Source organism: Schistocerca cancellata, chromosome 1 (assembly GCF_023864275.1).
Source record: "Schistocerca cancellata isolate TAMUIC-IGC-003103 chromosome 1, iqSchCanc2.1, whole genome shotgun sequence".
Lineage (NCBI taxonomy): Eukaryota > Metazoa > Arthropoda > Insecta > Orthoptera > Acrididae > Schistocerca > Schistocerca cancellata.
Window position 1 is genome coordinate 266,931,137 of NC_064626.1, and position 144,179 is coordinate 267,075,315.

The 144,179-nt window shown below is 39.9% G+C and overlaps 2 protein-coding genes across 3 annotated transcripts; one reads left to right on the forward strand and one right to left on the reverse strand.

Annotated features, from left to right (window-relative positions):
- The first annotated feature begins 4,339 nt into the window (after nt 1-4,339).
- On the forward strand, nt 4,340-67,561 carry LOC126170959 (guanine nucleotide-binding protein-like 1). Of its 2 annotated transcripts, none has more exons than XM_049920762.1 (12): nt 4,340-4,638; nt 11,097-11,205; nt 14,553-14,763; nt 19,069-19,209; nt 19,314-19,521; nt 19,623-19,718; nt 42,112-42,200; nt 42,310-42,435; nt 42,542-42,667; nt 56,029-56,176; nt 56,610-56,750; nt 67,179-67,561. In XM_049920762.1, exons 1-12 carry the CDS (start codon nt 4,560-4,562, stop codon nt 67,436-67,438), a joined length of 1,734 nt encoding a protein of 577 aa, XP_049776719.1. In that variant the 5' UTR covers nt 4,340-4,559; the 3' UTR covers nt 67,439-67,561. The 2 variants fall into 2 exon arrangements, with proteins under 2 accessions (XP_049776719.1, XP_049776720.1); XM_049920763.1 differs by lacking the exon at nt 4,340-4,638 and adding an exon at nt 8,372-8,509.
- A 28,285-nt stretch (nt 67,562-95,846) lies between these two features.
- On the reverse strand, nt 95,847-96,705 carry LOC126159883 (protein SREK1IP1-like). The gene has a single exon (XM_049916726.1). It carries the CDS (start codon nt 96,606-96,608, stop codon nt 96,150-96,152), a length of 459 nt encoding a protein of 152 aa, XP_049772683.1. The 5' UTR covers nt 96,609-96,705; the 3' UTR covers nt 95,847-96,149.
- Between the last annotated feature and the right edge of the window lie 47,474 nt (nt 96,706-144,179).

A 144,179-nucleotide genomic window follows, 5' to 3' on the forward strand; every position in this document is an offset into this window, starting at 1 on the left:
AATTATTTTGGTAAATTAGGAGTTGTTTGTGTGTCTGGAGAGCATTATTTAGAAGTAGTTTACAGGTCTGCAGACTGTGTATTGTGACCCCAAGCACATCAGGGCGAGTGTTTTGTGTCATTGTGATAAATATACTCCATCCCTATATAAAATGTTCTAAAATAAATAGAGTACACTGCTTCCTTACTCTCCCCAGCAGCCCTGCGCAGGCTGAGTGATTTTTCACGCCATTTTCACCCTCCAGACCAGCATCTTGGATTTCGTCACAGAAGGGATGACAGTACCCTCTGGTGTGTACTAGGTCAGTTGGAGTGCGGATCTCCTGGCCAGCACACTGGATGGTGGTGCTGTCTCTAATTGTTTAAATAGAGACTGGTGTTGATTTTGACAGTTGATGATTAGCAAGCATATTTGGTGAGTCCTTTAGATGGATTATTATTTTGACAATTTACGAGTTGTTTGGCTCTCTGGGTGTAGATGTAGAGCATTGTTTACGAGTGGTTTGCAGGTCTCTAGGCTGTGCATCGCGTTATTTTGACAGTTTACAATTAGCAAACATGTGTGTAGAGCATTATACATGAGTTATTTAGGAGTAGTTTGCAGGTCAGTATGCTGTGTGGTATGTCAGAGCGTGTGTTCTGTATCTCTGTGATAAATGTACCCCATCCCTAAATACATTGTTCCAAAATAAATAGAGTACATTCCTTCCTCTCTCCAGCAACCCAGTGCAGGCTGAGTCCTTTCGCCACGAATCCCTAGGAGGAGGTGGCGGACAGGTGACTGAGGTTAGTCCAAGTGTCCTTTCTTTCGCGGCATTTTCTTAGCTTAGTAGAGATATGCAAATTGTCCTTTCTTTACCACCAAAATTCAAACTTGGCCCCAGTTCCTAGGAGGAGGTGGCGGTCAGGTGACTTAGGTTAGTGGGGGTAGTCCAAGTGACCTATCTTTTCGCGATTTTCTTAGGTTAGTAGAGATAACTGTGGTGTGATGCCCTATCCTATTGGAGTTTGAACTTCCCGCCATTTTTCTGGAGGAAGGGAGGGGGGTATGGCACTTTCCCACCAAAAGCCGTCATCTTGGATGTGGTTCCAAATCAGTGAGTTGCTTATTAATCATGAAAAAATCGTAAATACGGTCTTTGGTTTTTGTACTGAAGCTGATAGCAACGACTGTGCTTCGGCTAAACTACTTGGGACCCATTTTGACTCAGAATTAAGAAAGAAAAATCATACTAATTATATCTGTACTAGGATTGCACATGTGACATATTTGTTAGGTAAAGTAAGGTCTTGTACTAGTGGTAAGTTATTGCTCAGAGCATACTAAGCAATTTTCCACATCTAATTGACATATGCCATTTTGTTGTGAGCAATTCCCCTGGAGCAAAAAAGCCCTGATTTGGTAAAAGAAGGCAATCAGATAAATGTGTGGAGTCAGAAATAGTGTTTTGTAGACCATGTTCCAGAAACTACAAATATCAACAGTTGCATCCGTCTTTATACAGAGTTGTCATTAGATATACAAAAGAAAACCAACAGAGGCACAAGCTATGACAATCCGAAAGCCCAAAACAGCAGATTGACATCACAGTTACTAGACTTAAGAAAACTCAAAATAGTTACAGGCACATGGTGGTAAAAGCATTTAATGTATTGCCACTATAGACAAACAATGTGTCACTGAGCATGTTTAAAAACACCACACAGAGATGGCTTGGAGAAAAAGCATTTTATACAATAGGATTCAAAAGTTGCCCTGAAGATAGTCCTAAGTGCTAATATAGTTTCATTTAAATTAAACTTATGTATGTGAATATACTGAATAAACATTCATGCTTATAAATTAAGGATAATTGCAGAATGTGGTGCCACACAACGTGGCACTGCACAAAACTGTCGCTGACAGCATAGACACATAGGGAACACACACAATACAGACCTGTAAGTCCACAGTATTGTTGATGAGTTGAGAAAACCATCCCAAAACACATATGTTACAAAACGCCACTGTTTCCAGTGCACGTATCCCAACATCAATACGGGATATGAACACCATGCACACGTACACAGGCTACACAACGTGTTGGCATACTCTGGATCAGGTGGTCGAGCAGTTGCTAGTGCCTGTCGGAGCTTCTGAAGTGTCCTAGGGGTTTGAAGATGTGCAGCAATACATTAACTGAGAGCATCCCAGACGTGCTCGACGGGGTTCAGGCCTGGAGAACAGGCAGGTCACTCCATTCGCCTAATATCTTCTGTTTCAAGGTACTCCTCCACGATGGCAGCTCAGTGGGGCTGTGCGCTATCATCCATCAGGAGGAAGGTGGGATGCACTGCACCCCTGAAAAGGCAGACATACTGGTGCAAAATGACGTCCCAGTACACCTGACCTCTTACATTTCCTCTGTCAAAGACATGCAGGACTGTATGTGCACCAATCATAATCCCACCTCACATCATTAAACCATGACCTCCATACAAGTCCCTTTCAAGGGCATTAAGGGGTTATTATCTTGTTCCTGGTTCACGCCAGATGAAAACCCGGCAAGAATCACTGTTCAGACTATACCTGGACTCGTCTGTGAACATAACCTAGGACCACTGTTCCAATGACCATGTACTGTGTTCTTGACACCAGGCTTTACGGGCTCACCTGTGACCAGGGGTCAGTGGAATGCACCTTGCAGGTCTCCAGGTGACTAAACCATGTCTGTTCAGTCGTCTGTAGACTGTGTGTCTGGAGACAACTGTTCCAGTGACTGCGGTAAGGTCCCCAGTACTCCGTGGCCATCTGTGGGCACTGATGGTGAGATATCGGTCTTCTTGTGGTGTTGTACACAGTGGACGTCCCGTACTGTAGCACGTCGACACGTTTCCTGTCTGCTGGAATCGTTGCCATAATCTTGAGATCTTTGTGACACACAGAGGGCCTGTGCTACGACCTGCTGTGTTTGAGCAGTCTCCAATCGCCTTCGTATTCTACCTCTCATAACGTCATCAATATGTGTTCTTTGAGCCATTTTCAACACACAGTCAACATTAGCACGTCTGAAAACGTCTGCACACTTACTCGCTGCACTGTATTTTGACATGGACCAACACACCTCTGTGTATGTGGACTGCTACCAGCGCTATCGTGCGACGACCGCAGATCAAATGCACCGCATGGTCATACCCCGAGGTGATTTGAACCCGCAAACCGCCCACTAGAGCGTTGTTTCACCATATATCAGCATTATCCATAATTTATGAGCGTTAGTGTATCATGTTCAGTATGATGGACAGTTTTGTGCTGTTGTAAACAACAATTATCTGAAATATAAGTTTCATGGTGTTTGTTATTTATGAAATCATATTTGTAAGTGTGTATGTAGGTGCACAAAACACGACATCGATTACATTTTTTAATGTTTAAAGTCAGATAATACATAAATCTAAATATAAAAAATCAATATGTTACTAAGATGTCCTATTCTGTTATACTGTTACAGCAACAATTCGTTTGAACTAGTCACCTGGCAACTATTAAGTGTTTGATTTTATTCCATTGGGATTGCTTCTGGAAACGGAAAAACATGTAATTATTTTTAAGAGTAAGTCATCCTGTAATCAGTACAAACAAGCACATACAGGTTTGTTCGATGAGGTTTCGGGATTGCAGCTGGATCATGTTGACTTCTTGCCACGATATTTGGCTGGAAATCGTCCATTCTGGTGAGTGTCCATCACTGGAGACAGAAAGTTTTTTTTTTTTTAAAAAAAAAGCAAACTTGCAGTCTCCAATGACGGAACTCACCTGAAGATGGCTGGACGATTTCCAGCCGAAATATCGTGGCAAGAACTCAACATGATCCGGTTGCAATTCCGAAACCTCGTCGAACATTCAGTACCCCGTGAAAGCTTCAGGAATCACACGTATGGGTTTTTTTGTTACACTGGGAAGTGAACAAGAGGAAATTAAGTTCTAACTGCCAGTTGCAATAACGCTGACGTAAAATAAAAATGAACTGAAAAAAAAATCAATCACTTGCTGTAGCTGATACTCAAAACAATATTTCGAGCAAAAAGATAAAGGCGAGACGTACATAGGTTTTGTATAAGGATGATGATGACTACTGGGTCTGCGCATGAACATATTTTATATTTTATTTTGTATAACTCATTTCTATGGAAGACTGAGAAACAGTCTCCAACAGCCGTTCTTAGAAGAACGCGACGCAATATCTACAAACTGTAGTTAATTAAATTCATACGGCACTATTCAGCGTAATTGTTTTTGTTCAACTTTGCCGCAGAGGCCGCAAGGGTTATTGCAAGCTAAGCTGGAGAACGAAAGTACTGCATCCCCCTTGAATGTGTGTGAAACTGTAATTTAAGCAAACCAAAGTCTACTTTTAAGACTGTCAACAGAGAAACATTGATATTATTTCAAGTCACGAGGTGCCTCTGTTGTATGATAGAGTATTGACGTGTGTGTTATCTGTGGTGTATTGTGAGTCGCGCGTGGTGGTGTTGATTGTTTACACTTTGCGTTTGCAAAAATAATTTAAAAAAAATAACATGCCGCAAGGAAGGAGGAAGGTTCCTTTTAGCGCGAAAGCCAAGAAAATGCAGCTGCAGAACAAGAGGAAGATGAAAGGTGTGTTGCCATATTCATAAAGTCAGTATTTTGTAGTCATCTAATGTCATAATGACATTATATGTGTTTGAAAACAATGCTATTTATTATTATAAGAAAAAATGGATAACTTATTTAATTCACTAAAGAAAAGACTCAATGAGAATACATATAACTGTCACAGTTTTGTACGCTGGCTGTCCTAATGACTTTTTAATCTACTTTAATTCTGATTGCAAGCCTGGTGATACAGTTTTTATGCTCTCAGACCGTGTGTTTGCTCTTTCCTCGTGTTGTGTTCGCAGTCATTTAACAACGTATGAAATGTTGATAGTTTACTTCGGGCCACCAATAATTAGGGACAATCTTGTCTCACACAAGCATGCGTGCGCTTGTAGAGAGTTTTGTTGCCAAAGTTTCGGGTAAATACTTTGAGCAATGTAGTTTGCCGACTGTAAAAAACGAGAAACAAGACTGCTGAAGTTTTTTTTCTAGAGGGAGGGAGAAAAGGTGTACATGTTTGTCTAAAAGGAGTTGCAGGAGCTGTTAGTTTCATGTTTGTTTTTCACTTGTATGTATGTTGCGCCTTTTATGTAATAGTCGAAAATGGTGTGTCGCTTGTAAGTGTCTGCTGCTACACCTCGTATGCTGAAAACACGACGTTACTGACTGCAGTAGATTCTGTGGAAATAAGCGCATTTATGTGAACAAACAAAACATTACAGTTGCTCATACCGACTGACGTAATTATAAGCAAATAAACAGTGTGCATGGTGTTCACAAATAGAGAAAAGGAAGACCACATAGATATAGTCATAGATGGAACAAAACTGGACGAAGTTATTTCTATAAACTTTTTGGAAATTATTGTTGACAATAAGTTCCAGTGGACACAACATGTAAACAGTGTCTGTTGTAAATTAATCACAGTAATGTTTATTATGTCACATCTAGCACATTATACTGACAAAGAACTTCTATGTACAGCAGTGTACCATGCTCTATTTGATCTATACTTCCAGTATGGAATTATTGCTTGGGAAACATGAGCAGCAGCAGCAGTAGTACAAAAATAATTTTTGTATTACAAAAAGAGGCCATTAGAACCATTTTGAATCAAAAAATATACTCGTGTAGAACTGCCTCCCACAATTTAAAAATATATTGACTTTTCCATAGATGTACATATACAGAACAATGATTTCAGTAATCAAACACAATACATTGCTGGAAAAAGATGGCATTCTTATGACGCAAGAAATAAAGGTCAGCTGAGAAGCATACCACACAAAACTTAGAGCTGCAGGAAAAGGTCCTTGATACCATCCAATCAGTAATGCATCTTCTGAAGAGTCTACAGGACAGTACGAGTGAAAAGACATTTCAGAAACTTGTAGGCCTAAGGAATTATGGGGTCAACAGAAGCGTCCGATCCCACGCGTCGGCTTTGACCCGTGACGTAAGGGTGTTGTCGTGTGTGACGTCATGACGGCGCGGAGTTTGGTTTGAGTGTAGCTGTCTCCAGTTCAGTTTTATCTTATTTTATTTACTTTTCTGATCTGTTCGTTCTATCTCGTGAGACTTTTTTTTTTTATTTAAAAACGCTTATTACTTATTTTAATTATCTATTTCCTCCAATTTCTGTATTAGTTTATTATATTTATCTTTCTGATCTGTTCGTTCTATCCTGTGAGATTTTTTTTTTTTAAAAAAAAGACAAAACACACTAATCAGCTACTGAAGCATCTTTATCTTCTATGGGTTGCTGGGGTTACGACCCCTGGGGATGTGGGTGGGTATTCATGCATGGCTGTCTTCACTTACACGTTGTAGCTACGCAAGGCGTCTAAATTTGTTTATACTTAGTTTGCCCCCCCACCCAAAACACCCCATTTCCCGCGCTTGTCCCGTTAGTGTCATTAGGCTTTTTGTGGAAAGTGTGTGTGTTTGTTTTTGTTTCCGCCATATTTGTGACGTCATGGGTCAAAGCAGACAGGCGGGATCGGACGCTTCCGTATTTCCGAATTATGTAATGGAAAAAAGAATCATATAGTGTAGAGGAGTATAAGTGTAAAGAATGGGAACTGCTTTTATTACTTGCATATGTATACTGTAATCAGATGAAAATGTTGTAGTAGGTTCTATGCAAATAACTTTTAGTACATCATTTTATATTGTAATAAGTCAGGTAAATATTTTAAGATATTAGATTACATTGCCCTCTCCTATATTAAAAGTGCACGCTCTTTACATAATGTAATCAAATGGGACAAAATAAAAATTAACCAATCAACAAATAGACTAAAATTCTTTGAAGTTGAACTTGGCTTCGGTGATCGTGCTGCAGTTGTAGCAACAATGATCACCAAATTACAAAGGTCGAAAAAAGCAAATATAAAAATATACATGTTCAATAAATTTTATAAAGAAGGAATAGAGTCTTATCTCAATGAGGAATTTGGGAAATACGGAAGCGTCTGATCCCGCCCGTCTGCTTTGACCCATGACGTCACAAATATGGCGGAAACAAAAACAAACACACACACTTTCCACAAGAAGCCTAATGACACTAACAGGACAAGCGCGGGAAATGGGGTGTTTTGGGTGGGGGGCAAACTAAATATAAATAAATTTAGATGCCTTGCGTAGCTACAACGTGTAAGTGGAGACAGCCATGCGTGAATACCCACCCACCTCTCCAGGGGTCGTAACCCCTGCAACCCATAGAAGATAAAGATGCTTCAGTAGCCGATTAGTGTTTTTTGTCTTTTAAAAAAAAAAAAATCTTACAGGATAGAACGAACAGATCAGAAAGATAAATATAATAAACTAAAACAGAAATTGGAGGAAACAGACAATTAAAATAAGTAATAAGTGTTTTTAAATTTAAAAAAAAAAAAAAAAAATCTCACGAGATAGAACGAACAGATCAGAAAAGTAAATAAAATAAGATAAAACAGAACTGGAGACAGCCACACTCAAACCAAACTCCGCGCCGTCATGACGTCACACACAACACCCTTACGTCACGGGTCAAAGCCGACACGTGGGATCGGACGCTTCTGTCGACCCAGAATTTGGAACGTTTAGCTTGTTACAGGAGTATGTGCAGGAATTGTGGCTCAAGGAAGAAGAACAGTTGACTAAGTGCTGGATGGTTATGTAGCCAAACAGATCAGTACATGATAATGGTACAGACCCTCCATGGTACTCAGTCTCTATAAAGAAACATTGACAAGGTGAAACAGCACATGGCTATACCTAGAGAGATGCTGAATTAAATGCATTTCACTGTCAAAAGAACTTGAGGTCACATGTTAAGGTTATCAGTGGCACATAAATTAATATCTAGGTACTCATGGATAAACAGAAATTGAAATGGGAACTAGTAAAGCAAATGCAGAAATGCTAAACTCCATTTTTAAAATTTTCATTCCAAAGGAAGATCCAAGAGTAATGTCCTCTTTTAATTCTTGTACCAGCACAGAGAGAAATTACATAGATGTTAGTTGCATTGAGAAACAGCTGAAATTTACAAAGACTCTAGGGCCTGTTACAATAATTGTCAGATTCTGTACAGAATTTGCAGCTGATACCCTCACTCTTGCCCATTATGTACCATAGGTTCCTTGAAAAGAAATATGTCTCTGGGGGTTGAAGGAGAGTGGTGGTTACACATGCCTACAAGAAGAGCAGCAAAAGTGATCCAAAATAATACCATCCAGTCTCATTGGTGTCCATCTGCTTCAGATTTCAGATGTAATTGGAGCTAAAGGATAAAGCAATAACTCACAGTGACCTGCTCTCTGCCAAGCAGAGTGGATTCTGAAAACATAAGGCATACAAAAGAGAACTTATTCACTTCTCATGTGGAACCCTGAAAGGCAAACAGGTAGATACAATAAGTTATTTCTTGTCTCCCAAAAAACTTTTGTCTCAATACCATATCGACATTTATTAATGAAGTAGGACCATATGGAAGAACAAATATCATTTCTTGGTACAAAAGTTGCAATATGTTATCTTGTAGGGAGAATCATCAACAGACATTGACGTGAATTCATGTGTGTGTTATGACCCTTACTGTTCATTTTGCTCATTAATGATCTGGCAGGCAATGTTAATTGTAATCTCAGACATTTTACAGATAGTGCTTTGTTCATAATGAAGTACCTTCTGGGGAAAAGATCTGCACAAATATCCAATCAAATCTCGATAAGGGTTTAAAGTGGTGCCAAGATTGGCAACTCACTTTAAATGTACAGAAATATGAAATTGTGCGCTTGGGAGTCTGTGTGGTTGTGTGAGTGAACAAGTGAACTTTGGCTGGAGGAAGAGCAAGAACTCAGAAGCTAGTGTGAATATTATTTTCTGTTGCGCGTCTGTATGTGCCACACACCAGTCAAGTTCGATGAGTGGTTACTTTTCCTTAATGTATAGTTCCCCATTTCTAGTCTTCTTGAGTTGTTAATTAATAACATGAAGAAAGTCTTGTGGAGGTCCATTGCAGTGCTAGTACCAGCTGGTTATAACTAAAGGGCAGCTACTCAGAGATGTCCAGTGTGGGCTGTAATTTTCATATGGCTGTGAAACTTAGTAGATTTTCTAGTGTGTTAATGTAAAACTAATGTACGCTGGAAAAAAAATAGTTCCAGTTTTGGCCCCCAGGTGCAAATGTGGGACTGTGAATGAAAGAAAGACGTATGGAAATATTTCTATACGTAATTAATTAGGAATGGGATGTGGGCAGATAGGTCAAACAATTGAGGAAGGCGCAATGTTGATCTTATTATTAACCACTGTTTGCTCAGTTTGTTCGAAATGAGCACCAGAGACGTAAAAAAGATGCTGCATCCATAAAATGACATGATCAACAGTTACTCGTAGCAGTTCCAGTGGAATCTGAGCAATGTGTTGCTGTATACTGGGCCTTCGTATCAGGTAGACACAAAATGTGCCCATGGTAAACATTCTTTGAGAACCACCAGAGCCAAAAGTCACATGGATTCAGATCAGGTGATCTTGCAAGCTATACATCTGAAAACTTCTGGAGATAACACATTCGTGGACTATTGCGTTAATCAGATCTTTCACTGAATGAGTGACATGAGCTGTTGCCCATGTTGCATGAAAACAGGGGTTTCCATCAACCGTGCTCTTCCAGGTCAGGTATCACATGCTGTACAAGGTGATCTCGATAACATGCAGACATTACGATACACATCAGTGCCCCTCTGTGTGTATTCTCTTCAAAGAAGAATTGACCCAGAATAAAGGTGCTTGTGAATCCATACACCACATTCTCATACAGTGAGTGCAATGGTAATTTGTGCATAACACTTGGTTTAACAGTACACCAAATTCAGCAGTTCTGTGTGCTCACTCCACACTGTAGTGTAAAATGTACCTCGTCACTACATAGAATATTGCCCGGCAGTTTCCATCCATGCCAGAAATTTAAGAGCAACTTTAGAAAGTTGTTGCAGATCATCAGGTTCAGTTGCCTCACTGTCTGGATTTTGTATGGGAACCACTGTAAAATAGACCACAAAAATTTCCACACTGTTGACCATGAGATGGACAGTTCTTGGACACTGCATGAGCACTAGCAGTAACTGGGGCACATGCTGTATGGTCACTTTCAGCAGTAGCAACCTCATTAACTTCCGCCAGGATAGGACACGTTCCTCTTCCAGGCACCACACAAAGCTCACCCATATTTTTTAATTTCATTATTATCTTCTTTACAGCATTTAATGATGTCAGGCCTCTCCTTAGACATTTCAGTTGGTGATAATCTGTCAGTACAGCACTGTAATTGCTGGTGTTCACATAAAACAGTTTTACTAACAGCGCACGGTCTCTCTTCTCAATATCCATGGTATTCACTCACATTATGGCATGTCAGATGACTTTATGGCTGTCATACCATCATAGAAACAGTGTACATCTTCACATTTGCACCTGGTGACCAAAATTTGAACTAGTTTTTTTCCAGTGTAACCACATTAACACATTAGGATATCTACTAAATTTTGCTGCAATACAATAATTAAAGTCCACACTGGACCTCCATGAATAGCTACGTTTTGTTTATAACCACCTGGTCAAAAGACTTTTCAATTACGTTGCAAGTACTATAAAATACAAGAATCTGAAGAAATAGACTGTGAAAATAATTGAAAGCTTCTGTTGCATTTAGTAATAAGACTGGGTCCACTGTGACGTAGAAATGTTTGTTGTTCAAGTCAATTTTCACAACAGCTGGTATTTAACTTGGACATTGCCAGTGTACTGCACTTGGAGTCTGACATCAGAAATATTTTCTGTAATTGTATAAGAGAATTTACCCTGTAGATTTACTGTGTTGTTGAAAACTGAAATTTTACTTTTTATGGATGCCATTGTACAAATAAAAGTGCTGTACAGTAGTTGATTTTAACCAAATGCTATGCCAAATTTTTCTTTCTTTAATCTAGGAGGTGTTACAAATTTTGTTGTCAGAGGTGACTCTGAGGGTGAAACATCTGGTATAAACACAATAAACAAGCAGCCATCAAGCCAGAAAGGCCGAGGAAATGCAAATAGGTAATTTATTGCAGTGTTCATTTGGTTATCGATCATATGATATTATTTATGTTAACAGTGTGGGTGTAACAATGTACACTGTGGCTGCATCAGCTGTCTCTGCCCTGAATAAATTTCTACCCATCTAGCTTATCTCATATTGATTGTGTAAAGCTTCATGACTTGGCCATAATGAAAACTGGGAACTATTTAATTAACTTTTTCAAAATGTTGATGCCTTAGTCATATGCTGAGTGTGTGTGGTATGACTTAAATGCCAAGCAGCAAAAGTATTCTCCACACTAAGTTTTTGATTGTTACTGTCAGTGTTGTAGTTTGGTGAATTAGTTTCATTACTGCATTAATCTGGAAATGTGGTAACAACCTTGAGAGGCATATATTTCACATTTCTAAAAGACTGCATCAGTGTGAATTTTATCCTCAGATAATTCATCCTTTCTTTTCCATGTATTGTTGGATGTTGTCATTTTTATTATATATTACAACTAATTTGGTTTGATGCTCACTGCTGGGTCACATCTTGTAGCAGATCTTAGAACAAGATTACATTGTGAAATATTAGATAAATAAAATTGAAGAGGGATATAGAAATAAAACTAAAAGTATGGAGGAATGTGACAAGAATGTGAGATGTGGAGGAATACAGAATAACAAAGTGAAGAGAAGGAATAAAATTGTACAATGAAATAAAGTTATATATGATCACTGGCAGATATAGGACTCACTACAAAAATAAGAATTTGTGCAGACAAACAAAAGGTATTTGATAATTTTGTATGACATATGGAGCTGTATTTGTAATTATCTACTGCTTTTAAAATGTAATAAGTAGTGGGCTATGACACCCATGCCTTTGTATTGTAGCCAGAATTGTTACTACAGTTTTGGAGGCGACTGCTCCAAGTTATAGTTGAAAGATAAAGCCATAATTCAACAGCTGGTTTTTAAGTAGCAGATGATATGTAACTAAAATAGTAACCACCTCATTAAAATAAATTCAGATTAGTGATGTAAACACACTGCAACATACAGTGAGCACAAAGCTGTTGTGCAGTGATTGTTGGTTATCTGTCTCTCATTACCTAAGACTCTCTCAGTTAGCTACAGCATTAACATGCTTTTCCACACATCACTACTGTAGAATTATCATCTTTTGTCCCAATGGTAAGCCGTTTCTGGTGGAACAATCTGTGTTTTGTAAAGTCCCTGACATTCAGCTTTAACAAAAGCACTACTTACAAATATGAAAGTTCAATTTAATGTGAAATTTGAACCTTAAGGACCAATTTAACATTGAGAGTGTTGCTGCATAGTGGTGCAGAGAATATTGTGGACTTGCCCCTACACTGCCTCCATTTTTCTGTGCATCTGTATGTTTTAAGGTAGCTGTGTGATTTCACTTTAATAATGTTTGCTGTCATTGGGAACATGTCATTCAATCCTAGTTGAGTGTTGTGATTGAATACTGCTCATTGTTGTACATTGAATACTGCTGAGTGTTGTACAAGAACAAAAGTTGTCTGAAGCGATGTTCGATACTCACTGTGGATTCTTCATCATTAAAGAAATATCTGACTGCAAACACAGGGGTCTCTGAATCCATGGCACCATGAACACTTAAACATGTTTCTTCATTCCTCCATGTACTTAATGTTATGCATGTACGACATGGCTGTTACGTGCCCAAATCAACACATGATCATCTTATTGCACATGTGTTTTCTTATACATTTATTTACTTATTCGGTAAAGATGAGAAATGAAATTGGCTATGTCTTACTTAAATGAACCACACCTGTATTCACTGGAAGGAATTAAAAATGTTACAGAAAAATTAAATCTGGATGGGTTTTTACCATGGTTTTTCCAAACTATATGACCAGTAATATAACCCCAGTGCCATCATTTTTGGTCAGTACAAAGCTTTTTTCATGTGGGCATAACTCAGGTGGCTGTTCTCATATCAGCTGTAAGCTAGGTGCAGAACTCTAGCTATTGAAACATTTAGAGTATGTGAGTGTGAATGATTTTGCGAATATGTCATCTGCTCATACTCATCAATTGCATGTAAAGTGTGATGTAAGAAAAGACATTTTGCTGGCATTGTAGAGTGTAGGTATTTATGTAATTTTGAAATATCTGATAGAAAGTGTCCTGTCCGAAATGTTTTTGGTCATCATATACAGTATCTGTTGATCTGGCCCCATCTGGAAAAATACCATAGATTTAACTGAATTACATTAATTTAACATTATGAGGGAAAAGCATGGTTGCAGGATGTCGGGTTTCAAGAACAATGCTGCTCTGATAACTTGATGCTAGATTTGCCAAGGCTTGGTTCGCTGTGAATGGCCAAAAGTCTGCTGTTAAAGTTGCAGAGTTCGGTTGTGCTGCTGAGACTCAGTGTCAGAACAGAAATATGTTATACTGATTGGGAAGGAATGTTCTACATGGAAAAAAGGATCTTGTAAGCCAAGTTAGAGTGTAGTGTGAGGAAAAGAGGGAGCAAGCTGCGTCTCACACCTAGACTACCATTGAGAGAGGAACAATGTGAAAGGAGCATGTACTGCCTTTGCAGTGCATTTACTTTATGTATGCTTAATATTCAAGCCAGGTATCCATGAAAGCATAAGACGTAACAAAAGCTGAAACTGAAATTTGAAATCGACAAATAGGGGGCTGATCACTCAACAGAAAATGCATGCATTGTTGTAAGTTGTCTTCTTATTGTAGGTGTCAAATTTGCAGACTCTAGGTAGTAGCAGGCCATTGTAAGTATAAATTTGGTTATGCAAAATAAAAATAATCATAAAGTTCGTGTAAAGTAGCTACATTGCTGCACCTATAAGTTAATGTGAAATGTTTATTGTTCCCTCCACCTAAACAGCTTCAAACTTCAAACCAGTTAAGTGGTAAGATACTTGAGAAGTAAGTACAGTTCAAATCCTAGGGAAATATTTCTCTCATTGGTTCCTTATGGTTTCTTTAATCTGTCCAGTAAAGCTGAGGTATCTCTTTAACAGTCTGTCCTACTTTGATATGCTATCTGAAGTGCCCTTATTATTAGTTCTGTGTAGAAATGTCACCAAAAAGTGTAAAAGAGTGTCACTTGTCTCTCTATTTTTAAATGTCTGTTTAAACTCCCCTAAGCAAAAAAGTTGAGGTTCAGTATAAGTGTGTTGATGTCACAGCATGTCTCTCAGCAATGATGGTTATATGTAAATAATCTTCTTTTATAGCCTTAAATATTTACATTCATAGTTTATGCCACATATATATATATATATATATATATATATATATATATATATATATATATATATATATATTTTTTTTTTCTGTCCTAGGTATGCACTGCAATTCCATCGTGAAACTGAAGCTGAAATTCGTGAGAGGAAGGAAGCTGCACGTCATGCTCTATTATCTCTTCCTGAAACTTCATTGGAAATAGATGGTAACACTTACTTTCCACCAGATTTAGATTTTCCTAAGAGACCACCATGGAACTTTGATATGTCCCGTGAAGAACTGGAAGCACGAGAACACAGATATTTCAATGTAATAACCTACATAAAGTATTTTACGAGATAGTAATATCTGTGTAAATATATACTGATTCAGATTTTGATTATGTATGGTTTTGATTATGAGCACTCGTAGTGTAACCCCTTTTCATGTGGCCTGTAAATGCCAGAATGGAAAAATTTCTCCATTTTAGTCACACTGAACTGAGTACATTAGCATTTACTGTGATCCATAACTTTTAAACTTTCATGTGCTTTTCCACAGACAAATGAGGCTTCGCTTGTGTAGCTGTAAGTGATGTCAAGCAGACATTCTTACGTTGTCAGTGACTTTTGGACAACAGGACAAGCATGAACCCCAGGGCTTTATAACTTCATGGTTAATAAATCTGTCATTGACATTTGTACCTGCCCTACAAGCTGAAAAGATAATTTTCTGATGAAACGTCTGAATTTGTGAAAGCTTTCAGTCAGACCCCATTTTTTTCATTCACATCTCCTCATTGACGTATTCTGAGAGGAAACGTGCCTGTTGTGTCTATTCAGTAGTTAAGTACAGCTGCTTTTGGTCTTTGTATTATTGCTAGTCTCGGAAACAGATGAATCGAGCTCCTGACTTTTTTTTCACATTTCCACTTAATAATATCTTATGGAATAGCTCACTGATTAGAAAGTGATCATCATCATCATCATTTTCATCATTGGCACAATAGCCATCTGTGAGCCTTGACCTTCTGTAGAAGATTATTCCATTCTTCCCTGTTTAGTGCCTAACTCCTCCAATTTTCCTTATGACCTCTTTCATATCTTCCTCCTATCTTAGCTTTGACCTTCCTTCAGGAACTGCACTGAATATTTTCATGTAATCATTCTGTGGTTTGCTGTCAGTACATGTCTTGCCCATTCCAGCCTTTTAATCTTAATGTGGCGGACAAAGTCTGGTTCAGTACACAGATTATATAATGTATAGTTGAGTCTCCTCCTCCAGACACCATTTTCTTCCACTGGCCCAAGAATTTGTCTCAAGATCTTTCTTTCAAATACACCCAGTTGCCTTTCATCAAATTTTGCTAATGTCCATGTTCTGCACCCTGCACTGCATGTTAAACACTGGCCTTACTAAAACTTTATATATTATAACATTAGTTTTCACAAAGAACAACTTGGATTTCAGATGTTTTCTGAGGCCATGGTAGCACTTCAGAGCTGACATTGTTCTTGCCGTTTACTTCTGATCCAGTGTAAATGAAACTATACACATCAAAAACATGAACAAATTTCTATGGGTAAGGACTCATTTGGATAATTTTTTCTTAGTTACAGGCATACACTTAGTTTTTCCTTCATTTATCTGTTGGTTATCTTTCTAGCAGCCCATTCAAGACTTGTAAAGGCTTCTTTCATTGCTCTTGGCATTCTTGCAATTATATCAATATCATCCGTACATGCCAGGACCTGAACTGATTATACAGGATTGATGCCCACTGTAGTGTCCTGCAGTTGGCAGGAAAGAACTAACAGTCAATTTGAACACACTTTATTATAATCAAAGAAAAATGCTGTCTTGGCAGATACTAAGTCTAAACACAAGAATGAACAGAAAAACCCACCACTCTTGTGTTGGCAAACCAGATAAGGAAACAAGACAATGGAAGAAAATACTGACCAAAATGTACTGTGCAAAATACAATGTGCTACTACAGTGCTACAGCGAATGAATACAAAGTCTGGGCTGGTGTAAGTACTGGCCAGAACTGTTCCTAGTGGTTGGTAAACACTGCCAGTCTGACGGTCTTGGCATGCTTATAAAGCCAGGTCGGCAGAGTGCTACAAGAGTTATATGAGTTCCGATTGGTGGAACACTGTCACATGTTGTCTGGCGAAGTAGTTCCATGTGTATTTTGAAAGTATGTTATTGTTTCTGTCCACTGGCGATGTTTCTCTGTGCACTCCTGTAAGGGGGTCGGCAACCCATCTTGTGTGTCGGTTGTGTGGGCCCTCCTCTAACAGTAAGGGGCCAATACGACACCCACGTCTCTTATAACCTTTTCTAAGGCATCACTAAACAGAATGCAGGAAGATGTCATCAACAGTAGATATTCCCAAATTAAAACCACACTGATAGTCACCAACAGCATGTTCCACGTAGTGTGTAAGTGTGTTAAAAAGAACATTGGAAAATATTTTATATGCTGTAGGTAACAGGCAAATTCTGCTGTAGTTACAGCACACCATTTTATCACCTTTCTTGTGTATTGGGTATATGATATCTATGCTCCAATCATCAGGTATACTTTCATCACCCAGATCTTCACAACAAGCCTGTGGAAATGTTTAACAAACTCCTACCTTGCATTTTTAATGAGTTTTCATTGTATTAGATGCATTCCTTGTGCCTTATTGTTCTTCAGATTCTTGATGGCTGCATCCACTTCCCCAGCAGTTGGTACTGGTGCCTTTGTTTCTGAGTTATTTGTGTTTATAGAGTGTAAGATTAATTGGTCTCACTGTACCATCATTCATCAGTTCATCAAAGGGTGGAGGCTATAGTCTACATATTGCTTCATCACTACTCAAAACTGAACCACCTGTGTTTCTACATAAATTCACCCTTGGTTCAAAATCCTTCAAGCTCTAATTTAACATCCAGTAAAAAGCTATTCTTTCATGCTCTCTCTTTTTATTAGGGTATGGTTTACTTCATGCATTCTCCTGTAGGCTTCATTTTTAATTCTTGTTACTTGTGTTCACTCTTCATCAAACCAGCCATTGTAATCTACTGTTCCTAGACCTTAACCACCAGTTTTTGTAAGGGTGTCTTTTACCTTTTTCCGTATTTCCTCAATACTCTCACTGTCAGGAAAGTGTGACGGGTCTTCCTTGAGTGAGTCAGAGAATCTTTGAGCAAACCTGGGCTTCTTGAGCTTATCAATATGAAAGTTTCTTGGACAAGATCGATGTACGTGCCTTGCATTAGATATTTGACTTCTGATTCTTGCTATTGCAAAGTACGAGGTGCATTCAAGTTCTAAGGCCTCCAATTTTTTTTCTAATTAACTACTCACCCGAAATCGATGAAACTGACGTTACTTCTTGACGTAACCGCCCTGCAGACGTACACATTTTTCACAACGCTGACGCCATGATTCCATGGCAGCGGCGAAGGCTTCTTTAGGAGTCTGTTTTGACCACTGGAAAATCGCTGAGGCAATGCAGATGCAGATGCTACATCACATAGCTGTCAGTGCTGAATAGTCAACTTCCTCTAAGTATAAAAATAACTAAATAAATTCTACAAAGTTTATTTATTGAAGTATCAACCGAATTTCAGTCACATAATAAGGATAAGACATAGAAAGTCGTGTAGATGATCAAAACTTACTGCGTAGACCAGCAGTTGACAATTATCACAATCTAAAGCAGAGCAAACACGATAAAATAATTGGGAAAAACATAATATTATTTTATGTATGATGTGATGAATGGGAGCTATCTCTAAATGCAGAAAAATGTAAGTTGATGTGGATGAGTAGGAAGAATAAACCTGTAATGTATGGATACAGTATTAGTAGTGTCCTGCTTGACACAGTGAAGTTGTTTAAATATTGGGCGTAACATTGCAAAAGAGTATGAAATGGAACGAGCATGTGAGAATTGTGGTATAGAAGGAAAATGTTGACTTCGGTTCATTGAGATCATTTTAGGAAAGAGTGGTTCACCTGTAAAGGAGACCGCATGTAGGATGCTGGTGCAACCTGTTCTTGAGTACTGCTCGAGTGTTTGGTATCCATGCCTGCTCAGATTGAAGGAAGACATTGAAGCAATTCAGAGGCAGGCTGCTATATTTGTTTCCAGTAGGTCCGAACAACGAAGTGGGAATCCCTGGAGGAAAGATGAAGTTCTTTTGGAGAAACATTATTGAGAAAATTTAGAGAACCTCCTTTAAAGCTGACTCAAATGATTCTGCTACCACCCACCCAACATACATTGCACTTAAGGACCGTGACAATAAGATACAAGAAATTAGGGCCCATACAGAGGCATAGAGACAGTCATTTTTCCCTCACTCTGTCTGCAAATGGAACAGGAAAGGAAATGACTGGTAGTAATATGGTGCTTGTGGAGTATCTCTGTAGGTGTAGAGGTAGATGTCTGCATACACGTAACACTCCCCTACAGGCTGTTGAGTACTGGTGTGAATTGTTCTAATTTACAAATTGCTTGTTATTTTTCAATGAAAACTGGTGTAAATTTCATGTCCTAATTTTTAAAAATAGAGAAGTTCTATTGTACTTAATCTTGTAACAGTACTAACAGTAACAAGGACTCATGATTTCAGGAATATCTCTCAGATCTTGAGAAGAAATATGACAGGAAGGAGCTGAGCTATTTTGAACTGAATTTGGAAACCTGGAGACAGCTATGGAGGGTTCTTGAAATGTCTGATATTATCCTGATAATTGTGGATATCCGATATGCTGTGAGTTTTGCTTTACTTTTGATAATGATTTGTTACCTTATGGTTTATCACATTCCTGTAATTGACTATACAGATTTGTGCTACTATATTTCTTCTTATTACAGGCATTAATGTTCCCACCATCACTGTACCATCATGTTCAGAAACTTGACAAAAGTATGATACTAGTACTGAACAAAATTGATCTGTGTCCTGCTCCTGTTGTAGCAGCATGGATGCATTATTTCAAAGAAAGGTATCCTTCTTTGCACATTTTGATATTTACATCTTTTCCAAGTTACAATATTCGTGGAAATCAAGAAAATAGAACAGGTAAGTAACATTTATTTGTAATATGTTAAATGAATTTCATTGACCACTTAGAGTGTTTTAGCTGTTTGTCTTTAACATAAATTGCACAACAAACTTTACAGGATTACAGACACGCCGTAGACGTGGCAAACTACGTATGGCAGCAGAAGGTGCACAGAAACTCCTTGAGGCATGCAAAGACATTGTTAAAGATGAAGGTATTATTTTCACTCAGCATGTCTAAAATGGTTTAAGATTTAAATATTTACAGAGCCAATGAATTAATATTTAATTAGTGTTCACATTTTATATTAAACATATGGAAATGTTTTCCAGTGTATAAAGGAAAGATCCTGTAAAATGTACATCCGAACTTCAAAGACAGATAAAAATTGTTGCTGCTGGACAGAGTCAGGTGTGGATATCAAAAGTAGGTAATACAAATGTTATCTTTTATAATCAGAGGCTCTTCCATCTGCCAAAAGAGAAAGAATTGTTGGAGAAATAAAGTAGGAAAAGATCACCCTATGCTGTTGCTCAAGGGTTGGGGGGGGGGGGGGGGGGGAGCATACAAAGACAAAATGGAAGGGACATTGATAAAGGAAAACAAATTACATTTCCTGTAAACCTTCTCTTTGTTTTGGCAGATGAACCATCTTCTTGAATGACAGCTTTGATCACAGTGTCATTTTACAAGTGTATAATTTATTCAATGATTAAATGAATTTTAATTAGGAGAGGCAACCACACAATTACTGACAATTGATATGTGGCACATAGACACATTTAACAGCCAGAGACTTTTGAATTATCAAATCACCGTCTCCCAGACTGAAAATAAAACAAATATGTAACCACTGCGAACTAGTAAGTGAAGAGTACTCCACTCTTAACTTAGTATCACCCAGGTCTGTCGGGAAATATATTGAGTACAAATGAAGGTTAAGAATAATCACACCAAATCAGCCTAAGATTTCAATATTCTGCTGGAAACACCATCTTAGCCAGTGGAATTAATACTTTTTAATGACGTGATGAATTCCGCCATCTCCTTAGAGGTTGTTCGCTGGTTGACAAAAAAATGGAAGCCCCCAGAAAATATTGTTGAATGTCAATCTAACTTTGGAAAGTTGTACACCATTGGTGGATATGTAAATAATTTGAGTTGAAATTGAAGTAAACAGCCATCACAGTGCATTAATGTTGTTTATGTTTAATGCTACCAGTAGCCCTATTCTGTATCGTTCGCTCGCTCTTCCAGTCGGTTCAGTTAGTGAGCGCACTGAACAGTAAGGTTACCACAATCGAGCCTCCATGCAATTCCATAAGTGAGTCATTTTGGCTCATGAGGTACCCGGGCCATGTTGCCTTCTTTCCTCACACTAGCCAATCGAAGACAAGTGACCACAGCTGCAGACACATAATGACTGCGCACCTGGCACGGTGCACCACAGTGTGCACAGTGCCCCATATGCAAAGCGGCCAGCTGATACAACTACCAGACACACTATTTCCATTATTGATTTCAAAAAGAGAATATATAAGATATGAGTGGAAATGATGGAATAAAATGAGAAGGTTAGTACTTTCATATCCAAATGACAGTGAAATGGCTTCGCATATTGTCATTGTCCATCTTTATGCTATGTTTGAAACAAGGCCAGCAACCAGGATGCAGTAAGCACTTTATTATTGACTGGTTTTGGCCAGTGTGTCTGGCCTTTCTCAGAATAGAAAACTCTGTTAAAATGTAGCCATTAGGCCACAGCTGAGAGCCCTCACAACTTCATCAATGTACCTTGAGACACTTGGCTGACTCATGAACGCTGGAAGGACATAGAGATGCTGTGCACTAGTATGTGACAGCATCATCAGCATCTGACCGTTTGAAGGAAGCCTCATTGTGGTCCCCATTTAGGTGGCTGGTTGAATTGCGCAATATCCAAATTTGTGGGATCTTTGGATGTGACAGTGGCCCCATGTTGGACTCTGTGAGAACATGAGAGCAGGCATATTCATCATCAAGGTTCTGGTCAACCATGTCTGACCACCACAATAGAGGATCACTTTATTTTGTACTCCCTTCATATCAGCTTTTCCCATCTTGTGTCACCCTACACCATTAATCGGAAACTAGCAGCAGCTGGATTAGGGAATTGCCATCCCACATGTGGGCTGCCATTAACACCACAGCACTAACAGCTGCACCTGCAGTGCTGCCATGACCAAGAAGCACGAACTGCTGATGAATGACGTTTCATTCTGTTCAGTGATGAATTGCAGTCCTGCAATACAGTGGATGACCATCGTTGACGAGTGTGGTGGTGATCTGAGAAAGGTCCCTTTCTTCCGGTGTTTTGGAGAACTGGAGGCATGTTACTCCTGGCATTATGGCGTGGGGAGCCATTGGTGTGATTTCAGGTCACAGCTGGTAGTGGTGGAGGGAACTCTGATAGCTCATTGGTATGAAACAAACATCGAGTGTCCTGATATATTACCTCTCATCTTCTAGTATAATTGTGCCATTTTTCAACAGGACAACAGTTGTCCACTCACGGTACATGACTATCAACTGTATACTTGATGTTGAGATGCTCTCTTGTTCACCAAGATTGCCAGATCTGTTATAAATAGAATATGTATAGCACCAGCTTGGACGTTAACTCCATGTTAGTGCCAGTATCAGGGATATCAAGGACCAGTTACAATAGTTGTGCACCAGTTTGCCTCAGGACAAGATCCAAAGGCTTTTTGACATCTTTCATAATGGAATCAGTGTAGTCACCCTGGCCACAGAAGATGCAACACTTGACTGATAAATGGGCTCATACTGCGAAGTTCTTTGTAATTTTAACTTGGTTTTGTCATCACTGAAATAATGGCACGTAGCCTCTCAACGCATAAAATTTCATTTCATTTTCTCATCCCCTTAAGGGTACTTCATTTTTTACTCAGGCAGTGTATTTTTGAAACAAATGTCTGCTGGTGGTGCATACAGTTTCTGCACAAGTAAGTATAATGCAGTTTTATTTGCTTGTTCATTATTAGGTGCAGTGTTTGTTGCCACTGCTAGAAAGTAATCATTGAATTTGGTGGCCAGTGACTTGAAAGTGCACCATTTCTGCCAGAGCTATTTTCTGGGAGTTCAGTTTCATTTGCATCTCTGTTTTACTTTGTTTCTGGTATAATAAATTTCCAAAAAGGTTTTGCCTTGTTCTTGAATGTTTTATTTTTGAGTATAGTACATAGTTTTGCTGGAGGATTTTGCAGTACTGGTTGTAATGGAGTTTCAAGCCTTGACTACTGTTTGTTCTCTGAATTATGTAGAACTGTCTCTCCCGAGCACATGGCACTTTTACACCAGGAGTTATCCATCCCTTATACATGTCTCTGTTCAATTTTGTCCTTATTTGCTTTAGGGGGAAACAAGATTCCAAAGTGCTGTAGAAATTAGTTTTAAGAGAGAATTAAATTTTCCATTAATGGCATCTGCTTTATAAATTTCTCCTATGTGTTCTTCCCATAATTTCTCTCTAAATACTGTCACCAAGTCATTGCTTATGATTCTGAGATATACTTCACTGATTTGGACCTAAATGGTCAGTAATTTTTATTGTTAACATTTGACCATTCTGGTAAGATAAACCATTGACTATTGGTTTTACAGTTAAATTAGTATAGGTTATTGGGGGCTAAAACAAATTGTCAGCAGCTGTTGCCCTATATCCACCGAGTATCATATGGAATTTTGCTGTGGACAAATCCAGAGCTGGAAGTCCAACTACTGTAGGTGCCCTCATTCAGTACCAACTGGTAGAAAATCAACATTATATATGCCACAAACAGTGACTCTCAGGTTAAGTTTACATAAACTTATTAAAATTGTTTCTAGCTTCTTTATGAAGCATATGGTACTTCCTGCTCGTAAACTCCCAATATTACAAGCTTGCTTATTTTCCTATCCACAGTTGTAGCATGTGTATGAGAAAGCTGTTCAACACATTTGTTAAAGTGAAGGGTCTGGGATGTAACTCAATTTTTGGTATATTTAGTCACTCCCCCTTTTTTCTTATTGATTCTGTAGTAATATGATATTAGCTTGTAGCCATCCAGATGAGTGTATGTACTTAATACTAAAAAAATGGGTGGTAAATCAAAAATTAGTTAAATTAGTTAGTCTTAATGCTGTTACATGTGTCTATGTGACACATGTCAGTAAGTTATAGATGAATGGTTGCATTTCCCATAGATGGCATGTTGACTAAGTCGGTATGTATCGGACCCCCAAATCCAATGATTTGGTACATTGATTCCAAGAAGTCTTGAGAAATTTTCTGATGCTTAATATGTCATTGGTCTCTGACTGTGGCTTATGTGTATGAAAAACTCAAGCAGCACTATGACTATAGACAGTTTTAATTGTATATCCTTTTGTACCTGGCTACATAAAATAATCCTTTGATTGGAATAACTTCAGGACATACAAGAAGCTAAAGAACCACACCTAATGAAGCATATTGTGTTAAGACCAATCTTGGGCTTGTGACCGTATTATTTTCACAGCTAAATATTAAAATTTTAGAAGTAACAGACGAACAATGTAGGAAAAGACAGATTGCTACTTACCGTAAAGAGGACACGTTAAGTTGCAGACAAGCTCAATTAATTGTGCCTTTCTGCAACATAACATTTCTTCTTTACAGTAAGTAGCAATCTGTCTTTCCCTACATTGTTGATATTCCTACCTGGTGCTTCCATTGCTGAAGTAACAGATGAATAATTTACAAGTAAAGATAACAACTCATCAAATAGAAGAATCATTCAGCCACAGATAGATACATATAAAACAATTAGCTTTTGTGTGTTTCCTGTTTTTGAGCAAGAGTGTGCACACACACACACACACACACACACACGTGCCTGATAGTTTGGGGCATAAGTTCATAGTGTTTTTGTTTTGCATATTCGTATTCTGGGTGCAGTGGCTTTATTTATCGATTGCCATTTCTTATTTGTAGTCCACTGTTGCTGTTTGAGTTACATATTGTCATTTGGAGATAGTGAGTGGAGCTGTGGACACTAGACAGTGGAGTGCCGCCAAGTGAAGAAATTGGAACATTTTCAACATATTCTTTTGTCTGAGTTCAATAGAGGGAGACAGCCAGAAACATTTGTGCCATGTATGGAGATAATGGCATTGGATAGAGCACAGAAAAAAATGTTTTTCTTGTTTTAAGGAGGATTGTTTTGACATTAGTGACTCCACATTTAGAAGGATCTTCAGGATTTGTCACACCATTGTGTGACATTTGCATGCACAGGGGAAGATTCAAGTATTGTATTATAGGTGCCACATCAGCAAGTAGCCATATGTGCATCTCTGCTTGATTGTCATCAATTGGCTTATGAACAACACTGACCATTCATGTCCTGTATCATTACTGGTGATCAGAAATGGTGTCTTTATGCTAACACGAGGAAAAGAAAGGAATGGTTGAGCCCAAACAAAGCAGCAACTTCCCGTACAATGATGTGTGCATATTCACAAAAAATAAAGTTACGCATCTGGTGAAACGGTGACAATGTGGTGTACTATGAATTGCTTCCCTGAGGCGTAACCATGATGTTGATATTTGTTCTCAACAATCGAGATGTCTTGCAGACACAGTCCAAGAATATTGACAAGGAAGACCATGTGAAGTGATGCTGCTCCATTATACATGATAATGCCCGTCCGCATTCTGCTAGACTGAGAAAGAACGCTATACAGAAGTTGGGTTAGGAAGTCATTCTGCACCCACCTTATCACCTTCAGATTTTCACCTCTTTCACACTCTATCAAAGAGCCTTCAGGGGCTTCCTTTCCTGATGAAAATGCGCTCCAAACATGGCTCGACAGGTTCTTCACCTCAGCAGTCCACAGATTTCTACAGTTGCGGAATTGAAAAGTTACCCCAGCATTGGCAGACTGTTGCAAATAGTGAAGAAGAATAAATCACTGATCACTGAAGTTATGTGTTATGTGTGTTGGTTGTGTTTATGAAACTTATGGAAAACGCTATGAACTTGTCAGTGCTGCTGGCTGACACACACACACACACACACACACACACACACACACACACACACACACACCATTGTGCTGGCCAAACACACAATACTGGGACTGAAGGTGGACTGTGGTGAAGGATTGAATTTGGTGTAGTGGGAGAGGGAGGAGCGACTGGGAAGGTGTGGGTGACAGCTTGGAAAGAGGCAACAGGTATGCAAGATACAAATGTGGGAGGGAGAGGTAGCTGGTGCACATGACAGAGAAATGGGCACCAGGGCCTCTGTGGTGGTACACACACATCGATGATGCTGTGAGTGAGTGGACTGGGAGCGGGGTGATAGAAGAGAGGAAGAACTATAGGGAGAGGGTATGGGACAGGAGATTAGCAGATATTGATGCCAGAAGGATTATAATAATGAAGGATGAGTTGCAAGGATGACTTGCATCTACATAGTTAGAAAAGTTGGTGCGGGGGGGAAGGATCCAAATGCCACAGGCTGTGAAGCAGCCATTGTAACCCAGCATGCTGCACTCAGCAGTGTGTTTTACTATTAGGTGGCCAACTCTGCTCATTGCTACAGTTTGGCAGTGGCCATTCATTCAAGTGGTCTTGCCCACATAAAAAGCTGTACAGAAATTGCAGGAGAGCTAGTGCATGACATGACTACTTTCACAGGTTCTTGTGCCGAGATGGGATAGGATAATCCTGTGATGGGACCGGAATAGAATGTGCTGGTAGGTCTTGCAGTTTGGTCTCCCAAAGGGGTCTGATTCATGACATGTGATTGAGAGTGTGAGTGGCATTGGGATGGACCAGTACATTGGGTTAGTTGAGTGGACAGGAGAATAACACTTTAAAATGGGTGGGAAGGATTATGGGCTCGCTGATAGATACTCAAAGACATGGTTCAATTGCTCCACTGCGTGTTGATATTGGAGGGGGGCAGCAGGGTGCTCATTTGCAGCTTGTTCTTAGGGTGTGACGGGAGGATTAGGGCTGTTTGAAGATATGGCGTGGGAAATCTGTTTGCGGAATAAGTTTGGGGGATAGTGCCTGCCTGTAAAGGCTTTTGTGAGACCTTCAGCCTACTGGGAAAGGGAATTATTTTTTTGTCACTCCAAATAAACCATCCACAGTTGGCCAGACTATATGGGAGTGAATTTTTGGTGTAGGAGGGATGATGGCTGTCAGAATGTAGGCATTGTTGATGACTAGTGTGGATAGAAATATGGATGGAGCCATGAGAGAGGTGGAGGTCAATGTCCAGGAAGGTTTCTAATTTAGCTGAGAAGGTCCAGTTGAAGTGAATGGGAGAAGTGTTGAGGCTACAGAGAAAGAGAGGGTGCCATGCTGTTGCCCATGGGAGTGTGGCAGATTTGTTTGGGTATCTGCCCCTCAAAGGAAATGTAGTTAGGTGTGAGAATAATCAGTAAGTTGTATAAGGAATGAAAGGTCATGTCAAAACACCTTCAGTCATCTAAATTTCCATTTTTATTTTATTTGTGCAACCAGTTTTGTATTATATTATGCCATCTTCAGGCCCCATGATCGATATGTGGGAAGAATTCCACCTTTTGTACAGAGGTGGGATTCTTCCTGCACTTTGGTCAGGGGACCTGAAGATGGCATAAGGTAATACTGAAACTGGTTGCACAAATAAAATAAAACTGGAAATTTAGGAAGTAGCTCATATCACTAAGAATGCAGTGAATTAAATAAGCACATCCACCAGTAAGTATGTTCTGATTAATAAAAATACACATGAATTAAATTAAAATCATGAATTATGAGGCCATAATGTTGCAGAGTTGAAGAGCAAATGAAGAGACATGAATATGAAGTAATGGGAAAACACTAAATCTCTCAGTAGGTGGGTGGTGGTGAAAAAGGGAGGGGGGGGGGGCATAGAACAAAGAACATACTCAAGACCAAGATAGTGGGGCTTATTGTCTGGTGACAGAATACAAACTTGACAAAAATCCCAAATAAAACAGGATGTGAGATTTTGGGGGAAAGAATTCGAACAGGAGTTTAAAATACACCAGCAACCAGAGCAGGTTAAAAATAATTGTAATAGCAATCATAATTAGTTTTACTTGGTGTTTGTAAGTAACTTGCTATCTGAACTGTGAATAGTTTTGTCCCCTCCAGCCACCTGATGGAATATTTTCTACCGAAAGATTGTGTAATCTGTTTTTTTAGAGGTGTACAGAAAAGGGCAGTGAATGCATATAAGATACTTGTACAACTTGTTCCACAGTGCTGCTCGACTATTTGATATCCTTATGTAGAGAGGAAGATAGAAGCTGTCAAAGAAGATCCACAGCTAAGACTAAAAAGTTTTTGTATGTCATATGGATGATTAACAACAATTTGAAAAAGATAAATGATGATACTTGCTACACAGAGGAGATGTTTACTGACAGAAATTCACGTTGAAAATTCCACTGTTAAATGCAGAGGAGAGAGTGAATAGGTGGAAAGAATTCAATGAGGGCCTCTTTGAGGGGGAGGACTTATCTGATGACATGATAGAATAATAAACCAGAGTCAGTAGGGAAGAGATGATGTTGTTGTTGTTGTTTGTTGTTGTTGTTGCTGCTGTTGCTGTAGTCTTCAGTCCAGAGACTGATTTGATGCAGCTCTCCATGCTACTCTACCCTGTGTAAGCTTCTTCATCTCCCAATACCTACTGCAACCTACATCCTTCTGAATCTGCTTAGTGTATTCATCTCTTGGTCTCCCTCTACAATTTTTACCATCTGCGGTGCCCTCCAATACTAAATTGGCGATCCCTTGATGCCTCAGAACATGTCCTACCAACCGGATCCTTCTTCTAGTCAAGTTGTGCTACAAATTTCTCTTCTCCCCAATTCTATTCAATACCTCCTCATTAGTTATGTGATCTACCGATCTAATCTTCAGCATTCGTCTGTAGCACCACATTTCGAAAGCTTCTATTCTCTTCTTGTCCAATCTATTTATCGTTCATGTTTCACTACCATTGTTGTTGTTGTGGTCTTCAGTCCTGAGACTGGTTTGATGCAGCTCTCCATGCTACTCTATCCTGTGCAAGCTTCTTCATCTCCCAGTACCTACTGCAACCTACATCCTTCTGAATCTGCTTAGTGTATTCATCTCTTGGTCTCCCCCTACGATTTTTACCCTCCACGCTGCCCTCCAATACTAAATTGGTGATCCCTTGATGCCTCAGAACATGTCCTACCAACCGATCCCTACTTCTGGTCAAGTTGTGCCACAAACTCCTCTTCTCCCCAATCTTATTCAGTACCTCCTCATTAGTTATGTGATGTACCCATCTAATCTTCAGCATTCTTCTGTAGCACCACATTTCGAAAGCTTCTATTCTCTTCTTGTCCAAACTATTTACCGTCCATGTTTCACTTCCATACATGGCTACGCACCATACAAATACTTTCAGAAATGACTTCCTGACACTTAAATCTATACTCAATGTTAACAAATTTCTCTTCTCCCGAAACGCTTTCCTTGCCATTGCCAGTCTACATTTTATATCCTCTCTACTTCGACCATCATCAGTTATTTTCCTCCCCAAAATAGCAAACTCCTTTACTACTTTAAGTGTCTCATTTCCTAATCTAATACCCTCAACATCACCCGACTTAATTCGACTACATTCCATTATCCTCGTTTTGCTTTTGTTGATGTTCATCCTATATCCTCCCTTCAGGACACCATCCATTCCGTTCAACTGCTCTTCCAAGTCCTTTGCTGTCTCTGACAGAATTACAATGTCATCGGCGAACCTCAAAGTTTTTATTTCTTCTCCATGGATTTTAATACCTACTCCGAATTTTTCTTTTGTTTCCTTTACTGCTTGCTCAATATACAGATTGAATTACATTGGGGAGAGGCTACAACCCTGTCTTACTCCCTTCCCAACCACTGCTTCCCTTTCATGTCCCTCGACTCTTATAACTGCCATCTGGTTTCTGTACAAATTGTAAATAGCCTGTCACTCCCTGTATTTTACCCCTGCTACCTTTAGAATTTGAAAGAGAGTATTTCAGTCAACATTGTCAAAAGCTTTCTCTAAGTCTACAAAGGCTAGAAACGTAGGTTTGCCTTTCCTTAATCTTTCTTCTAAGATAAGTCGTAAGGTCAGCATTGCCTCACGTGTTCCAGTATTTCTACAGAATCCAAACTGATCTTCCACGGAGTTGGCTTCTACTAGTTTTTCCATTCGTCTGTAAAGAATTCGTGTTAGTATTTTGCAGCTATGGCTTATTAAACTGATTGTTCGGTAATTTTCACATCTGTCAACACCTGCTTTCTGTGGGATTGGAATTATTATATTCTTCTTGAAGTCTGAGGGTATTTCGCCTGTTTCATACATCTTGCTCACCAGATGGTAGAGTTTTGTGAGGACTGGCTCTCCCAAGGCCGCCAGTAGTTCCAATGGAATGTTGTCTACTCCGGGGGCCTTGTTTCGACTCAGGTCTTTCAGTGCTCTGTCAAACTCTTCACGCAGTATCGTATCTCCCATTTCATCTTCATCTACCTCCTCTTCCATTTCCATAATATTGTCCTCAAGTACATCGCCCTTGTATAGACCCTCTATATACTCCTTCCACCTTTCTGCTTTCCCTTCTTTGCTTAGAACTGGGTTTCCATCTGAGCTCTTGATGTTCATACAAGTGGTTCTCTTATCTCCAAAGGTCTCTTTAATTTTCCTGTAGGCAGTATCTATCTTACCCCTAGTGAGATAAGCCTCTACATCCTTACATTTGTCCTCTAGCCATCCCTGCTTAGCCATTTGGCACTTCCTGTCAATCTCATTTTTGAGACTTTTGTATTCCTTTTTGCCTGCTTCATTTACTGCATTTTTATATTTCCCCCTTTCATCAATTAAATTCAATATTTCTTCTGTTACCCAAGGATTTCTACTAGCCCTCGTCTTTTTACCTACTTGATCCTCTGCTACCTTCACTACTTCATCCCTCAAAGCTACCCATTCTTCTTATACTGTATTTCTTTTCCCCATTCCTGTCAATTGTTCCCTTATGCTCTCCCTGAAACTCTGTATAACCTCTGGTTCTTTCAGTTTATCCTGGTCCCATCTCCTTAAATTCCCACCTTTTTGCAGTTTCTTCAGTTTTAATCTACAGGTCATAACCAATAGATTGTGGTCAGAGTCCACATCTGCCCCTGGAAATGTCTTACAATTTAAAACCTGGTTCCTAAATCTCTGTCTTACCATTATATAATCTATCTGATACCTTTTAGTATCTCCAGGGTTCTTCCATGTATACAACCTTCTATCATGATTCTTAAACCAAGTGTTAGCTATGATTAAGTTGTGCTCTGTGCAAAATTCTACCAGGCGGCTTCCTCTTTCATTTCTTAGCCCCAATCCATATTCACCTACTACATTTCCTTCTCTCCCTTTTCCTACACACGAATTCCAGTCACCCATGACTATTAAATTTTCGTCTCCCTTCACTATCTGAATAATTTCTTTTATTTCATCATACATTTCTTCAATTTCTTCGTCATCTGCAGAGCTAGTTGGCATATAAACTTGTACTACTGTAGTAGGTGTGGGCTTCGTATCTATACTCCATACAAATACTTTCAGAAATGACTTCCTGACACTTAAATCTATACTCAATGTTAACAAATTTCTCTTCTTCAGAAACGCTTTCCTTGCTATTGTCAGTCTACATTTTATATCCTCTCTACTTCGACCATCATCAGTTATTTTTTTCCCCAAGTAGCAAAACTCCTTTACTACTTTAAATGTCTCATTTCCTCATCTAATTCCCTCATTATCACCCGACTTTATTCGACTACATTCCATTATCCTCGTTTTACTTTTGTTGATGTTCATCTTATACCCTCCTTTCAAGACACTGTCCACTCCGTTCAACTGCTTTTCCAAGCCCTTTGCTGTCTCTGACAGAATTACAATGTCATCGGCGAACCCCAAAGTTTTTATTTCTTCCCCATGGATTTTAATACCTACTCTGATTTTTTCTTTTGTTTCCTTTAATGCTTGCTCAATATACAGATTGAATAACATTGGGAATAGGCTACAACCCTGTCTCACTCCAACCACTGCTTCCCTTTCATGCCATCCGCTTTTTGTACAAATTGTAAATAGCCTTTCTCTCCCTGTATTTTACTCCTGCCACCTTCAGAATTTGAAAGAGAGTATTCCAGTCAACATTATCAATAGCTTCTCTAAGTCTACAAATGTTGGAAATGTAGGTTTGCCTTATCTTAATCTATCTTCTTAGATAAGTCGTAGGGTCAGTATTGCCTCACATGTTCCAATATTTCTATGGAATCCAAACTGATTTTCCCCAAAGTCAGCGCAGTGGTTAGACACTGGACTCGCATTCGGGAGGACGACGGTTCAATCCCGCGTCCGGCCATCCTGATTTAGGTTTTCCGTGATTTCGCTAAATCACTCCAGGCAAATGCCGGGATGGTTCCTCTGAAAGGGCGCGGCCGACTTCCTTCCCCATCCTTCCCTAATCCGATAAGACCGATGACCACGCTGTCTGGTCTCCTTCCCCGCAACAACCAACCCAAAGTCAGCTTCTACCAGTTTTTCCATTCGTCTGTAAAGAATTCGTGTTAGTATTTTGGAGCCATGACTTATTAAACTGGTAGTTCGGTAATTTTCACATCTGTCAACACCTGCTTTCTTTGGGATTGGAATTATATTCTTCTTGAAGTCTGAGGGTATTTCACCTGTCTCGTACATCTTGCTCACCAGATGGTAGAGTTTGGTCAGGGCTGGCTCTCCCAAGGCTGTCAGTAGTTCTAATGGAATGTTGTCTACTCCCGGGGCCTTGTTTCGACTTAGGTCTTTCAGTGCTCTGCCAAATTCTTCACGCAGTATCATATCTCCCATTTCATCTCATCTACATCCTCTTCCATTTCCATAATATTGTCCTCAAGTACATTGTCCTCATATAGACCCTCTATATAGTCCTTTCACCTTTCTGCTTTCCCTTCTTTGCTCATAACTGGGTTTCCACCTGGATCCTCTGCTGCCTTCACTATTTCATCCCTCAAAGCTACCCATTCTTCTTCTACTGTATTTCTTTCTCCCATTCCTGTCAATTGTTCCCTAATGCTCTCCCTGAAACTCTCTACAGCCTCTGGTTCTGTCAGTTTATCCAGATCCCATCTCCTTAAATTCTCACCTTTTTGCAGTTTCTTCAGTTTTACTCTACAGTTCATAACCAGTAGATTGTGGTCAGAGTCCACATCTGCCCCTGGAAATGTCTTACAATTTAAAACCTGGTTCCTAAATCTCTTTCTTACCATTATATAAGCCATCTGAAACCTTCCAGTATCTCCAGGCCTCTTCGATGTGTACAACCTCTTTTCATGATTCTTGAACCAAGTGTTAGCTATGATTAAGTTATGCTCTGTGCAAAATTCTACCATGCAGCTGCCTCTTTCATTTCTTACCCCCGTTCCATATTCCCCTACTATGTTTCCTTCTCTTCCTTTTCCTACTATCAAATTCCAGTCACCCATGACTATTAAATTTTCGTCTCCCTTCACTATCTGAATAGTTTCTTTTGTCTCATCATACATTTCATCAATCTCTTCATGATCTGCAGAGCTAGTTGGCATATAAACTTGTACTACTGTGGTAGGCGTGGGCTTCGTGTCTATCGTGGCCACAATAATGCGTTCACTAGGGACGTGATAGCGGATCTAGTATTAGAATCAGAATTTAGAAGAGCTTTGGAAAACTTAAAATCAAATAAGGCAGAAGAGATTGATAACATACCATCGGAATTTCGAAGACCATTGTGGGAAGTGCCATAGAAGGATTATTCACATTGTTATGTAAAATGTATGAGACTGACGACATACCATCAGACTTTCAGAGAAACATCATCCTCACAGTTCCGAAGATTGCATGAGCTGACAAGTGCGAGAATTGTCGCAAAATCAGCTTAATAGCTCATACATCCAAGTTGCTGACAAGAATAACACACAGAAGAATGGAAGAGAAAATTGAGGAACTGTTACATGGTGATGAGTTTGACTTTAGAAAAGGTAAAGGTACCAGAGAGGCTGTTCTGACATTGCGATTGGTAATGGAAGCAAGGCTGAAGAAAAATCAAGACATGTTCATAGGATTTGTTGACCTGGAAAAAGTGTTCAACAGTGTAAAATGGTCCAAGATATTTGAAATCCTGCGAAAAATATGTTTAGCTATAGGGAATGATGGATGATATACAATAAGTACAAGAACCAAGAGGGAACGGTAGGAGTGGAAGACAAAGAATGAAGCACATGGATTAAAAGGGATGTAAGTTTGGAGTGTAGTCTTTTGACCCTGCTGTTCAATCTATATGTCGAAGAAGCAGTGATGAAAATAAGAGAAATTCAAAAGTGGGATTAAAATTCAAGGTGAAAGGATTTTAATGTTAAGATCTGCTTATGGAAAAGGATTACTGTGTCTGTTAAATGGAATGAACAGTCTGATGAGTGATGAGTACAAAGTAAATTGAAGAAAGGCAAAAGTAAAGAGAAGTAACAGAAATGAGAAAGTGAGAAACTTAACATCATAATTCATGATCACAAGGTAGATGAAGTTAAGGAATTCTGCAACCTAGGTAGCAAAATAGGCCATTATGGATGTACCGGGAGGGACATAAAAAATGGACTAGTAATGACAAAAAGGGCATTCCTAGCCAGGAGAAGTCTACTAGTGTCAAGCAAAGGTTATGAGGAAGAAATTTCTGAAAAAGTACGTTTGGAGCACAGCATTTTATGGCACTGAGACATGGACCGCAGGAAAATTGGAATAGAGGAGAATCAAAGCATTTGAAATGTGGTGAATCAAAGCATTTGAGGTGTTGTGCTATAGAAGAATGTTGAAAATTAGGTGGACTCATAAACTAACGAATAAGGAGGTCCTCCGCAGAATCACCGAGGAAAGGAATACACCGAAAACACTGACAGGAGGAAAAGACAGAATAATACAATATCTGTTAAGACATCGGGGAATAACAGGCATGGTACTAGAGGGAGCTGTAAAAACTATGTAGTTGTACAAAGTGTGGGATAGATCCAGCAAATAACTGAGGATGTAGTTTGCAAGTGCTACTCTGAGATGAAAAGGTTGGCACAGGAGAGGAGTTTGTGGTGGGACGCATCAGACAAGTCTGATGACTAATGATTCAGAAAAAAATCATATTATTAGCTATCAGACAAATATTTCATCACACATGGTGAAAAGAAAAGGAAAGAGAACCACCCAGACATGTGCATAATTCCGTAACTCGCACACGCATGGCCATTGTCGTCTCTGGGTACTAAGGCCCAACTGTGAATGCACCTGAGCTGTGCAGCAGTCTTTGCTGGGATGAGTAGTGAATGTACAGAAGAGATGTGTGATGAGGAAGGCAAGTGAAAGCAGTATGGGAGTGGTGGAATATGCGAGTGCTGGTTGTGGAAGTGTACAGGGATGCAGTGGGGAGAGGAAAGTGGGCTGGTGCATGCAGCATTGGAAGGCAGTGCATGGGGAGGGGGCAGGGGGGAGGGAGAGACAAGGGTAGAGTAGAGTAGAGTAGAGTAGAGAAAGGTAAAAGATTATGCAGGTGTGCTGATGGGATAGAAGGTGTATGTAGGGCTTTTTTGGGAGGGGGAAGAGGACATGCAGGATCAGGACAGAGACTAGTGAAAGTTGATGCCAGTGGGTTATGGGAATGAAGAATATGTTGCAGGGAGATTTCTCACCTGCACTGTTCAGAAAAGCTGGTGTTGGTGGGAAGAATTCAGATGTCACAGACTGTGAAGCAGTCATTAGCAAGTGCACTGTTGTGGGCAGCATGCTCAGCAGTCGGGTGTTCCATCTGTCTCTTGGCCCCAGTTTAGCAGTGCCTGTTCATGTGGGCAGAAAGCTTGTTAGTGGTCATGCTCACTTTGGATGTGGCACATTGGTTGCAGCTTTCACAGGTGGGCCTGCCTTTGATGATGGAGGAGATGCCTGTGACAGGAATGATGGAGGTGGTTGTGAAGGAATGTATGGGACAGATTTTGAATCTAGGTCTATCGCAGGTGTACCATGGGGTAAGGTGTTGAGAGCAGGGTTTGAATAGGGACAGAAAGGCTGTTGTGTAGTTTGGGTAGCAGATGGAGTAGCACTGTGGGAGTGATGAGGAGGATAGTAGGGACGATATTTCTTATTTCAGGGCCAGACGAGAGAGAATAAAAACTCGGGCAGAGAATTTGACTCAGTTGCTTCAGTCTTGGGTGGTACCAAGTCACAAGGGGAGTGTTCCTTTGGAGCTCTATAGTGGGTAGTTGGACAAGATGTGGGAGATCTGTTTCTGGGCAGGTTGGGGAGAGTAATTTCACTCTGTAAAGGTCTCAGTGAGACTCTTTGCACATTTCGAGAAGGACAGCTTGTCACTATAGATGCAGTCAGCATGGGTTGCTAGGCTGTATGGAAGGGACTGCTAGGTGTCGTACAGGTGAAAGCTGTCGAAGTGGAGATATTGTTGGTGGTTAGTAGATTTTATATGGACGTAGGTACAGATGTAGCCATCCTCGAGGTGGAGGTTGACATCAAGGAAGTGGATCATTGAGCTGAGGAGGAAAAGGTGAAGCAGATGGGGGAGATGATGTTGAGGTTCTCGAGAAATGGGATAGGGTGGCCTGACCCTCAGTCCATATCGTGAAGGTGTTGTCAATGTATCCAAACCAAGTGAGTGGTTAGGGAGTCTGGGTGGTTAGGAGGGATTCCTCTAGTTGACACATGAATAGGTTGGCATAGGATCACATCAAGTTGGTGCCCATTGCTGTGCCAGTAATTTGTTTGTAGATGGTGCCTTCAAAGGAGAAGTAATTGTGATGAGGAAGTGGTTGGTTGTGGTGACCAGGAAGAGGGTTGTAGGTTTGGAATCAGGCAATGGGAAGGTAATGTCAATAGTGGCAAGCTTTAGGCATTCGGGATATAGTGTAGAGGTAAGTGGAATTGATAGTGATGGGCTGGGTGCTGGATGATAGAAGAATAGGACATGTGAAGAATCAGTTGAGGAAATTCTTAGTGTCTTTTGTGTAGGAGGATAGGTTATGGTTAATATGCTGAAGGTGTTGCTCCACAGGGCACAGACTCCCCCTGTGGGCATACAGTAACCAACCACAATGCGACATCCTGTGTGGTTGGGTTTATGTACTTCAGGAAGCGTGTAGAATGTCAGAATATGGGGGTGAGGAGGGAGAGGTTCTGGGATGGACTTTGGGATCTGTAGAGGGACTGGAGCTCCTGCTGGATTTCTGAAAAGGGGTCTCTGTGGCAGTACTTGTAAATGGACGTATTCCGATAGTTCATAACCACAGCAGTGGAGCCTTTGCCAGGATCGTAAGTTAGTACTTGTAGTCCAGGGAATAGCATCTTTGACTAGTAATCAAATGTCCTGGGTCCCAGGTTGACCCTCACCACAGCTGAAACTTTGAGAAAAATCATCAGCGATGAGAGGAGCTGATAGAGGTTCAGGACACCCTCTTGCCCTTCAGGTGGGAAACTGCCCCTATAAGGTGGAAGAATCTGCGATGATTAACAGCATAAGGATGAATAAGGCAACGGAAACCGCTGTATTAAAGACAAATCTGGTGTACCCACAGAACTTCTGCACTGTAATTAAGAAAAGTGTCCTCTCCATTGTGTAATGAAGCAGGGTTGCCCACTGCTATCCTGTTTTGGTTTCACACTTCTTCAGTAACTTAGTTAAGCAATGAACTTTTATTTTATTTTTTATTTTTTTTATTTTTTTTTTTTTTCATTTTCATTTCTCATATTCCGACTACAGATTCTGTGGCCTTCAGCCTCATAGTGCGTCAAGTTGGTGCCAGAATGTGATGTGACAATACTTGAAACAGAAGCTTAACTTTTCCGGTCTGTACCAAAAAAGTGTAATTGTATTTGGCTTTGAACATTTAACGCGTATTGTGAACATTGTTAAAGACTGGAAGTTTTTGACCTTCCTAATGTGACGATTACTAAGTGTCAGAGGTCTGGTCACATGAATATTGTGTGTGTGAGTGATAACAAATAAATCGCACTGTGGTTGTCGTAAGTGTTCAACAATGAATACGGTCTTGACTTTTGATTTTGGAAAACATAATCTAGGATCCTGGCTTCTTAATTGCAGTGTGATTTAGGTGAGACTGACGCGGCTACCGAGAAGACAATATTGAATAAGCAAAGCAAGGTAGATCAGGAACACTGCGCACTATCTACTGGGTGAGGAAATGTTTCACTACATCTGGTTGTGACGTGAACTTTAAGTGGCGCTAATACAAGGATTCAGCCCGGCATGTTACATTTGGCAAAAGATTCCAGATTAGTCTGCCAATTGGGTCTCTGGTAGGGGACTGCCAAGGAGGAAGTGACCATGAGAAAAATGTCAGAAGTTTGAATATGGTAGGGAAGCTACAAAATATGAAAAGAGAAATGCAAAGGCTCAATCTATATATAGAGGGGATCAGTGAATTTAAATGGAAAGAAGGTAAGGATTGCTGGTCGGATGAATATAGTATATCATCAGCAGCAGCAGCAGAAAATGGCATAACGCGAGTAGCATTCATTATGAATAGGAAGGTAGAGCAGAGACTGTGTTACTGTGAACAGGTAAGTGACAGGGTTGTTCTCGTCAGATTCAACAGGATCCAGTGCTGACAATAGTAGCTCAGGTAAATATGCCAACATCACAAGTAGAAGAGGAAGAGGCGGAGGATATTGAACAGATGATTCAGTATGTAAAGGAAGATCAAAATCTACTAGTAATAGGGGCTTGGAATGTGGTTTTAGGGGAAGGAGTAGAAGAATTGATCACAGGAGAATATGGGCTTGATAGTAGGAATGAGTCTGCAGTAAATTCCAGTGAATACTCTCAAATCACAAGAGGAGTAGTTACACATGAAAAAGTCACAGAGACATGGGAAAATTCCAGGCGGATTACATCATGGCCAGACAGAAATTTCAAAATCATATATTGGATTGTAAGGTATATGCAGGAGTAGATATAAACTCAGCTCACAATTTAGGTATGGTGAAAAGTATACTGAATTTCAAGAGAATCGTCCTGAAGCATAACTGTGGAATGAAGTGGGACGTGGAAGTATTGAGGAATGATGAGATACATTTGAAGTTTGCCCAAGATATGGATACTGCAATAAGGGGTACCAACTAGGCAGTGCATTGGAGGAGGAATAGGTATCTCCAAAAAGACCAATCACAGATGCCATACAGACAAACATTGATACAAGAAAGGTAATTTGTGAAGAAACTTTGGGTAATAGAAGAGATACTGTAGTTGATTGACAAAAGAAGATAGTATAAAAATGTTCATGGAGATTCAGGAATACTCTAATATAAGACACTGAGGAACGTAGTAATAGGAAGTACAGAGAACCCAAGATGAAATGGCTGAAGGAAAAATGTGAAGAAATTGAGAAAGAAATGGTTTTTGGAAGAACTGACTCAGCTTACTGAAAAGTTAAAACAACCTTTGGTAAAATTAAAAGCAAAGGCAGCAACATTTAGAATTCAATGGCGATTTCACTGTTAAGTGCAGAGAGAGCTAGTGGAAAGGTAAAGAGAGTACATTGAAGGCGTGTGTGAGGTGGAGGAATTGTCTGATGACATGATAGTACTAGAGTCAGAATTTAAAAGAGCTTTGGAAGATTTGAGATCACATAAGGCAGAAGGGATGGATAACTTTCCATCAGAATTCCTAAAATCATTGGCGGAAATGGTAATCAAAAAACTTTTTGAGTTAGTGTGTAGAATCTATGACACTCAGGATGCACCATTAGATTATCAGAATCTGCACAATTCCGAAGATAGCAAGAGCAGATAAGCATTAGAAGTATCACATAATTAGCTTAACAGCTCATGTTTCCAAGTTGCTGATAAGAATAATATGCAGAAGAATGGGAAAGAAAATTGAGGATCTGTTAGATGACAATCGTCTTGGCTTCAGGAAAGATAAAGGCACCAGAGAGACATTCATGATGATGCACTTGATAATGGAAGCAAGACTCAACAAAAATCAAGACATATTTATAGGATTTGTTGACCCAGGAAAAGCATTTGACAGTGTAAAGTGGTGCAAGATGTCTGAAATTCTGAGAAAAATAGTAGTGAGTTATAGGGAAAGACAGGTAATATGCGATATGTGCAAGAAGAAAGAGTAAGACTGGAAGACCAAGAACAAAGTGCCTGGATTAAAAAGGGCATAAAACAGGGCAGGGATGCAATCTACCTCCCCCTCCACACACACACACACACACACACACACACAATGCCATCTTTACAGCAAAGAAGCAATGATTGAAAGTTTCAACAGGGGGAAAAATTTTGGGGTGTTTCAGTTCGAAAAAAAACCAAGCTTGTTTTCCATATCTCATTACCTTGTTATTGACAGAATGTTAAACCTTAATCTTCCATTTTTACTTCCCAATACGTAAAATTCACTTGGGTGCCCCCTCATTTTATTAAGTGTGATGCGGCTCTGCAGTGTAAAACAAACTTACTTACAAAGAAAAAGGAATCAGTGGACATGGAAGAAGTGCTCAGTTCTGGAAACAGTTAAATTCAGGTTGAATGCTTCTCCTTTTTTCCTCCTCCTTTCCTTTCCATTCTCTTGCTATGGCGCTGTTATTGTGTACTGGACACTGAAATGTATAGTAACAAAAGATGTAGTTGATAATAAGGGTGCCTGGACTAAAAAGATAGTATCTAGATTTATAAGTAGGAGGAAACTCATACTAGAGGAGAAAGATGCATTAGGTAATACAGCTCAGTAAGAGGTTCAGTATGTGATTGGTCTCTGAGTTAAATAACCGAACTCGCGATGAGCAACTGACTCGCGGCCGGCCAAAGCGAAATCGATGGCAAAAATACACTACAAGAAAGGGATAGTAGCGCCAGCAGCGCGAAATATCAATTTCTATAAAAATCAAACAGTTTAATCAGTTGATATGCCAATGCATGAATCAGGGAAGCCGGGTGGTATTTCTCTCAGCTCTGAGGAAGTTAACTAGCTGACAGTAATCAATCAGACAAACAAGATGTGCAATGCTTCAGTCTTACCTGAGACCTGTTCTTTTCAAAAATAACATACCAGAATGAGATTTTCACTCTGCAGCGGAGTGTAGGCTGATATGAAACTTCATGGTAGATTAAAACTGTGTGCCAGGAAGTTTCAAAAATAATATTATTTATAACTGATATTCATTACGACTTCCAATATATACATCACATTCATCCTTTAACTCTGGTACTCATCCTACTTTTGAGGCCCAAAACTATTCAACAGCTGATATCTGGTGGAGCTGCTCTTGGTGAAAAGTTTGCACTCAACACAGATCTGTTGACTGAGATCTTATTACAATCAGAGTCTGCTTTCCTGAGTATCTTATTCAAAGCTGTAAAATATGAGACAAGTTCAGTTATCCTTTTGGCTTGAAATATACCTTGTACTGTCAGGTAATAAAATTAATTATGAAATATAAGTGTTATAGCACCACTGAAACACAGCAGTTATCAATACACTGAATTAATAACTGTTGTGTTTCAGTGGTGCTATAAAATAAAATTAATTTTATTAACAAATTTGAGGTAGTGTGTTTGGTTTGAAACATCTTTTGTTTGACTTATGTTGAAACTCAAAATTGTGGCAGGAAACTGGTGGAACAGTTTTGAAGGATTAACGCAATTATGTAGATAGGTGGTTCATTGTGAAGTCAGACATTAAACTCCTAATCACACTGGTCACAATATGAATCTTAATTTAACCATTACTGTTCCAGTTCGCAAGAATCCAGTAATGCTGGTAAGCATCCTCAGTAAGAAAAACTGCTCAGTGGCAGAATAAAATGTACTTGTTGGCTAAATAGTCTATTGTTCATTTCATCATTTGGAGATGCCAAGACAATAATTACGTCTGTGTTGTCTCATTATACCTCACTTATTTTTCCTTTCATAGTGACTGCTCACAAAATATGAATATAATTAATAATTTAATAATGAAGCTAATTAGTATGTTAAAAATGCATGGTGATATGCGTATTGCTTTGTAAGATAATTAAGTATGTGAATTTCTGATACTTTTTTCAGTTGTAAGCATTATTTGACACCATTAAGACTTTCAGAGATATTGTAAAAAGTCAATAAATTGTATATCTGAACATTGCAATTTACTATGAATTTGAAATCTTGCATCTTCAGCAAGCTCTCAGGAGCTCAGAATGCTTATTGCTGCCTGTATAAGAGGAATTGTTGTCTTTCTTAAAATCATTTGTTATTAAATATTGCATCCACAGTGTTCCACTTAGATTGGAATCTAGGCTCCTCATGTTATTTCAGCAACACTTGGGGATGATACAATATTACTCACATAACAGAATGAGGTGGTAGTTTCTGGTATGCAGAGCTTGGAGGGAAATGGAAATGAATCATATTAATGTACAATGACAATTTTTGTCAAAGTTCTGGATCAGTATCAGATTCTGTTGTATTTCTTTGTAGTTGACCTTAGTTCCTGGCAAAGTAAAATCGCCGAGGAGATGGAAACAGAGTACGAATGTGATGATTTAGAAATAGAAGAAACTGTGGAAGTAAGTTGATGAAAATATTGTTTTTCACATGAAATCCTGTTGCAATCCATTTCATACAACTGAAATAAATAAATCCAATAAATGATATTTTTCCTTTTTTCTCCCCCAGATGAAAAAGGTAGACACGAGCTATATTGAACATGTAAGGTATCGAGAGGGAGCTCTTACTATTGGCTGTATAGGGCAACCAAATGTGGGGAAATCATCATTAATGAATGCCATAATGGGAAAAAAGGTAAAGTAATAATTATCTTACTGTATTTTCTATATTGATAATGATCTCATGTAATGCAAGTAACAGTGCAGATTGTATAAAATAAAGGACTTGTATAATATTTCAGGTGGTGAGTGTTTCTAGGACCCCAGGTCACACGAAACACTTCCAAACTATTTACCTCACATCAAATGTCAGACTTTGTGATTGTCCAGGTCTGGTTTTTCCATCAAAAGTCCCAAAGACATTGCAAGTAAGTCATTGTAATTTCATTCTTTTCAGGATTATACTACTACTGGTTCTGTAACACCTGAGAACAACACTCATTCACCTAAGAGTAATTGTTGTGTTCATTTTAGAGGACACATGGGCTTGAATTGTGAAACATTTACATCAGTTCATTGGCACAGTTACAAATGCAGTTTATTGTATTTATCGTGCGAACTGTGTATCTGTGCACTAATGTTCACACAACACACTGTTGTGTTAACACAGCTGACTGAATCTCAGGACAGTTAAAGAATTCCTTAGAAAACAAATGTCTAAGTCTCAGATGGTTGTGTCAGATCCCCAGAGGATTTAATTAACAAAATGACATAGCTATTCTTAGCAATGCATAATGTAAAGTTTCAGCCAGTATTTCTTACGCGGACGCCGCGCACTAAAACCCGGAGTTCCGCAGATACGGAAGGGAAAGTGTTGCACAGTACAAATAGCCTGAGCTAGTAAACACGTCGAGGATACGGACAGCGTGTCTCCCGGACCTTGGAGGGCAAGAAGGAACTTTCCGCCCCGGGACTCTGCCGGACATATCGAAACCAATATAGGTCCACAGCGACGAAATGTCCGGGAAGACCGAAAAATAAGTTAGAGAAAGCGGATGTGAGGGCTGCATCCGAGCAGGGCAGACCTTCAAAATGTGTATTTAATGGCGTCCACGAGCAACAAGAAGCAGAGTCATCGCAGAAGTTGAAGAGGGCACAAGCAGACGAGGCCCGGCAGCATCGAGAAGGTAGCAGCCGCTACTGATGAGTCTATAGGAACTGCAACTACGAGAAGACGGTGATGCTCTGGTGGAAGCAACTACAACTGTCAGTTAAGTAGAAGTTTTGCATTGGAATAGTTTTGAACAGGGACAGTTTGTCTCTGCCTCAAGTAGCCTCTACAGTTAGTTTCAGCAATAGAAGGAACAAGCCACTGGCTGGTGCTTGTCTCCTGTGAGATACGACAAGGGTCCATTATTTATATGAAGAGTGAATTCAAAGGTGGTAGTTATCGTGAATAGTCGTTTCCGACATAGAGTGAGAAGTGGAGATTCTGGCTGAATCTATAGAAGTGCACAGAGTAAGGGGAAGGGTCTGACACCTCACATGTCCTTTGTGATATTAGTTCAATAAATTGTGTTAAAGGAGAAATCTCACTTTACTGTTTTGACAGTTCAGTGCTGCCAATTCCCCCCTCATACCCGCTACCTATTGAAAGTATTGTCTAATGTATCTACACCTCCTACACGCGCTTAGACAGTCCAGGAGATTCTACTCCCTCTCACCTCCGTAATAAAGGCTAGTTAAAGGGAATCACAAACCCATAATTGTCGTCAACGTCCCGATTGCGCCACGCAGGCTCGCCCAACTCTGTGTTGGTATCCGGGACCCGTGCCAGGATGCAAAAAAATAAAAAAAATTTGGTATCAGATGTGGAGTGGTGCCGTATATGTGTAGATCCATAATACCAGAGTGGGGGAAAGATAAGGAGCAGCAGACAGTTGTACCATCGAGTATCACCGCAAGAAGAAGAGGCCCGTACGAGTAGCAGCGGCCAAGACCCGGCAGACCAGAGGAGCCCAGCTGCCCAGCGAGAGATCGAGCAGCAGAGCCAGCAATAGGGAGGCCTAGCAGAGCCCAGTGGACGTGACGAGCGGCCCAGCAGCAAGCAGCAGACACAGGCAAGACAGCGTGTCGAAGTAGTAATAAGGTCCTTTGTAATTATAAACAATGATGTCCTCCAGTAGTGATAAGAGTGGCATAAGTGCGAAAGATGTGTTAGTTTTAGTTCCTAAGGTTTTTGAGGATAACCAAAGGGAATTGCATGAGTTCATTGAGAATTTGAATGCTTCATTCGATGTTGTTTAAAGTGAGGATGAGAAGTTATTGTTCCAATATGTAAAGTCCAAAATAACAGGGGAGGCCAGGTCGAAACTATTAGTGAGGGATCAAACAAATAATTGGACGGAGGTTCGAAGCATATTGGAAGAGAATTATTCGGATAAGAGAACCATAGATTTCTACGCATGTTCCAAGCAAGGCAATATTCGGGAGAATCTGTAGCATCTTGGGGTAATAGAATAGACGAGCTATCCAAATCATTCAGAGTTGCCGTAACACGAGTAACAGAGAAGGCACAGCTGAAAGGTGCATTAGAATTGGTTTACGCACTAGGTTGTGCATGCTTTATTCAGGGACTAGTAAATGATAGAATACAGACAATTGTTCGCAGTAGAGGGGAAGAAATAAGTCTTGGGGATGCAGTAGAAATAGCACAGCTGGAGGAAAGTGCACTGCTATTGATGAAAGAAAAGGGACGATTTCATAAAGGGGCTCGTAGATAGATAGAAATTAGAAATAACTAGGGAGAAAAATGCTATAATTGTGGGGAAAAGGGTCACATTGCTAGAGAAATTAGGAAACCAAAGATGATTAGTAAAGTATGATGAGTAAAGACACCCATTTGGGCAGAGGAAGCTAGGAGGTTCCAGAATTTTTGTTATAATTGTGATGAGTCAGGGCATACAGATACTAAGTGTAGTACAATTATAACTTGTGAGAAATGTCAGAGACGTGGGCATAAGGCGATGGACTGCTGAACCCCCAAGTGTTTTATATGTAATAAATACAGACATACCGCATACCAATGTATGGAAAAAGTAGGAGTAGCCTCGGGAAAAAAGAAAGTGGTTTCGGGAAACTAAGGAGGTGGGATACTGAGCAGTCACATGTTACCACCATCAAATGGCCCAAGGTTAGGGTGATAGACTGCGAGGCAGAAAACAATGTTATGACGACTCATTACAAAGAAATTGGTAGAGGATTGAAGTTTTTAATAGATACAGGAGCACATATTAGTCTAATTAAGGAAGAAGCTATGATCCCAGGGTTACCAGTTAACAGAGCACAAGTGCGGAGGTTAAAAGGGGTAACAAATGGTACAGTAAGTTCACTTGGTACTGTGATATTAACTTTGAGAATAGTCGAAACTGTGTTGGGGAAACACACATTTCACGTGTTAAGCAAGGGAACAGATATGTCATTGATTACAGAAACAGAAAGTTAGAAATAAATGGATGGACAACACCATTATTAGCAGTGCCCGAAGAGGAAGCAACAAAGGAACCAAGAGAAGTACAAAGCATGAGAGAGGTAAATGCGCATCAGAAGGGTAAGGACCCGACAAATGGAAAGTGTGGGAAGAAACGATGTTATAGGCCGCACCACAAAAATTTAAAGGACCAGAGTGTCGTCGGTGAGAGTAACGGGCCGAGACAGCCATCAGGCGGGATGGCGCAAAGCCAGGAGCGCGAAAGTCGTGACAGAAGTGGAACAATCAGACCAAGGGAGGAGAAAGTTATGAGAATTTGCGTCAAGGGACACGAAGCTATTTCAGAAGGCGAAGAGATTATTGTACGGAAACAAGAGATAACACAGAGTATTTATGTTCCAGAAGCGATAGTATGAAGCGTATAAGGGAAGTGTATCATTAGTGTACTCTATACAAGAGAGAAATAATGTGATTTAAGTTCCATACAATTAGTGGCAGAAAAGATATGCAATGAAGCCGCAGTACGAAGAGTGCAAGACGCGCCGAACAGGCAAAAAGTTATAGGACCCGCAGCTTACAGGTCCGAGAAGCTTTACGGATGGAGCATTTAAACGAAGAAGAAAAGCATGAGTTGCAGAAATTGTGTGTGATGTGTTTCATTTAAAGGGGGACAGGTTATCCTTTACAGAAACAGTAAAGCATACCCTTCCGATACTGCCTGAGCATAAAGGCGAAGCTATCAGTGTTCGACCATATCAGATTCCAGAAGCACAGAAACTGATATTGAGGGAACATATAGAGAAAATGTTGGCTGATGATATTATTATGGAAAGTCAGAGTCCCTGAAACACACCAGTATTGTTAGTTCCAAAGAAGATTGATGCTAGTGGGCAAATGAAGTACAGGTTGGTGACGGATTACAGAAAGTTAAATGAGATTTCAGTAGGGGATGCGTTCCCAATACTGAATATATCGGAAATACTGGACCAGTTAGGAAAGGCCAAGTATTTTTCCATGTTAGACTTAGCAAGTGGCTACCATCAGATATTAATGGACCCTCAGGACAGAGAGAAAACAACTTTCAGTGCCAATTATCAGCACTATTAGTACAAGAGACTTCCATTGGGATTAAAAGGGCACCCAGTACGTTTCAGAGATTAATGAATGTTGCACTAACGGGGTTACAAGGAACCAAGTGCTTGGTGTATTTAGACGATATAATTTGTTATGGAAGCTCATTGGTGGAACACAATGAAAAATTGAGGGAAATTTTCGATTGACTAAGGGAACACAGGCTAGAGTTGCAGCCAGCTAAGTGTGAATTTTTGCGTAAAGAAGTAGTATTTCTTGGTCATAAAATCACAGACAGAGGGGTACAGCCGGATGAAAGGAACGTAGAAAAAGTGAAGAAGTTCCCAGTACCGAAAACCAAAAAAGAGTTAAAAGGATTCCTAGGATTAATAGGCTGCTATAGGAAATTTCTGAAGGACTTCAGTAAGATTGCAGCACCCTTGCACAAATTGCTGAAGGGAAATGAAAGTTATGAATGGGGAGGACAGCTGCAAGATGCGTTTGAACAGTTAAAAGAGAAGTTAATCAATCCCCCCATATTACAATATCCCGATTTTGAGAAACCGTCCGTTATTACCACAGATGTTAGTGGTGACACGATTGGAGCAGTTTTATCTCAGGGGAAGATTGGAAGCGATTTGCCAATAGCATATGCTTCAAGGTCATTAAATAAAGCAGAGAGGAATTACTCAGCAACTGAGCTAGAGTGTTTAGCATTAGTATGGGCAACAAAACAATTCAGACCATATGTATATGGGAGAAAATTTGCAATTGTCACAGACCATAAGCCACTAACTTGGATTTTCAGTGTGAAAGACCCATCATCGCTTTTATTAAAATGGAGGCTAAAACTAGAAGAGTATTCATATGAAGTTATATATAAACCAGGGTGACTGACCGCCAATGCAGATGCATTAAGCAGACTGAGACAAAGTGACGAAGAGGCACAGGCGAAGGAAAGCCAAGAGCTAATAAGAATGATAACCGAGATTAATGAGTTAGAGGAAGAGGAGGCAGAGCTAAGTGAGGAATAGAAAGCCGAAATTTTGAAGGAGGTACATGATAATCCACTAGGCGGAGACCAAGGTATTCACCGAACTCTAGAACATTTAAAGAAATACGGTTCATGGAAAGGAATGAAAGGTGATGTCGAGCAATACATTAGAACACGTGATAAATGTCAGCGAAATAAGTTCACGCAGAGTAAGATAAAGATGCCATTAGTTGTTACAGACATGGGAGAAATTGTGTTTGGGAAGTGTTATATGGACGTAGTTGGTCCTCTAGATGTAACAACAGGAGGTAAAAGATATATTTTAACATTTCAGGATGATTCAAGTAAGTTCACAGTAGCTATTCCAGTGGAGAGGCAAGACACAGATACAATAGCTGAGAAATTCGTTGAAGAAATTATATTACGATATGGAATTCCATCACTATTGTTAACAGATCAAGGATCAAACTTTCTGAGTCAAGTGTTTAAGATATTATGTAAAATATTGAGAATCAAAAAGATCCAGACCACTGCTTTTCGTCCCCAGACTAACGGAGCGTTAAAAAGGATGCATCGAACACTAGTGGAATACTTAAGGCACTTTATAAACGAGGACCACAGCAATTGGGATAAGTGGGTTCCTTACAGTACATTTGTTTTTAATACTATCCATTTGAGTTACTGTTTGGGAGAATTGTGAATGTACCAGGAATCTTACAGAAAGAGACAGCCACAATAGGGTACAATTATGACAATTATGTAGACCAGTTCAAAACAAGAATGCAGGAAGCACATAGGATAGCACAAGAGAAAGTAAAAGAGGCAAAATTAACCAACAAGGCTTACTATGACAAGACAGAGAATTCCCGAATCTTTAAAAGGTAGGTGACAGAGTGCTGGTACATGACGAGACCGTAAGACACGGAAAATCGAAGAAACTAGATTCCCAATTTAGAGGTCCCTACGAAGTAGTGGAAGTAGATTTGCCTAATGTAGTATTGAAAACGCATAGAAAGCAATAATTAAAAGTACATGCTAACAGGCTGAAGCCATATTATTAGGCTATAAAATTTCGCTCACAGACCCAGCATGGTGCCCAGACCAGTGAAATTTGGATTGTCATCTGCGTGGGGTGGTCATACTGTTTTCAAGCGCTTGGAGAAGCGGACAATGTCATAGAAATTCACCTGATAAAGGCTGGCTGTAGTCAGAGCCACGCTGACTGGTCTAAATAGAACGGTAGAATCAATCAGTTCGAATGAGCAATTGCTCAAGAACGGAATGGCCAAGCTGGAACAATTTATCACCTATTCATTGAAAACAACTGATCATGGTTTGAGACGGATGGCAGCATTCATGACAATCAATGAGCAGCTCCTACAGTTGCAAGGCTTGTTTAATGAGATAGGTGTGCAATATGAACAATTAGTAAGTGTCATAGTTCATGCACAGAAGGGTATCCTTGCACCTCTTATCGTGAATCCAGTGTAAATTGTTCAGAATTTAAGATTAATTCAAGACAACTTAAGAGACGTAAGATTTCCCATCCCTCTAGTAGAAGAATATGGGTATATACTTTTAAAAGTTATGGATTTGGATGTATTTGTAACCAAAGAAGTATTAGGTTATGTGATTAATATACCCCTAATTGAAAATAAGGAATTTAATCTATATAAGATGTTATCACTACACGTGGAAGTAACGGCTGGCACAGGACAGTTTACTTACATACAGCTGGAAAAAGAATATTTACTGTTAGATAGCTCTAAAAAGTTATATGCTAAGATATCCTATTAGCATTTAGAATGTAAGGAAATACATAAGAATAGGAAAATACGTAAACAGACATTTGGCCTAATATCAATGTATGACCAAGAGGACTGTGAAGTTACTACAAGATACACAGATCCCAACTAATTGTGTTAAGAAAATGATTTCCTTTGAACGAAGTTTATGGACTCGGTTAAGTACCAATGAATGGTTGTATATAGTACCTAAGGAGGAAGACATGATGATTTTATGCAGTTCACATCCGTCACAGGATGGGGAGAGGAATAATAAAATTATACTAGGAAAGATATTATACCTAATGTAGATATTAATTTAGATTGTTGTGAGGAAGTGAAAACGAAAATTAATGAGTCAGAAATAAGATTTGATTTACCTTTGAAGCATGTCACTTCCAATCTAGATGATTTAAGAGTAGCAGGTAAAAGACTGGACGAAATTAGTAAATTCATAGACAAGGAACAAATTGAATTAGAGTGAGAGAAAAGAATCCAAACATATTCAATTACTACGTATATCAGATTAAGTTTAATTATCATAGTCATTGTATTTCTGTGTTGTGTGAAGTGTAATTGTTGTAAATATTTATACAAGAAGTTGTTTGATGATGAGAAGGGAGGAGGGAGCTGTTGTCGCTCGATTTGTGTAAGAACAACTGTAGTTAATGCAACTGAAACATCTAGACTACCTGTAAGATCAAGAGACAGAGACGAAGAAATAGTAATCTATGAAAGGCATCCACGAGATGCGGATGACAGAGTATTTATAAAGAATATACAATAGAACGTAGCAAGTAGTCATTTTGTTTCAGGGTAATATAAGGACTATTTTTTGTAATACTGTGATGTAAAGTTGTTTCTCTTCCAGATTAAAAAAAAAGTAATTGTAACAATTTGATGTCTTAACAGCACTTTGATAGTGCGCATTAATGTACTTTTGGGGGGGAGGTGTCAGGTCCCCATAGGATTTAATTAACAAAATGACATAGCTATTCTTAGCAACGCATAATGTAAAGGTTCAGCCAGTATATCTTACGTGGACGCCGCGCAGCGAAACCCGGAGTTCCGCAGACACGGAAGGGAAAGTGTCACACAGTACAAATAGCCTGAGCTAGTAAACACGTCGAGGATACGGACAACGCGTCTCCCGGACCTTGGAGGGCGAGAAGGAACTTTCCGCCCCGGGACTCTGCCGGACATATCGAAACCAATATAGATCCACAGCAATGAAATGTCCGGGAAGACCGAAAAATAAGTTAGAGAAAGTGGATGCGAGGGCTGTGTCCGAGCAGGACAGACCTTCAAAATGGGTATTTAAGGGCATCCACGAGCAGCAAGAAGCAGAGTCGTCGCAGAAGTTGAAGAGGGCACAAGCAGACGAGGCCTGGCAGCATCGAGAAGGTAGCAGCCGCTACTGATGAGTCTACAGGAACTGCAACTACGAGAAGACGGTGATGCTCTGGTGGAAGCAACTACAACTGTCAGTTAAGTAGAAGTTTTGCATTGGAATAGTTTTGAACAGGGACAGTTTGTCTCTGCCTCAAGTAGCCTCTACAGTTAGTTTCAGCAATAGAAGGAACAAGCCACTGGCTGGTGCTTGTCTCCTGTGAGATACGACAAGGGTCCATTATTTATATGAAGAGTGAATTCAAAGGTGGTAGTTCTCGTGAGTACTCGTTTCCGACATAGAGTGAGAAGTGGAGATTCTGGCTGAATCTATAGAAGTGTACAGAGTAAGAGGAAGGGTCTGACACCTCACGTGTCCTTTGTGATATTAGTTCAATAAATTGTGTTAAAAGAGAAATCTCACCTTACTGTTTTGACAGTTCAATGCTGCCAATTCCCCCCTCATACCCGCTACCTATTGAAAGTAATGTCTAATGTATGTACACCTCCTACATGCCCTTAGACAGTCCAGGAGATTCTACTCCCTCTCATCTCCGTAATAAAGGCTAGTTAAAGGGAACCACAAACCCATAATTGTCATCAAGATATTGATTGCGCTACGCAGGCTCGCCCGACTCCGTGTTGGTATCCGGGACCTGTGCCGGGACGTGACAGTTGTATGTGGCAGTGAAGTTCTGTGTACCAGTCTGAGACTTGAACTTGGATTTCTTTCTCTCAATTACAATGCAGTGCTAATTATGCCTTGTGAGCATGCATGACAGTCAGACTCAAAGCATCAATTTGTCATGCCTCAACTCTTTTCTCTGGGTAGTGTAAAATAATCCATTCTTATTGAATGAAACAACAAGTTTACTGTTGTCTGTCTCTGTTTATTTATTACAACATGTGTGAAGGTTTAAACTTCCATCATCAGATCAATTTATGTGTCTTAATACGGCAGGTATGTGTTGTGTTATTCCACACTGAAATACCCCCCCCCCCCCCCCCTCCACTCTCTCTCTCTCTCTCTCTCTCTCTCTCTCTCTCTCTACGCTAGACAGTATCACTGGTTAGTCCAAAGTCGTAACAGAACACATACATTTCATATATTTAAACCGTCAAAACACATTGTGGTAATAAATAAACAGTGACCGGCAACAGTAAACTTTTTGTTTCATTTGATATCAATAAGTTGTAGTAAAGCACAACCAAAAATGTTCGCATTTACATTTAAACCATTCTTATGATACTAAACTTATTTTCACAGTTCAACTAAGTATAATTTCCTATGAATGTGGTTGATGGGGAGGGAAATGTTTGCAGGAAGTGGAAAGAATAACCTCTTAAGAAGATAATGAAGAAAAGAGAATGTTAAGAAACAGGAATTTATGAAACCATATCAGGTGCAGGCAAATGGAGAAATTGAGAGGAAGACAATATGACTTGGGAGAGAGAATTGTAATGTGTGCCAGTCGAGTAATAAATTATAATGAAGTAACAACTTGGCAGTGTATGTACATGTGTGTTAGTTGAAGTGAGATGAATAACAGACTATCATATAATTGGATGGATAAAAAATCTACTAACGAAGCTGCGGCGGGAGGAAACACAAACAAACGTTACAAAAATGTGCAAGCTTTCGGAGCCAGTGGTTTCTTCTTCTGGCAGAAGGGTTGAAACAGAAAAGAAAGAGGACTGATGGGGTTTAGGAAATCAGGAGAGTTATGAAAAAGTCACATCTGACAAGTCTCCCCTAACCCAGGGTTCTCGTGACTTTTCTGTAGCTCTCCCCATTTCCTAAATCTGACCAGTCCTTTCCTTTCACCCCTCTTCTTTCCCCTCCAGCCCTTCTGCCAGAACAAAGAGCCATTGGCTCCAAAAGCTTGAACATTTCTATAACTTTTACCTGTGTTTTCTGCTGCCACTGCTTGGTGAATAGATTTTTTAACCATCCAATCATATTACATTTTCAGAAATTGGTTATTTTTAATTGATGGATTATAACATGAGCTGAAGAAGACAAAGGTGTATAATGGCCCAAAGCAAAAGTTAATCTCTCATATACAGTACATTGTGTAACAAATGCTTTTGTTGGGGTTTCTCCTCACTCATTCTGATAAAGCAAAACTGTTTGAATTTTTAATTGCTGATAGTGTCTTTCACATAATAGAAAATTACTTTTGTGCATATTTGTGTACTCTCTTCCTCCTCTTAGTGCCATGTCAAATAGAAAGGCTGCAGCATACTTGCAGTCAGGCCAAAGTCCAGTCATGGGCTTGCACCAGACAGACAGACTTGTGCACAGTAATGAAAATCTTAGGTAGAATACAGACATTGGCCTCATAAGAGTTTGCTATAGGAGGTTGCCTTAAGTGTTTAAGTTATACCTTTCCTAAATGAATTCATGGGCACAATGATTTTCTTCATTCAAGTTAAGGTTTGTACGAACTGTACATATTTTCAGACCTGACAAAAAAGTCTGTCAACAGATTCATTAATTTTGTCACAATGTAGATCAAATAATTTCCATCTTTGAGTTTCAGTGGTTTAAAGGTAACACCAGTAAGATAAGCTCTTAAACAGTATGAGCCATAAGCACTGCCTCTGTTAAAATTTGGAGGTTATGTTTTGTACAAGGAAATCTCTTGTTACTTTAAGTGACCGGTACACTCCTGCAAGGTGTACTGCAATACATTCTCTATAAAAAAAAAATGAGTACTGAATCAGACTGACCTGCACTGTAAGTATGAACAATGATCTCCTTCGACTAGGAAAAAAAAACAATAAACAGTTTTGCAATAATTAACATCTTTTTGGTGTTTGATACAACATTGCACTAAATATACCTTATTTCACTCCTGATACCTTCACTTTCCCACCAGCCAAGGCCAATTTGCAATCATTGATGTTGAGGACATACAGGTTTAGCAACTTGCACCAGAGTAAAAATGTTTACTTAAAATATACAGACCAAATCAGAGACATGTTTCACTAAAACTTAACTTCCAGAGTGCTGAGCTTCACTAATTGACTCTGAATTGAATAAATTGTTAGAAGTTGATAGTGGACTCATACTTTATTAAAATTTTATGAAGTTGTTGATTTAATTCCTTAGTTGTATGTCAAGATTCTCTCTGTTAGCTAGTACTTACAGTCTTGGAATGGACCATCATCAGATTCGAGAGTTTGCCGTAATTAGCTGGGCTGCACAATTTCAGATACTGTACATTCATAACCATTATATATGTGCCAGAATAATTATTGGTAGTTACATCACTTCTCTTGTATATTTATGTTGAATTTATGTAAAGCATGAAGACTAATGCTAGCCTATATAAAAATATACCACAGCAACCTTCAGTGCTTGGAGGAGGAGGCTGTTCACATGTCCATGCTATGTAGACAATTTACAGAGTGCTCATGAGTAGTAACTTCATTCCGAGTGTTGCTCTTTAGTAGGCTAACTTCCTTCATATATTACAGAGGAAAATGTTACTGTTTATGGAATCAGGAAATGAGGGTCAGGGTACTTCATACCACCATAAAGAGAAGTTCTTAACACTTTCTGTACCAGCAGTCCACACAAGTGAGCAAGAACACTTTAAAATGGCAAGTCTTTGTCTTTTATTGGTACCAAACTCATTACTATTGGATTAAATGGCACATTGTATCATGTGGTGCAAAGAAATCCTCAAACAGTGTGGAAGTGATACATCTCAGTATGTGAATACTGTTGTTACGAGCAACAAAACAGCTTTATTTTCAAAATGAGTCAAGCAGTCATCAACCTGAAGATTTTTTTGAACACTGCAGCGCTTTAGTCCTGTTGGCTGCTGTCTTCCTCTGGCCTTTGAACCAACTTAGCCAGTTACAGGGACACTTACAATTTAACATGGATTCCAAACTACTGTGCAACTCAAAATTTTACACATCAGCAAACACTGCAAGAGGTGTAAAAAGTGACAAGTGACAGATAAAAATCCTAGGATTGACCAGGTACCGAACCTGAGATCTTTGATATGTACTCTGCCACTTCACCACTATATCACCAAACAAGCAACAGAACTTGGCTTTATTTTTGTAATTTTTAAGCAAGTCAAAAAACTAATCTGTTTTGAGGCTGCACCAGTCGCAGCCTGAAAGCCCACATTGTGCTAGAGTGACAAAAAACACTATACAGGAGTTGGGTTGGGAAATCTTCCTCCATTCACCTTATTCACCTGATCTTTCACCCTCAGATTTTCACCTATTAAACAACCTTCTGGGGTTTCCTTTCTTGATGAAATTGCACTCCGAACATGATTCGATGAGTTCTTCACCTCAAAACCATGTGATTTCTACTGTCGCTGAATTGAAAAGTTATCCTATGTCAGCAGACTGTTATAAATAGGCAAGGAAAATTGATGACTTAAAAGTCTCTGTGATGTATATCTGTTGTGTTCATTAAACTTACAGAAAAATGCTACAAACTTATGCACCAACCCAATAGTTTTTCTTACAATTTTGGGCTAGAGATCGTGAACAATTCTCATGCTTTACCTTGCATTTGTAAACAGTATTAAGTATTATCATTACTCACAGTTTTTGTTTGCTGCACCATTCTTTACATTCTTCTACACTTATATGGTAGATTCAAGTACAAAGCACACTCGCTAATACTAAATATATTCTTGCAATTCGTCTTCATGTGCGGAATGAATTTCTTTTGTTTCGTTTTGCTGTAGCAAGAGTGTCTGCTGTTTTGTGTGTGTGTGGTGTGTGTGTGTGTGTGTGTGTGTGTGTGTTTTAATTACTGAACTTTTTTCTGAACTTAGGATGTATAACACAGGATAGCTTGTTTTCAGTAAATTGTAAAGACTGGCTCTATTCAGTAATTCGATATCCAGAATTCTGCCTGATTTCTCCATTTTGCCATGATAATCAATTGCTTGAACTGTGTGTACCTTAATTACTTGTTGTCAAATTTGTCAAGAGTTAACTGCATTTGAAGATGCTTCACTTAGTAATGAGCTTGATGAAGTTCAATTTCTTTAATAACTTCTTTATGTCTGTTCTTTTAAGGTGCTAATGGGGAGTTACCCAATTGCTCAGCTCCGAGAACCATATTCAGCAATTCAGTTTCTTGGGGAGAGAATGGATTTACCACATTTACTACAAATTAAGCATCCTGAGGGAGATGAGGAGTGGTCTGCAATGGACATCTGTGATGGTAAGAATCTACTATGATATACCAGTGCTCCTGAAAACTATCCCTGGCACTACTACTATAAAAAAGAAAGTATTGAATGGCTGATAGATGAGATGGATCTATACAGCTTTTTAACAGCCGTGAATTCCATTTTACATTCATAGTCCAAGCTCTGTATTAATCTTTAACAGCTACATTATTATTTATTTAATGTCATATCTTTTGGCAATTCACTGTGTTATTACAGAATAAAATGACAAGACCCAAACATGAAACAGTGCTGTGTTTGCATAATTTTTCTGTTTTTGTTATGTGAATGGCTGTAGTTAATTCATTCTACCAATGTAATTTGATGCAGATGAAAATTGTTTTCAGTTGTGTATTATTAAAGGTTTTAACAGATGTGACTGAATTACTTGTTGCTTACATTATGGTCTTATTTTTCATGTTTCAGGGTGGGCTCAGAAACGTGGTTTTTTCACAGCAAGGACATCACGCCTCGATTCATATCGAGCAGCAAATCATCTGTTACGTATGGCACTTGATGGAAAAATATGTCTTTGCATGCGGCCAGCAGGCTACAGCAACAATAAAGGTAAGGATTCTATAAATATTCGTAACAGTTGCATGATTTAGAGACATGTATTTCTAAATCAGTAGGTGTTGGGGAGAAAAAAGGATCAGTTATAAGCGAAATGGGCATATCATATCCTATACATTATAAAGGTAATTTCCCATTTGTCTGAATCCCACTGACACCTACAGTTAGTTCAGTATAACAAGAAAAAGAACTGGTTTGCTACTTCAGACAGTTCTTTGGAATATTCATTTGTAATCAGCAAAAATAATGATTCTGAACAATTTCACCTTTTATGAGTAAGGCACATAGTATTTTCCATATACAGTGGAACTTCAATTTCACATTCTCTGATTTTATGTTTTTCGCAATTCTACACCATAAATTCATGGCTCAAAAGACAGATGGTTTGCACCACAGTTGGTGGTTGAATTCAGGAAATCTTTTAGGCAATTGTGGAGAGAGGAGATGTGAGAGAGGGAATGCTGATGTAATCCTCGATCGGTATTGCCAACACAAGTTGCAACATTTAACTTCACTGCGGAACTATGATACAATTACTGCTAGGTTGCGGTGATAATGGTAAAACAAGACAGTTGATGCATAGTGTTCGGACTGAACCAATACATGAGGAAGGGGTCCAACCACCACCTTTTTTTGTGCCTCTTATTACTAAGTCTCATCTTTTTACATGTATATCCGATGTACTATATTCAGCAACAATGCAATTGTCAACATTTTAAATTCAAACGCTGAGTCTCAAAGAATGTGCTTAATCATGATTGAGGAAACATCACCCATTTCTGATTAGTGAAGTGTTGTTGGCTGGCAACTTGTTAAGTCACCCAATAGCCAGCGCAGTCACTACACCACACTAACACAAGTAAAATGAGCTACTGAATAAGTGTAGAGTGGGAGTTACCTGTTGTTGATGTGATTGCAGGTGGGTGTGAAAGCATTTTGTAAAGTGCTGAAAATGTACTTTCATGCAGATGATGTGCTATGACAGAGATGTGACATGGAAACAGAATGAGGGTTTTGCAATAGCTCATTTTAAAGACTTTCATGTTCAAATCTGACATGATACAGTCACAGCAACTATGTACACCACTCATGTATGTACTTTGCACCACACACTGTAGATCACAAAGATTGGCAGCAGTGATGGATAGCATGAAGCGAAACTGTAGCACATGAGCATTCTTTAAAATTTACATTTCACACAGTGTAGAGATTTCACTGAGCCCACTTCTAATAAGCTTGTGACATGAATTGGGGAAGTAAACTCATTTTTGCATGTGTCTGTTTCTCTCAAAAAGCCTAAAATAACATTTTAACGGTGGTGAGCATATGAAGTGCAGCTCATATTAAACAATAATAGCAATGGTGACAAAGAGTGTCATTAAACTGATGTCCGCATTTATGCTTATGGTTTAACACCACTTGGCTGTTGTAATGTTTTTGGTTTAATTCACCATCCGGTGATGCTCATACATTTCATCCACTGTTACAAATGGTACAAGACATTTTCTATTGGATTAAGATTGGGTGATTTAATGGGCTAGTCAAGATGAGATATGCTGGCTAAGTGTTTGTCAAATCAGGATTGTATGTGTGCAGCCCTTTGAACATGGCTGTTGACTTACTGGAAGACAGTAGGGTACACAGCATACTCATCATGAAGATACAGAAGAAAGGGCTACACTTGGGCACCTCAATGAGTGGGCCTATACCTGGGTCAGAATAACAAAGTAATCTACAGCATGAAAGGAGCGGATGTTATCATTTTGCCATTACACCCAAGTGCCATATGGCTCCAGTACAGCAGCAGCTGTGCAGTTCTATTTAAAGTATTTATGCTTCCCCCTTTATTGTGTAGTACTGAGTTCACTTTGTAGCTTCTTAATAGACTTAGCACTTTTCGAAGAAATTTCACATGATGTCGCATATCACAAGTGTTATATGCAGTTGTGACTGCAGATCAATATGACAGCTGTGCACAGAACAGAAGTTGTGACCAAACTTGTACTCTGATTGGTTATTGCTATGATAGTGTCTTGTAAGTAATGAGCCATCTTCTCACTTTTTAAAATTCTGATCCAGGTAGGCCTATAAGATATGATATGTAAATGTCCCCAAAATGCCACACGACAACCTCCAGCTTGAACTACACCCTCCACACACCACAGAATAAATAACTCATTGGGTTATTCATGCCTCTGAAACTTGTGTAGTTTGAAAATAGGCAAAATCTCGACTTGTGAGACTACACACTATCTGCCTCCAGTCAGTTACTTTCCAGTTTGTACATCGTCCACCCAGTGAAGACATACAGCTGTATTTGCCACAGTGAGCAGTGGCCTTATGCCAATTAACTGACGCATATGACCATTACATGCAGTTCCTCTGTAATGTTCCTTTGAAAACTTGTTGAGGTGTACCTGTATTCACTGACAGCAGCAATTCATGTTGCATTTGAAAATGATAGTAAGTGATGAGGCATAACAGCTAGGATCTTTTTATGACTACTGTTACTGTGTTACATGTCTGTGAGTAATATATCTTTCCTTGTTGAGCAGTCTGCATTGATACATCAACAAATGGAGCAGCTTCAGTCAATATGTTGTCATTAGGATGTCAAACACAGTAGCTTCTTTTTGCCATTCTGTCACATCTCCATGTCAACCCATCTTATTGTGCTGATTCCATATAACTGACTGTCACATACAAACTACTTCACTGTCATGAATTACTTTAGAAGTGGAGGGTTGCATTAACTCCTTGTATCAGTTTTACTCCATTTACAGCAGACATTCCAAATCCATTGATTTTTATGATATATTGTGGAATTTGTCGCTTTAACTGGTAGTTATTGAATGTTGAAACATGCATTTGGCCTCCTTTTTTCCTCGAAACCAAGGTTCATGCATAATCTTAAAGTGACATTTTATTTCCCCGGTAACAAACTATGATGCAATGTTGAAAAACAGTGCCAAAATCGGAAAAAATGCCAAAATTAGCAAAAAATAACAGAAACATTGACAAAAAAACTCTGAATTTGGCAAAGAAATAACACCATATTTGACAAAAAATATAATCAAATCTGGTAAGAAACTAACACTGTATTCAACAAAAAAAAGTACTGAATTTGGCAAAAAATAGCACTGCATTTGGCAAAAGAATTGCAACAGATTTGCCATAAAACTGCAGCAAAGTTGGCGAACAATAATAACAAATTTAGTAAAAAAAAACGGAAATTGGAAAAAAATAACATTACAATTGGAATGAAATAATATTGAAATTGACCAAAAAAAATATTAAAAGTGTAAAAAATGAATTAGGCAACAAAATAGCACTGATTTTGGGCATAAAATAAAACAATTCTTTCCTCTCCCTAGAAATAACCAATAACATCTGTTAAGAATGTGTTACCTTAGTACAGTTTCATGTATGGCCCTTGATGTCCTGTCACTAATTCAGTGAAATTTAGATAACTTTTCTGTCTCTTTGCAGTATCTGATATTGTCACTCTGTCTGAAAGTAATATTGCAGACACTCTTTATCATCTTATTACTCTGTAAATATTGACTGCTAAGTCGGGATGTACGGTAGCCTTGCGGGAAGTATATTGAGCTGGCTGCAGCTACAATGTTACCATGATTGGCAGCACTCTCTTTTTTGGCTGTCCACACTTTTGGCGGACATGTGTGACACACAGAAAAACATGATGCAGAAGCAGAAAGAGGTCCAGGTATGTGAGTGTCATCTGGAGGCTGCTGCATGGAACTAAGAGGTACCAAATGAAAGGTTGTGGTTGAACCTGTGTGGCGGTGGCCTCTCGATGTATTTGTTGTGTACCTCTTGCTTGCTACACAACACATTCATTGGTTTCCATAATTCAACAGTGTCATCATCCTCTGAATTTCCTCAGATAGACTGTTTGCCAAACACTATGTCCTCACTTTTAACAACACAGTAACTTTCTTGAAATAATTAAGTAACAGTGTTGGATCTTCATCTACACATTTTAAATCTACATCTACATACATATTCCGCAATCCCTGTTCCAATCCCAAACAGAACGAGGGAGAAATGACTGCCTATATGCCTCTGTACGAACCCTAATCTCTCTTATCTTATCTTTGTGGTCTTTCCGCGAAATGTAAGTTGGCGGCAGTAAAAATGTACTGCAGTCAGCCTCAAATGCTGGTTCTCTAATTTCCTCAGTAGCGATTCATGAAAAGAACGCCTCCTTTCCTCTAGAGACGCCCACCCGAGTTCCTGAAGCATTTCCGTAACACTCGCATGATGATCAAACCTACCTGTAACAAATCTAGCAGCCCGCCTCTGAATTGCTTCTATGTCCTCCCTCAATCCAACCTGATAGGGATCCCAAACGCTCGAGCAGTACTCAAGAATAGGTCGTATTAGTGTTTTATAAGTGGTCTCCTTTACAGATGAACCACATCTTCCTAAAATTCTACCAATGAACAGAAGGCGACTATCCGCCTCCCCCACAACTGCCATTACATGCTTGTCCCACTTTATATTGCTCTGCAATGTTACGCCCAAATACTTAATTGACGTGAGTGTCAAGCGCTACACTACTAATGGAGTATTCAAACATTACGTGACTGTGTCAAGCGCTACACTACTAATGGAGTATTCAAACATTACAGTATTCTTTTTCCTATTCATCTGCATTAATTTACATTTATCTATATGTAGAGTTAGCTGCCATTTTTTACACCAATCATAAGTCCTGTCCAAGTCATCTTGTATCTTCCTGTGGTTTGATGCAGCTCTCCATGCTACTCTATCCTGTGCAAGCCTCTTCATCTCCCAGTACCTACTGCAACATACATCCTTCTGAATCTGTTTATTGTATTCATCTCTTGGCCTCCCTCTATGATTTTTACCCTCCACGCTGCCTTACAGTACTAAATTGGTGATCCCTTGATGCCGCAGAATATGTCGTACCAACCAGTTCCTTCTTCTAGTCAAGTTGTTCCACAAATTTCTCTTCTCCCCAATTCTATTCAATACCTGCTCATTAGTTATGTGATCTACCCATCTAATCTTCAGCATTCTTCTGTAGCACCACATTTCTTCTCCAAATTATTTATCGTCCATGTTTCACTTCCATACATGGCTACACTCTATACAATTACTTTCAGAAACGACTTCCTGACACTTAAGTCTATACTCGATGTTAACAAATTTCTCTTCTTCAGAAACGCTTCCCTTGCCATTGCCAGTCTACATTTTATATCATCTCTACTTCGGCCATCATCACTTATTTTGCTCCCCAAATAGTAAAACTCATTTACTACTTTAAGCGTCTCATTTCCTAATCTAATTCCTGCAGCATCACCTAATTTTATTAGACTACATTCCATTATCCTCGTTTTGCTTTTGTTGATGTTCATCTTATATCCTCCTTTCAACACACTGTCCATTCCGTTCAGCTGCTCGTCCAGGTCCTTTGCTGTCTCTGACAGAATTACAATGTCATCAGCGAACCTCAAAGTTTTTATTTCTTCTCCATGGATTTTAATACCTTCTCCAAATTTTTCTTTTGTTTCCTTTACTACTTGCTCAATATACAGATTGAATAATATTGGGGATAGGCTACAACCCTGTCTCACTCCCTTCCCAACCACTGCTTCCCTTTCATGTCCCTCAACTCTTATAACTGCCATCTGGTTTCTGTACAATTTGTAAATAGCCTTTCGCTTCCTGTATTTTACCCCTGCCACCTTTAGAATTTGAAAGAGAGTATTCCAGTCAACATTGTCAATAGCTTTCTCTAAGTCTACAAATGCTAGAAACATAGGTTTGCCTTTCTTTAATCTGTTTCCTAATATAAGTCGTATGGTCAGTATTGCCTCACATGTTCCAAACTGATCTTCCCCGAGGTCGGCTTCTACCAGTTTTTCCATTCGTCTGTAAAGAATTCATGTTAGTATTTTGCAGCCGTGGCTTATTAAACTAATTGTTTGGTAATTTTCACATCTGTCAACACTTGCTTTCTTTGGGATCGGAATTATTATATTCTTCTTGAAGTCTGAAGGTATTTCTCCTGTCTCATACATCTTGCTCACCAGATGGTAGAGTTTTGTGAGGACTGGCTCTCCCAAGGCTGTCAGTAGTTCTCATGGAATATTGTCTACTACCGGGGCCTTGTTTCGACTTAGGTCTTTCAGTGCTGTGTCATGCTCTTCACGCAATATCATATCTCCTATTTCATCTTCGTATACATTCTCTTCCATTTCTATAATATTGTCTTCAAGAACATCGCTCTTGTATAGACCCTCTATATACTCCTTCCACCTTTCTGCTTTCCCTTCTTTGCTTAGAACTGAGTTTCCATCTGAGCTCTTGATATTCATATAAGTGGTTCTCTTTTCTCCAAAGGTCTCTCTCATTTTCCTGTAGGCAGTATCTATCTTACCCCTAGTGTTATGTGCCTCTACATCAGGGATTAACAACTGGCCAGTTTTGAGCGCGAGTACTCGCGTCTGCTCAGGCATGTGCTCGCGAGCAGGTGCAAGGTCGCAGAGTAGGGAGGGAGGGAAATGCGCACGCACGTATGAATAGGACCGCAGCGTGCCTATTGAATTCGCGCCGACTGTGTAACGTTAAAAGTACTACGATCAGCTCTAACAGTCACTTTGCTGGTTAAGAATCATGTCAAGTCGCCGTTGTGTAACCCCAACCATGCTTTCGCAGTTCAACCCCCATTGGGAGGAATTGTATCTGTTTACAGAAAAAGATGGTGTTGCAAAATGTTTAGTATGTCACAAAACGCTGAGTTCTTTTAGAAAATTTAATTTGCAGTGACATTATATGTCATACCACGCGAAAGACTACAGAAGTGGAAAATGTGATGGAAAGTTATTAAACTTAAAAGGAAGCTATCGGAAGAAGATCTGGATGACGAAGAAAAATCAACTGAGGCAGCTCTCAGAGTGAGCTACAAAATTGCTTTGTTTTTAGCAAAATCCCTGCGCCACTTCACTGATGGCGATTTAATAGAAGATGTTTGGTAGTTACAGCGGAACATTTGTGTCCATCTCAAGTTGAACAGTTTGGGATTGTGCTATTATCTGACATGACCATTATGCGTCACATACAGGACGTGGCAGACGACGTCCAGAGCCAGCTTGCATATATCTATAAAGATTTTAAGGCGTATTCTCTAGCTCTGGACGAAAGTGTTGATATCACTGGAACAGCGCAGCTTTCCATATTTATTAGAGGTGTTAATACAGATCTTCAGGTGAGGAAGGAGCTCCTCGATGTAGTAGCCATGAAGAACACTACAACCAGAGGTGATATTTTAAGTAGTGTTGAAGAAAGTGTTGAAAATATAGGATTGTCGTGGAATTCTTTAGTTTCAGTGTCTACAGACGGTGCACCAGCGATGACACAGAAAAAATTAGGTTTCGTTGCGCTGTTGAAGGAGAAAATGCAAAAACTGACCGTGCCAAATGAAATAAGGGGCGTTCACTGTGTGATCCACCAGGAAAACTTATGTGCAAAGAGTATCACTCTAAAAAATATGATGAGTGTTGTTGTTTGTGTAATCAATTATATAAGGAAGCATGGGCTACAACACAGACAATTTAAAAGCTTTCTTGAGGATGTAGAAAGCCAGTATGGTAGCCTGCCTTATTACAGCGAGGTCCACTGGCTTAGTCGTGGCGAATTATTAAATCGAATTTTTGTCTATTAGATGAGATAAATATATTTAAAAACAAAGATGATGTGACTTACCAAATGAAAGTGCTGGCAGGTCGACAGACACACAAACAAACACAAACATACACACAAAATCCAAGCTTTCGCAACCAACGGTTGCCTCGTCAGGAAAGAGGGAAGGAGAAGGAAAGACAAAAGGATATGGGTTTTAAGGGAGAGGGTAAGGAGTCATTCCAATCCCGGGAGCGGAAAGACTTACCTTAGGGGGAAAAAAGGACAGGTATACACTCGCACACACACACATATCCATCCACACATACACAGACACAAGCAGACATTTGTAAAGGCCCTTTACAAATGTCTGCTTGTGTCTGTGTATGTGTGGATGGATATGTGTGTGTGTGCGAGTGTATACCTGTCCTTTTTTCCCCCTAAGGTAAGTCTTTCCGCTCCCGGGATTGGAATGACTCCTTACCCTCTCCCTTAAAACCCATATCCTTTTGTCTTTCCTTCTCCTTCCCTCTTTCCTGACGAGGCAACCGTTGGTTGCGAAAGCTTGGATTTTGTGTGTATGTTTGTGTTTGTTTGTGTGTCTGTCGACCTGCCAGCACTTTCATTTGGTAAGTCACATCATCTTTGTTTTTAAATATATTTTTCCTTCGTGGAATGTTTCCTTCTATTATAACCAGATGAGATAAATATGTTCACAGAAATAAATAACGTGTGTTCCTGAATTGAAAGAACCTTCATGGAAATGTGATCTCGCGTTCTTAGCAGATTTAACTAGCCATCTGAATGCTTTGAACATTTCACTACAAGGTAAAGATCTGCTAATTACTCATTTCATAGATCGAATACGAGCTTTTAAAATGAAATTGACACTTCGGGTGAGTCAGCTGGAAACAGGAAATCTAGCTCATTTTCCTAAATTATCATCCATGCAAGATGTTCACAAAGACTGTGAAAGTTATTCACATAGTTTAGTTGCCCTTAAGGAAGAATTTGATCAACGCTTTCAAGATCTGACAGCACTAGACAGTGATTCTGATCTGTTCTCCTCTCCATATTCAGCAAATATTGAAGAGATTTGTCCTGAGCTGCAACTAGAAATTACTGACCTGCAGTGTGACAGAGAATACAGAGACAAATTTCAGAACAAGAAAAACATTTTGGAATTTTACAGACACTTCCCTCAGGATAGATTTCCTCATTTGCACAAACTGGTGGCTACAATAATATCAATGTTCGGTTCCATGTATGTTTGTGAATAACTGTTCTCTGCAATGAAATGTAACAAGACACGCCTGAGAAACGCATTGTCTGATCGAAATTTAAACTGCACGCTGCACCTACGATGCACAAGAACAATTACTCCAAACATAGACGCAATTGTAAAGGGCAAAAAGTACAAGATAACAGAGAATCCCACACTTCAGTGACACCTTATGTTGTGTAACAGTTCACAAATTAATACGAATGTAGAGGCATACACTAAGCTAATAAAATTATGTGGCACGTGTACATTCTCCTTTATTTGTTTCATTTGTCACAGTGATAATTCGTGAGTGATATCCCTGCAGGTGGCTGCGGATTTACATTGACTGGCGACAGCTGTTGTGTGCCCCCACATGACTCTCCCTACTCTCTGCTCTGGTCCGGTAGTGGGGGTAGCGTGCTCGCACTGCTCCGTGCTCGCGCCTTGCTGCTCACAGCTTGCTCCGCGAGCACGTATGTCGTGAAGCCCTGCTCTACATCCTTACATTTGTCCTCTAGCCATTTTGCACTTCCTGTTGATCTCATTTTTGAGATGTTTGTATTCCTTTTTGCTGCTTCATTTACTGCATTATTATGCAGATATTAAGGAAACAATAGCTTGTCAGGATATTAATACTGAAGAATTTTCCTAGAAGCTCATACATGTGTAACACATCATAAATTTTACATATCTAAAAACAAAGATGATGAGACTTACCAAACAAAAGCGCTGGCAGGTCGATAGACACACAAACATACACACAAAATTCAAGCTTTCGCAACCAACGGTTGCTTCGTCAGGAAAGAGGGAAGGAGAGGGAAAGACTAAAGGATGTGGGTTTTAAGGGAGAGGGTAAGGAGTCATTCCAGTCCCAGGAACGGAAAGATATTAAAAACAAAGATTCCATGACTTACCAAACGGGAAAGCGCTGGTAGATAGGCACAATAAAAAAACACACAAAATTTTGTGTGTGTTTGTGTGTTTTTTTATTGTGCCTATCTACCAGCGCTTTCCCGTTTGGTAAGTCATGGAATCTTTGTTTTTAATAAATCATAAATTTTCTTGCACTCGCATACCCTGTTGGTTGATATGCTAAAACTGGGAGAAAAGTAGATGCTAGACAACAAAGGTGATCACACCCAATGAAGAAAAAGAAAAAAAGCCACACAAGTCATGTTGACCCAACATGTGTGTTAATGGGTGATCTCCATCCTCTCATAGCTGCAGAACTGTGTCAGTCTTCTTTTCTGTTCTCTAATATCTCTGAAGTTCTCAACTGTAGACTCTAGCAGATAATATCTGGTAATTCCCTTGTTTTGTTTCAGTTGCTGTTAGCCTGGCCTTAGTTTTCTACAATTGGTTGATAGTATTTTAACCTATTTTTATGCATGTTAAGCCGCTATCCATCTGTAACATTGTGTTTTGTTCTATTTCTGATAGTAAGTAATGTCTTTTCTAAAGTAACGAATAACTTTTCTTTCTTTTAGAATTATGGGAAAACCATGAGTATGTTGAAACTGTGCACTGGGTTCAGGCCAAAGGACAAGAGAAGAACACAGAGCTGAAGGATGGAACTGAGTCATCTGATGAAGAAAGTGATACATCTGAGAAGCAGATTAGTCATGAAAATACAGGAGAAAAAAGTGAGGGTGATTCAGAGGAGGAGGAAGATGATGATGAAGAAGAAGAGTCTGTTGGTGCAGTTGGATATAGCAACAAATTTACGGGCCTCGACACAAGTGATTAATAAAACTTGAATACTGTACTTACTGTTATAAGTGAGAGCTGTGAAGTTCATGATAATATAAATTTAAGATTATGAATATCCATATGTTAAAAATGTACAATTAAATATTGATTGTTCTTCTAAGAGTTGCAGTCATTCAGCATTATATTACGTACAACAACACCTACAAGGGAACGGTCCAATCTGACATGTCAAAACCTGCCCCAGAATTTTTTTATATGGGTAGAATACACCAAAAGTTACACAAGGCCAAGATTTTAGCTGCTACTACACATTGCAAATATTTCTTTAAAATGTTGAAAATTGCCAAATTTTTTAGCTCACCAGGTATCTGGAGAAATATATGCCCCTGCCATTTATGTAGCAGACTGCACATGTGCAACACAGCAGGCACATATCCTTAAGCAGGTATTGTACAATGATCTGCCACAAAGGGTGCTGGTCTAGCACTACAGCCGTCTAATGGTAGAATGGGTGAAACTACGAAAATTAGCAGACATTTTATCCAGGTGATTTCTGCTTGTTATTTGCTTATTGTTCAATGGCTAGTAGTTATTTTCAGTTTTTGTGTTGGGAATTTTCCCTGTTTTTTTTTCAATAAGCAGGTTTTCATAAATGCAGATTTTTTTTATGCCAGGAGACTAATACTAGCTGTTTGTGAAAGCATTTTTTTCTTTTAATTACTTTGCATTATAGAAATGAAATTGTGGAAAGAGGTGTTAAGCGTCTTAATTCAGGCATACAGTGAGGAAAGGTGTCCATACGACCCATTGTATCATAATATGGTACGCTGGCAATCGTTCAATTGTTTCTTTCTGAGTAATATGCATATAATGTTACATGGTGATTTTTCACCCGCTAGGGTAACCAAGAACGCTAACGCGCTGCTGCCTGCACTCTGGTAGGTGCGCCAGCCCTGGATCGAATCTGCCCAGCAGATTAACGACGAGGGCCGGTGTGCCTGCCAGCCTGGATGTGGTTTTTAGGAGGTTTTTCACATCCCCCTAGGTGAATACCAGGCTGGTCCCCATGTTCCACGTCAGTTACACGCGTCGCAGACATTTGATACACATTCAAACTATTTCACGATTTACACTAGATACAGACAATTGGGGTACACTGATTCCGTCCTGGGGGAAGGGGGGGGGGGGGGGGGTTACGGGGTAGTGGCAGGAAGGGCTTCTGGCCACGCCTAAAAACTAACCTTGCCAACTCCATTGTAACCATGCCGACCCTGTGATCGCTGTGGAACAAAGGCGTAAGCGATAGATAGTTACATGGTGATTTTACATTTGTATCATAATGCCTTAGCTTACGAATGTTCATGTTTGATTTGATTGCATCTCTTGCTTTATTTCAGCATGCCAGAAAAGAGAAACTGGCGGTATAGCGAGAAAGCCCGTGCAGTTTCGCCCAGTGCGACAGATGATGACTGAAAAACTCTCAGTAGCACATTGCATTCCATTTTCCAAACTTGGAAAAATAACACAAGTGCACCTTTAAGTACTGGTCCTTGAAAGTTTTGCAAATTGCAGTGCATACACCAACAACTACTTTTGAAATGGTGGGCTGTGCTATTCTGTGGCTAAAAGCCACACTCTTAAATGATTTCCCACTCACCTGGAAACATAATGTTACAACCAGCCTGCAACATAACAGGGCATGTACTGGTATTTTATCAGTGATCTAGGCTGGTATGATCATAAAACATATAATTTAATTCTTACTTTCAAGAAGGTGAGAGCCTCCCTCGTGACACTGTCACTCTTGCTAATTCCATCTTCTATTATAGACAGCAGCTTCTAGAAACAGGCCATGTTCACCCTCATGAAGTTCCGAGATTCTTGCGGATCTTCGTGCCTTTGTTTCTTCCTTTCAGCCAGGTTCAAACTCAACATCTGGTTTTTCGTTTTCGTTGTTGTTCTGCCCTAATCCAAAGATTTATTGTCACCGCCAGGGCAATATCTCCAAAAACAAGTGGGTTGTCTATGTATAAAATGTAAATTTATTTATACGTGTATCTGCGTAACCAAGTGTAATAATATAAAACTAACTGTTGAGTCTGTAATTCAGAACAGTAATAACCTACATAATAGATTACAATTACTTAATAAATAATGATAAAAAACAATTTCTTTTAAATAGGAACCTTCAGCTTACATAAATAATTTGAACGAATGACGTTCCAATATGTCATATGGTCCCCTCTTGTGTTTCGCACGGTAGAACGAACGACTTTACAAGAGATCAGCTGCTTCTATTTGCATTTCGTGCATTATTACCTTCTACTGTGCATGAGTGCCGGGTATATCCTACGTAGATGGTGTAATAAGTCTATGTGAACCAGCCTGTAGTTACAGATATGCATGTTTGAGGTGCTGGTGCATAGGTTTACAGTTTATGCACATGATGTGATAGGGGCTCTAGTTGATGGCACATTGGTAAACAGATAACATGGCATGATGCAGCCATAACTTGTAAAGCGAATTTCAGTTTCCATTGGTAGTTCCTCTGACACAATTGTTCACAGTTACTATTTGCTTGAACTTGCAACTTATTTAATATCCATAATAATTAGCAGTGGTTGCTAACAGCATCAGTCTTTGCGCAAGTTGCAGAGTTTTGCAGAATGTGGAATCCAACCCTGCAAAGATGAAATATGAAGAATGGTGTGGAATTGAAATCACTGGCCTCATCTGAAGAAGTTTATCATGTTGAGTGAAAAAAAGACAAGAGTTATCTGCAGTTGCTGAATGCTATGACATATTCATATTCAACAACGCCAGTGATTACTGTTTCTGCTGCTTTGTCTGTCTCTGTCTTCAGAAACATCAGGGCAAAAAGACTTTACTTGCAAAAATCTCGGAGCTGACATAGCAAAATTTGGAAAAATTGGAGAAAATAATTTCTAATACCATATCCGAAAAGTCTTCATATCAGTTGCAGAAATTAATTCAATGTTTTTGTTGGATTCTTGGCCTGGACATAATGACACCTCTGTTTAGGATGACAACAAAAAGACTTAATATAATTTCCGATAGCTCTTTGTCATTCCAGGTTTATTAGTGGAAGAGCTGTTAAACTTGAGACATTTCTCCCTGTCAATTTCCATCACCACACTTTACGCATTTGATCAAATATGCCTGCTATGCAGCAAGTCACGTACAGATTTAGAAATGGCTGCTTATTATCAAATTTTCACTGACATTAATAAATGGTTTAAAGCTAATTCACTGTCATTAAACTTTGAAAAGACTCACTAGAGGCAACTCAGAATCTGTAAGAGATTTCATTCCAACATTTGCATAACATAAGAAGACAAGCAGATTGAAGAGATTGACAGTGTTAAATTTCTGCCATTACAACTGAATAATAAATTCAGTTGGGGGATGCCTAAACGAGTCTGTATTTGCAGTGAAATGACATCAGGTGCAGGAGATATAAATATAAAAAACTTCCATACTTCGCTTACTTTCATTATATTATGTCAAACGGTATCATATTCTGGGGTAACTCGTCAAACCGAGCAAAATATTTTAATGTGCAAATTCAAGAACATCATACAGAAACCTGTTCAAGGAACTTTGTGTTCTAACCATTCCTTCATGAAATGTGTTGTAAGTATATATCTCCATCTCCAACCAATAGCTCAATACATAGTATCAATACTAGGAATAAGAACAATCTACACAAAGACCTAAAATCACTTACCTTGGTCCAGAAAGGTGTCCAATATTCAGGAATGCACATTTTCAATAAATTGCCAGCAACCATAAAAAAACTTTGTTTCAGGTAAAGCACAGTCTAAACAGAGTTTGAAGACTTTCTGATAGGCAACTCCTCCTACTCTATAACCCTTACGTGGGCACATTTTTTGTAGGAACTCAGTGATGATAATTTTATTTTTGTGATTTAGGACCAAAAAGCCAACGGCTTTGTTGCAGTGATAATACTGGTTCTCGTCAGATGACAAGTTAAGCACTGTCAGGCTGGTCTAGCACTTGAATGGGTGACCATCCGGTCTGCCACGCACTGTTGGCAAGCAGGGTGCACTCAGCCCCTGTGAGGCAAACTGAGGAGCTACGTGATTGAGAAGTAGCGGCTCCAGTCTTGTAAACTGGCATATAGCTGGGAGAGAGTGGTGTGCTGACCACATGCCCGTCCGTCTCGGCATCCAGTATCCGGGCAGGGTTTAGTTAAGTTTTAGGACCAAAAACTATGGCGATACCTGTATCACTGTGGCAACTTTGTGATGTATTAAAACTGGTGGTAGATGGATTTCCCACTTCACTTTTGTGTACTGTTATGTGTTGCCATTACAAGTAAAAAAATGAACAGTGTTTTCTGTTTTTATGTTTTCTTGTACTTTATTTAAAAAATGTTTAAAAAATGTTTGTTACTGATATTAAAGTTTACATATCATAATGTGAAAACAATCCTTGAAACTTTATGACACAATAAAGATATGAACTGATACATGTCACAATAATGTATATTGCAGAAGTGAAGCAGTGTGTTCTGACAACATTAGTGATCCCAAGACAGCAGTTTTCATACACTGGTGCAGTGTACTACCACAAGATATCAGGCATAGACAGAGGTCATAAAACATATTGCCAAAAGCTTTGGGGTACACCTCGAAGTTGGTGGTAAGTGTGCTTCCAAAGCCTCTTCCAGAAACTACATTGATGGTAACTATACTTCCCAATAACACATAAAACACCATTGTTTGGTGGGATATGTATTTCCCATCAAACAGAAACTACAACTGGTGCAGCAGACTGTCACTAGATGCCAGGAGCGTACAGAATTGATAACATATATTTCCTTAAATGCTGTGAAGAAGTACGTTTAGTGGGAAGTATATCCCCCACAGCCTGCGAAAGGGGTAGCAGGGACTGATAGACCAGCTTAAGTAAAAATGTGTTAGTTTTCAGTTTTGATAACACTTGGCCACAATGGTCGAGATTAGGTATTTTGTGTATGATAAACTTATAAAAAGTGCATAACTATGTTTCATTCTGACATTGTTAATTCTGTAAATAATAGCAGGTCCAGTTTATTGTAATGTTTTCACCTATTTTGACAATCTCCTGACAAATGATCAGGGTAGTTAGTATTGTATTCAGATGTTTTATGTTATAGTTTCTGACTTGTTCCACACCTGCAAGAGTCATCTCATTTTTGGGTCTACGAAACGAATTGAATATAATCTAATCTCATCTAACTGATTTGCTTAGATGCAAAACTGTCCATGTCCACTTTTAAAAAAAATGGAGTTGGCAACTCTGGATTGTAGGGCATGATATTTTACACATGCTTGAAATGCTATTTATGCTCAAAGCTCTCCATGTCCTATGGAAAACAGCTCACGAAATGTGTGGTTAGATTCAAAACTGTCCATGTCCATCAGTAAGTTGGGTGCAAAACTTGCCATGTCCCTTTTGACAAATCGCATTTAAGGCTGGGGTCATGTGACTGTAATGCAAGATGGCTACCATAAGCATGTAAACATTGTACTTGTGTGGTCTCTTACAGCTGTTTATTCTGAAAGTTATACACATTCTCAGAATGCTATAAAAGTCCAAGGGGAGCCTAATTATAATTCTGAAATCAACCTACCAGTGTCCGTATGCAAACGTGGGAAACACTTGGGACACACAAACTCGAGCTGCATTACGAATACGGTTGTTCCTATTAATGAAAAGAAACTAGAGGATGTTTCAAAACTCCTTGAGAAACACTATGGTGAGTCCTGGAAGGAACGTGAATCCCTGTCATGGTACATGACATTACTAGGTTCCAGCAGGTTAGGGGCATCAGTTGAATCAGAATGCCTAGCACGAGAAGATGAAGACATTGTGCCAGATATGATGTATGAAGTGGATTGCAGTTTGTCAGTTGTTACACCATGTACCTTCAGAAATATTCAAAGAAATTAAAACTGAATACACAGTTTTATGTTCACCCCATATCCTCTCCTCATGTACAACTAGTCAGGTTCAAAACTGTCCATGTCCATTTCAGTTGCATGCAAAAGTGGCCAACTGCAAAGTCAGATGCAAAACTGTCCAAGTCCATTTTTATTTTGCTTATATCTTACATCCATTGAGTTCCTGATTTTTTTTTTTCAATAGCCCAAATGGTTTTGTACTAATCCATACTTATGTATACAACATACAGTGTAGGACAGTTTGTATTTACCCAGTGAAAACAGTTTTTCCACTTTTTCTCAAAACCGGTTATGGAGGATATGGGCACGAAGGCTTTCCCGGCGTAATAATTGATAATATTCTTCTCGGGTATGCAGCCGGATCATGACGTCTTCATGACACAATATTTCCGCGGTCCAACTGGCCGCCATCTTCAGGTGAGAGTGCTGGTGCACGATCTCGCTGGAACTGACTTCCTAGCGCAAGTGGCAGCCCCTATATCAGCCGCAGAAGACCCACAACGCGTGCGCGAGAAGGTGCCGTAACTGCCCTCTAGCGCAGTAAACATACTGTGCCACCAGTGGTGGAAATAGGCCTAAGCTTTAGTGCAGAATCAACTAAATTATAGGTAAAATAACATTTTTATTAGGAAAAAAATTATAAAAATTAAAATGTAAGGTGTGATTTTTTTAATCCTTGTGTTATACATAATAGGTGGAATTAAATACTTCTAGTACCTCAGCCATCATGTCGTGCATATCTGGTAAAAATTTGGTCTCCTTCAAATATATAAAATTGGATTAAATGGTACCTCAATTTGAGGAAGCATTTTGGGGAAAAAGTGCATCAGTTTCTTTGTAGTTCTTTTTAAATAACCCTCAGCAGGTTCAAAAATATTCAAAATACTTCTAATCTGTTTAGAAAGTTTGCTGCATTACCTGGTATCAACAAAAAATCTGTAAAACATATACATTATAAACGGTGCCTGAAAGAAATAGGTGTTGATTTTTACATAATATTGAGCCAGAAAAGTACCCTGTATCCTTATGGGTAGTCCTGTCAGGTCAGCACAAGATTTCAATATTATGCAAGAGACATCACCATGGGTAGCAAAATTAAAACTTCTTAGTGACCTGATGAATTTTGTAATCTCCTTAGAAGTTGTACTTTTGAAACTAATTTCTGTTGGTCCTGCATTCAGTGTGTGATGAGGTGAAATAAATCTAATGCATCTGTATTTGTTACTTTATTATTGGGTAAAACTTATGAAGCCACTATGTGAAAGTAATAACATAATTTGGTGGTGAATGATATGAATGTGGGTTGGGGGGGGGGGGCACTCACTTTAATTTGTATTGCTGTTCTTGTTATGCTGATGCTCAAAATTGTTTTTGCTTCATTCTTGGTGGTTTTATTTTTTAGCTTAGTGCAAGTGATTTGCATTAGCTTGTCTTCTTACTTAGGTAGAATTCCTTATTCATAGCACAAGTCACTTTAATCCCAGGAGTTATCCATCCCTTATCCTTGCTTCTGATGAGTTTTACACTTGTTCATTTTAGAGGAAAACCAGACTCAAAAGGAATATATTTAATAAAGTTTTAAATTTTCCATCCCAACACCATTCTCCTATAAATTCTCTCTAAGTCTCTTAAGTGAGCCATTATTCATGATACAGTACTTACCTTCTATTATGTCCATATGTAACAGGTCACTACATTTTAGCAACATTTGCTCATCATCGCCAGATTTGGTCATTTGGACCAAAAATTATGTCTATGGTATTGCACTATGTTTTTCAGTTCTTTGGAATTTTACTGAGCTGAGCAGTGATACCATTAAACGTCCTCCATCAGTACTGTCCGATAGAAAAGCAACATAAAAATGCCACAAACAATGATTCTCCAGTCTGAATTATCTTATTAACATATCTAGTTGTATTTTAAGGGGACATGCTCATGAAATGACCAAAACATTGGAAAAAAAAATTCTTGGTCTTTAGAAAAGAGCATTTTTCAAGCTGATTTCAAAAATGTATGGTTCATAGGCATTATCATTCTAAAATTGACATTGAATGTAATGTCGCACAGGGCCACGCCCATCTGTCAGTTTGAAGTGTGTCAGAATACGTGATGCATTATTTTGTTCTTCCGTTTTTTTTGTTTGTTTGTTTGTTTTTTCCATCTTTAGTTACGTACCACTAACACAGGTGTATTCTAGAAGGCACTGATACCCAGAACCAAAGTTCAGGTATGTCTAGAAGGCTATGATTCGAATGTAACCAAAGATCTGAGAATATATGGTTTCGGAATTTCATATGTGTGTGGTTTTGTAGTTATTGTGCTTTGTTTTGTGTTTGTGTGTGTCCGTCCTGTGCTACAAATGCTGAGAGAAAAGAAATTTAGCCCCAAACGAAAGTTTCTTGGCAGCCAGTTCCAAACACAACTGTGTAAGTACTGCAATTGTGAAGATAGTATTAACATTTCTGAGGACATTTCAGCAAGGAAGGGTCTTTCTAGTTGGTAATTAATTGCCTGTAACTCATGAAAGATGCGCTGTTATACTATGACACTGCCAGTAACTGATAGTCGACATTACAATGTAAATATTCACCTTGCTTGTGCAATGTGATGTATTGGACTGTTCAGTATTGAAAGGGGAAGGATAGGTGCCCAGACTTTTTGTACAGAGGAATCTGCCTCCTCTTCCACTAACATTTGACAGATACAATAAATTAACACATAATGCTGTATGTGGTGAAAAGAGCAGCAGAAGAAGCAGTAGCCTTGTCTGAGAATACAGACATTGTAGCAGCATTTGGTGGATCTTGGCAGAAGAGAAGTCATACTTCTCCAAATGGGGTAGTAACTGCCACTTTTATTGAAACTGGTAAGATACTAGATTATGAATGTCTAACAAAACACTGCCACGGTTGTTTAAGTAAATTTATTGGCACCCATGTTTGTGTAAAGATGATGGCCCATATGGAAACAAAAGGTGTTCTGAACATTTTTAGAAGATCAGAGGTCAGCTGTGGTGTGAGGTATGTAGGCTATCTTGGGGATGGAGACTCTAAAGGGCACACTACTGTTGTTAATGACAGACCATATGGGAACACTCTGATAGAAAAGCTTGAATGTGTTTGGCATGTACAAAAAAGAATGGGAGCTCGTTATGGACTAGCAATAAGGAGATTTGGAGAACATCGTTTCACAGAGTGTCAACAGATAAAACCCCTCAGTATGGTTTGTGTCCAAAAGGGGAAGATTCATGGTGCAAGTACTGGTTCAGCAATGTTACAAGCATACAATATACCCACAGGAATTCTTTACCACTTGCTGCAATGGAGGCAGTTAGGCTTATATGTAGGGATCTGGCTAATAAAAATCTACTTAGGAAATGTGTGCATGGTCTCTCTCTCTGGAATGTTCTAAATGAGCATAGTGAATTAATAAATCTGTAAATCTTCTTTTGCGATTTACTGAAAACTTGAATTTTCATCATTCAGGCACACTTTACTCCTAAATGACTTAAGTTAAGCTTACAGATATTTAGAAAGACCTCCCTTGCCTACTATTTTCTGAAAAATTTATAACATGATGATGATGTTGGTGATATTTGAGCTACATCTTTAAATATTTTTGTTGTAGTAAAATAAATTACTTGTCTTTTTCACAGATCAGCATCAGGGAAGGAAACTGTAGGCATAAAACACTTATGTGAATGTTGTCTGTACTCTTTGACTCTTTTTAAGGGTATACGGAATGAGTTTTTCGATGAAAAGATCGATTTTTGGGTAAATGCATTTTCGAAAAATTTAGACTCTCCCATTTAATACCATGTATAAAATATTTGGATGACGTAATTAGAACTATTTTAAATAATTTTGACATACCATGTTCCGCACCTTGTATACGAGACACGAAATATACCTGAAATAGACAGCCTTGCCAAAGATGTAATTGAGCACAAGAGAGTTAGCTTTTCTGTTGGCTACAATGCTAGACAGTTGACAATAGATTCTGCACCATTTGTATTGTTTCCTTTGTGAGTACATCCATGTCATTGTTGTGAAAGTCGTATGTGGAGAAGTCATTGAGTTTTCTTTCCTTCAACATGCCAAGACCTAGTCTGAAGGTATTTAGAAAGCGTGTGCATTGGCGCAAAAAAGTAAAGTGTACTAAAAATTCGCCTGATTCGTCTTCATCAATATCTGATGTCCCAGTAGTGACTAACCTCAACACTGGTAGTGATACATTGAGTGATGCTGCTACCACTACACCGGAAAGTGCTTCAAGAAGAAAACTAGCTGGAATTGAAGAAGAATACAAGAAACTAAATGCTGGGACTACAAAATATGAGGTAATTAACGTCTCTTTATTATCAGACGTTTTGGAGAACAATGTGTGCTGCAAACAATGTGGTGTTTCATTGAAAACAAACTTACATGTAGGACTTGCTTGTGAATTAGAGTTGATGTGCAGTTATTGCAAACACAGTGTTACTTTCTTCAATTCCTCACATGTTACTGCAGATACAGGTAAACTATACGATATAAACATTAGACTGGTTTATGGATTACGGTGTATAGGAAAGGGCAGGGCTGCAGGTCCCATGTTGTGTGGTGTGATGAACCTCACTCCTCCACCTTCAAAATTTAACAAACACATAATTGCAATAGGCTCTGCTGTAGAAGATGTGGCACAGGAAAACATGAAAGATGCTGTTGAGGAAGCAGTTGTTGAAAATAATAATAGCAAAGACTTGTCCATAGCTTTTGATGGAAGCTGGCAGAAGAGAGGCCAGACATCTCTGAATGGTGCAGTAACAGCTACAAGTGTGGATACTGGTAAGGTAGTTGATGTGGCAATACTTCCCAAGCATTGCAGATGCAAGGAGAAAATGAAAAATAAACATGAAGAGGAGTGCATGGCAAATTACTATGGGTCAAGAGGTGGTATGGAAGTTGCTGGTGTAAGAAGTATTTATCAACGCTCAGTAAAATGGTACAACGTTAGATACATAAATTATCTTGGAGATGGTGACTCAAAGGCTTTCAAAGAAATTGAGGAACTGAGACCTTATGGTAACGATGTGAAAATTTCCAAACTGGAGTGTTTGGCCATGTTCAGAAAAGGATGGGATCAAGACTTCGACGGCTCACGGCTAGCATGAAAGGCAAGAAATTGAGCGATGGAAAAACTTTAGGTGGGAGAAATAGACTGACAGATGCTACAATAGATCATATTCAGAAGTGCTATGGTCTAGCAATAAGACAGAATACAGCAGATGCAGAATTAATGAGAAGAGCAGTCTGGGCTCTGTTTTTTTCATACAGCTTCAAACAATGAGAATCCCCAACATGGGCTATGTCCAAAAGGAGACGATAGTTGGTGCAAGTGCAACAGAGGCAAGGTAACTAAGAAACATTACAATCACCCTCATCACCTGCCATAATGGATGAAATAAAACCAATATTCCGAGACCTCGCAGATATTAGTCTACTAAAGAAATGTCTTCATAGCCGGACTCAAAATACTAATGAGTGTGTGAACCATGTGATATGGAATAGACTACCTAAAACTGTGTTTGTGGGTATAAACACACTTCACTTTGGCATTTATGATGCTGTTTCATCATTCAATCAGGGCAATATAACAAAGTGCAAAGTTCTGCAGAAGTTGGGGCTCTGTGTAGGACTACGAACTGCCGCATCTATGCTTTGTTTGGACAAGGAACGGCTCAGGTCTTCAGATAATGCCATAAAAGTATATTCAAAGATAGGTAGACAGCATAGCAGAGCCATCAAAAGGAAGCTGTTGGACGATTCTGATGATACAAGCTATGGAGCAGGCTTGTACTGAAGTAAAAACTTTGAAGCTAATTTCCCGTAACTTTAGTTTTTTTGTGTATAAGGTACATTTTCTCAGGGCCTATTTATAGTAGAAAGATGAAATTTTCTGAAGTTGTTCCTTAAGACCTTCTAATATATCTGAATTAAAAGATATGTGGAATTATTTTGTATTAATGGATGTAAATTTTAAAATACTTGTTAAAATGTATAACTTTTTTAACATTTACAAAAAATAAAATATCTGAAAAACTATACATTTTTTTCAAAATTAATAATTGAGCATAAAAGCAGAACATATCTCTGCGTTCTGTGAAAAAATCAAGAGTATCGTCCAAATAACAAATGAGAAAATGTTCCTAACTTTTAGCTCAATTTAACATTGTAAGCATAGGGCATTCCGTATACCCTTAAAAGCCGTGCAGTCAGTGGTTCCAAAGAAAATGGTACCGGAGTGAAATTGTGTTCCGTTTTCTACACTATTATAAATATTGTTGTCAGTACAAAAATATAATAATGATCTCAATGATTTTCTGGGAAATGCTTTGACTAACGGCCCTAATTGTGTGTAAGAATTTTGAACTATGTCTCATTTATAGATCAGTTGCACTATGAGGGTGAAGATAATGCTAAAAATGCAGTCGGTTCAGGGGCATGTCCTCTTAAAGCTTCAGATATTTCTTACTGGTGGCCTGTACACTGTCAGTACTACAAGCGTGTGTGTTTCCCAATCATCTACTGTGGCACAGCGGACAAAAAGCTGTTTTTAAAGTTATAATTGTTTGTACAAACATGTAGTTGAAATTTCAAAACTTTTTAGATTTATTATGAGACTTTCTACTTTAAATACACATATTTTGGTATTGCTAGCATTAAATCTTGAATATGCAGATGAAACTTTGGTTTAACCTTAATCATCACAGAAAAAAATTGAAAAGGAGTTCTGGTATTCAAACATCTCATCTTTCTGTTTTATGTTTCTTTTGCTGCTGATTTACATCTAAAGGAACACACAAAACACAAGATCAAAGCAAATTTTTTTGCACTCATAGTGAAGTACAGTGCAAGACAAACAGAAACATGGAGAGATACACAGTCCAACGTTAAATTCACAACACTCTTTATCTTACGCTCACAAACTTTTCCTGATATACCTGAAGGAGAATCCTTCATAAAAACACAATCTGTGAAAATAATGCAATAAGTATATCAGCAATTCATCTTCAAAAAAAGACTAGAATTAATACAATTTTCAGAAGAACTGTAATCAGAATCCTCATCAAATAGTTTATTTTCATAATCTTTAGACTTATCAAGGACTCTAAATCATTTTCATCAAATATTTTTCCTCTTCACTATTTGAAACCACAAAAATCATCAAAACTGGTGGTGATGTAATATTGCATTTGCTGCATGTTCTCATTTCCCACAAGTGCTGTAACATTATGTGAGCTGTATGCTACGTGTTTGTACATTGAAGGCCAAAGAAACTGGTATAAGCATGCATGTTCAAATACAGAGATGTGTAAAACGACAGAATACGGCGCCGCGGTCAGCAACGCCTAAATAAGACAACAAGTGCCTGGGGCGGTTGTCAGATTGGTTGCTGCTGCTACAATGGCAGGTTATCAAGATTTAAGTGAGTTCGGGTAATCTCCGACATCGCTGCAACTGGAAAAAGATCCTACAAGAATGGGATCAACTACAACTGAAGAGAACTGTTCAATGTGACAGAAATGTAACCCTTCTGTGAATTGCTGCAGATTTCAATGCTGGGCCATCAACAAGTTTCAGCATGCGAACCATTCGCCGAAACATCATAGACATGGTCTTTCGGAGCCAAAAGCCCACTCCTACACCCTTGATGACTGCACGAGACAAAGCTTTACGTCTTGCCTGGGCCCGCCAACATTGACATTGGGCTGTTGATGACTGGAAACATGTAGCCTGGTGGGACGAGTCTCGTTTAAAATTGTATCGAGCAGATGGACATGTACGAGTGTGGAGACAACCTCATGAATCCACGGACCCTGTTCAAGCTGGTGGAGGCTCTGTAATGGTGTGGGACTTGTGCAGTTTGTGTTGCAGCACATCTGCATGCTCACGGGGGCCCTACATGATGTTAGGCAGGTGTACCAGTTTCTTTGGCTCTTTAGCAGTACAATACTAGCTCATCCCATTAACATAATCCTGTTCAATTTCAGTGATTTCCATATAATGTTCTGATACACGAACTCATATACTGATATTTTGTCTGACGTTTCATTTGCCTCTTTCAGTATGAGAAATTCATTCTTTTAGTTACTGCAGCTTCTTTGGCTACTTAATGTGTTTTTTGTAATATCAGTGACTGGACAAACTGCAGAATTTGTTCTGCTAGTAGCTGTTTTAATTTGTTATATTTATTTTGCAGCTCTGACTTTCAGATACTATTATACATCAGATACCATGATATTTGATCTTATCTAAGAAAATGTTGTTAACTGCACAAATGAATGTTTTTGATATGTCACAGAAAACATTAGTTTGGCAATATTTTGTTAATTTGCGAACTGTAAAGTTTTATGAAAAACACCTTTGGAATCCAATTTGAGGTAGGCGCGTACATATCTTCACTGCTACCATAGCAGATGTAGTAAGCAGTGAGACTGGCCAGTAATTATCAGTATATATTGCATATAAAACAGTTTTCATAAAATACAACACTGAACACAGAGATGTCCAACAACAGCTGCTACAAATTAATGTACTTCTGATACAATGATTGGTGAATACTGTTATAGCAAGAACAAACATGATTTATGGAACGTAGTACTTTATAGAGCCAGCATAACATACGATGAAGTACTGGTTGCGTGTACTGAACACACTGAATGGATAACAGTAATACAGAATAGGCTGAGGAACTGTTTGCTATCGCTTAAACAATGCTGTTTCTCTGGCGGCTCACCAGAGTATGCCAGGAGCTGGCCCAGGTGGCCTCGATAAGTGGGGCTGTGAACTGCATGTACATGCGACCTCTGAAATTGTACGTTTCATGAGTGAAGGTATATCGCTCCTCCCTTGTAGGGGTGGGAAGATCACATACATACATAAAAACACTAGACACAGAAAAATGCATGGTACTGAAAAATGCACAGTACCGAAAAAGCACTGATCTCATAAGGCACAGATTACTAGTCACGGAATACACCAACGATGGTGCTGAAGTCCGTTTCATCAGCCAATGAAGACTGTTGCTGCTGCAGCATGTGGCACGCAGGCACTGGCGAGTAGGGGCAGAAGTGACGAGGGGCAGTTTGGCACTCTGTGCCCCCCCCTCTCATGAGAGGCCACACAGCAGGACCAGGGATGGCATCTCCATAGCGACATCCTCATCGAAGTCAGCAGTCGGCGCCAGAGGCACCAGTGGGGGTGTCGATCACGACAGAGGAGGCCGCGGCGTCAGGTGCTGCCGGGCAATGGCAGACAATGAATGGGGGCAGAGGCAGAGAACCCAGGCAGCTCCCCCACTGCAGCGTGAACCGCACTGTCTGGGACACAGGAACAGGCATTGGCGGCGGTGAGGTTAGTTGAGGTGGTGGGCCCTCCAGAACAGACCTCGCATGCACGGCCGCAGCTGATCAAAGTCACGGAATGCCTGCCAGTCAAGAGTGTGGGTGACTCTCAGGCATCAGCCCCGGCGACACTCAATGATGGCAGAAATTCAGTGCAGCCTGCAGCCAAAATCACGAGCCCAGATAGGCACACCTGGCCAGAACCATCGCGGAGCTGGCAGCGCCAGCGGATGCGGTGTTGAATGCAGCAAGTAAAGGAGGGTCCATGGGTGTTGTCCATGTAGTATAGATCTGTGGCTCTTGTACACCACCAGAGTAAAACGGTACAAGCTCAAAAACCAGTCTAAAGCAGCTTCATGGAATATACCAGATACGTATGACCGCATCCATGTTTTAAATGTCCAAACCATGCGTTCAGCCTCATCATTAGATTGAGGATGAAACAGGGGAGCTGTGAGATGGCAACACCATTAACCTGACAAAAGATGAAAATTCTTATGAAACAAACTGGTGTCCATTATTGGTAACCACGGTATACAGAAGTCCCTCAATTGCAAATATCTTAGACAAGGCCGAAATATTGGCTGCTGCAGATGTGGATGGACAACATGCCATGAGGGAAACTTGGCATAGGCATCCACTACAATTAGCCAATACTGATTTAGGAAGGGGCCAGCAAAATCGACATGTAGACGCTCCCACGGGTGCTGTGGGGTCAGCCAGTGAGTCAAGCCGTGGTAAGCTGCATAATGTCTCCATCTCTGCCCGGCCAATACACGTGCCGGTGGGTCAAAGCTTTGGTGTGAGAGGTCCCCCAATGACAGACATGCAGAAGCCACAGCATAAGGAAGCGAATCACAACCCAAGGAGCAGCGTCCTCTATAGATAACAAAGGAACCCCTCAAACACAGAAAAGCAGTGCTCAAGGAAGAAATAATTACACAAGGAATCCGTGGCACAGTCCAGGGGTTTTTCTGGCCCTCCATGCTGCACGAAAGAGAGGACCTGACTGAGTACAGGATCTGCAGTGATGGACAATGCTATTGTGGCACTAGTGATGGGGAAACTATCAATCACATTCTGGTTCTCAGTATCTAAAGAGAAACAAAGCAACTCATCCTGATTGAACACCAGGTCCAGCCCAATCGGAACGTGACATAAGGCTTTGGTGCTGGCATGTTGCACCATAGGTGGATAATGGATCTGATCTTGATAACGGGAGAGGAAGAGAGCTCACCACTGCAAATGATGCGTAGCCTTGTCTGGCATGGAAGCCAAAGGGTTAAAAAGAGCAACCAACAGCTTGTGATCTGTGATTAACGGGAGCTCAAAACTGAACAAGATGATGTGAAATTTCTTGAGGGCAAACACAATTACTAAAGCCGCATTTTCAGTCTGAGAATACTGCTGCAGAGCGGGAGTTAAAGTCTGAAAAGCATAAGCAATGGGTTGTCCAGACCTGTCCTTGTATTTGTGCACCGAGACCATGCTAAAAGGCTCTGCAGCCCTGGCTGAAAAGTGGCCGACACGAGGCAGATTGAAGCTTAGATTTAAGGCAAACACTCGGTCACAAGCTGGAGACCAGAAATAGGCACATTTTACACAAAATGTGCATCACAAGGGCTGAGCAACAGCGGATGAGTCTGGTAAACACCAATGGTAGTACACAACTTTAAGTGGAAACACTTGCAGTTCATTAACAGAGGTCAGCTGTAGCATAGTCGCAATTGTGTCAACATGACTGGCCCCTGCGCGAGAAATCTCAAAACCTAGGTACTCCATTCATGGCTAAAAAAAACTGAGATTCAGCAAGATTGCACTTGAGACTCAAAATCTGCAAAACAGAAAACAACGATTGAAGATTGTTAAGATGGTCTTTGGTGGAAGAACTGACAACAATGCTATTGTCAAGGTAATTGATGCAGCCAAGCACAGAAGCTATGAGAAGGCACCTAGTGGCCTCACCCAAGAGGTGCTGGAGGTATGCTTCCAACAAATCAATCTTGGAAAAGTAGTGGCTACCTGATAATTTTGTGAGGAACTTATCAGGGCAGGGCAAAGGGTAAGTGTCTATCATGGACTGTGCATTAATCGTGACACTATAGTCGCCCCAGAGGTGGAGCTTACTTGTCAGCTTGTTAACGAAGACCAGTGGTGCAGCCCATTTCCTGGAAGAAGTAGGTCAAATGACTCCAAGTGACATCAAATGGTCTTCATTTGGCTTTGACCAAGTCATGCAGCGCAACAGGTACCTGGTGCACCCAAAAGAAAGGGCAGGGGACTGAGGGCATGGAAACTGATTGCACAACCCAGCCCAGGGGCAAACAGCAATGAAAACTCAGATCAGAGGGACTCCAGTTGCTGATAAAGTACTTGATCTGATACTAAATTTATCGCAATGGCAATGGAGAAACAGAAAATGTTAGGTCAGCAGTATGGGAATGATCCACAACAAGGAAGATGAGGGGGGTGAGCAATAGATTTATAAGATATAGGAATGGGGAACTGACCCACAATTGGAATCTGCTGTTTATTGTAGCTTACAAACTTCTATGAAACCTGTGTGAGGGGTGAGGAGCACAAGTCCACGTATGTTTGTGCATCAACTAAAGTCACTGCATCTCCTGTGTCCATTTGCATTTTTAGCAGTTTATTAAACACACACAAGTCAAACAATTTGTTGGGGGAGACAGTCACTGCAGACATACTGTTTATGTCCATTGGTACTACTGTGTCTGCCACGTTTGAAGAGGGGTTACGCACTAATGCAAAGGGTCCTTTCTTTGGACACTTGCTGCAAATGGCCCAAGGCATAGGGTACGCAGCATGCACAATATGGATGGAGCAGTACGGGCAAGACAAAAGGGGGACATGCGGCCACTGTTGTGACACAGCCTCTTGCTGCTGTGGCTGTAACCGACGTGGCCCCATGCAACGCAGAGTCAAAAGTTGTACTGCTGCAACAGTTTCCCCCTTGTACTAAACACTTGCAGTGTGCCTAAAAGGTTGACTGAGCAACTTCTGATACCTCCCCCATGCAGCAATCTGATTGCCTGCGGCCCGTGACACTTCAAAGTATTGTGGTATTTGAGCACATCTGTATGCATGGGAATGTCACACTGAAGTGTTTTTTCGTGGACTTCCCTATCCAGTGCCAGACTAATAACATCACACACCATGTGATTGGCCTAGGATACGTGATGGGTACTAGTGACAAATTTACGCCGATGGCTCAAACCATATAAACCTGCAGCCCAGACTTTGTAAGACTGGTTTGGACATTTATGACAATAGTAAAATTCTACACAAGTTGTAATGACATATGTTCTGTCACAGTAATATGTTAAACAGAAGCTTGCACATTTCATCAAATGATAAGCTGGACAGTTCTTGCAAAGGGGCAACTTGGCACCACAACTGATACATGCGTGGTGAAAGCCAGGAAAAAAAGAAAGACCTACACAGGTTTGTATTGCCCACACGAAAAACCTGGAAATGTTGGTGTAACCTTGTCTTGTATGAGTCCCAATCTTCAGCCGATTTGTCATAGGCTGGAAAGGGCAATGGTTGCACTGACAGAGGAGTAACCCACCGCAAGCACGCAGATGCCAATTGATTGTGAGTGGTAGTGAGAACTTCATGAGTAAAGGTGCATCAAATACATATTGCCAAAATATTTCAGTTTCTCTTGACTGAGAACTATGAAACTAAAAAGTAGAGGAAAGGTGTGTAGCTAACATATCATATTCTGCCAATTCCTTATTAAATACAGCAACCATAATTTACATGGCTTTTTCATGCAAACAGTGTACTTTGTAGGATGACAAGGGAAAAATCAATTATGCTTTGCAACTGCAAACTGACTGTCTTTTAGAAATGCACAGCAAATACCTGAGATTAGGTGTCCAACTGAACCAAATGGTTGCATATTGATATAAAAAGAATGCTCACTGAAAAATAAATGGTGGTGGTGGTTAGTGTTTAACGTCCTGTTGACAATGAGGTCATTAGAGACAGAGCGCAAGCTCGGGTTAGGGAAGGATTGGGAAGGAAATCGGCCATGCCCTTTCAAAGGAACCATCCCAGCATTTGCCTGAAACGATTTAGGGAAATCACGGAAAACCTAAATCAGGATGGCCGGAGACGGGATTGAACTGTCGTCCTCCTGAAAAATAAATGCCAGTACAGTTTTTGATGAAGATTCTTAAACCAAAATGAAATACAATTGTGTATTTCAAGTTTTGGTCTGCTACTGGAATCTAGTCCTGACCATTCACCAATATAATTAAATTAATATATTATACAGAGTGCATGGTTTATTATGATTTGCCGGTGTTTGATATTAAAAAATAAAAACAAATTTACTGTGTACTTTTCAAATAACATTCTCAATCTAGTTCTCACCTTGTATTAAGCTATCTGATGGTTCCATTTACATCCCTTATTACAGTCAGTTTGAAAAATGTGAAATACAAAGGAAACATTTGCTAACTCTTTATCTTGAATGCCAGATCAAATGAAACGATGAATCGGTTAATATCAGAACTTATACGGGTCAGTGTAATCTCAGCTTAGCTAGTAAACAGTACACAATGTTTATAAATTCCTACTGAAACACAGTGTAGGCAGGCACTTTGGAGAGTGTACTTCCATCTTTCACTATTAGTTTTTCTTAGTAAAATAATGATGGTGAAGTTCCAATCACCACCACTATGATGCCCATTCCAAGTGCAAACGACCAGTGCATTAGAACAACAAAATCCAATATAGAAACAGAAACCCAATGTGAACATTATTAGCTTATATAACAAAACTCTCCAGAAAGCATAATTACAAACTGTCAGAAAATAAGCAACAAACAGGGAAACAGAAAATACTTGGCTGCAGTAGAACAAAGTAATGAACTTGTCAAAACAACTACAGGCACAGCAAAAGCCGGTCACTGAGGCCGAGCGGTTCTAGGCACTTCAGTCCGGAACAGTGCTACTGCTACAGTCACAGGTTCGAATCCTGCCTCGCGCAAGGATGTGTGTGACCTCAGATGTTAAGTCCCACAGTGCTTAGAGCCATTTGAACCTTTTTGAGCACAGCAAAAGGTAATAAAAAGTCATACAACATTGTAATATAAAACAGCTGCTGAAAAGTATCCTCAGAATTGTACTATCCAAACAACAGCACAAAAAACCAACTTACACTAATAACAGGGTCTCGTGATGAGAAAGGAATGCTGTAAACTGAGAAAAGTGCCTAGTTCCACCATACAAAATGAAAATGCTACCCCAAAAATGAAAAAGTAACTCATTTTTTTACAAAAGAGCTTCCTATGTCCCAAAAATGCTGCATACGAAAAGCTGGAAATGAACTGAATAACAGCTTCAAAATTGGAATTGATTTCTCCCTAAAAGATAAAATAATGGTCAACAATATATGGCTCAAGAGTGTTGTTTTACAATGTTGTTTATTCAAGACAATCCTTGTGCTATAAGCGTTCATTTGAAAGAACATCCCAGCAGAAAAGCAATAGATACTACTGGAAAAAGAAATATAACCATGCTGTGGTTATTATTGCTGCTGTTGTCTTCAGTCCACAGACTGCAGGCTGTGCCAAAAATTTCTCTTTTTTAACATTTTGATCCTGTATAATATCATCAGTTGTTCTGTAGACCACATTTCAAAGGCTTCTATTCTCTTCATGTCTGTACTTTTTATCACCCAAATTTCACTTCATACACATATCGTCAGGAAAAACTTCGTAACACACAAATTTGACAAATTTCTTTTTCAGGAATGATTTTCTTGCTACAGTGTCTGTATTTCATATCCTTTCTACTTCTGTCATCAGACGGTTTGCTGCGTTAGAGCAAAACTCATCTATTACTTTTAGTATCTTACGTTTTAATTTAATTCCTTCACCATCACCTGAATTAATTATTCAACAGCATTATCAACAGAGGAATATACAGACAACCAGTTGCACTTAACTGGTAGGTACATTGTTGTTTTATTCAATTATTTCTGTTATAATGTTTCAAGTGGGCACATGTCACTGTCCATGCCTGATAGCAGTGCAACTCATATTGTTTTCATGGCAGCAATGTAAACCACTAGGCCAATCAGTCTGATGATGTTCCCAGTTGGGCACACGGGGCAAAGGCTAGAATGTTTTATTTCACTCTTGACTTGAGCACAGCTGTTCTAAACTCTGATCACTGCTTTTTAGCAATGTAATTTTACATAAGTAACCTTTGTACGCCATGAAAATTGTCATCTTTGTTAATGTGTTTTTTTTTGTCATACCTAATTTTCTACATATTATTTTATAAGATTTATCAAAATTTTAATCTAATGAAGACACTCTTAATAGCCATCAAAACCTTGGTTATGTGTAACCAGTTGGGTGCATGAACTAGTATACGGTTGTTGAGTAACAGCCATGTTTGAAACTGTCAGCAGCATTAGATTACCATTAACCAAAGTTTGGTATTTGTGCAACTTGTAGAAGGAGAGTTTGCTTCAGCCAACATTGTCAAAAGCTTTCTCCATACCTAACGCTATAAACTTCGCCATTTTTTAAATTCTGTTTCTTAAGGTATATTGTAGAGACAATATTGCCTCATGTTTCTACATCCCTTCATAATGCACAATGATCTTCCCCAAGAGTTGCTTCTAACAGTTTTTCCATTTATATGAAACTCATTAATGTCAGTATGATTGATAGTGTGGTGATATTCACATCTGTCAGCACTTACATTCTTTGTTATTGGAAATATTTTTCTTCCTGAATCTGAGGGTATTTTGTCCGTCTCACAAGTCTTGCATACCAGGTGGAATAGTTTTGTCACGGCTGACACCCCTATGCATCTCAAAACTCTCACAGAATTTCGTCTACTCTAGGGCCCTTGTTATGACTTCAATCTTTCAGTTATGGCCAACTCAAAATTACAGAAGGGTCCGATTCCACCTGCCTGCTTTGACCCATGAAGTCACCAATATGGTGTCTATGACATCATTAAATAAACACGACAACAAACACGAAAATACATATAAAACCAACAAATACATTTCTCTCCAAAAATATAATCAAACTAACGGGACCAGCACAGGAAATTGTGGTTTTTTGGGTGGGGACAAACTAAATATAAACACATACAGACACACACCACAATCCCAAACCATACAAAACGACGACATAAAACCACCATAAAATTCCCAAATTCCGCTACACTTACAATATCAACAGGAATCGGTCACTTCCCTTCACCTACATAACTCGACCGCAATTGTCGATACCACAAAATAAAAACCAACTACTGCAAAAAATATGATCAGACCGCAACTATTGATACCACAAAACCAACACCCAAAACAATAATTGGAATCAGACACTTCCCTTGATGTATATAGCTCAACAGCAGCTCACGATACCAAAACACATAGCTACGGGAAATACGGAAGCGTCCGATCCAACCCGTCGGCTTTGACCCATGACGTCACAAATATGGCGGAAACGACCATAAATGACAATTCCAATATGGCGGATATAAAAACGTTGCATACGTATCACAAAGACGAAAACACATAGAAAAACAACACACACAAAGGTTTCACAAGAACAATCTGCTAACATTGATAGCAAACAAAGATAATAATAAACAAGTGGTACTCAAGGCCAGGCAGGGGGGGGGGGGGGCTGCGCCCACCCTGACCCCCCGCCAAAAAAAAAACTCCCAACCTAACCTCGTATTCAGGGCTACGCTACAGATCAATGTGTAGGTCAATCAAAAGATAAAAAAAAAAGAAACAAATAAAAAAAAATAAAAAAACAATATTGATTCATTAGACATAACGAGTAGCGACAAAACATATAGACCATTAAGATTGAACAATCTAATGGCAAACTGATAAAAGCCTCATAGACGACGTTAAAACAAAAAGTACAGTAAAAAGGTAAACTATATATTACAGGCCCTAAAACTCCTACTAAGGTAACGTCAACGAGGCAACATCTACAAACACGCCACACTCACAAGCCAAACTCCGCGCCGTAATGACGTCACACCACAACACCCTTACGTCACGGGTCAAAGCCGACGCGTGAGATCGGATGTTTCTGTTGACCCTAGCTACGAGAACACACTGGAATCGAACACTTCCCTTGACCTATACAGCTCAAATACAACTGACTATACCAAAGAAATTGAGTACTTCCCTTAAGATATATAAATTAACCACAAGTGCTGATACCAAACTATCAACGACCAACAAATGCAGTAAATAACACGGACCCAACAACACATAAAAACCCCACTGAACATCATAATACGCAAACAATTAAGACACAAAAAACGACTACTTACCATAAAAAGTCCCGGCGTTACAGACTAACCCCCAACTCGAATATTCTGCGTGCATACGCCGCATTTCACTATCTCCGTCACAAGCCCAAAAAGTTGCAGTAACTTAATGGTGGACATGTCATCTCCCATTTCAGCCCGCAGAAGAGCACTATTAAACATAGAAGTCATATCCATATCTAACAAAAGAAGCCACAAATTGAATTAAACAACTTACCGTGCAACAAACGGCAAACCAATAACATCAAGTGACACCGCAATAACATAAAGACAATGAAAATTTAATTCTTAACTCACTGAAACTAATTTCTGTTCTTCTATAACAGCCACAACCAATAAATGCACACATCAAGCACCGACACCCGAATGAACCCAATACACCACATAATACACCGGCCATACACACACCACCAGACAACACCACCAACCGCAACAAGATGACATCTACAAACACAACACACCCATAAACTAAACTCCGCGCCGTCATGATGTCACACAACATAACACCCTTACATCACGGGTCAAAGCTGATGGGTGGGATCGGACGCCTCCGTTGACCCGCCAACTCAAATGTACAGTGCCTCACAAACAAGTTTGATTCAATGCGACTGGTTACATAAGTGAGGCCAGATGTGTTACACATGAGGTAATCCCAAAAGGAAGGTCTCCAAGCATTGGGAATGCAGAGAAACTGTGTCACTGTTGGCCACACTTTTGTCATTGGTGCCTCCCCAAGAAAGCATGCACACCTCACTAATCGCTGTCTCCGTGGGGAGCATGGTTTCAGAATGGAGCTCCCACTGGAATCTACCACCAAGATGAGTCCCTAAAATGAGTATGTAAAATCTGACATTCAGCTCAAATTAATCCATTTGCCTGTGGCGACAGTGTAATCTGTAGCAGGTTATGTTGAGTTGGCGAAGCCAACAAATGTGAATTCTAACTAAAGGTTGTTGTAAGAGACTGATACGTAGCATGGCCTAATACTTATGTTCACACCATATTTAACAGGTTGATTTCAGACCAAACTCTGGTGGTACTGTAGTCATTTTGACTGCACATACGCAAAGTCCTAAGTCGGTGCAGTTACTAGGTTTTTAAACACAAAAGGCATTGAACTAACTGAAATTCATCACTAAACGATGGAAGTGCACAGACAGTCATTAACGGAGGTGCAAAGCGTTCACAAGTGATGTAGAGAGATTACAGCCAGTCAACCAAAAATTCATAACAAATAAAGGAGTAGGAGACTATTTCCAAGACGGTCATGAATGTTGATCATCAAATCACTCCGGATGATTTCTGCACTTTTCTTCCTGAGATTTCCTGAAACATCATTCACAGCATTTTAACAGAAAACTGCAGTATCACAAGATTTGTGCTACGTAGATGGTTACCACAATTGCTGATGGAAGCTCACAAACTACAATGAGTTGATTCTTCACCACTATGCAGATGAAAGGATAAATTTTTGAGCTTGGCTCTCAAGGGGAACAAAATCTAGGCATTCCACTTCACACTTGAGATCTAAACAATCAAGTGAGTGGCATCATTCTTCTTCACCCAAGTCATGAAAATAAAAACATGGTCTACCAGTAATGTCGTGGCAACTGTGTTTTAGGATCAAAAGAAGTACTGATCTCACATTTTTACTTGGCCTCTGTGAAGAGCATGCTGGGAATGGAAGCTTAAAATCAGCTCATAGTACATTGGCTGCTGAGATAAGCCCCACCTCCTTTTCCCAGAGCAGCCTTCAGGAGCCTAATAAGCAGTTATGGACTGTGGCAAATTGTTTACCAACTTGGGGTGACGCCTGCCTTGACGCTGTTCTAACAAATTTAAGTAGTTGAGACTACACAAAAAGTGTAGATGAATCAATATCGACAAACTACAGAGTAGTTATCAGGAGCTATAGAGTGTAAGTAACCAACATATTCTTTTGTGGCACCTAAACTGTGTTCTGTAGCAGTTATCAAACAGAAAAGATCAGATGCTTTCGAAACTGCATTTCTGTTACTGAATGGTAATACATATTTGAAAACATCGCATATACCACTTCAGTTGCTTGCTTCAGAGCCTTAAAAAGATCTGGTGAGATGTTGCCACTGAAACAAAATTTAAAAAAATAAATATCCTAAAAAATTCAAGAAAAAGTCGTGGTACTTCCCTAGACTAGCAAGCATGACATGCACTGTTTGGATACTAAATACTGGGTTAAATGCAAATTTTGACTTTAAAGAGTGCACTATATTTTAGTTACCTACAGACAGAAGGACCCGCAGACAGGAAGTTGAAAAAACAAAGAAGCATGACACTGCTTTATTGAAAGCACTCACAATCCCTGCAAGGCAGCATAGGACCTGAATAAAAGTTCTCAGGCTTCAAAGCACATCTAGTAATTAAAACTACTTGAGCTTCCAGCCAAATATTCCTTGGCCTTTGTCAAGTGGTATGATTACCGTGGGCTGCTCGTAGATCCCTTGTATACACTATTTGCCGTATATATTGACTCAGCATGGGCCTCATCAACAGATACAGAAAAAAACATCTCTTTATCAAATACATGTTAATTTAATCAGGATTTTTATCAGGGTAACTGAAAAAAATGTAGGTGCAGTTCCCAACTTAGAATTATGTCCTGCAATTTCCATGAATCCTAAAAACCAGTGCAGCAAGCAAAATTGCAAATGATAATGTAAAAAAAAAAAAGGGGGCACAATATTCAGTGAGCCCTGATATTTATGGCACACCCTGTACTATTCTAAAAAAGGATAATTGATCAATCACTAACTGAACAATAATGAGTACTTCTCTACTGGCAAATCCCCATACCTAAGTTACTAGAACTATTATGCACAGCTCCACTTTCAAAAAACGGAGACCCAGTGGAGTCTCATACTACAGGCCTATTTCCATAATCTTAGAACTGATTAAGGTGATTTTGAAGACAATAACCTCTCTTACGTACGAATGCATGCTTTCGTGGTGATACCTGTTAATAAAACATTCTCGGGTTTCATTAATAACCTCTCTTGTGATGCAAAAATGGTTTTTGGGAGGGCAATTCTTTTATGGCAGCAGTTCTGGACCTAATTACAAATGTAAATCAAGCTTTTGATGAGACAGCACTGGTAGTTAATGACCTTAGTGAGGCCCTTGTTCGCACCCCACATAAGGTTCTGCTTCCTAATTAAAATCCTACAGAACTGGGGGAGGTGCCCCAGCAACCCTTAGATCATATCTGATATCTAACTAATGTCAAACTGGTGTCAGTTCATTGAACAAACTCACACAGAAAGAATTTGCAACATTGTGTACTCCAAGAATCCATACTGGGACTATTCTCTCTCATTTTTTTTGAAGATTTACGATCAAATGGACACGTCCTACAGTTCACATATGACAACATTGATCATTAGTAATATGCAGGGTGTACAATAAGCAGATGTTCTGTTTAGTGAGGCAAGGAGTGGTTTAATGCAAAGAAGATGGGGAAAAAAGGCCACAGAAGATTGCATGAAGCATCAGTGACAATAGAGTGTTTGGTAATATTGGCACTGTTAAGCTTTCGGATCTTTTTCATTGAAATTACACTAACCTGGAAACAGTACACTGCACTTGTGTGTGTCAAGCTTTTTTGTTCATTCTATTTTCTGAGGAACCTAAAAAGTTTTGGAAACAAGTAGTACCTATTAGTAGCCTCCTCCTCCTCCTCCTCCTCCTACTACTACTACCACCACCACCACCAACCACCACCACCACAAGCAAAAATGTTACAAGACCTACAAGAACATTATAATATATGGATGAATTCTTTCCATTCTGTGGATGAACTTTCTTCCCCTAATGGTAGCAAACAATGAGAACTTAACTCGCAACTCATTGCTGAGACACAAGCTCCAACACTGACTGATATTGTTGTATTATCTTAGATTTTATACATAATACCGACACAGTCCATGCAATCCTAACTAAAATAGAACTCCAGAGTTTTAACATCCTGGTGACAATGAGTTCATTAGAGAAGGAACACAAGCTTGAGTTAGGCAAGAATAGGGTAGGTAGTTAGCAGTGTCTTTATCAAAAGAACCATCCTAGCATTTTCCATAACCGATCTACAACACTCACAGTAAAGCTAAATCTGGATGGTCAGACAGGGAACTGAACCGCCATTGTCCTGGATGCGAGTATAGTGTGTTAACCACTGTGCCACCTCATTCAGTATTCAGTCCTAACTGGTTAATGACACTGGATTGGTAACAAATGATAGTTTATACTACTTTATTACGATACGAAAGTAGCTATTCTCCTTCAAACAGTATGCAAGAAAAATATAAAAAACAGCGACATTTGACTGTAATTATCTATAAGGTCCTTGGTGGCTCACAATGACACATTTGCCATTGTCCTGTTGGAGTTGCTACGACCTTAACTTCCCTCTGCACCAACTGTTCACTCAGCTAGATGGGCAACTGCAAATGAATGTAAAAACGGATCCATAGTACCATTAAACATAGTAAGAGTACCGTTTACGTGAAATTCACATTTAGAAATCCTAGGAAACAGTATGTGACGTATGTACCACATCCCAACTAAAATGTTTCAGAAACAACAAAATAGCTCGTTTTAAAAAAACTCTCCCATTGAATCAATTTGTATATAAAAATGGGTGAAGTACGGAGATGATTAAAAAAAGGTCAGTAATTTGCGTTCAAGATACATTCAGAACCTGGTTTGTTTTCAAAAACACTGATCAATACAAAAAGGCACATCATACTTTGTTGAATGAGGTAAATTAAAAAAAAAAAACTAAATAAATTTGCACACAAGTTCTGCATCATTCATTAGTAATCTAATCGTGTAGGTTTTTCGTCTCTCATTCGTGAACTAAACACACCTGGTTCTTCGAAATGAAAGCGTTGCATGCAACAACCAAACTGAACAAAAAAATAATTTAACACCATGTTTCACTGCGTTGATAAGTGCCAAAGGCAGTTTGCACGACGCTAATGGTGTAAATCAGTCGGATTCATTTGCACTCTCATCTGAGGGGTGCGTCGATTTCTTATGTTTTTTATGCTTCTTTCTTTTATGTCTTTTGTGTTTCTTATCACTGTCACTTTCTGATTCACTATCGGTGTCACTCTCTGATCTAGAACGAGACCGGGATCTGTCACGTTCTTTCGATTTTTTCTTTATTTTCTTTTTCTTCCTCTTTTTCTTCTTAGCACTTTTCTTGGCTTTCTTCAGCTTTTTCTTTAGTTCCTTCTCACGTAATTCCGTTAACGGTGTCAAGTAATCATCAGCACTGTCGCTACTCGTACTACTAATGTCGAGGACAATTTCCTTGTTTGGATCAACTTTAAGAAAATTTCTACACTGATACGTCAAATGTCCTGCGTAGCCACATTTCTTGCATGCGGGGCGTACCGTCTCCTTTCCCTGTGGTATAAGTCGGGCAAGTATTTCTGGATCCATTCATTCCACTGTAATTACATGCACATTATCCGAATACATTCAGAAAAACACTAGTTACAGCAATGTATACACTATACAGTATACACACTTCGACCACAGATACTATTGTCGTTTGAAGAATTGGTGGATTTGCTTTGCATATTAATATCTGTGGTTTTCTAAACCATAAAGAAAATCTAAGCAACCACAGGCAATGAAAACTTGCACAAATAGCACCCGTATTGTCTTCAGCCACAAGGAACTATTTCCATGGGCAGTATGAATTTCTGTTTTTCGGGGTAGCGTAACCTGCAGTAGCTCGTGGACGCGATTAACACAGAAGTGCAGATTTTAGCTCAAGAGCTGTCATAGACATTAACGAAGAGAAAAAGAAACGTACCCCTAAATACTGGGTAGGAAAATAGAATTCCCTTAAAAATTATTTCTGGAAATCAAAGACACTAATAAAAAAGTTACCAACAGGGAAGAAAGTAAAAAGCGACATCTGAAAAACACTTTCGAATGTGTAAAACTAATTTTGAATTGCTATTCGGTTTTGTTTACTCCTCTTTACATAAATTACATAAATATTATGTGAGATGTCATGTTAGGTTGTGTTAAGTTACAAGAAACATTATGTATTTGACAACTGCAGACGTTCTTAATAGCTCTGTTGCATACTTCCCACATTCCTAAAATCACTATTTCTGAGTATTAGCGTCTTATTTACAATACTATGGAGGTACATCATAAAACAAATCTCTTATCTCTACAGTTCTGATTTGTTTTTTCCTTAGTTAAATTTCTGAGGGGTTTCTGTTGATGTAAATATAAAATAAATGGAAATGATTTATGGCATTATTGACCAACCGACTCCATCTAAAATAAGTGTATATTCGTGCATATAATTATGAAAAGCATTCTTTGTACCATTGTGCAGAACCAGTCATCATTCAGTGGTTGTACCAATAAGATTTCTATTGTGTTAGAACTGGATTTTGTTTCAGATCAATAGTAGCTTCAAATCAATGAAGGCACAAATACATTTTCTATTTCTGGCTCTTAGTAGTATTTACACTCAGTGATCAAAGTAAAAATTTGCTATCATTTAATTGAAATAAAAAAATTTAAAAATTACAAAAAATATTGCAAACCTCAGAAAGTCCATACTCTGTCTTACAAAATACTTTTTGAACATATTGCACCCTGCAGACGCTACTATGATACTTTAATGCTACTCGGTGACTAAAGGGAAATGCTCATTGTTGGATTAAGATTCTATCACAAAAATTAAGAACATCTTACTGCTTTCCAAAGCTTTTATTTACAAAGAATACAAAGTTCATTTATTTTGGTCATGATACCAACTCTTCATGGAACAAAAGATTCAGGATGCACACTGCCGAATTGACAAATGTAAAATGAAAAAAAATCTGACTAGGGCAGTTGCTGAAGTCTTTGGATGATTGTGGAGGATTGTATTGTATTGTATTCTATGTTAACGAGGGGCCTAGAAACGATGGAGAGGCTCCATCCCCGCCACAGCCACAGTGGTCCACAACCTCACGACGGCTACCGCAGTCCAGTTCACCCCTCCGCCGCCCCACACCGAACCCCCAGAGTAACAAGTGTAACCCTATGTTTGTGTGGTAGAGTAATTGTGGTGTACACATATGTCGAGAACTTGTTTGTGCGGCAATCGCCGACATAGAGTAGCTGAGGCGGAATAAGGGCAACCAGCCCACATTCGCGGAGGCAGATGGAAAACCACCTAAAAACCATCCATAGACTGGCCTCTCATTGGACGTCGGCACAAGTCCGCCGGTCGGATTCGTGTCGCGGACCAGGCGTTCCTTCCCGCCCAGAAAGCCGTGCATTAGACCGCACGGCCAACAGAGTGGGCTTTTGTGGAGGATAGTGCATGAGGTATGTAAGTTAAAGTTGACTAAAGATCCCTGCAAACACGAATCTTAGCTAACTTTCCACATCAATATGTTTACACCCAGGCATTGATTCATGTGAAAATATTCTCGTATCCCTCAGGAACATGTGCTCATATGTGAGATAGAGATGTATTTTAATCACTCATTGACTGTAGTTGGAAGTGTTTTATCAGAAAAATGGGCAGTTTTTAAAGCATAATGACACTCTGTTCGTTTGACAGATAATAAATGACATGATTTAACCAAGAAATTGGTAAATGGCCAGTCTTTCATTACTGGACTGTAAAACCGTTTGAAGCTGTTACGTTACTTCTAGGAGGAGTAGAAGGCTTCATCAGTCAGTGTTTAACTTGCCTTCCATCAAATAAAAAGTAATACCATTTCAGTGTGAATTATTCCTTATTTTAATCTCATAATAAATGCTATTATTTGGTGAAATTTTTAAACATCTGTTGATAAATGTTGTAATATTCAGTACACTGTACCTGCTCATATTTTGACAAGATACTTAAAATTATACTTTGCATTTCATTATAAAGAATGAAGGTTGCACAGAAAGTCGCAGATGATATTAGCCTCTAGATTACACTGATCAAAGGACTTTCTCAACTTCAACACAACCGTTATGCATACTTCAAAAGTAACATTTACTTGTGGTAAAAACTGAAATCGACAAGTTCAACATATAATTGGTATGCAATGTTTACTTTATATCCAATCACAGAATATCAAACACACACACACACGCACACACAAACAATCAAACAAATATAAAACACTCATAAATGTGCACAGTTAAGACGATAAACTGTTTCACTAGGCAGAAGGTCAGCAAGTGACTCAATTATCAGTATTTATCTTAGTCGGCTATTTGCATTTGTTTATCATAAACACTGATGTGCATCTTATCACAGTGAGTTGGGTGATGAAAGAAGAAAATTGCGTGACTCTGAAGATCACTTGTTTTCAGTCCTCTTGGGCACGTTTGGGACTCCATCAAGTGAGATGTATGGAACTTGTATCCAAGTCTGATCAATCTCCAAATTACATGAGTGACAACTGTACAGTTTTGGATCAGAATGGCTCCCCAGCACTTTCAATGTCTAGTGGACACAGTGCCACAATTTGTCACCCCCAAAACACAAGCAAAATAGGTACTACATACTACAAGATAGGCAGTGCCATATTTGGGACCTAGGCTGAATCTGTGGTGTGGGCAATATTACAGAAAATTTTATGTTACAGAGCAATTGTTAAGTTTAAAAAACTATAGTTCAGTCTTTATGTTTATTATGTCAAATTTTACAGTATAATTTGCAAGGTGCCGGGGGTGGAGAAGAATTTGTACCTCTTTAATTCAGACGAATTTTGCATGAGAACTGGACATGCACTCCACCCCCTCGTTACATACCACCTAACTGATTATGTGCGCAACGGTAACGGAAGAAAATGATAGTGGACCCTGCTAGTTGGTAAAATAAGGAGTGAACACTCACAATAATTTAATAAAAATCGTAATCTACTCAGAAAAAAGAGAACTTTATCATAATAAACAACATTAAATGGGATTCTGCATATATCTATGAAATGATATGCAGATTAAATATTTCAATGAGATTTATTATACACCACAACATAAATGTATATGATTATCGACACAAACAATGGGTTCAAGGACAAGGTATACTGAAATATTATGAGAATAAGGTTTGGCTCAAGAACAAGGGGCTCCTACTCTCTGCGATGCAAACGATTGACGATAATGACCGGAGGCCCTAATGAATCAAATATTAATCTCCCAACTATATAGCAGTATTGTAATTAGTAGTGAGAGCTCAAATGGGATCACATGGAGAAACAAGCAAGGTGAACTTGTAGGAAAGCGAACGCGCGCCCTGTTGAGCGATTCAGTATAAAATTGATAAGACCCTACAATGCTGGAGCCGCAAAATACTGTACCAGTACTGAAATCTGCAGCATGTCGTCGGTAGGCAGCGTCCTGATGATGTAGGCGCCGACTTCTGCTGTGCAGCAACGCTGTGTCAATCCCTGGCCTCGAAAGCTATCTGAGAATTCTAAGTTCTTCCGAAAAAGAGCGACCAAGTCGCAAGACCGTCCGACTCCGACGAAGATCAAATCCCGAATCCCCTCTGTGATGCGATCCAAGAACGAATCCAGCATTGCTCAACTCCCTACCCTCCTCGAAAACCGCGAATCAGCATTCTGTTCTGATTCCAAAATTCCCCCACACTGTCTCAGAACATCATTGGCACCAATAGCGACCGTTCCCTCCAATTTCGAGCAGGGCTTTATGACGTCAACTAGCCTCAGATTAAGTTGACCAATCATGCCTCTGCTATTCAGCTGATGGCACTTAAGTTGTCATTTGACCAGCTACAAAACAACCTGCCTAGACCACAGAGCATCCATTGCCAGACAGTTGCGCCGAGAAGAGCACAGTCCACAAGCATTCTCAGAATCATGAGGACAATGCAGTCAGTTGGTGCCAGGAATCTTCATTCCGGATGCGCCAGAATGGTAAACACATAAACTGCGGCGACACACAGACGTCTCGCAGGTTGTTTCGCCCTGCATACAATACTCGAATCTCGACCGACGTCAGTCTTTCCGCCAGGCGCTTAAGCCTAATGTACGAACCTCTCAGAATTCAGGGAAGTGCAGCTCCCAAGCGGAAACGCAGTGTGCCGCGTCCTACGATGCTCGCCTCCACCAGGCCACCCACAGAAGTAAAACAACTTGTTTAGGAATCAACTGAAAAGTAATTTTTTGAGCTCTCAGTACAAATACTCTCACTACAATAATCTTATGCGGTTTGTTACTACAATGCAAAGACATAGAACATTAATAAAATTGATGAAAATTAGAGAGGACATGCAAAAGAGGGCATGGAACCTCCCTAATGCATTATTTAAAAATTATGAGATCAAAAAATTAAAAGAATTGAAATCACTAATATATTCAAATCAGTTCATTAAAAGTGATGTGAAGAACAATTTTTAAACACAATAATATGAAATAAATATCCATCCAAAAATCAGTATTTCATCATTAAAAATAACATATTGAATCTGTTAACAATCATGTTTGTTAGGTAGATGCTAGATAACAAACATTTAAATTTAAAATAACAAATACTTAACTAAATACAAACTTTTTTAAAAATAACAACCTTAAAATGAAAATTTCAAATAAAATTACTGGGTCATTGGTTTGCACCTACATACCACAATAATGAAGCTACTGATAATATCTTCATAACATACTTGTCTTAGCACTTTGACTGTAAATGAATTAACTTGTCATGTTCTGTCCCTCTCCAGGTGCTGTTGACAAGCTCAATCACAGCCTCGAATTTTCCTGAAGGGCTGCTGATATGCTTACATATCCAGTCCCACTGGCCCACTCACTACGGTGGACGAGATTAAGCATGTGATCCATAGATACCAGTGTGCTCTAGAATGTTAACATATTGAATTCAATTTCCACATCTTTCTTCCAGAACTGTTCAGAGTTCCACCTGCATAGATCTAGTGTGCATCCGTGTTTACCGTTGTGGTCCCTCCTTACACGTTGCAAATTTTGACATTGCTTTGCACGTTTTCGACATTATTAGCTTTGCATTTTTCTGTACTATGAGAGAAATGTCATGTCGCCATGGTTACACAAGTCAAGTGATTGTGGAAATACTCAAAAGGAACGATAGTGAGTGTGAGTTCTCTGATGTCTGTAGCTGTTATGGGTCTTTAATGGATTCTCAAAGTAGTAGCCCTGTTGATTGGCTGGTAAGTATATTAGTTTGATACTTCTACAAGAGGACGTGTTGGCAGATATTCAAAATCCGAAGAATCAGAAAGTGATAATGAAACTCTTCAGGAAAGAGCATGCCCTACTGGTACCAAACCGATTTCCAGCCACTAAACATGTGTTTGATGAGTTGATATCAGGCCACGAATGTCACCTGGTTAATAACTCAAGTATAGTGTCCTATTTTATGATACTTCTGTTAGGAGATGTGTTTCAATTTATAGCCAACGAAAAGAATCGATTTTATGTATATACCAGGACAAATATTCCATAATCCATGCATTCAAAGTGGAAAGTAGCTATATTGTTTTCTTGCTATTTATCTTCTAGAAGTTGATTTCGGGATATCCTTTTATACACTTCAGTTATCAGCGGAGTTATGTCTAGAGACCACTTTATTTTACTTGTGAAAATGATACACTTTAGTTATAACCAAGTGAGTATTGGAGGCAACAGTTTGTTTACAACTAGGAACATTGTCGACAAAGTTCATACAGCGTTTTGCAGCTTATCAGTGCACATCAGAAGCATTGTATTGGTAATAGTCCCTTCTAGTTAAAAAGGCGATTATCTTTTAAACAGTTCATTCCATGTAAGTGAAATAGATTCGGAATAAAGACATTTGTGGTATGTATCATTTTGGATTTCATTGAATACAGTATGAAGGCACAAGAAGCGAAATTGGGTTCGATTATTTATGAAAAAGTGGCGTTTAATATCAACACTAATGAGACCATACTTGGAACAGGACATTTACTATATGATGACAACTGGTATTTCAGTTCAGACCGATTCCTTGGCTTCACAGTCACAGAACAACAACATATGGCACTGTCCATATTAATTGGTGCGACATGCCAAAACTGCAGAGGAAATTGAAAAAAGGAGCACTGAGTTTCAGTCGATTGACAAAATGCTTGCTATTAAGTGGGGCAATGAAAGAGAAGTGTGAAGCTGATCTCACAAACCACAACACGAATGGTTGAAACAGCGAAGACTGGCAGAAATATAGGTGAAAAGATCAATAAACCCCAATGTATTGTAGATTACAACTCAAATGTGGCTACAGTTGACTACAGTGACAAACTACTGCCCTCAGCAATAACTGTTATATTGTTCGGGATTAAAAACCTCTTCACTAAGTCATCCCTGAACGCAAGATGATGAAAATTTCGCAGGAAAGCTCTTTTGAATTGATGATTTATTTCGCAGACTCGTCAGGTAGACTCTCCTTGGATGTGAGGTGTAGTAAATTGAACCAATAATTGCTCAGTCCAAGTTTTAGGAAGTATACCTACAAAGTTTTCTTATAAATACGTTGGTATATGGTGACTTCTTTTCAGGAGAAAAGACCTGAAATTGCCGATATTCCAGCAAGATTTTCTCCAGAAGTATTGATGATATAATGGATACAGCTCCCTACTACAAGCTAAGTGATTAGTTAATGACCTAAAGTTACCTATATTGTCTCTGTACCTACTATTGTACTGACCTGTGGCTGTATACATCTCACTTGGCTAAGTAATTAAGGGCAGTGCGCCATGAACATCGTTTTTAACTGTGAATAACTCCCCATGTAAATCATTCATCTGTGCAGCTGTGTTTCCTGGCCACTCAGGGATGTCCTTCGTTAAAAAAGTTTTACCTGACTTAAATCATGGTTAACTTCTTCACTGGTAGTGCCTCATTCCCATGACACTTTCATGCTAACTTGTTGTACTGCACATTTCAATTCTGTATAATTTCTCGCAAATTTGCACATCTTTATCATTTATCCACTCTCTAAAGTCACCAGATAATCTTTTTCCTTGAGCCTCAACGCGCTTTTGTAACTTTGTATCTTGCCCAAGGGCCATACTGCTAACCTGAGCTGATAACTGCTGAACAGTACTTTGTATTGTTGCCTGTGCTGCCTGAAGAGACTACACATCAGTTGACAATTTTGTAATCACTTCTACAATACCTTTATAAGCTTCTTTTAGTCTAGAAGTTTCTGTTGAAGTATTCGAAATACTACTGTTTATTTGAATAGCAAATTTTTTATCATGTTCCTCCATTTGTGTAGTGAATCTTTATTACATTCATTCATTTGTGCAGCTAGTTCTTTCATGTGTGTATTTACATTTCTGTTGTACTCATTCATTCACACATCCTTGTCAGATGCAATTACGATAGCTGAAAATTTTCGATACAGTACTGTCGGTGGGTTAGATATTTCACTCATTTGCAAAATATCTTTGTTGATCTCTGACTGTACCTGTGTTTCATTTTCCATTGAGAAGGGTCCTATATTTTCAGTAGTCAGATCAGCTGTGTGGCTGCCATTAACAAAGGATTCAATCTCACTGTTATCAACAGGATCCATTTTACGCACTTTTCAGATTTTACAATACCACAGAAAATAATTAAAATTTATGTTAAAACTTCACTTTCCTTATAATAATGCAACAAGAATATACTCAGTAATAGCAGTTCAAGAAATAAGTGTGTAACATGGATTGTGCAACATCACAAAACAAGCTAACAATGAAACACCATCTTTGCTTTGCACTATGTGAAGTCCGCTGTATTATATATGTGATTTTCAAGTAAAATGTAATTAATGCATTTAAATTTCCAAAATTAGAACTGAACTAATTAATATGGGTAATTAACCATCTACTGAAATGCCTTAAGATTTGTGTAACACAAATATATGAAGTCGAACAATGATGATCTTACCTCTGTTGTAGTGATGGAATTTCTTTTTTCAGTCAATGATTTTTTTATGATTTAAAATCTTCTTCTGAGGTTTCTGCTGTTTCTTGACAGTATGTTTAAGAAGATCCTACTTCATTTCATTTTCCTCCAGGCATTGTAGATTCCTCCATGATATTTTACATGTCTGAACCTGAAAAAGAGAAGATATATATTATAAAGGCATACAAAAAATTTCAAATGTTATATATATATATATATATATATATATATATATATATATATATATGTGTGTGTGTGTGTGTGTGTGTGTGTGTGTGTGTGTGTGTGTGTGTGTGTGTGTGTGGTGTTGTTGTTGTGGTCTTCAGTCCTGAGACTGGTTTGATGCAGCTCTCCATGCTACTCTGTCCTGTGCAAGCATCTTCATCTCCCAGTACCTACTGCAACCTACATCCTTCTGAATCTGCTTAGTGTATTCATCTCTTGGTCTCCCCCTACGATTTTTACCCTCCCCGCTGCCCTCCATACTAAATTGGTGATCCCTTGATGCCTCAGAACATGTCCTACCAACCGATCCCTTCTTCTGGTCAAGTTGTGCCACAAACTTCTCTTCTCCCCAATCCTATTCAGTACTTCCTCATTAGTTATGTGATCTACCCATCTAATCTTCAGCATTCTTCTGTAGCACCACATTCGAAAGCTTCTATTCTCTTCTTGTCCAAACTATTTACCGTCCATGTTTCACTTCCATTCATGGCTACACTCCATACAAATACTTTCAGAATGACTTCCTGACACTTAAATCTATACTCGATGTTAACAAATTCCTCTTCTTCAGAAACGCTTTCCTTGCCATTGCCAGTCTACATTTTATATCCTCTCTACTTCGACCACCATCAGTTATTTTGCTCCCCAAATAGCAAAACTCCTTTACTACTTTAAGTGCCTCATTTCCTAATCTAATACCCTCAACATCACCTGACTTAATTCGACTACATTCCATTATCCTCGTTTTGCTTTTGTTGATGTTCATCTTATATCCTCCCTTCAAGACACCATTCATTCCATTCAACTGCTCTTCCAAGTCCTTTGCTGTTTCTGACAGAATTACAATGTCATCGGCGAACCTCAAAGTTTTTATTTCTTCTCCATGGATTTTAATACCTACTCCGAATTTTTCTTTTGTTTCCTTTACTGCTTGTTCAATATACAGATTGAATAACATCGGGGATAGGCTACAACCCTGTCTTACTCCCTTCCCAACCACTGCTTCCCTTTCATGTCCCTCGACTCTTATAACTGCCACCTGGTTTCTGTACAAATTGTAAATAGCCTTTCGCTCCCTGTATTTTACCCCTGCCACCTTTAGAATTTGAAAGAGAGTATTCCAGTCAACATTGTCAAAAGCTTTCTCTAAGTCTACAAATGCTAGAAACGTAGGTTTGCCTTTCCTTAATCTTTCTTCTAAGATAAGTCGTAAGGTCAGTATTGCCTCACGTGTTCCAGTATTTCTACGGAATCCAAACTGATCTTCCCCGAGGTCGGCTTCTATTAGTTTTTCCATTCGTCTGTAAAGAATTCGTGTTAGTATTTTGCAGCTGTGACTTATTAAACTGATTGTTCGGTAATTTTCACATCTGATAAGTCAACAGCTGAAGCATACCTTTTCGCTTATATTTTATACCTCTAACTTCAAAACTGATCTCAGAAGTATGGGACTGCAAAGAATAAAAATTTACATGAAGTTATCATCTCTATAAGAGACCTCAGGGAAGATCAGTCTGGGTTCTTAAGAAATATAGACCCACACGTGGAGATGCTGATCCCATGACTTACATTGTTTGTAAATGTCTCAAGTTCTGCATTCATGTGGACCAGGCTATGGATAAGGGAGAGTGTTTGCGAGAATTAATTCTAAAACCTGCTGAAAAAGTTGTACTAACTATTTTTTCTAATATGCCTACATCAACCCCAAATGTGAGACAACTATCTGACTTCAAGCAAAAAACAAGCTGAAGACAGCCAACAATGAATCAATTTGACATACCATATATATTCAACAAATTTCATTAAGGTGTCTCAACAATGTTAATTTATTTTTAAAACTATGAAAACTAGTTTCACGAGTTTGTTCCTAATTAAAAAGGGTGGACAGCCATTCTAGCAGACGAATTAAAGAGGTGGGTAATTTAACTTACGATTTATGAATAAATGCTGTTCCAAAACATGAGCATGTTGAGGCCTATGTAAAACACAGAATAAATTTCTTTTAAATCGCGTGTATGGTCACAAACTTGTAGGTCTACATTTACATCTACATACATACTCCGGAATCCAACATACGGTGCGTGGAGGAGGGTACCTCGTACCACTACTAGCATCTTCTCCCACTGTTCCACTCCCAAACAGAACGAGGGAAAAATGACTGCCTATATGCCTCTGTACGAGCCCTAATCTCTCTTATCTTATCTTTGTGGTCTTCCCTCGAAATATAAGTTGGCGGCAGTAAAATTGTACTGCAGTCTGCCTCAAATGCTGGTTCTCTAAATTTCCTCAGTAGCGATTCACGAAAAGAACGCTTCCTTTCCTCCAGAGACTCCCACTCGAGTTCCTGAAGCATTTCCGTAACACTCACGTGATGATCAAACCTACCAGTACCAAATCTAGTTTCAGTTTCAGTCAGCAATAATCATCTTCAGATCTGTAGCAAAGTATGGGAAAAATTACAACTAGCACATTACCTTCAGCTTAAAACAATAAAATAGACAACGATGAAAAGTATTACTGACATACATGTGAAAATTATGCGCTTTAAATATGCCTGTTTTATAAAAACGTGTCCTAATATACTGGAGCCATAGTGACGTTTTTAAAAGCTAAACACAGCATCGTCACACATTTATAAACAATAGTAAACACAGGCGTCATCTTTGTAGCAGCACGATTATTCAAGGCAAACTGCCATACAGTAGCCACGAAATGTCTGTGTTGCGAGCTCACAAGGTGTTGCTACTGTAGGCGTACACATATTCTTCAGTGATAATTGTACGATGCAAAATAAAAAGAGGGAACAATCAGTAAAGTCTGTAGTGAGCTTATAAGCTGTAAAAGTCATTACAGTAATAAAATATCATAAATTAACACATGACAAAAGCTAGATTGTTAAAAAGGAAGAAGATTAAGTGGCAGTAATTTAGACACACTCAAGTGGCGTTATTTTAGATAATGATGTAAGTAATAAACGGCTTTCTGAGTACACAAAATAATATAAAAATTATAAAATAAATAGCTAAAGAAGCCCAATGAATAAAAACAGACAGTAGCACATAATCAGTGCTCTCTGTTGGCACTACTGTCAGAACGCTGTATAGGCAAGACGTGATTAGAGGAACGTAACTGCCAGAGGGCCCCTCATAACCTGAATGACAAAACACCGTACCAGTGCATGAGAAAGATCACCTAGTTAATGAAGGATGTTACACTGAAGAGAAAAAGAAACTGGTACACCTGCCTAATATAATGTAGGGCCCCTGCGAGCACACAGAAGTGCTGCAACACGACATGGCATGAACTCAACTAATGTCTGAAGTAGTGCCGGAGGGAACTGACACCATGAATCCTGCAGAGCTGTTCATTAAGCGGTAAAAGTACGAGAGGGGGAAATCTCTTCTGAACACCACGTTGGAAGGCATCCCAGATATGCTCAATAATGTTCACATCTGGGGAGTTTGGTGGCCAGCGGAAGTGTTTTAACTCAGAAGAGTGTTCCTGGAGACAGTGTGAAGCGATTCTGGTCGTGTGGGGGTCGCATTGTCCTGCTGGAATTGCCCAAGTCCATCGGAATGCACAATTGACATGAATGATGCAGGTGATCAGACAGGGTGCTTAGGTACTTGTCACCTGTCAGAGTCGTATCTAGACGTATCAGGGGTTCCATATCACCCCAATTACACACACCGCACACCATTATAGAGCCTCCACCAGCTTGAGCAGTCCCCTGCTGACATGCAGCGATGTGTGAGATTTGATGTTTTACCGGATTCCTGATATTCACGATACACTCTTGAAATGGTCGTATGGAAAATCGCCACTTTATCGCTACCTTGGTGATGCTATGTCCCACCGCAAGTGCACCAACTATAACAGCAGGTTCAAACTCAGTTAAATCTTGACAACCTTCCATTGTAGCAGCAGTAACCGAACTAACAACTGCGCCAGACACTTGTTATCTTACATAGGCGTTGCCGACCGCAGCGCCCTATTCTGCCTGTTTACATATCTCTGCACTTGAATACCCATGCATATGCCAATTTCTTTGGCGCTTCAGTGTATATAAACAGAGAAGAGACAAGAAAACACTATAGTTGCATGCACAATGTAAGAAAACGAAGTATATATATAAAGCATTCTATACTAGGTGAAGCCATAAGCAAGATATATAGAACAGAGGCGTTCAGTGATTACAGTGGAATTGTCAAACAAAGAAAAGTAGGTATTTCGTACAAAATCTCTTTACCAATTACGTACTTTTGTTGGCTCTTGTTTTTTCGCTTAATTATTAATTTGAAGCTCTTCTAACAAGTTACAACACTGTTCTCAGTGTTGCTAATTCAATGACTAGTTTCTGATAAATGCTGTCCCAAAGTAGTTTTCTTACAAGGTTGTGTATGTTCTTTAAACCTTACATTATAAGAGTGGCTGGAAGTGTCCTGAAAGAACTAGCTTGTAAATTCTGTTCTGCCCTTTGTAGATAGCTGAGATTAAGTTACCTCTTATTTCTTTTGCAGATGTGTCAGTCTTTTCTGTGCTTCTTATTCAGGCTGATAGTTTGGTTTGCCAGATTATCAGCGTGTTTCGAACAATTTATTAGCATTTATGTGTTTCACACTTAATTTATAAGGTACTGCCAATGACCACTTACTCCTGAGAGAACACTCTTACATATAATGTATGTAACATCAACATACTCCTATTAAATTACTAAGAAAGTCACAAAATATTTCAGAAACGCGAATGTTAAAAAAAATTGAGAACAGCTGGGTGAAGCCGCCAATTTACGCTTTAATCAATGCTTTCATATGTCCACACTTTCATCCATTATAGTATGAGGATGTAATGGAAGATCAGCCTATAACTTAAGAGCTCATGAAAGCTTTAAGTGCTGATATGTCATTATGTAGTGTTTAATTAAACAAATCGAACCAAGAACGACGAGTTTTTATAAATCTTCTCTTTGCCATTACCTTGAAACTGCACACTTTTACAACCTGCAAAGTATTATATGAAATCCGATATGGCAAGCCCCAAGCGCACCACATCGAAAGCAAGGGAAAGTTGATTGGAGCTCATGCTGTATTCGATATTGCGTGTCATGTCCACAGTCGACTAGAAATAGCTCCTAATCAGGAGTGTTGGACGTGTAAATGATGTCACATGTGCTTGAACCCTTGTGGAATGTGTGTTACCCCCCTTTAATTTCCATTGAAAATGTGGAGTTATTTTGGGTCTTGTTTGTTGGTAGTGAATGCATGTGTTTCCACTGCTAGCTTGGTACGTAACGTTTTACACATCCACAGAACCAGTTGTATTAAAACTTGCAGTTTTAAAAACTTGCCCTCTGTAGTGAAAATTTCCGTGGACACCCATAAGAAGAAGCCATAAGTGGTACAAATGAAAGTCCCTTAGCCATACAGTTCATAACAGTTTACAGGGTACAGAATTGTCGTATGTTTCACATATTCCTTTCGCACTTGACACCTGGATCAGAGGCTTTTTTTTTTAATTAAAGTTTTTCTTTCTTCTAGCCCTAACCTTTCTCAGAAAATTCTCTAGCCTATCCCAACAATTTTCTATGTTTCTTTTTCCTACCATTTTTATGTACTGTAATGTTTTCACTAACTCCTTTCACACTGGGCTATGGGATAGATGGGATAGTAGCCTTTTATACAAGAAGGCCTAATTCTTCTTCTGATTTTGGATAACTTCTGGGTTCTGTTATTACCAAACGTTTCTCTTGTACGCATATTTTCTTAAGTGAATGAAATATTTTTATTCCTATACTCATGCTGAAAAAAGATCACGCCATTTTGCAATGTAGTTACGATGTTCATTCTTTCCTTCTGTTCTACATCTACTTCTACTTCTATACTCTACAAATCATTGTGATGTACATGGCAGAGTGTACTCATTCAACTAATTATTAGGATTTCATCCTGTTCCGTTCTCATATAGCTCATGGATAGAATAGTTGCTTGAACACCTCTGTGCACACTGCAATTAGCCTAATCGTAGCTTTGCGGTCCCTACGGGAACGATAGTTAAGTGCTTGTGGTACATTTCATGTAATACTGGACCCTGAGCTTTGTAAGTTGACTTTCTTGGATAATTTGCGTCTCTCTCCAAGCGTCCTTCAGTTCAAATTTTGCAGCATTTCTGAGAGGCTTTCACATGGGTCAAGCAAACATGAGAACATTCATGCTGATCCTCTTTGTACAATTCAATATCCCTGTCAGTTCTGTTTTGTATGAATCTCAAAGGCTTAAGCAATGTTCTACACTGGATCACACAAGTGTTTTGCAAACAATGTTCTTACCAGTATTCCATCAATGATGTCTGCTACTCTCTGCAAATACAACTGGGCCTCTGTAATTATTATATTTCATCCCACAAATTGTAGCATGTAAGTATTTGTATGAGTCAACTATTCTAGTTGCCCCTGTTATCGTAGTCACTGGAAATTACATCTTTGCTTTTTGTGGATTGCAATGTTCTACTGTCTCAAACATTGAAAGCAAGTTGCAAATGTGGTGTCACTGCCAGACACCACACTTGCTAGGTGGTAGCTTTTAAATCGGCCGCGGTCCGCTAGTATACGTCGGACCCGCGTGTCGCCACTGTCAGTAATTGCAGACCGAGCGCCGCCACACGGCAGGTCTAAAGCGACGTCCTAGCCCTCGCCCCAGTTGTACAACCGACTTGCTAGCGAAGCTCTCATTTGAAGCCCGTCATTCCCCGACGCTCTCATTTTCCGAGACGATAGTTAGCATAGCCTTCAGCTACGTCATTTGCTACGACCTAGCAAGGCGCCATTACCCGTTATATTGAGATTCAAATTATTTATCATCAAGAGCGATGTTCTACAATTATGGATTAAAGTTAAGTATTCAAGCAACTACGTACTTTATTTACTAGACTCAACTCCTTTAACTGTTCCAGACCTCACGCCAGCCTGCGTGAGCTTAATCGCGTGCCTTTCGGCTTCCTCCAAACTCCGTGAATTGGCTCCTGCCAATTCACAATATTGGCGACGAGCTAAATCGCGTTTGTACCAAATATTGCTCTATTTTACTTGTGTCATGGCTTCGCCACAATCTCCAGATGTACTGTCCGAATTTTATCGCTTGCAGAATCAGCAGACGCAGGCCTTATTGGATGCCCTTGGACAGCTCGTCCAGGGTCAACGTGCACTGCAAAATTATGCAGCCGCCGCCGCTCCACCGCTCCAGCAGCCACAAAACGCAGTTGCACCACCTTTTCGTCCGTTCGATTCGGCGTTGGAAAGCTGGACGGAGTGGTCACGCCAATTTGGATTCCATCTCGCCACCTACAGAATTCAAGGTAACGAGCGGCAGCCTCATATCCTTTCTTGTGTAGGTGTGTCCACCTACCGTGTGATAGTGAAATTGTTTCCCCGACGCGACGTATCAACTCTGTCCTACGAAGAAATTTTGTCTGCATTGGATGCCTATTTCAAAGAATCAGTTAATGTACACTCCTGGAAATGGAAAAAAGAACACATTGACACCGTTGTGTCAGACCCACCATACTTGCTCCGGACACTGCGAGAGGGCTGTACAAGCAATGATCACACGCACGGCACAGCGGACACACCAGGAACCGCGGTGTTGGCCGTCGAATGGCGCTAGCTGCGCAGCATTTGTGCACCGCCGCCGTCAGTGTCAGCCAGTTTGCCGTGGCATACAGAGCTCCATCGCAGTCTTTAACACTGGTAGCATGCCGCGACAGCGTGGACGTGAACCGTATGTACAGTTGACGGACTTTGAGCATGGGCATATAGTGGGCATGCGGGAGGCCGGGTGGACGTACCGCCGAATTGCTCAACACGTGGGGCGTGAGGTCTCCACAGTACATCGATGTTGTCGCCAGTGGTCGGCGGAAGGTGCACGTGCCCGTCGACCTGGGACCGGACCGCAGCGACGCACGGATGCACGCCAAGACCGTAGGATCCTACGCAGTGCCGTAGGGGACCGCACCGCCACTTCCCAGCAAATTAGGGACACTGTTGCTCCTGGGGTATCGGCGAGGACCATTCGCAACCGTCTCCATGAAGCTGGGCTACGGTCCCGCACACCGTTAGGCCGTCTTCCGCTCACGCCCCAACATCGTGCAGCCCGCCTCCAGTGGTGTCGCGACAGGCGTGAATGGAGGGACGAATGGACACGTGTCGTCTTCAGCGATGAGAGTCGCTTCTGCCTTGGTGCCAATGATGGTCGTATGCGTGTTTGGCGCCGTGCAGGTGAGCGCCACAATCAGGACTGCATACGACGGAGGCACACAGGGCCAACACCCGGCATCATGGTGTGGGGAGCGATCTCCTACACTGGCCATACACCACTGGTGATCGTCGAGGGGACACTGAATAGTGCACAGTACATCCAAACCGTCATCAAACCCATCGTTCTACCATTCCTAGACCGGCAAGGGAACTTGCTGTTCCAACAGGACAATGCACGTCCGCATGTATCCCGTGCCACCCAACGTGCTCTAGAAGGTGTAAGTCAACTACCCTGGCCAGCAAGATCTCCGGATCTGTCCCCCATTGAGCATGTTTGGGACTGGATGAAGCGTCGTCTCACGCGGTCTGCACGTCCAGTACGAACGCTGGTCCAACTGAGGCGCCAGGTGGAAATGGCATGGCAAGCCGTTCCACAGGACTACATCCAGCATCTCTACGATCGTCTCCATGGGAGAATAGCAGCCTGCATTGCTGCGAAAGGTGGATATACACTGTACTAGTGCCGACATTGTGCATGCTCTGTTGCCTGTGTCTATGTGCCTGTGGTTCTGTCAGTGTGATCATGTGATGTATCTGACCCCAGGAATGTGTCAATAAAGTTTCCCCTTCCTGGGACAACGAATTCACGGTGTTCTTATTTCAATTTCCAGGAGTGTAGTTGCCAAAAGGTATACGTTCTTTCGTACAAAACGTACGGCCGGTCAGACTAATGGGGAGTGGGATCGCAACTTTGCAAGGCCTTACAAGGGATTGTGCGTTTGAGTGTGAATGTGGACTCCCTTATTCAGATACTATCGTGCGTGATGCAATTGCACAGAACGTTTCTGATGTTCGTATACGGGAACAGATTTTGAAACTAGTCAATCCCTCCCTTCAACAAGTGATGGACATCTTGGATAGGCAAGACACACTTGACTTTGCTCAGGAATCATTTGAAACTTCGCCAGCCGTGTGTCACATTAACCGGCCAGCCGGGTGAGCTGCACAGAACTGTAAACAGCCCTCGCGCCCGTCCGCGCAGCCGCGTGTGCCGCGTAAGCAAGCAAATGCAGTGCTAAAATCATGCCCGCGGTGTGCAACTAGACATTCGCGTGAGAATTGCCCATCACACCAAGCTATTTGATTTTTCTGTAATAAGAAAGGTCATATTCAAAGTGTTTGCGAGAACAAGCTCAGATCAGACACTCACAACCGTTCCCGGCCCTTTGATTCGCGCCGGAGTCGCACCAAGAATGCTCAGACTCGTGAACCTTCGCACATGGAAATTCATGTAGTTAATGCCACTCCACCCAGTGCTTCTCTCTCTAACAGTGACTGTGTTCGTCCCACAAAAAGTGTGCGTCGACATCGACGGACATCCCGTCAAGTCGCAAGTGATTCTGTACCAGTGTCAGTTCACCTTCCACGAGACAGTCGCTCTTGTCGTCAGCAGGACAATAAACTTTTTGTAGACTTGGACATTAATGGCAACGTGATCCCATTCCAGCTCGATACCGGAGCTGCAGTTTCATTGATCAATCACGACACGTACAAACAGCTGGGCAAACCTCCGTTGCGTGCCGCAAATGTTAAGCTAACTACATATTCAGGACAGTATCTCCCTGTGTTAGGACAGTGCAGCCTTCTTGCAACATACAAGGGAGAAACAAAACTTGTGTCAGTTTACGTCCTTCGTTCTTCTTCTGCAGTGAACTTGTTTGGTTTAGATTTATTTCAGTTGTTTAACTTGTCTATCGTAAATCAGGTCCTATCAGTGAACCAGACTGTGCCTTCAGCCAGTGTTTCTCGTCTATGTGAAGAATTTGCAGACTTTTTGCACCGGGCCTTGGATGCGCTAAGAACTATGAAGCACATTTGGAACTGAAAGTAAACGCGCAACCGAAATTTTTCAGAGCGCACAATGTTCCCCACGCATTGCGTGATGAGGTCGCAAGAACATTAAACGATTTGTAATCACAAGGTGTCATTGAACGTGTGCAGGCTTCTCTCTGGGCATCACCCTTAGTAATTTTGCAAAAACCTTCCGGAAAATTGACACTTTGTGTGGACTTCAAGGCAACAGTGAATCCACAACTTGTGACTGCAACTTTTCCTTTACCCCGCCCGGAAGATCTTTTTGACAAACTGTGCCCGGGTACATATTTTTCAAAGTTGGACCTAGCAGATGCGTACTTGCAAATACTGGTGGACGAAGAATCCCAGCGCGTATTGGTGGTTAACACGCATCTTGGTTTGTACCGATTCAAACGACTGCCATCCGGGTGTGCATCCGCCCCTGCATTGTTTCAGCAATATTTACAAACTGTTTGTGCGTCGGAACGAATGACGCCTGCCGCTTGGGTTCTGAGGCCATCCTTGGTTCCTTCCGGCGGCTGGCTGATTTGGTGAAGACAACCAGCATCGCACGCGGAGTGCAAGCTGAGCTTAATATCTGCAGCATAGTGCCCAGAGTCGATCGCGGTCCTCTGGTTTGGAGCCGTGTGGAGGGTCTAAACCAGAGGCTCAGACGACTCTGCGACTATAATGGTTGCAAATTCATCGACCTCCGTTATTGGGTGGAGAACTGTAGGGCCCCCCTAGACAGGTCAGGCGTGCACTACACACCGGAAGCAGCTACTAGGGTAGCAGAGTACGTGTGGCGTGCACACGGGGGTTTTTTAGGTTAGAGGGACCCCCCCTTGGGCGAAACGATAAAATACCTGACGGCTTACCAGAGAGGACATTATCATCGTTGATAAAGAACGTCCGTCCTCAGAGACCAAAAACAGGAAAAGTTAACGTAATATTGGTAAACTGCAGGAGTATCCAGGGCAAGGTTCCTGAATTAGTATCTCTTATTGAAGGAAATAGTGCGCATATAGTATTAGGAACGGAAAGTTGGTTAAAACCGGAAGTTAACAGTAACGAAATCCTAGACACAGAATGGAATATATACCGCAAGGATAGGATAAACGCCAATGGTGGAGGAGTATTTATAGCAGTAAAGAATTCAATAATATCCAGTGAAGTTATTAGCGAATGCGAATGTGAAATAATCTGGGTTAAGCTAAGTATCAAAGGTGGGTCAGATATGATAGTCGGATGCTTCTATAGACCACCTGCATCAGCAACCGTAGTAGTTGAGCGCCTCAGAGAGAACCTGCAGAACGTCGTGAAGAAGTTTCGTGATCATACTATTGTAATAGGGGGAGACTTCAATCTACCAGGTATAGAATGGGATAGTCACACAATCAGAACTGGAGCTAGGGACAGAGACTCTTGTGACATTATCCTGACTGCCTTGTCCGAGAATTACTTCGAGCAGATAGTTAGAGAACCAATTCGTGAAGCTAACGTTTTAGACCTCATAGCAACAAATAGACCGGAACTTTTCGACTCCGTGAATGTAGAAGAGGGTATCAGTGATCATAAGTCAGTGGTTGCATCAATGACTACAAGTGTAATAAGAAATGCCAAGAAAGGAAGGAAAATATATTTGCTTAACAAGAGTGATAGGGCACAAATCGCAGAATATCTGAGTGACCACCATCAAACGTTCATTTCTGAGGAAGAGGATGTGGAACAAAAATGGAAAAAATTCAGAAACATCGTCCAGTACGCCTTAGATAAGTTCGTACCGACTAAGGTCCAAAGCGAGGGGAAAGATCCACCGTGGTATAACAATCATGTACGAAAGGTACTACGGAAACAAAGAAAGCTTCATCATAGGTTTAAGAGTAGTCGAATCATAGCTGATAAGGAAAAGCTGAACGAAGCGAAAAAGAGCGTAAAGAGAGCAATGAGAGAAGCATTCAACGAATTCGAACATAAAACATTGGCAAACAATCTAAACAAGAACCCTAAAAAGTTTTGGTCATATGTAAAATCGGTAAGCGGATCTAAATCCCCTATTCAGTCACTCGTTGACCACGATGGCACCGAAACAGAGGACGACCGAAGAAAGGCAGAAATACTGAATTCAGTGTTCCGAAACTGTTTCACTGCGGAAAATCGTAACACGGTCCCTGACTTCAGCCGTCGCACGGACGCCAAAATGGAAAATATTGAAATAAACGATATCGGAATTGAAAAACAACTGCTATCACTTAGTAGCGGTAAAGCATCCGGACCAGACTGGAAGAAAGCGCAGGTCGTTCCCATATTCAAGAAGGGTCATAAATCAGATGCGAATAATTATAGGCCTATTTCGCTTACGTCAATCTGTTGTAGAATAATGGAACATGTTTTGTGTTTTCGTATTATGACGTTCTTAGATAATACAAATCTCCTTCATCATAACCAACATGGATTCCGCAAACAGAGATCATGTGAAACTCAGCTCGCCCTATTTGCCCAAGAAATTCACAGTGCCGTAGACACTGGCGAGCAGATTGATGCCGTATTCCTGGACTTCAGGAAGGCATTTGATACGGTTCCGCACTTACGTTTAGTGAAAAAAATACGAGCTTACGGAATATCGGACCAGGTTTGTGATTGGATTCAGGATTTCCTAGAAGAAAGAACACAACATGTCATTCTTAACGGTTCAAAATCTGCAGATGTAGAGGTAATTTCGGGAGTACCGCAAGGAAGCGTGATAGGACCTTTATTGTTTACAATATACATAAATGACTTAGTTGACAACATCGGTAGCTCCGTGAGGCTATTTGCAGATGACGGTTGTCTACAAGAAAGTAGCAACATCAGAAGACTCGTACGTACTCCAGGAAGACCTGCAGAGGATTAATGCATGGTGCGACAGCTGGCAGCTTTCCCTAAACGTAGATAAATGTAATATAATGCGCATACATAAGGGCAGAAATCCATTCCAGTACGATTATGCCATAGGTGGTAAATCATTGGAAGCGGTAACGACCGTAAAATACTTAGGAGTTACTATCCGGAGCGATCTGAAGTGGAATGATCACATAAAACAAATAGTGGGAAAAGTAGGCGCCAGGTTGAGATTCATAGGAAGAATTCTAAGAAAATGTGACTCATCGACGAAAGAAGTAGCTTACAAAACGCTTGTTCTTCCGATTCTTGAGTATTGCTCATCAGTATGGGACCCTTACCAGGTTGGATTAATAGAAGAGATAGACATGATCCAGCGAAAAGCAGCGCGATTCGTCATGGGGACATTTAGTCAGCGCGAGAGCGTTACGGAGATGCTGAACAAGCTCCAGTGGCGGACACTTCAAGAAAGGCGTTACGCAATACGGAGAGGTTTATTATCGAAATTACGAGAGAGCACATTCCGGGAAGAGATGGGCAACATATTACTACCGCCCACATATATCTCGCGTAATGATCACAACGAAAAGATCCGAGAAATTAGAGCAAATACGGAGACTTACAAGCAGTCGTTCTTCCCACGCACAATTCGTGAATGGAACAGGGAAGGGGGGATCAGATAGTGGTACAATAAGTACCCTCCGCCACACACCGTAAGGTGGCTCGCGGAGTATAGATGTAGATGTAGATGCTGCAAATTATCTGGACGATATTGTGATCTCCGGAAAGACAGAAGAAGAACATTTGGCCAATCTCAGAACATTATTTCAGGTCTTGCGACAAAATGGTCTTCGCTTGCGGAAGGACAAATGTGTGTTTTTTGCTCGTGAATTACCATATCTGGGACATGTACTCAATGCCCAAGGCATACATCCCAGTCGAGAGCACCTTCGTGCCATACAAGACTTGCCTTCGCCGCAGAATTTGAAGCAGCTACAGAGTGTGCTGGGAAAAATTAATTATTACAATAAATATGTGCCGCACAACTCTTCCATTTCAGCTCCGCTTCATCGCTTACGCCGTACGGGTGTTCCGTTCGTCTGGACGACGGAATGCGAACGCGCCTTTCGCCAGTTGAAGTCGGCGTTGCTTTCCAATACTTGCCTTATGCCATTCGATCCCCAGAAACCCCTTTTGTTGATGGTTGATGCATCGGATTTCGGGATCGGTGCTGTGCTTGCGCACAAAGATGGATCGCATGATCGCCCTATTGCCTTTGCGTCCAAATTGCTCTCGTCAGCGCAAAGAAATTATTCACAGATCGAGAAAGAAGCTTTGGCTCTCGTATTTGGTGTTACTAACTTTCATGATTTCTTGTATGGTCATCACTTTACCATCATCACGGACCACAAACCTTTGACATCGCTTTTTCATCTGAACAAGCCTGTACCTCCACGTACAGCGCAGAAATTCATTCGCTGCTCTATTTTCCTCTCGCAGTACCGCTACGATATCTTGTATCGGTCCACTGCTAAGCACGGAAACGCCGATGCGTTGTCCCGTTTGCCTGTTGCTGAGGATAGAGCATTCGATTCCTCCGAACTTGCTTGCATGTTCATTGATGCGGAAACTGATGACGTGGTCGAATCGTTTCCGATTGATTTTCGTCGTGTAGCTACAGCCACAGCTGCCGACCCTGTCCTTGCTACCGTTTTGCGTTTTGTTGCTACGCAATGGTCCTTGTCAAAGTCACGGATCGAAGATCCGTTGGTTCGCCGATTTTTTACTCACAAGGAGAGACTTCTTGTGCGACGTGGTGTTTTGCTGTTGCGTTCTGATAATGATCAGTCCAAGGTCGTGGTCCCATGTTCGTTACAGTCCTCTGTCTTACGGCTTCTCCACCAAGGACATTGGGGTATAGTGCGAACGAAACAACTTGCTCGTCAGCACTGTACTTGGTTCGGAATCGATGCTGCGATTTCGCATATGTGCTCTTCTTGCATGGCGTGTGCCGAACAACAATCCGCACCACCGCGGAAATTCTTTGCATGGCCGAAAGCCACTTCCCCTTGGCAACGCTTACACATCGATTTTGCTGGCCCATTCTGGAATGCTCGATGGTTGGTTGTGGTCGATTCCTTCAGTAATTTTCCTTTTGTTGTCCGGATGTGTTCCACGACGTCTTCTGCCACAATCAAAGCGTTGTCCGCTATCTTTTGCATTGAAGGTCTTCCAGAGACTATTGTTTCCGACAATGGCCCACAATTCATGTCCGCAGAATTTCAGTCATTCTGCAAGGCCAATGGTATTCAACATCTGACGTCCGCGCAGTTTTCGCCACAGTCAAACGGTGCCGCTGAACGTTTGGTCCGGACTTTCAAGTCCCAGATGTTGAAGTTGAATGAGTCGCATTCTCGGGAGGACGCGTTATTGCTCTTTTTGTCCTCATATCGCTCTCAGCCCCGCGATGGTTGCTCGCCGGCTGAGTTGCTTCACGGTCGCCCTCATCGAACCTTGATGTCTTTGCTACTTCCGCCGCATCAGGTTCCTGTGCAGCGGCAGACACTTGCTCTTGCTCCCGGCGACGTTGTATACTATCGCAACTATCGCGGTTCACGGCGCTAGCTCGCAGGGCGCATTCTTCGCTGCCTCGGCCGCGCTATGTATATGGTTTTCGGGGCCTCTGGTGAGGTGTGTCGGCATCTCAATCAGCTGCGCCTCTGTCGTCGCAAGGGTTCTGCCGCTCCCCGTCTGCTTTCAGCGACGGTGCCGTCCGGTCAGCGCCCTGGGGACCCATCTACTGGCTCGCCTCATCCCCAGGTGTTACCGACGCTGCCTTCCATTTTGCCCCATGGCGACGCGCCGCCGCCGCCGCCTGTTCTCCTGCCGGCGACGCCCGCAGTGGACACTTCGCTGCAGCCGCCCAGCGCCTCCCTGGGTCACGCGCCGCCGATCGCTTCCCGTGACCAGTTGTCCTCCGCCATGGAACTCTTGCCTGCTCCGTCCAACTGTCGTCTTCGCCCGTCGGGTGCTCCGACTCGATGGTTGTCCGCCCTTCGGCCTCTCCTGACTATCTACGGGCGCATACACAGCATGTTGGCGTGCACTCTGGACTAGATTTTCAGGCGTTTCCTAGCTCCCCTCGGACCGAATGGCCGGGTGCGGGTGGCACAGCCTCGCCTGTTGTTAGGCTCCCCACCTCGTCGCATAGGTCAACATAGGGTCCTCCCCACTGCGGGCGGAAGCCTTATAACACCACCGTTCGCCGATTTGCGGGGGAGGAATGTGGTGTCGCCGCCAGACACCACACTTGCTAGGTGGTAGCTTTTAAATCGGCCGCGGTCCGCTAGTATACGTCGGACCCGCGTGTCGCCACTGTCAGTAATTGCAGACCGAGCGCCGCCACACGGCAGGTCTAGAGCGACGTCCTAGCCCTCGCCCCAGTTGTACAGCCAACTTGCTAGCGAAGCTACATTGACAAATACGCTCTCATTTGCTGAGACGATAGTTAGCATAGCCTTCAGCTACATCATTTGCTACGACCTAGCAAGGCGCCATTACCCGTTATATTGAGATTCAAATTATGTATCATCAAGAGCGATGTTCTACAATTATGGATTAAAGTTAAGTATTCAAGCAACTACGTACTTTATTTACTAGACTCAACTCCTTTAACTGTTCCAGACCTCACGCCAGCCTGCGTGAGCTTAATCGCGTGCCTTTTGGCTTCCTCCAAACTCCGTGAATTGGCTCCTGCCAATTCACAACAACAAATCTTTGCACACCTTTGAAATTTTATTCTGATCTGATTGCTGAATTAAATTTTGAAAGGTTATTATTAACTTACCATACAATTTTATGTTCTGATTCATTGGATTTAAACTGTATGACTAAATTGAATTGTTGTGATTTTTTATTTAATTGAATTGCTGATCTTGAGGTATCAAAGAGAATCTCTGTGTGAGTAAATTGTAAATTGATCTGACTGAAAATACAATGTTCTTTACTATTTACTTTAAAATGTGAAATCTGAATCACAATAATGTTCTGAAAGATTAAAGAATTAATTCTGTAATTAATGATTGTGATAATGCTGTAAATTAGAAAAGCATTTATGATAAGTTTATTGTATGAAGTACTGTCCTTATGAAGTGTCACTTTTGTTTGTTGTTGAAAGTTGCTATCAAGAAACCTGCAGCTTTGACTTCCCGACGTCTCACTGGTCAGTGCGCCATAGACTACAACGCATAAATATATTCAAATGCTCGTGACAGACCATTTAGACGTTTTCCATGCAGAGAGAAGAATTGGGAGTGGATTCTGGTAAGCACTTTCCGTCCTACTAAAAACTTAAAAAGGTGGAAAACGCTCTTGTCGTGAATAAAGTTCTCCCAGGAAAGTTTTGACTGTATGCAGGCTCTTGGATTATTATCAGATTGCATCTCTCTGAAAGTCTATTTCAGTGAGTACCACTTAGGCATTCTTATATGCAGTATCGCTTGGAATGGAAATCAAATTTATCTTTTAACTAAGGAAAGCTGGGTTTTGATACGTTCCTCTTGTAAAACACAAATCTTGCTTGTATCAGTTGTACGGTGATTATAGCAGATCATTAAACTTTCTAAAGTAAAAAATTATCAAGAAGGCTGACTGTAAGAATGCAGTCAGGCTCCTACTGCCGCCTGGTACACATTTGGAAAGGGTAGGTTACGTATTTAGCGTTGTCTGTGTTTTCTTAGTAGTATAGTTTCGCGCGTGTTTTTCTCTATTTAAGAGATTTATTCTCCGATTTTGTAATTAGGTGTAAGTTCAGGCAGCCAGTAGCACTCTAGTTACTCACTTGTTTGTTTTGAAGAGATAGGGACCGTTCGTTACAGCATAGCAAGCGTCAGTCAGGCTCCTGCTGCCGCCTGGTACACACATGGAAATGGCAAGTTATGTATAGCTTCTTTTATGTTTTCTTTGTAGTATAGTTCTTTAACTTCGTGGACATTTTTTTCTCTATTTAAAAGGGTTATTCTAGCGTTTTTGAAACTGTAATGTGTTTTCCAGTAGTCTGTAGTGCAGTTTTCATTTCTGCTGAACAGCAAGCTTCGCAGCTCATAAGGAATTTACCTCCACTTGTGACACGTCAGGCGGTTAGCAAGTTACATACCTGGTTTTCTGTCTATGCTTTTACAGTCAGTTCTCAAGTAAGTAATAGTGGTATGGGCAGGATATGTGCACGCTGTGTGCGGGTGCAGGAGGAGCTGGCCACAGTTTGTGAACAGGTGAAAATTGTTTGGCTGTGGTCAGTTGTCTTCAGAGTGATGCCTCAGGATGTAACGGTGGCGGAAAATCTGGTATGTAGAGTGAGACACATCAGGTGTCACTTAATCCACCCATGGGCTTTGCTGACAAATGACTTCCCTCTGTACCTGTTGTGGTGGCTCTATCCTCACTGGAGGATGAGTGGCTGGTGGTAATGTGTTTGCATTGCTTGAACCAGAGGACAAATGTGGTGGCTGGCCATCTGACCTGGCCCATTCACCTTGTGACTGGACAGCTGACCACTTCTTCAGCAGGGCCCAAGCAGGCACAAGGGGGGAAGGCGTTACTAGTTATTGGAAGCTCCAGGATTAGGTGTGTTATTTAGTACCTTAGGCAGACAGCATTCAGGGCTGGAAAGAAAGCCAGTGCGGTAAGTTTGCAAGGGGTCTCATCTGAGGCGTGGAAGAGGCCTTGCCTGCGGCTATTGAGTGTGGAAGGTGCAGTCATCTGCAAGTTGTGGCGCACTTTGGTACCAATGATGCCTGTTGTTTGGGTTCTAAGGAAATCCTCATTTCATACGGACAGCTGGCGGAGGCAGTAAGGGCTGCTGGCATTGCAGGCAGGGTACAAGTGCAGTTCGCAGTTTGCAGCAACGTTTCCATAGTCGATCGGGGTCCCTTGGTTTGGAGTCACATGAAGAGTCTCAGCCAAATTCTTCATCGACTCTGTGAAGGTCTTAGTTGCAGATTATTGGACTTGCATTAACAGCTCAGGAATTGTAGGACGCCTCTTCATAAGTCAAGGATGCGCTACACGAAGGAATCAGCTGCTCAGATAATAGAGTATTTCTGGAGTGTGCGTGGGGGTTTTGTAGGCTAGATGGTATGTTGAGATTCGCTAATGAAAACTCACCAGAAGACTCGCAGATAGTGAAATCAGACTCCATTCAGAGTAAAGACACTTTGTCAAAAACTTTTATCAGCAAAATGTCGAAATATTCATAAAAAGTTCCAAAATTTACTGCCCTCCAGGGAACTTCTCACACTCAAATTATTATTGGGACCTGGAATTGGCTGAAACCCACAGCAGAAAGCTTTGAGATATTTAGCGATTCATGGAATGTATTTCGAAAATATAGATTTGGACCACAGGAGGGCTTGTGTTCATTGCAGCTGACGGAAATATTGTCTCTACTGTGGTTTAGCCGCGCGGAGTGGCCAAGCAGTTTGAGGTGTCCTGTCAATGGATTGTGAGGCCCCTCCCCCTGGAGATTCGAGTCCTCCCTTGAGCATGGGTGTTTGTGTTGTTCTTAGCATCTGTTATTTTAAATAGTGTGTAAGTCTAGGGACGGATGACCTTAGCTGTTGGGTCACTTAGGAATTCACAAACATTTGAACATTCTACTGAGGTCGAATTTGAGTGTGACTGTGTATGACTGGTGTAGTTGAAACGAAGTTAATTGTTGGGTGTTTTTAACGGCCGCCCGATTCCGCTATGACGGTTTTAGAAACGTTGACAGAAAGTAAACGATCAGTAGTACGGAAATACCTAGATCATGTAATATTAGTTGCAGGCGACTTTCAACTACCGAGTGTAGACTAGGACGTCTACAGATTCATTTCAGGGTTTCAAAGTTTTTTTGAACACATTTCCCGGAAAAGTCTTGAGTAGCTAGTTCGACAGCCTACATGCAATGCAGATATTTTAGACACTGAAGCTACAAACAGGCCAGACCTAATCGACGGCGTTAGTATAGAGACAGTGTTAGTGACCATGATGTCATCATAACGTCTTTGGTTACTAAAGTTAATAAATCAATTAAGAAAGCTAGCAGAATGCTTCTGCTAGAAAGAGCAGATAGATAGTTGGTAGCATCTCACTTACACAATGAATTGAGGTCATTTAGTGCTAGTACGATTGACATAGAGGAATATAGACAAACTTGAAATGGATTGTAAATCGTACGATAGAGAAGTAGGTGTCGAGTAAGTGGATTAAGGACGGGAAAGGTCCACTATGATTTAAAAATGAAATTCGAAACATGCTGAGGAAGCAGTGGCTATTACACATTCAGTTCAAAAGAAAACTCGCAAATTATGACGAGCGAAAGTTAACAGTCTGGTACGACAGCTGAAGATAGCGAAAGTAAAGCCAAAGTTTTAAATTTCACATTTAAGATATCTTCCACACAGGGGAATTGCCCAAACATAACGTCGCTTGACGATCGCATAGACTCCCATATGGATTTTTATGATCACAACTTAATTTTTTCGTGGTGATAATTAAAAGCTTACGACTAACCCAGGGAGTACTGGCGCAGCCTAGGTAATTGCCGGATTTCCAATTACATTACCAATCATATCACCTGATACTGTCATGTAACGTTGCCAGATTTCGCCCTCCTCTCCCTTCCACTGCTCTGATGTCACAGTTCTACATGTCAGATGTGGGTCTTGAGTGTAAAATGGCGAGAAATATAAAAAATGGTGGGAATTCAAAAACTCCACTAGATCTCTGCAAGACCAATTGTCGTAAGTGTAAAAGTCTCCAAGTTCAAAAATCCACCTGGCTGAAGTCCACTTTTTCTATCCTCATATTTAATGTTTAAAGAGTTTCCCCACAACACTGCCAGGATACTTGTGGTCTTTAAACAACTGGGCCACCACTGGAGTAGGGTAGTATATGAACAATTTCATTAGTATTTTATTCGTTTAAACAACTGCCAACACCACTCCAGACAGTTTGGCACTGTACCCACTCCACCTACATGTCGCCCCCTACGCCACCACTGCTGTCCCCTGTGCTGCTCAGATTTGAACAATTTTCCCCACAGCAGAGTCGAACCGCCAAAGCATGTGCAGTAGTATAGGAACGTTTATTTACTTTATCAAATGCATCTGCATATTATTCGCTTACACAGTCACAAACTGACGTGACACTGCAGTGCCCACCACTTACCCACCAGCTGCCTACTGAGCAGTGATGTGGTCTCTGCCTGAAGAGGCTGAAGTGCCAGTCGGTTATGCATCTTGTTCACCACTGTCGACTGCCAGCACTGAACTCGCTGCACCACAATTTGACGTGAGATCTAGTGACATCAGACGATCCCATAATTGCAACGCCACTGACTGGTCGAAGCACACACCGTATTTGCAGACTCACTAACTCTGAAAAGTCGAGAGAGCATGCAGCAACCCCCCAGTGGAATATGACTCATGCCGAACTTGCCGATGTGACGCTGTTTTCAGTTTTTAGGAATTCAGTAACACGGAAGAGTGGTAAAGCTTCATCTCTGACTAGTTGAAACTATTTCTAGTGTACAAACATTTCCTATTAAAGCTATGCTAATTCTGATGACCACCAATTTCTTTTTTAAAGAAGAGAGCAACTTTGCACAGGGCAAAAGTTCGTGTCTGTGCTGTATAACATATCTTTTGATAAAACCACAGAGGTGAATTGCTGTGCTGGATTCAAACCTTAAGGGTCATGACAATAATAATAACGGCAACTGATATTCCAGCTTATAGACGCCTACATAATAATTCCTAGTGTTTCTTTCAGTTAAAATGTTTGTGGAATAATGCCAACTACATTGAATGAACAGAAAAAGTATTTCCTTTATCTACATTCATAAAAAGTAAAGTCTTCAGAAATGTAACAACTGTAAAACCATTATGTGATGCTACTCTTTATTTTACGAAGCTGTACCTGTTTAATAAATGAAAAAAGCGACATTAGAATTTTCCTTCTTCCCATTCTGGCAGTGGCATGATACGAATGTTTCTTCATTGAAAGGTTTTGCCAATAATAATTGTATGATTACGTTTCAAACTTAGCTTTATCTTGTAAAACGTACAACCTCTCTGTTCTTCTGTTTTAAGTATGTAATCGAAGTAATACATGGTCATTTATATCTACCCTCTATTGTTATTTATTTTGTATAAAAAAGTCGAACTTGCTTCTAAATTAAGGGCTAAAACCACTGTAGAATGTGCAAAAAATAGTTTGTTCTATTGACTTAAAAGGTGCATTGAAACTTGTAAAATATGAGGCGAATAGTCAAATCCCTGAAAAAAATTGTTCTATGGAATCCGAGCTCCTCATTTAGCGCTTCAGATGATCCTACCTGCGCCACTTTGATACCCCCTTTAGTGTCTGAGAATAGTCAGAAGCATTTCAAAAATATAATACATTAGACTGGAGTCCTCAAGCGTCAATATGTGTACGAAAAAGACAATTGTTTCACTTCACATATTTGTTTTGTTTGCGGTATTGTCTTTTGATAGTTTATTTGTGATCTTATTGTACATAGTTCTATCTTTCAAGTAAGAATTAATGGTGGGAAAGTTTACTCGGGCAGAAAAAGTATGAAAGCGGCATATCCTATGCAGTCTAAAGCATAGATATGAACCTGAGAGCATTTTGAAACGAGTCAATGTGTCTGTGAAGAAATTGAAAGACAGTAACAAGGATTTTGATGTGAATTATGATTGGTTGATTGGTTAGTTGATTGGGGGGGGGGGAGGGGCTGCTGGACCAAACAGCGAGGTCACCGGTTCCATCAGCTTAAGGAAGAATGGGAAAGGAAGTCGGCCATGCCCTTTCAAAGGAACCATCCTAACATTTGCCTAAAGCAATTAAGGAAAATCACATAAAACTTAAATCATGATGGCCAGATGCAGGTTTGAATCATCTTCCTCCCAAATGTGAGTCCATTGTGAATTATGGGTTGAGCTGAAGAGTTGTAATTTTTCTTGCCATTTTTATTCTTCCACTGTTTTTCTCACACACAAAATGTAAAACATACAAAGCAGATATCACAATTTGCATGAACTAAGTTCTAAAGGCTTAGACTACCCAATAATTATTGCTTGTCCAATCTGTCCAGAAGTTGTTATACCAAGTAGTATTTTTATATAGAATGCATATGACATAAATCATCGAATCGTCCTAGTAATGGACCTGCATGGAGTAGGGCTAAACGGAATTGCAAATTTTTGTGTATCATTTTTATTTATTTATTCTTCATAATTACAGCCTATTATCTGAAAACCCAAAATATGCCATACAAACCACATTTCCTTGGATAGTAACAAATTATGTATTAATTATTTATTTCTGATACATAATTAAAAATATGCATAGATATAAAAAAATACAACTACATCCCCTACTACAAAACTACGTTAAAGTTTTAACCAATACATTACAGGACGAGTTCTCTGTTTGTTTATTTACTTTGGTGCATTTAACTTGTAAATGGTTGTTTCTGCGACTGGATCCACCCTCATACTGCCCCAGGTAACAGCCATAATCTTCTAGATTCCTCAGGCATTGAGCAGCACATCAGTAGGATTTCCACTATTGCAAGTAATTCCACACTTCACTGTTAGTTCTTAAACTCCACACTTCCACGATCACTTGCAGTGATGCAATGTAGATTCTTGGGATAGTACTTCACTTGGTAGTCACTGACTTCAGCTATCTTCTCCCCATCTACAAGATATGTTGTCTAGCGTGGATAGCACCATGATGGCTTAGGATTGAATATCTCGTAAAGTCTTCCATGGCCTTTCTGGATACTGCGGCTGCAGTATCGTCCAATATGCGCCAGGTCGACTCACTCCTTAGTGCTGCTTTGGGATCCAATATTCTTAATATGTGACGTGTATTACCAGCTGCATCTTCTTAGAGTGTGCAGTCCCACAATGTGTGTTCTGATGGGCCCACATTGCCGCAGGCACAGCTATCAGTCTTCTGATTTTGTACAGGTACATGGCATAAGGGCCATGACAAGTCAGGTAATGTATCAATCCATGATGAATTGCGAAATTTCATTTTTAATCTCTGCCTGATGTTAGGGAGAAATTCGTATTTTCTCCTGCCTGTAACTGAAGTGTTCCATTTATTTTCCCACATTTGTTATATGCGACCTTTTACTGTCTTTTTCAAACTGGCCTCAGGTTCAAGCACCCTTCGTACTTCCATTTGATTACCTTTCTTTAACTAGTAGAAAGCTCCTCTTTTCCTAATTTCCAAGTCCATTAGTCATATTCCTAGAATTACTAACCAAACATCATTCGGGGTAGTGCAGTAGGCGTCCGTTAATCTCAGTAGCACGCCTTGTTGAACTCTTCTCACTACTGAGGCTGGCTTCACTAACTGCAGTCTATGAGCCCAAACTCTCACACCATATCCTGCGACTGATGCTAGTGTAGATTGGTGGTATACTCTGATTGTCTTAAAGAGAAGCCGAAATTGCCTATTTGCAATGGTAATAATTATATTCATCAGTTTGTACCGTTTCTGGCTGCTTCCTCTACATTATGTGCAAAGTTACGATGTTCGTCCAGAAATACTCCTAGATATCTCGTTATTGCGCTTCTCCTAATAGTCACATCACTTAATTTTATTTTAGGACTTCTTATTAGGTGCCTTTTCATCAGGAGGTATGTTGTTTAGTTTGTGCGTTCATAGAATTATCACTTCTATATTTCAATCGTTATCTGATGAACTAGTATTTTCAATCGAAATGACCACAATATGATTGGCCAGTCCTAAGATATTTGAGTAATGGTAAGAGTTTTCTAAAAGTTGAATTTTTTCATTTGTTCCTATTTGTGACACATTTCAAAACGAGATTTTCTGAGAATGTGACTTTCAAAATGTCACACAGCATAATTCCAACAATTTTCACTCTTTTTATTTGAAAATTTAACATCAGTTTTGAAACAACATTCCAAAGTAATCCACCTAAGGAATTTCCAGTTAGTTAATTTAAATTATATTTATAAACAAATGACTGTCCTTTTTGGTGAAAATTGAACGGCTTTATCCATACACTGCACAATTTAATAAAAATCAATATTTCTAAAATCCTGTAAGTGGTTCACTAGCTGCACCCATGCAGATAACATTGTTTTCTTCTTTTATCTGCATAAAATTGTCACCAGTTACAGAGTGTGCTGCAGATTGTCTCAAATTCAACATACATCAAGGGAATTGCTGTAGTGTCACCACACTGAAACACTTTCTGACAATAAGTTTTTGTGATATACTTAAATATCTGCTCAGTAACTACTCCAAGTATTATTTCCCTATAAACATTCCTTCGATCCAAAAAAATGTCAAGAAAACGCTCTTTTAGGCTATTGCAGTGGTGTTAACCCTTAACTTTTTCGAAATAATCTCTTCTGTATAAACATTAACTGTGTACATGGTCATTCATCAACAAGTGCGCTGTCAACTAACACTGACCATTTTATCCTGAATTTAATTTTCATTCCAGTTAGTGAAGCAAATGAACTTGATTTTATTTAAAGTAAAAAGTATTTACAACTATTTCAGCTGCTTACGACAGTAATCACAAAAACCCCTTTTTTACCAGCTTCGAAGTTTATACTTTTGTCTGAGACTCTGTTTACACATGAACCAGAAACTCATTCACACAACACGAAAGGAACCACTTCATGAAACAGACAGTCTCATATTCTCCGAGACCTAGCTAACAGGACGGAAAAAATGAGGAAAAAAGAGAAAGAAAGCAAACAAATAAGACTTCGACATGACAGGTGTGAAAAATCCCTTTTTTGTTTGCCAGGTATGAACTTGCTTCCCCTATACAAAGTGATCATCAAATGAAAAAAGTGTCTGCTAAGTTAACAATCAGCAGAAAGATGAAATTAGACTCTTCACAGCTTGGTGCATAAGTCTGTAGGTTTTTATTCCATTATAAAAACAACAGATAACATAACAGAGGCTTTTAATCATCAAAAATAGATTCTCCTTTACTACTTACAACGGTATGCCAATGGTGGGATAACTTTTGGATTCTGTGACTGCAGAAATCACGTCGTTTTGAAGCAACGAACTCGTCAACTCATATTTGGAGTACATTTTCATCCAGAATGGAATTTTCTTGAAGGTTGCGCGATAGAGAGCGGAAAAGATACTCTGAGGGCTCCAGATCAAGTGAATAAGGTGTGTGCAACATGACTTCACAAACCAACTACTGTGCAGTATTTTTGGTTAGTCTATCAAAATGCAGGCGGGCGTTATTGTGGAGTAATATCACTTCACGCAGTCTTCCTGGTCGTTGTTCTTGGATTGCGTTTGCAAGACGTCTCAGTTGTTGACAATCAATGCCAGTAGTGAAGGTTACACATCGGGGAAGCAATTCCGAATATAACAGACAATCGCTGCTCCATCAGATGCATAATATTATCTTCTATGGGTGTACACAGGTCTTTGTATGAGGAGTTGCTGCTTTGTTTGGAGTCAACCATTCCTTTCTTTTCCTCATGTTAGCATAAAAAGACAATTTCTCGCCACCAGTAACAATACGGGATAAAAATGGTTGGTGCAGTACAGATATACCCAATTCTGGAACAGGACGGACCACATGTGATATCAGGAAGAGTGGACCGTTATTTGGCTGTAAGGGCACGACGGTACCGCGTTAGTACTGCACTGTAACTGGCATCTGACCTCACAGCATCCCCTGGACGTGTCATGTTGAGGCAGTCAATGTACAGAAGGCTTCAGCAGAGTGGCCTTTATTGTTGGAGACCTGCTGTCTGTTTACCTTTGTATGTATTCACAGAAAAGAACGTTTAGAGTGGAGCCGCAAACACTCCACCTGGGTGTTCAAATGGTGGGCCAATGTTCTTTTCACAGATGAGTCCCAATTTGATCTGGCGAGTGATTCTCGACGGATTCGCATCTGGAGGGCATGTGGAACATAACTTTGGGAACCAAACATTGAGGCAAGAGACCAATATCGAGGAGGATCCTTAATGATGTGGGAAGCGATTATGTTGACCACTCGAACACCTCTTTATGAAATTTTACAGGTGAATGGACAAGATTTAACTGCTGTCAGTTACCATGAGATCTTGGGATATCATGCGTGCTTGTTGCGAGGTGCTGTTGGCTCAGACTTCGTACTGATGAATGATAAAGCTCGACCTCGTGGTTTTTTTCTTTGAAATGGAAGATCTTGCATCCATGGTGTGGCCTGCTCGCTCTACCGATTTGAATCCTATAGAGTATGTCTGGGATGCACTAAGGAGACAGATGGCATCACGTCAGCATCCACCAACCACTTTATAAAAATGGCGAGCATCTCTGTAGGAAGAATGTGCGCTATTGTCTCACTATGAGACTGTCTAACATTCTGCGTGGTGTCTGTTTGTTCTAAGTCGTGTCTCCCTACCACTTTCGCACAACGACGCTCTGTTGAGCGTGTTTTTATGGAATTGTCTAGTTTGAACCTGGGACCTGTTGCTGATAAGGAGACGCCAGATCACACATGACATGTAGAGTTCAGAAGAGTTCAGTGAGACTAGCCATAATATAATCAAATACTTAACGATTTCAGCGTCAGCTCCCGTACTCCCTGTATAAGAATCTTAATACTAACTAAATTTAGTGGAATGGGTTCAAGGCTTTCTTATTTTTAGTTAGCTGGTAAAATAACGTCGAAAAAGCAGATAATTTTACCACTGGAATTTTTATTCTACTCACAAAACATTGTTTATAAATTGCGCTATTGATGAAAGGAAATATTTTAATACAGGATGATAAAAACCAACTGCGTTCAACAAAAATGTGAACGAATATTCCTTGAATGGGTTTCCAAGTTCTATAATGGATCGAAGGATGACCTATGCTATATGACATCTATAATCTAGGTTTACGTTAAGTTTCATAAAAGAGAAAACTATCAAAATGGTTTACAGTGACCCTCAATTATCTTTAATTACTTATTTAAATTGTCATAAATTACAGTGGCTGATGTGGCTTCTCAATAATTATATAACAGGAAAATCATCGCTTTTCAGATTTTTAACTTCAATTAGCAAATGTGAATACCATGAGCTTTAATTGACAAACGACACTAGTATTACACAGAAAGGGGATGTAACAGATGAGACTTCTGCATTTCTGAGTGAAGACTTATGTGCTCTTATGTGGCATCGCGTGCGTTCATTACCTTGTCAGTGGTTAGGCAGCGTCAGGGGGCGGCGGGCGGCGCAGCTCCACACACCTCGCTGTCTCGGAAGCAACTCTTTCTAACCTCTCTTTACCACAATTTACCGAAGTTGGTTTAAGAAAAAGGTATCTGGCTGTGTTTCCAACTGACCAATCAGGGTCTCAATGTTAACCTTAAGCTCTGCCTACAAAAATCCTGTCTATCCAATGAGAAACGTTATACTTTTCGTGGTGGGGCAATGATTTTAATGTTTGCAATGTAATAGAGACACGTATAGTCTCACGCTAAAAATTGCAGCTGGTGTGGCCATTTTATGTTATCGTAAGATCTATATTGTTCTTCTGGAGGGCTCTATCTTTTAACATGGGCTGGGGGCTGCTCTTGGGGGTTGGCCGGCGATGTGGGTGTCCTTTATCGTACGGACTTCTAGCTTACACGACTCTGCTCTCCGCTTCTGTTCTCGTTTCTCCCCTCGGAACTGCGTCTGTTTCCCAGTGGGAAGGTATGACATGCATTTAGGCGCTCTTGTGTTAGTCTGTGGTATTCCATTTGCTCACTCATTGATCGTATTACTTTGATTAATTTAATGTCAGGATTTATTCGGAGCTATGTGACATAGTGCCGGATTTGCTATCATGTCAGGGTGTTCATGGAAGGTGTTGGATTTGCCTGACACCTTACAACTCATGACATGATTCACAGCACGGCCCATCGTTGTCAGGCTTATATTGCTAACAGAGGGGGTCACACCCCATCCTGAGCACACAAAAAATCCGTTAAGCTGAAAAAACGAAGAACATTTTTGTCTACCGTTATATATATTGCAGTTGATTAAGTCCTGTACTCTTTACATTGTTTCTGGTTTACTGTCACCTGTTTATACTGTTTCATGGCAAAATAAACGCAACCATACAAAATTTCCGTTTGTTACTTTAATTTTGGACACCAGTGTAACATTTCTGTAAAGTAAAACAGAATTCACAAAAAGTACATTTCAAAACAAGTTTGATAAATTACAGCTCGGATATTCTGAAATATATATTTTGACTGATGCTTTGATTTATTGATTTATTCATTTTTTTGAATGATACACATTGTATGGATCTTGTAAAATGTTTGTACAATATTTCTTACTAAAATAAACATGCCTCTTACAGTGTTTATAGCTCTTATACTGAGTCCTACTTTTCTAATCATGTGATAAATTGTTACATAGTATAATGTTCATAAACATGAAGCCACTATTTATAGCTATTTTAAGAATTCATTTACAGTGATTTTAACATTTGGCTAAAAGTGTGGCTATCTTTTACAACTTTTACTTCCTGTGGCAATCTTTTGAACAATTTTATTCCATTATGTAATAAACTATTTTGAGTTTCTGACTTGTTCCTTCTGTTTGGATGTAAATAGTGTCTGGATTTGGTTCCATGGTCAATATTGTGATGTTTGTGGTTTACAGATTAAGACTTCTTTTTTATATAAATTATGTGGTTATATATGAATTAACACAGAAATGTCAGAATTTCTAGCTTTTGCAAGTAATCATGCAGATACAGATGTCAATTGCCTCTGGTGTTAAATACAGCAGTTTATTTTTTTATAGGAAAAATTCTCAGTACAATGGTTTTTGATAATACTGGCTGAAATTGCTCAGAAAATCGCTTGTGCATGGCAGGGTTGAAATAAGCAGCTGATTGCACAAATGTCACTTGCGACAGATTGCTTAACATTCAAAATGGGTTACAAAGCTATGAGTGAGAAGTGCTGAAAGAGTTTCACAACTTTTCAGACAACTATGTAGCATATTAAACAGATCCACGATATTCTTCATTGCTATCAGAGCATCATTTGTAGTGAAGGTTTTCTTTATAGAATTAATTAGAATCTATATGATATTTTTTCTCTTTTTCAGTGTGTTGGAAGGACAACACATTTGAAATAACTGAATTTTGCTCAAATTATGGGTGCAGATTAGCAAATTTACAAATATACCACTGCCCATATGTATTTTCCTGTAGGAATGGTGCCAACGAGTTTTAGCCTAATTACAGTGCATACAGAGGTATTCAAGCAGCCATTATTTATGTGCACTATATGAGAATGGAAAGGAAAAAATCCTAATAGGTTTCACAATGGGAAGAACAATTTCCCATGTACATGAGTGTGGTTTGCAAAGTATGTATGTAGATGCAGAGGTCACTCAAATACGTGAATATTGCCGCCACCAGAATGAGCCTGTTGCCTCTGGTATGCCTTTGCCTTCTTCCAGCCTTAGATTTGTCTCATTCAGTTTAACAAAGATTCTGTGTCATGATGTAGCTTGGAATTTTTCACATTAGCAAATCCTTGTCAGAGATGATGGAGTGAAAAAAACTCCTTGCACCAAAGTGCGATTGAACCCCAGAGCTTTAGGTTAAAGGTTTAGCATGTCGACTGAGTGACAGAGTCCAACAATTCCTGCTATCTAAACATATTTATAAAGTCGTTAACTAGTTGTGAACTTCTAGTTACTTTTCATAAAAAACGTGTAACTTGCAAGAATGAAGTCAGCAGGCTGTGATTTATGAAGGAAGAAAAGACAACAATAGTTTCCAAAAGTCCTACTTGAAGTTATAATGAACTATTGATTTACCTTGTCTGCTAGAAAGGCTTCTGCCATGTAGGATCGCAATATTTGGTCCATAGAAACATCTTTCTGTGCCTGTCTCTGGAAAGGCACTACTGTCAAAAATTTATATTTATTGTAACATCATTGATTCACATGTTCTAAATCCAGAAACAAAATCAATAATCAAAGAATTAACACAAAAATAAAATATAACTGATGATTTATTGTCTACAATGCAAGAGAAGCAGCTTCTTAACTGTGACATAGTACTACACATAGAACGCATAAAAATTGTACAACATATTGCAACATGGATTATAATTTTTAATACTACTATTTTTTAAACTCACATTTGCAAAATCCTATCTCTTTGATGACTCTATAAAAAGTAAGTAAATAAATAAATGATGTGGCTTAAATTTAGTACAATTCTCAGGATTTTGTGGACTTGTTCTTTAACACAAAGATTACAGTTATCAGTCTTCTCCAACTATAATACTGTTGTCTATTTTTAACATAAATGTAATGTTTTGCACAGTCTTTTATAATCTTCTCGAGGTATGCATATAGTTTAAACCTTGTTTGTATTAGGTTGGTGCATAAATTCATAGCGTTTTTGTTCTCCATGTTTGTATTCGGTTGCTGAAGGTTTATTTATCGATTGTCATTTTTTATTTGTAGTTCACTGTTGCTATTTGAGTTTACTTATTGCCATATGGATATAGTGAGTGAAGCTGTGGACACTAGGAAATGGTGTGCCAAGTAGAGAAATCAGAACATTTCCAACATATTCTCATGTTTGAATTCAGTAGATGGATGACAGCAGTGGAAATATTTGCACCATGTGTGGGGGTAATGCCATTGGACAGAGTATGGTAAGGAACTGTTTTTCTTTTTTTAAGGAGGACTGTGTTGACTTAGTGACTTATCACATTCAGGGAAACCTTCAGGGTTTGATGAAGGTCATTTAAAGGCTTTAATCCACACCAAAACACGTCAATGTACTTGATAACTGCAAATGTGATGCACTGTGATCATTTCACCATTGTGTGACATACAGTTTCGGTCTCTATAAAGTGTCGCCTCATGCAAGAAACAACAGAACGATTCACATTAAGCCACCAGACCACATCAGTTTGTGTCTCTCCTGCTTCTATCCTTCCTATGGCCCTCCACAGCAGGAAGTCTGTAGGCGTCTTCTCTGTGCCATGCTGCACCATCTGTGACTGTTTACACAGTGATTATGGATGTGGGACTATCCTGCAACCTCTACCCCACTTGATAGGTGCCCTGACGTCATTGCTGGTGTGGCTATCCGTTGATTGGTATGCCATCTTCCATGAAGAACACGATCGTAAAGAGATCTGTCGACAGTTGGTATGACTATAATGTGAATTAGATTCAGGGTGAGGAAATAGAATTTGCTGCTTTCATTATGGACAACAGTGTACATGTTATGTAGGTTGTACACATCTTTTCATTGTTCTAACAGTTTGGTTTTTTTATTTATTAGTCCTCATTTAGTTTTCCATCAATTTGTCATAGTTTAACTGCAAGTATGTACACAATTTGTTTAATAATCTCGACGTGTCAGAAATGTTGTTAATAGCAGCACTGCTGATTTCCGTAACTCTTGTTATAAATTGTGTAAGGAAGAGTTAGATTATAAGTTATGAAAGGGGACTTGAGTATAGCTGTAATAGACATGCCCTAAACATTCAAATTAAATTATTCATTTAACATTATAGTACCGTTACATCATTCTGTTTAGAAGTTTAAAAGTTTATTAATCCATGTAGATGTTTTATAATTAAAAATCCCCACCAATTCAACTTGCTAACTTTTGCAAAATTAGATGATGTCAATGTTTTTTTTGCATTTGCATTACTTATTAATTTAAATGGAAACTCCATCACTAACTACACTTCTCAGAGTGGAGATCGTCTCTGAATAGGTATAAATTTTAGTTTAAAGTGAAACAAAATAAAACCACACCATCATACTCAGTAACTATACATATGGGGCACAGCAAGGCAGCCATATTCCTTGCATGAGTCACATGTGATCCATCAAATTGCCTGAGTTTTCTATGCAGTCAGTGACTGATCAATACAATTTACATTGTGTGATCTACAAAGCCATCATATCTACATGTGACAGATTATTGCAATCCAACTGTCATATGTGGAGGTCTGCTAGAAAGGGCCAAAGCACAAGAGCAGACTGCAGATACATCTATGACTTCACCTGGTAGTCCAGGGTCCATGCAAATGCTAATGCTTAATGCTTTTATATGGGTATGTACCTGTAATGTAGGACACATAATTTTGCTTACACCTAGACAATATACATATAAAGCTTACACAATAAAAACATACAATAGCTAGCACAATATATATATATATATATATATATATATATATATATATATATAGTTAACGGTTTACAATACATACTCCAAAGTAGTTTTAATTTCAGTTTAGTTTCTTGCACTAATTTGTAATTCTAGTTTCTCTTAATGTTGAACATGACATTTATAACTCACAGTATTAACTTGTTCTCGCCATCTGCTCATGTACTCAGTCACACTTTGTAATTCCTCTACTATTAAAAACTTTTTTAGGGATGCAGAAAACATCTTCTCAGTTTTGAGGATTTTTAAATTCCTTGGCAATGCATGTATTAACTTTATACCATAGTATTTAGGTCTTCTTTAATAAATCTGAAAACTACATGAAATGCATCACAATTGTTTTCTGTTCCTTGTGTTGTGAGAATGAACAGTCTCATTGGTCTCCAGTTTTGGGGATCTTGTAATGCAGTTGTAACGTTCCCTGGCAAACTCACACTATTAATAAACTAAAATTTATTTGTACCATATACGCCGCTCTGAGCAATTTGTATATACTGTAATTATTTAACAAAAAATATTATTGAATTTTGTGTAAAAGACATTTGTTATTATTGTAATATTTTTTATAGTAATATTCTCTCTGTATTTAGGATGGTAATATTTCTATATTCATTATGTAATTGCGAAATGTGTCAATATCTGCCATAACAGAGATGTGAAATTCAGCCAGAGGAAAATAATGTTATGAGATTACAAAGAAATGTTAATAGTCAGCAGTAGTATAAAAGCACCACGTACTGTGTATTCTTTGGTCATCTCCGTGTAGAGCTGAATTCGAGAGGAAGCTGTGACGAAGCGTTTTATGAATGGGTAGACTTCTTTTGTCTGTATCTAGATTTAGCCGCCATTAGAGGAGAAATTACAAACTAATGTGAGTTGAATTATTGTTGGGTCTAAATATATCATAATTTATCAAAAGTGTGTATTATTAATGTAAATTAGCTTGCCCATGTCATCTATAATTTTTCTTTAAAGAATTTTCAGCATTTTTTGCGGTGTTGCTGGGCTGTGCCGCGACCGATCGATTTGCAGCGGCGGCACATTTAAAAAAATTGTTCCGCTAAAGAAAAATCAACCAAACCCGTAAATCGGGAACAGATAAAAATTAGCAGTGAATTAAGAAAATGTTCTTCTTTTACAGTGATCCTGAGACTGATGAATTTTAAACTAATTATACATTTGTGCATTCGTAGGCGGATAGTTAATGTTGAAAAATAACAATTTTGGTTATTTCAAATAACTTAAATGTATAGCGAAGTATGTTTTATCAGTGATAATTAAATGTCGGCTTAGCAATATTTAACCATTTGCTGCTAATAGAGACAGTCTTGTGTTCCATAGCTAACGCCGGGAAAGAATTCAGTAAATATTTAAAAAAAACCACTGCATTTAGAAAATGTGTGCAAGGCCGAATTATGTAAAGGATTTAATTCTCAACTAAATATTCTTAATCAGTTAATATGAGTTCACGTAATTTTTAAATGTACGTAATTCTTTTGAAAATGCATTTCTATTACCACAAGTAAATAAGAGAGAGGTTCTACAACAAAGTTCGTACTTACAGAAGAAAGTTAAAGAAAGGCAAATTAATTAACTAAAAAAAACAAATTAATTATTTATTATTCTTTAATGAAAAAAATTTCATGCAATTTCATTAAACAGTGCAGTGCAAATATTGTGTACATGGAAAGTCCTAGTGATGTGCAGTTTCCACAGATTGGATTGGCAGTCAGTGGCTTGTATTATCAGCCAATCAACAGATTTTAATAATTCTTAGAAAGGGTATATTTTCTGCAGACATACAATTTTTTAAATGGAACAATCCCCACTGACATTAACAAACTGAAAGCAGGGTAAATTAGAATGTTAGTGGTGTTTGTTGCAAGATTCTAGTGCCAGTCGTTGACGAGATATGTTTTGTACTGTTCCCACACTGACACCTGTACCTGTGTTTGCACAAAGTAAAGAACAACACAGTTGCATACACTAGTTATGTGGATTCTGGCTATTAACAAGACAATCGGCCATCACAGGTAGTGTTCAAAATGACCACTGGCAGTGGCAATACACACTTCCAATCTGGTACAGCCTGACTGCTGCATACATGTTAGTATTTCAACGAAGATATCCGAGCAGGCTTCACTAATACATCGTTGTGTATCATTGAGTATAGCTGGTATGTCCTTATAGACAGCGTCTTTAAGCTTTTCGCCCATAAGAAAGTCTACAGGTGTCAAATCTGGGGACAAGTCATCCAAGATACAGATCTTCTGCGTCCAATCCAACGATCTGAAAGCAATTTGTGAAGACATGATGTAGTACTTCAAGCACTATGTGCTGGACAGCCAATATGTTGATACCACAGGTTCCTCCCAGTCTGCAGAGGAACGTGTTCTAGTGTCTGTGGAAGATGCCCTGTTAGGAGGCTGTGATGCTTCTGCACTTTCAGTGCTCCAATTATGAGAAACGAGCCTATGAGCTGATGGTTACCATCCCACGCCACACGTTTACAGTCTGTCGAGACTGATGTTCCACCGGGAGTTGTCAACAGGGCAATAGTGCAAGTTTCGGTGGCTTACCTGGCCATGATTGGTAAATGTGCCTTCATCACTAAACAAGACACGTGATACATCTGGCATATCCTGTGTCATGTAGAGAAGTTAACATGATTCTCATAATCATTTACATGCAGATCTGAATGGTGAGAGATGTGATATGAATGGAACCTTTGTCGTTGGTGAATGCATTGGCCACCTGCCTGATTCATACTACTTTTTCAGGTGATAGTGCAGGAGGTAATGTGCAGATAACTGCAACAGCAGCAACAACATTAATTTCCCTCTCTTCGGTTGTCAATTGTTTCCTTCTGTCACGTTGTCTAGGTATTACCACTTTCACATAATTGTTTAAAGAGTCTGATACATAATTGCCGACATGATTGATGTCTATTGGGCTATCTTGTTACTTATGCTGTACAAAATGGACTGCATTTTCCGTACACTCTCAATACACTAAGAGCATGTCAGCTTTTTCTGAATTGGTAAATCCCATCACCTACTCACGACTCACTGACAAGCAAGTCGCAATACATTCAAGGAACAAATAGCACACTGTAAGCAAATATAACAAAATCGTAGCTAGCAACAATGCAGGTTGAATGGCTCAAACAAGTACAAACTTTTCAAAATACGATATCTCTTAAACAAACTCATTGCATCTTCATGTACCAGAGGAGCGGTATGTCGATAAAGCTGAAAAAAAAACTAATTTCAAACTGGTTTACTGTGTTCGCACAGTCTGCTGTCGGATTTAGAAGACTGGCACTAGAGCCCTGCAATAAACACCACTGACATTCTAATTTACCCTACTTTTAATATGTTAATCTCAATACACATTGATCAATTTAAAAAGTGTATGTTCGCACAAAAAATACACGTCCTTAATATTATTACAATCTGTTGATTGGTTAACATTACGAGCCGCTGACTACCAATCCATTCAATGAAAACTGCACTCAAAAGCACTTTCCATTTCTACAATATGTGCCGTGCAAGTTTTAGGTGATTCACGCTATGTACAGTTGTACTCCCTCCCCTCTCCCTCCTCCATCACCTTCACTACTCATAGTGTTTCCACACGCTGAGGTTGGAAAAACTACTTACATCTCCAGGGGGGGGGGGGGGCAGTCCAAAAAAGGAACTGTGATTCGTTGCTCTCATGTGACGTCAACAGGCTGTGCCAGACAGCTCGCTGTATGAGGGTTGAGGGAAGGTTTAGCTAGAATGTTCCCTCTGTAAATGAATTAAGTGCTTATAAAAGGTGTTACAGAAACATAAATAAATATTAGGCCCAAAAAAGCACATAATAAAAATAATTTTGCACTAGATGCAGTAATTCAGTTCGGAAAACGAACATGCCTGCATCCTGTAATTATTAGTGTGTGAATTTCCTGTCGTGAGTAAAATGATAATCTTCAATTTTTACATGGTCTAGGTGCTGTCCACATCAAATTCTTCTATGCCACATTCTTCTTCCATGCACTTTCGTCAAATGCCTAATGCAAATTAATGTTCTCATTATTGCAGACAAAGTCATTACATCTTCGTGTACCAGAGGAACGATATGTTCATAAAATATAATTTCAAACTGTTTAAATGTGTTCACCCAGTCTGTTGTCGGACTTAGAAGACCTCCTTGAGAAACATTAGATATCCAGGCATCAGAACCTACTCCAGGAATTGAGCACTTTTAAGTTCGCAATCCCAAGGATTTGTCAGTGGCTCAACACTTGGGAAAATGCAAGATAGACTGCCATGTAGTGGGCAAAGTCGGGCGAAACGTGTTCTGCATCAGAATTTACACTCCTCGAAATGGAAAAAAGAACACATTGACACCGGTGTGTCAGACCCACCATACTTGCTCCGGACACTGCGAGAGGGCTGTACAAGCAATGATCACACGCACGGCACAGTGGACACACCAGGAACCGCGGTGTTGGCCGTCGAATGGCGCTAGCTGCGCAGCATTTGTGCACCGCCGCCGTCAGTGTCAGCCAGTTTGCCGTGGCATACAGAGCTCCATCGCAGTCTTTAACACTGGTAGCATGCCGCGACAGCGTGGACGTGAACCGTATGTGCAGTTGACGGACTTTGAGCGAGGGCGTATAGTGGGCATGCAGGAGGCCGGGTGGACGTACCGCCGAATTGCTCAACACGTGGGGCGTGAGGTCTCCACAGTACATCGATGTTGTCGCCAGTGGTCGGCGGAAGGTGCACGTGCCCGTCGACCTGGGACCGGACCGCAGCGACGCACGGATGCACGCCAAGACCGTAGGATCCTACGCAGTGCCGTAGGGGACCGCACCGCCACTTCCCAGCAAATTAGGGACACTGTTGCTCCTGGGGTATCGGCGAGGACCATTCGCAACCGTCTCCATGAAGGTGGGCTACGGTCCCGCACACCGTTAGGCCGTCTTCCGCTCACGCCCCAACATCGTGCAGCCCGCCTCCAGTGGTGTCGCGACAGGCGTGAATGGAGGGACGAATGGAGACGTGTTGTCTTCAGCGATGAGAGTCGCTTCTGCCTTGGTGCCAATGATGGTCGTATGCGTGTTTGGCGCCGTGCAGGTGAGAGCCACAATCAGGACTGCATACGACCGAGGCACACAGGGCCAACATCCGGCATCATGGTGTGGGGAGCAATCTCCTACACTGGCCGTACACCACTGGTGATCGTCGAGGGGACACTGAATAGTGCACGGTACATCCAAACCGTCATCGAACCCATCGTTCTACCATTCCTAGACCGGCAAGGGAACTTGCTGTTCCAACAGGACAATGCACGTCCGCATGTATCCCGTGCCACCCAACGTGCTCTAGAAGGTGTAAGTCAACTACCCTGGCCAGCAAGATCTCCGGATCTGTCCCCCATTGAGCATGTTTGGGACTGGATGAAGCGTCGACTCACGCGGTCTGCACGTCCAGCACGAACGCTGGTCCAACTGAGGCGCCAGGTGGAAATGGCATGGCAAGCCGTTCCACAGGACTACATCCAGCATCTCTATGATCGTCTCCATGGGAGAATAGCAGCCTGCATTGCTGCGAAAGGTGG

Bases quoted from the DNA above. Each gene is read 5' to 3' on its own strand.
- LOC126170959 (XM_049920762.1), top strand. From the start codon at position 4,560: ATGCCGCAAGGAAGGAGGAAGGTTCCTTTTAGCGCGAAAGCCAAGAAA. The intron at 4,639-11,096 runs GTGTGTTGCCAT...TCTTTAATCTAG, and splicing joins GAACAAGAGGAAGATGAAAG to GAGGTGTTACAAATTTTGTT. The intron at 56,177-56,609 runs GTAAGAATCTAC...TTCATGTTTCAG, and splicing joins TGCAATGGACATCTGTGATG to GGTGGGCTCAGAAACGTGGT.
- LOC126159883 (XM_049916726.1), bottom strand. From the start codon at position 96,608: ATGGATCCAGAAATACTTGCCCGACTTATACCACAGGGAAAGGAGACG.